General features: G+C 37.7%; 9 protein-coding genes and 2 long non-coding RNA genes across 12 annotated transcripts; 6 read left to right on the forward strand and 5 right to left on the reverse strand.

The window, feature by feature from the left end:
- Positions 1-4,508: 4,508 nt before the first annotated feature.
- LOC140953596 (general transcription factor IIF subunit 1-like) lies at positions 4,509-14,896 on the reverse strand. Its single transcript, XM_073403013.1, has 10 exons — positions 14,735-14,896; positions 12,787-12,869; positions 12,119-12,188; positions 9,953-10,146; positions 8,341-8,644; positions 7,689-7,776; positions 7,070-7,228; positions 6,362-6,580; positions 5,516-5,665; positions 4,509-5,320 (listed from the first exon to the last, which is right to left on the reverse strand). The coding sequence occupies exons 1-10, from the start codon at positions 14,795-14,797 to the stop codon at positions 4,947-4,949; spliced, it is 1,704 nt and encodes a 567-aa protein (XP_073259114.1). The 5' UTR covers positions 14,798-14,896; the 3' UTR covers positions 4,509-4,946.
- Positions 14,897-17,164: 2,268 nt separating this feature from the next.
- Positions 17,165-20,092, reverse strand: LOC140921366 (serine/threonine-protein kinase NIM1-like). Its single transcript, XM_073371366.1, has 3 exons — positions 19,619-20,092; positions 19,256-19,524; positions 17,165-18,998 (listed from the first exon to the last, which is right to left on the reverse strand). The coding sequence occupies exons 1-3, from the start codon at positions 19,869-19,871 to the stop codon at positions 18,222-18,224; spliced, it is 1,299 nt and encodes a 432-aa protein (XP_073227467.1). The 5' UTR covers positions 19,872-20,092; the 3' UTR covers positions 17,165-18,221.
- A 3,756-nt stretch (positions 20,093-23,848) lies between these two features.
- LOC140921385 (cytoplasmic dynein 2 light intermediate chain 1-like) lies at positions 23,849-35,438 on the reverse strand. The gene is made up of 17 exons (XM_073371385.1): positions 35,340-35,438; positions 33,838-33,905; positions 33,479-33,549; positions 33,341-33,375; positions 32,803-32,875; positions 31,617-31,705; positions 31,378-31,456; positions 30,695-30,747; positions 29,781-29,835; positions 28,847-28,915; positions 28,469-28,546; positions 27,940-28,019; positions 27,096-27,166; positions 26,795-26,840; positions 26,380-26,431; positions 25,719-25,811; positions 23,849-24,474 (listed from the first exon to the last, which is right to left on the reverse strand). Exons 1-17 carry the CDS (start codon positions 35,351-35,353, stop codon positions 24,391-24,393), a joined length of 1,110 nt encoding a protein of 369 aa, XP_073227486.1. The 5' UTR covers positions 35,354-35,438; the 3' UTR covers positions 23,849-24,390.
- Positions 35,438-37,194, forward strand: LOC140921387 (RWD domain-containing protein 3-like). The gene is made up of 2 exons (XM_073371386.1): positions 35,438-36,276; positions 36,933-37,194. Exons 1-2 carry the CDS (start codon positions 35,540-35,542, stop codon positions 37,042-37,044), a joined length of 849 nt encoding a protein of 282 aa, XP_073227487.1. The 5' UTR covers positions 35,438-35,539; the 3' UTR covers positions 37,045-37,194.
- A 586-nt stretch (positions 37,195-37,780) lies between these two features.
- LOC140921384 (uncharacterized) lies at positions 37,781-47,605 on the reverse strand. Its single transcript, XM_073371384.1, has 12 exons — positions 47,466-47,605; positions 47,191-47,254; positions 45,903-46,081; positions 44,753-44,834; positions 43,894-43,967; positions 43,384-43,493; positions 43,160-43,227; positions 42,094-42,170; positions 41,856-41,956; positions 41,618-41,700; positions 41,106-41,336; positions 37,781-38,018 (listed from the first exon to the last, which is right to left on the reverse strand). The coding sequence occupies exons 1-12, from the start codon at positions 47,529-47,531 to the stop codon at positions 37,930-37,932; spliced, it is 1,224 nt and encodes a 407-aa protein (XP_073227485.1). The 5' UTR covers positions 47,532-47,605; the 3' UTR covers positions 37,781-37,929.
- A 78-nt stretch (positions 47,606-47,683) lies between these two features.
- On the forward strand, positions 47,684-49,912 carry LOC140954116 (cyclic GMP-AMP synthase-like receptor). Its single transcript, XM_073403522.1, has one exon. It carries the CDS (start codon positions 47,969-47,971, stop codon positions 49,265-49,267), a length of 1,299 nt encoding a protein of 432 aa, XP_073259623.1. The 5' UTR covers positions 47,684-47,968; the 3' UTR covers positions 49,268-49,912.
- Positions 49,913-51,878: 1,966 nt separating this feature from the next.
- LOC140921439 (ceramide glucosyltransferase-like) lies at positions 51,879-63,082 on the forward strand. 2 transcript variants are annotated; one of them, XM_073371434.1, is made up of 12 exons: positions 51,879-52,009; positions 52,159-52,228; positions 52,405-52,473; positions 52,761-52,863; positions 55,924-56,025; positions 57,534-57,598; positions 57,799-57,846; positions 59,167-59,278; positions 59,930-59,996; positions 60,850-60,936; positions 61,260-61,452; positions 62,795-63,081. In XM_073371434.1, the coding sequence occupies exons 1-12, from the start codon at positions 51,885-51,887 to the stop codon at positions 62,990-62,992; spliced, it is 1,239 nt and encodes a 412-aa protein (XP_073227535.1). In that variant the 5' UTR covers positions 51,879-51,884; the 3' UTR covers positions 62,993-63,081. The 2 variants fall into 2 exon arrangements, with proteins under 2 accessions (XP_073227535.1, XP_073227536.1); XM_073371435.1 differs by lacking the exon at positions 52,405-52,473 and having other exon boundaries at positions 62,795-63,082.
- Positions 63,083-69,584: 6,502 nt separating this feature from the next.
- On the forward strand, positions 69,585-70,739 carry LOC140921519 (dynein light chain Tctex-type 5-B-like). The gene has a single exon (XM_073371520.1). It carries the CDS (start codon positions 69,706-69,708, stop codon positions 70,357-70,359), a length of 654 nt encoding a protein of 217 aa, XP_073227621.1. The 5' UTR covers positions 69,585-69,705; the 3' UTR covers positions 70,360-70,739.
- Positions 70,740-74,495: 3,756 nt separating this feature from the next.
- On the forward strand, positions 74,496-75,194 carry LOC140921432 (dynein light chain Tctex-type protein 2B-like). The gene has a single exon (XM_073371426.1). It carries the CDS (start codon positions 74,496-74,498, stop codon positions 75,192-75,194), a length of 699 nt encoding a protein of 232 aa, XP_073227527.1.
- Positions 75,195-85,936: 10,742 nt separating this feature from the next.
- LOC140921664 (uncharacterized) lies at positions 85,937-90,374 on the forward strand. Its single transcript, XR_012164032.1, has 4 exons — positions 85,937-86,063; positions 86,488-86,603; positions 89,112-89,223; positions 89,876-90,374. It is a non-coding gene; the product is annotated as an uncharacterized lncRNA (long non-coding RNA).
- Positions 90,375-111,950: 21,576 nt separating this feature from the next.
- On the reverse strand, positions 111,951-116,070 carry LOC140922095 (uncharacterized). Its single transcript, XR_012164069.1, has 3 exons — positions 116,018-116,070; positions 113,741-113,846; positions 111,951-112,395 (listed from the first exon to the last, which is right to left on the reverse strand). It is a non-coding gene; the product is annotated as an uncharacterized lncRNA (long non-coding RNA).
- Between the last annotated feature and the right edge of the window lie 6,430 nt (positions 116,071-122,500).

Genomic DNA, 122,500 nt, shown 5'->3' on the forward strand with positions numbered 1-122,500 from the left:
GCGTATGGCTTTTGAGTTCTTTTTAAAAAGTGTTACAAAGATCTAAAGAGAGTTAACGTCAAAAAATTACTTCTAAGTGTGCAATAGTTCTTTCGTACTGGCTCTACGTTATTGTCGCAGGTCGAAGCTTGTTTTCACTTCATTTTGCTTCTAAACCGTTCTAAAACCAGTGCTTACTTCGGCAGCTCGAATAATAATGGACCGAAACAGTCAAAAATGGTCACAAAAAGGCTATTCATTACCATTTGCTGTGAAAGTCTCTGTTCGACGTTCTTTAATTTTTAAACAGTTTCATAGTTTGAATAAGCGACAAGAAAGCTCTCCGCATCTTTCAATTCTACCATGTAACTGAACATGCCATTTTTATACAAATTAAAGGCTTTTTAACCGCGTGTAGAAACACGGCTGCTTATTGCATTTTCTTACCGTTTGGAACTCCTGACTCAGGCAGCAAATTTCGAAGAAACCAACTCTTTATCACTGAGCTTCCGCTGGAATGACGAAGGGAAAAAGGCTGTCAAAACGAAAGTGGAATGTTTTAAGGCGTTACGACTATTTTTATTTTCATCATTATTCCTTTCAAATATGTATTACTGACCAAGCGTGAGGTGGTCAATATGACTAGATATATGGCCAAATTCCTTTTTTGCATTTTGCTAGACTTTGTAGGAGTCCTTTATTTTTCTTGGTTGGTTATGCCATGAGACTTCGTCGCTTGCTGCGCGACCTCATGCAGTGAAGTTTGCTTTGCTCACTTTTAAGAACTTATGATTGGTCGACTTGTAGCAAGTCTAGCATTTTGTTTACAGAGACAAAGTCGAGGCAAATGAAAAAAGAACGACACCAGTATCCAGTTATCTTTACCGAACAAGCTTAATCAAAAAGGGTTTATTTATTTTATGGACAAGTTACCGTGGTTTTTATTCACAACGGTTTGTCTTGCTGTTATTTAGTAACTTACGAGCAGGCAGGCGACCAAGACACTGATTTATCTCATTTTCTCGCTTACCCTTCCCAGCGTCCTTTGCGTCAACGCTAAACGTTCACATGGTCTTTCTAATTTCTTTTGCTCGCAACCCCACGAGCAACTAACTGTTAAAGCGACTGACGAAGGAAATCATTTTAGATTTCCCAAACCGGTCTTGCTATTTAAAACAGTTCTTAAATTAACCGCCCCCTGGTTGGCTTAGTTGGGAGAGCACCGGTCTGCTGAGCGGGAGATCACGGGTTCGAACCCCGACCTGACCAACGCTCAGGGTCTTTAACTAAGAAGAAAGTGTTGCCTTTGTGATGGCATCTGCCAACGGTTAGACTTTCTAGACTTCTCGGATAAGGACGAAAATCCATAGTTCCCGTCTCACAGCAATTACACTTATCTGGTTCTTGTGGGACGTAAAAGAACCCACACCACTGTTCGAAAAGAGTATACACACCTTACATTAAGGGTTGGGTGGATATAGTAAGCTAATAAATGGACTGAGAGCGGCTGCCTGTGGCGCCTTTGTATGCTGACGTCCGAACTTATTACTCACATGTTAAAATGTATTGTAAGAGGGCACGTCTGTTGTTCTCTCATGCACGAATCTTCATTCTTTCACTCATTCATTCATTCCCGCGATACTATTTCCCTCAGTCGCGTTTTCAGTTCTTCAAACACACTTGAGACGACTAGGAACGAGGCAGTTTATCTAGTTTTATCGAGTACTGAGAGCTTTAAGACTAAAAGAAATCTACTAAGCATATCTTCACTCGCCTTAAAAACGTGAAAAAATGACGCCTGTTCTGCAGGCTTCTTTATATTCAGTTTCCCTCTCCAATTCAATGGGATTTACTTTACACTAGAAATATTTTAACTAAACTAAGGCCGAATACTTGTAGGAAATAACCATGCAGAACAGTCCGTCATGCTTCATCTGTAGAGACTCTCGATGAAGATTATAGAGTTTCGATGGTAAACAAACAATCAGAACATAAAGCTTATGGCTTTTGGTTTCTTTTTGAAAAGTTTTACAAAGATCTAACGAGAGTTAACGTCAAAAAGTTACTTCTAAGTGCGCAATAGTTCTTTTGTACTGGCTCTACGTTATTGCCGCAGTTTGAAGCTTGGTTTCACTTCATTTTGCTTCCAGACCGTTCCAAAGCCAGAGCTTACTTGGGCAGCTTGCATAATGGACCGAAACAGTCAAAAATGGTCACAAAAAGGCTATCATTCCTTACCATTCGCTGCAAATTCTCCGTTTGACGATCTTTTGAACGGTTTCATAGTTTGAATAACCGACATCGAAACTTCCCGCACCATTCAATTCCACCATGTAACTTATACAAATGAAAGGTTTTTTTGACCGCGTGTAGAAACATGGCTTCTTATTGCATTATTTTTCTTACCGTTTGGAACTCCTGACTCAGGCAGCAAATATCGAAGATATTAAGTCTTTATAAGGTATCACTGAGCTTCCGCTGGAATGACAAAGGGAAACAGGCTATCAAAACGAAAGCGGAGTGTTTTAAGTGACGTGACGACTATTTTTATTTTCATCATTATTCCCTTCAAATATGCATTACTGACCAAGCGTGAGGTCAGCATGACTGGATATATGGCCAAATTCCTTTTTTTGCATTTTGCTAGACTTTCTAAAAATCCTTTATTTTTTCCTGGTTGGTTTTGCCAAGAGACTTCGTCGCTCGTTCGGTCGCTGCAGGACCTCATGCATTAAAGCTCATCCTCGCTCACTTTTGAGAACTTATGAGAGGTCCACTTGTAGCAAGTCTGGCATTTTGTTTACCGAGACGAAGTCGAGGCCAATAAAAAAGAGAACGACGCCAATATCCAGCTATCTTGACCAAAGAAGTTTGGTCAATAAGGGATTTATTTTATGGCCATATTTTCGTGGTTTTGACTCACAACGGTTCGTCTTGCTAGCTGTTACCGTATTTATTCGAATAAGCGCCCAACCTCGAATAAGCGCCCATCCTAAAGGCAGAAAAAGTTAATAAGCACCAAGCCTCGAATAAGCGCCCACCCCCTCCTCCTCCCAATCAAACTCCAATAAGCGCTCACCCCCACCCCACCCACCTGAGTGAATAAATTCTTATAAGAGACTTTCCGAGGACCGAGTTTTCTTCGAAGTATTTTACAGAAACTTTGCTTTGTTACTTCTTCGCGTTTTGTTATTAGCATTTATTGTTTTGTTGCAAAATAAACATACTTCACTTGCTGAAAATGGTGAAAATTTAATAAGCGCCCACTCTCAAGGTCCAAAAATTTAATAAGCGCCCAGGGCGGTTAATTGAATAAATACGGTATTTAGTATTTTACGAGTAGGCAGGGTAGGGGGCGGGGGGGGGCTACTGCCATATATGGGCTATATAGGTATGTGCCTCTGTGAGGGGTATGGTTTTCAAGCAGTTTACTCTAGGATAGGGTATATAAATCCGAGCGTTTGGGTCTAGAATAGGGTATCATTTTTCAGGAAACTGATCAGTTGATTGAAGATTTTATCTAGACTAGGGAAACAACTACTCTCGGATTGGGGGGATTTGGGGAGTTTACTCTAGTATAGGGTAGCCAAATTCAGCTGAACTAGCTCTGGTATAGGTTAAGGGTTCCAGGGTCCCAGCGGCACATCCCCACCCAGAAATTCCTAAAGTACCCCCCCCCCCCCCCGGGCAGGGTAGCGAGACACTGTTTTATCTCGCTTACCCTCCCCAGCGTCCTTTGCGTCAACGCTAAACGTTCCCATGGTCCATTGCGCGATACTATCGCTTGCAGTCGCGTTTTGTGTTCTCCAAACACACTTGAGATGAGACACTTAGGAACGAGACAGTTTATCTAATTATATCGAGTACTGACATCTTTAAGACTAACAGAAATCTACCAAGCATGAGGTGTGTAGACAAGATACCCTCATGACCGGCATGGGATCAAAGAGCGCGCACACATCACGATGCCTCGAACATTTCGGATGGTGGGCCTGTGGCACGACTTAAAGATAGATATCTCCCCCATTCCTGTGAAGGAAGGAAGTCACCAACCTGAGTCTTGAATAGACCTTTTTAGCTTGAATGTTTTGATTTCAGATCAGGGGATGCCGCAATTTACCTTTTGCGCTGCATAAATTATGCATACGACTGTTTTGCAGTCTAAGAGGTCTATTGACAAAATACAGTGATTTGAATGAAATTTTATCCTAAACTTGTTTCATTGGAATGGAACAATGGAATGCGAAAAGGTTTATGAACTGTTCACAGTCGCCTTCTTACCGAGTATAGCCTGGGGATGAGTATCAAATACACTTAGGAAGTGGGGGACGGTTAAACCCAACGCCAACCCCTCGGTACATTTTAAAAGGTGCTCGGTCTCGACAATCTTACGGGAGAATAGGGAACTGTGAACAGTCTAAAAGGTCTTTTGGTAAGAGATCCTCTTCAGTCGTGATCTGTACCGGGATACGATCAGGAACTTGTACAGTCAAGCCACTTAATACGGACACCTAATATGGCTTCTTCAGTGTCCGTATTAACGGGGTTTGACTGTACTGGCTCAATAGAAACGCACTGCCCATGCGACGAGCATTTTTGGCTTGAAAGCGCATGCGTAGTAGAACGTTCAAATGACGTCACGGAAGCTATATTGGTGTTCCTAAACAGTAACATGGTGGCTATGTTGGTGTTCCGAGCAATTCTTGTGGGAGTTGAGCTCTTTTCTTATGTAAACACTTTCTTTTGTTCCAATGAATTTTACATAGATGCTGGCTACGTCAGTGAAAACGTTCTATTGGTAGTAACCACGCATAACTTGCAATTAACGCTAAGGTTTTTTGACTAAAGTAAGAATGGGTTAACACACAACCCAAGGTAAAAAGATCTATTATTAAGGCGACTTAATGAGGCGCGCACGTAAAGATTAAGCGATGGGACGAAACAAGAGACCTTCACGCGCGCAGATCTCAGCTTTGTGGTTTAAGCGACAGATAAAGTTTCCCTTTGATGGTCTTCTGTTCGGGTTGTATCTTTCTAACAATAGCAGCAAGTTTTTTCACGGTCTCATCATTTGACAGGCCCGTCCGTTTGCTCTTGAACTTTTGCAAAAGGTCCTTGCTGGTCATGGGCTTTCTTGTGAGGTACCTTCTCACGGCTTCTTCAGTGATTCCCTGAGGGCCTTCCTCACCACCGGTCGGTGTTGGGGTGCTTGTTCTTGAGCCTCCTCCTGCCCCTCCAGCGGAAGGTGCCGGGGATACACGAGGTTTTTTGCTTGCTGGACTTCCCTCTTCGCCTGGGGTACCTTTTTTACTTGCACTCGCTGGGCGCTTCTTTGATTTTGCTACAAAAACCCAGACAATTCAAAAAATCGTTTCAGCACGGGGAACATGAAACTGATCGGGAACAAATAAAACAACATCCAAAATGCTAGTTCTAGAAATAGTACCTCACGAAGGTTTTGCTAAATAGGTTTCATTTATACGGTCGATCCTTAAATTTCATCTACGTACCCGGAAAATGGTGGGGATATACTTACAGGGAGTCCCTGGTCTGTCCTGACTCAGCTTTGTAGCAGCGGCAGCAATGGTATTAGCAGCGCCGTCTGTAGCAATCGTAGGGGTCGATGAACGGCTATTTGAAGAGGTACTGGAGCCACTCCCCGACTTCTTCTTTTTCTTTTTGTCACCTTTACAAACACAAAATAAATTTGACATCATATACGAGCAAAACACACTCAAGATAATCAACATTTGTTCACCAGTTAGTAATTAAGTTTTTCGCACTTAAGGCAAATTTCCCGCCTCAACGCTGTGACCGGCCACATGTCAAGCAACTAAAAGTGAAACAAGTCGTAGCATTTTCCCGCGCTTGCCACCTCCAAGTCTTTACTCTGTATTTTGATTGGTTCATTTAATTAATTGCCTCTCATGTGATTGGCCAGAGCAATCCCTTTTGTTGCATTTTACTTACGATAGCCTCTCTTTGGATAATCGTAATCGCCTCGATTTCTGCTGGGTTGTGTCTGGCACGAACGGTGATTGGTCAGTTTCGTTAACTCTACGTCACTTCGCTGTGTGACTGGCCACATAGGGAAACGAGTCGTGGCATTTTCCCGCGCTATGCGACCGCCGCGTCTTTACTCTACTCGTGATTAAGCAAATCGGACTCCCGTTACGCGGTCGTCTGATTTTGTTTATCACTTGTATGATTACAGACCGAATTGGACTCCACTCACTCTTATTACCATCATCAACTGGCTGCCTGGCTCCACTAGCCTCTATGGTTTTTCCAGGCAGCCAGTACTCTAATTTTATTTTCAATAGTTTCAATGTTGTAATTTGTGAGTACAAAGAAAGATTGTTGTAGCGCCATGATTTCTAACCTTGTAAGAACAAAGCAGACGTTCCCTTCATTTCATCCCCGTCCGGATCTTCTTCGTCTTCATCCTCGTCCCAGGACTCCTTCCCTTCATCTCGTTCCAACATGTCTTTCAGCTCATGTCCCTCTTGTGTTAGTTCATCCTCATCTTCGCTTGATGTCTCTTCTGCATTAAGGTCATCTTCAGCTTTCGGTTTGTTCACTTTTAAAGCCGTTACATCTTCTGTAAAAAAAAAAAAACAGAGAGACAATAAAAACGTAGGATTAGGATGGCCGTGAATTTAAATAACCATCACAGGAGATTCTGAGGTTAGAGTCCTTGGGTGAAATCCTTTAGCGTGACCATTCAAATGAAAGCTACGGAGAAGTACTTTCCTGTGGTGCTGTTTATTATGCTGTACAAGGTGGTTCTAACTTTGGAGTCGGTCGATGAAATCCTTAAGTGTCACCATTCAAATGAAAGCCACTGAGCAGTTCTTTACTGTGGTGCAGTTTATTATGCTATACAAGGTGGTTCTAACTTTGGAGTCTGTGGATGAAATCCTTAAGTGTGACCTGACCATTCAAATGAAAGTTACTGAGCAGTCCTTTCTTGTGGTACTGTTTATTATTCTGTATCAGGTAGTCTTAAGTTTTGAGTCTGTCAATGAAATCCGAAAGTGTGTTTCTTGTGGTACTGTTTATTGGGGATTGAAGGTTTAAGAAGTCTCACCCTCTGACGAGGACGAGCTGTCAGATAAGTAATCCATTTCTTTGGAATCCAGGTAACCATCTTCCCCAGATGAGACATCGCTATCAGCATCTGAACCTTTCTTAGCCTTTTGCTGCTTTTTCTGTCCAACCTTGTGCTTGTCTTTCTTGGCCTTTTTATCTGCGATAGCAAACAACATTAGCTGCTAACATTCAGCCCACAAGAAAGCGACGTTAATAGTGTTCCCGATTTTTGTATAGTGGTGGGGGCGTCAGTACACAGGCTAAAAATAAAGATGAACGTGCTATTTACCAAAGAAACAGTAGTGCGTGTTTGATGGTTGGGGGAAGGGTGGGGAGGGGGGGGGGGGGAAACCAAAAGACTCTGATTAACCATCGTTAATGGTACCATAGCCAACGTTTACTTGTACGTGACTCGATCTTGTATTCAAAATCAAATTCAAAGGCTGCTAATAGCCATACAGCAAATCAACTTGAAGGTTTAACCTCCTTACGGAATTTTTTAAAAAAACTATTGCTTTACATGAAGTGAATAATGGGAAGACACATTTATTGTTGGATATATCAGAAAACAAGTTAGTTCACGGTAAAAAAAGTACACAAAGCAGATTACGGTTTACCTTCTTTACTGCTCCCTTGATTTTCCTCCTCATCATCATCATTTTCTTCCTCTGACAACGATAAATCCCTTTCATCATCATGAATAATCTGCAGCAAAAAAGTGAGAACTTTAACAAGGTTTTTTTCACATCAACTTGGTGTACACTCAACTTACTCCAGACAAACTTTCCTCTATAAGATGGACAGCTCCCTAAAATGGACACCGACAAATAATCCCAGCATTTCTTTAGTTATTTTCTTTCACTTTCTATAAGGCATGCCTGGATCATTAACCATTTCTAGGAAACTGCCCAACTACCCCTCCCTTAAACCAACATTTTGCCCTAAGTGAGAAGTGAGTGTTAATGTTGGCTTAGGGGAAGGGTAGGTGGGCAGTTTCCCATCTTTTCAAGGCAAATCTTAAAGACCTAGAATTGGTATCATACCAACACTTCATTCTTTGCTGTCTTTGGATCGCAGTTCCTGCACTTTTGACGTCATTGGTTCAATATTGCAAAATACTTCCAAATTTGGTCAACAGTAGCTGGTTATGATGAATTATGCGTGTGAGTTTAGCCAATCAGAAACGGAGAAATATTTTGAATGAGTAATATTGACTTTTGCCACTTTTGATTGAAAGGGTTAAAATGGAATCATGTTATTTTCTCTTACCAAATTTGCTGTTCTACTCGCTATCTTGGAACTTTTATCCATGTCACTGTGTTCCCCTTCTTCCATATCATCTTTATTGTCTGCTAGCCTCTTCTTAACCATAAGAGAGAAATAATTCACTGTTCTTTCACGGCGATTAAACTCCTCCTCTGCCTCATCAGCTGTTAATGTCTGGTATTTTATATCGGCTGTGAAACTGTACCAGTTATTGACTGGAACCGCTTCAAATGCTCCATCCTCGCATTGAGTTAAAATGTAGTAAGAAGAATTCTCATTAATTCCTGCTTCCTTTCGGCCTGTAAACCTGCAAGGAAACCAGTGTAGATTTGAAACTTTTGACTGCTAATGACTCGCAATAACTCTGTTGGGGGAATGTCAGTTCACTTCACACATGCATTGCCATAAATATTGTCAAATGATAGGGCTTATTTAACATTTGTGATTGTTTGACAGTAGCCACTTTGTCATTGATCTTAACTAGTCTTCATTGGGCTGTGGTATCAATTGGCTTTGGGACTATAAATTGCATTGTGTTTACTGGTGTTTGGTGTAAAACACAAACCATAATTATAGCTGGAGCGTTTCGATCCTGCGCATTGATTTATCCAACTGCAATGTTTCTGTTCTGTCTGATTGTAGGCATCCATGCTTCTGGAATCTCCATTCCACAGTCTCCAAATTTTGATGTTGTTCGGTTAAAGTCATATGTAGATTGCCTCTTTTACCATTAATAACAAGACAGACCATGAACAAGCCCTGATATATAGATTTTGCCAGAGCTAAAAGCGAAGATCCCATTTATGTGTTTTACTTTTACTTCATACAATGGACTTAAAACAATTGCAAGGTAATCCACAAATTTATACTTTACTTTAGGGGAGAACTGTATGACTGAAAAACATAAACTTGAGCCTGCGATCATTTAAAAGCTAATAACTGGTCAGCAAAAAACTTAAAAAAAGCATGTGTCCTCAATGAGGTGGCATCAGAGCCCGCAATACAGACATGTGATTCTGGTCAGCAGATACCCTGTTTTGACAGCTGTCAATTGACCATAATATGGATGCCTATTATCAAGTTATACACAGATTACAGGCTCCCACACTAGCTTGTAAGTTTGACATTTCACATTGGCTCCCCTGTGGTGCAGACAGATGGGCAGATGTACAGTCAGGTGATTACCAAAATTCCTCAGATTTCTTTGGTATGGGGCTCCGCTCGTGTGCCCAAAGAGCGGCGAGGAGCTCTACTATCATACAAACACCACAATGAATATCTTTCATTAGAAACTAATACAAGCCAAATAATTGTTTTGTCATTCGACCACTGAGTTTGTTTTATTACTGAATATCCTCGGGAAGTGAAGCGATCTGCCATTTTCACGCAAGAGCGATTGCAAGAAGGAGAAAAGCACGGTTTCCTTTACGAATGTGCAGAATATTATTTGCAGCCAAACACAGTTGGACAGCATTGTGCAAGAGCAGACCATTATTTGTAGGCAGTTATTTGCAGGTCACATGTAGGGCTCTCAGCCCATGAAAAGAAAGAAAAATTTGCTTCAAATGATAACAACTTTTTAATAGCCACAAATATAGGATATACATTGTATTACCTGCGACCACTCTTGCCTCCAATCCTCAAATTCCATGGTGCGGCCTCAGGATTCTTTGGCTGGGTGACATGTCCACGGCGTTTCTTACGTGCCTCCTCCCTCCTTTCACGACCAAACTCACTACCAGCACCAAAAGTAGGAAGGTTTTCACTTTCTTTTTCTTCTATAGATTCTGTCTGGCGGGACATTTGGGCCTAAAAAGAAATATTGAAAAGAAACAAGCAAATTAATGTTGTAATTAAATTTGTACTAAATTATACTGCCCACAAGAGTTTTAAACATGCATGACTGGATTAAAATGTAAAGAAAAATGAGTCACACTTATCAGCCAGAGTTTTTTCTTGCACACAGCAGATGTCTTAGAAATCTGTTAGAAACGTAGTAAACTGATCCCAGTGATTTTGTTACAAATAGTTACTGGTGAGTCCTAGGATTATCTTGAGAAAAATCATGAGTCCAACTGTCCCAATCCAGAACCAATGAGTCCCAGTATAAAAGATAAAGAGGCCGAAAATGAAAATGCTTGGGCCTTCATATAACCAGACAGTTAATCTGAAGACAGACTCCAAAACACTGTATAAGAGTATACTGAAATTAAAATATAGTCCCTCTATTGTAGAGCATAACAAAGGCTAAAAGAAATGTGCATTGTTAAACAACAGCCATAAGAACTGCCACAGAAGTTAAACAAATGGGATATTTCTCCAACTCTTTCTACACTTGTTTAGTTCAATCAATTGGTCTCTGCATTCTACGGAACGCATGCCATGAATTATTTTGCACCTTTGGGGATTTTTTTGTGTCAGGGACGCAGGACGCAGAGGTATCAAAATCACTCTAATCCACATCAAGGATGCCAGCAAAATCTTGGAGTCGCTTATTTTGTCTCAAAGAGCATTTCAATCAGTATAATAGGGACTTTAAGATCCGATGACGCAGACGGCAACAAGAATGTCAAAAAAACAATAGGTTTTATAACCAAAACAACAACTTTGCACCTGCATCACACTTGTTTGTACATTTCTTTTCCCGTTTTTGCATGCCTACGATGTGAAAATGCCTAATTTTGTGTTTTGTGGAGAACATAAACAAGCAATGACAAAATTTAGTTTCTCTTTCTGAACTTGGATATGGTCCCCAGGAATTCAACTCCAGGAGGGTTCGCCTACATTTGACAAAGAAAGTGGGTACTAAGAAATAATTGCGATAAAGACTGAAAGAACGCAAATTCACTTTTTAAGCAACTTTCTTGTTGTCCTCACGTCGTTGGATCATAAAGTCCCTAATGTTAACCCTTCCACCTCTACAGGGTGTAAACCAAGTTACAACGGGAGGGATCTATGGGGGAAATCCTATGATGTCGCCATTCAAATGAAACCTCCCTGGGAAACCTTTTGCATGAAGTCATTTATTTCTCAAGGTATTACAAACAAAACTTTTGACTCTTTTTGAATTTGTTTGCACTAGCTTCTATAAGGAGTGAGAAATTTAGAGTCCCTAACCTGGACACATTGCTCTCAGGGTGCAAAGAAAGTCAGTTTTACAGTCTGCCATTCCAGCAAGCTGTTGCTACAATTGGCGACAAAATTGTTGAGACATTGTATTCAAATAGGGTAGCTTTGGAGAACAAAAGTGCGCCGGTCCCCTCCATTCAAAGTTGGGGTGTTTGTCGTTTTCTTTAGATAGTAGGAAGATCAGCACAACATTGCATGGAGGGGATGGGGGAGGAAAAGGTATGTTTCCTCCTTTTGAAGTTAGTGAAACGTAAAAAAGCCTAGTTTTGGGCGAAGTGTCACAACTCATTATGTAGCATGTATTAGCCCACAAGTCATTTCAACTAGCCCCAAAACCCTTTTTGATCAGCAGGATTGATTACAATCCTTCTGTAACTAATTTGAACTTCCCGAAAAAACAGCACTTGCCCATCGGGCAAGTTAAGAACAAAAATCACTAGCCCAATAGCAAAATCTACTAGCCCCGGGCTATCAGACATGACTTTCTTTGCGCACTGGCTCTATTTTTATTAGAATGAAACTATAATAGCAAATGTATGAAAGCTGCTAAAATTGGTTCTGTCGATCTTAGGTTAAGTGTCCCATGAGACTGACCATCTTTTAAAAAGAGGTACATTTGTATACATCTACATAGTGTCTTTTATAAATGTACCTTTGAAACTGCTGAGATATCCACCTTGGTACTCTGGAAACGCATGACTGAATATTTTTTTGCCAAGTGCCTTGAAAGAAAAAATTTAAGTTGTTTAAATTATTCCAGAAATCACTGGGCCACACTGGAAGAAATTTATGCTAGCTAACTAGCATTTGTCTCTTGTAAGGAATAGTTATTATTTCCTTAAACAATAATGGAAAATTATAGTTAACAATAAAAAATCGGACAATGAGAAGAAAGTGCTTGTAAAGAAAACAATAATTGTATACTGTAAGTACACACCCTCAGTCAAACTGGCAAAATGAAAAATTGTCTGCAGCCTGTGTAGCAAGTTTTTATAGCCATCTTGTTATCTCAAGAATGTGAACTGCAAGGTAATTAATTTAACTGTATCTTTCTGAGATCCGTTGCGGTCTTCTCTCTTCAACTGCCACTTAATTTCCCGCCTTTAATAAGACTGAAGGAGTTTAAATAATCACAAAAAAGTCTGAAAGGATGCAAGGTCAATTTTTCAGTAATATTGTCACTAACGTCATCATTGTCAGATCATAAGGTCCCTAACACTCCACCGTGTAATACACCTTCCTTGGGATATGTGCCCCTACCCCCAACCCACACTGCATTTTGACCAAAATTTTAAGTATACAACATTGTATGTGCCTCACCTTGGTACCCGCACCTTGTACATGCTGGTGTTAGCAGCACCAGCTGTGAATCCAGACACTGATGGCTGTGACATAGCACCGACCTGTATGCAACACATAAAACCATGGTGTGTTAACCCTTTAAGTCCCAATAGTGACCAACATCTATTTTCTCCTAACAATATCCATACATTGTCAAGAGATAAGGTTGTGAGAATATAAAAAATGATCATGAAAGAGAAAATGCCTTGATGTTTTATTAAATTCTTTCAACTAATTCTTAAAGGAAATGTGTGGAGATCAGTTTGGAGAATTTGTATGTTGATATTGGGGCTTAAAGGGTTAATATTATTTATGTATCAGCAAAGACCAGTGGAGTTCCATGACTCTATGGAGTCGACTCCAAAGGAGAGGAAATTTGTTGTGACCATATAATTTTAAGAAAAAGGTTATGCTTCAATTAATTTTACTGATAATTTCAATTATTAGTAATAGTGAAGCTGACATTATATTATTTTAATAGGGTGGACTCATTCTTAGCATGACAGCCTCTGGCCATTGTATTTGCCCACTAGAATTTTTTTGTTAAATTAAAAAGTAATAAAAATACTAACAGGCAAATGCTACGAATGAATTCACCCTAAGTATGGCAAGACATCAAATCAAGTCAGGAGAGATAGAATCTGTGGAAAACTAGAGGTGATGAATTCTTTAGCTTTCTTTATTAGAATTCTTTAGCTTTCTATATTAAGGGCTTCTTTAAAAAGGGTAGGGAGGAAGGTCATACAGTCTCCACTTTCAATTTTAAAAATCATTTTTCCCATGAATAGACCTTGTCACGGTTTTCGACGCCATCTTGACGAGTAGGCAAACGCATGCGTACAGTGTTTGCATGAGAATCTTATGTCGAGTAATTTTCATTGAACGGCTGTAACGGCTGTTCTGAAAAAAAAGTGAATTGTAAACTAAAGCTTCACTCCTAAGGATTCTACTGAAAAAAATTGAGCGCGTTACATGCGCCAGAACCACTTTTTAAAATTTTCTATACATTTGTCTGTAAGAAAGTCCCACAAAAAATTACAGACAAATATATGGAAAAGCTAAAGCAAGCCTCTGGAGAAATTTAAGCACAGATACGCCCCCAAAATATTTTGGGACAACCTTTGCTCTGCAGCTTTAGTTTACAATAATTGTAAACTAAAGCTACAAAGCAAAGGTTTGTCAATTATTGTCAAAAATATCAATTGTCAATTATTTGTATAATATAAATTATTGTCAATTGTTTGTCAATTATTGTCAAGAATATCCATTATTGACTTTTTTTTTTCAGAAGAGCAGTTTTATGGAAATTATTCGACATTAGATTCTCATACAAACACTGTAATTTCTCACAGGTTTGCCTACTCGTTAAGATGGCATCCAAAACCGTGACAAGGTCTACTGTAGAGGAAGCTATCATTCTTTGGGTATTTCTATAATTTGTTGTTTCATGGACACTTTTTAAATTTTACGTTACGTTGTTTGATGCTATTATATCTGTCTTATATCACTGTTTCAAGGCTGTGTCACCTTTCAAAGCCCAGGAGGGGGGTGCTCCAGATTTCCAGAGACGGGGATAGTCAAAGGATTTTTTCGGGTTTTAAAGTTTTGATTCCAGGATTTTTTTGGGCAGGAAAATTTGGCAAGTCTTTCTTTTCAATGTAGCACCACTTCTCATAAATTCTGTGGTCATGACAAAAATATTTAATTCGTATGGAGGAATTTTATAATCAGCCCTCTAATGAGCCTTATATCACGATTCATACTTGGAAAATACGACTCATATATCGATATTTCATTAAGATACAAACTTACAACCGGCAACGCACAATATTCTAAATAATCTGATTATAATAGTTAAACGAAGTAGCTAATTTAAAGAATTATAAATATAGCCTGTATGAAATTTTGCACCAACACTCACGAATACCTTTTGCTGTAGAATCGTCCTTGCCCCCATTTGTACTCGAGAAGGAGCTTGTTGTTTATCCATTATGTTTTGTTAATGAAAGTGTCGATGGGATGAAAAAGAAAGGAAAACTTAAAGAACTTTTACCCAAACGAACGTATATCAGATCGACGCCATCTTGAATGCTTTGTAACCTCTCTCTACTTAGTAGCCACGCAAGTTTCATATTGTGCGAAAGGGCTGATGGGATGTTTTATTGTCTGGCACTTTTTAATTTAATATTAACTCCAATTAATTAGCAAGTAAATTTAGTAAATGGGCTATTGCATTTTAAGGACCAGTGGAATTCTTCACGGTAAGTTATAAAAATGGAGGATTTCTGTCGGGGTACAAACAAAAAATATGGAATTCTTTGGGGATGAAGATTAATTTGTACCAAAATCTTCAGGGGTGAACAAGGAATCACCTTTTCATGAAATTCTTCAGGGCTAAACCCATTTTCTTTGAGTTATTTTTTAGGGTAGACCCATATTTTGTAGAAGTACAGTCTTCAGTGGTGAATGCAATTTAATGGAATTATTTCTTCTTAGCCCAATGTAAATTGTTTTAATTTTGACGTTTTGCCTTAGTATCTTGCCACTTTGGGAGTGAGCCTTCACACCTCTCGGATCCAGGCCACGTCCACTGTTTCCTAACATAAGGGTACCTCCCCCCGCCCCGGAATGAGGTCGCTTTTCCCTGGTATTTGGCAGGTGGTCTCTTTTCCTTCCGCCTGCCAAGTACCAGGGAAAAGAGCCCTCTGCTAACAGGGAACACTCAGTCTCACTGCAGGGTTCGTACTGGTCATGGAAAACCTGGAGAATCACAGAATTTAAGAATTTCATTTTCCAGGCCTGGAAAGCCATGGAATTTAATTGTCAGTCCTTGAAAATCATAGAAAATTAAAGTTTTGTTTGTTAGATTTATATAGTTACTGCAGATGACAAAGCATGGACAGCATGAACGGCACACATTTTGGTGGACACCAGAGGTGGTGTCTGTTGAACTGTTAAACGTCAAAAATACCCTAAAACACAAAAGCTAAGGAATACGCTGAACACCACTAAATACTCTTAGCTACAATGTATTTTTCCAAGAACCAATTTAAGAACCTAAACAGCCTAAATTTGTGCTAATTACCATTAATGAAGGAAAATGCAGGTTCTTTGTAAAAAATTTGTAAAAGGTGACAGCTAAACCAGTAAGGTCAAGGAAAACTTTACAAGGTCATGAAAAAAGTCATGGAAAGTGATCCTGGAATTTGAAGAGCTTAAAAGAGTATGAACCCTGACACTGGAAAAATATCTACTTATTTTATAAAATAAAAACACTTCTCCTGACTGATCTGCGGAAGTGCCAGCTTTCCAAACAAAGAGGAGGGTCTGTCACTTGCATAAAATACCCTGTCAGAATGAAATGATATAATACTGGTACTTGCAAATTCCTTTTGAATAGGAATGTACCATTTCAATAAAATTGAATTTTTTTAGTTATCTCAAAAAGTATACCAAAAAAGAACGGAAGGTTGCTGGACAAGTTGTACATAGAGGTTATAGAGTAGAGAAGATAAATTATGCCACAAACAAATAATTTAAGAAATTATTGGACTGGGTAGGCTAATCAGAAAGAACAAGATGAAAACTATCCACTTTACAAAAACGATCAGTATGCTCGAGCAAACTGGTGGTGAAAATATTAAAAAATATAATCAATGTTATGCTTAGAATATGACTCCATGTGAATTTTTATAGAATCGTTCCCTTTACAATCCACCTCAATAAAAAAAATTTTTCGAAGCAGAAGGCTTTAAGACATCTCCAGAGCATAAAGTTGCTTATAACTCACCACAAGTTTGCTCTAATTTGGCAAATAGACCACATTTTTCCTCTTGCTCTTTCAGAATATTTTAAGTCAGTCCTATTAATTTAACAAAATATTTAAATTTCTGTGATGTCTGCATGCTCATGCTCTATTTCTGGTTCATGGAAAATATTGTTATAATCTGATGTTGTTCCATCATGGTTTGAATATCACAGCTTTATTTCATAATTTGTTTCATGATATTGATCACAACATTTCTTTTTGTTGGTCTCTATCACAACCTGAATAAACCAGCAGCAGATTGTCAACATAACATTTTGTGAATATCAAAGTGACTATTAGAAATAAACAATGAATTAAAACAAGCGCATCAAAAAATTAAGGTTTCATTTTTCAGCAGTTGATCTAAGCTCGCCCCTGACTGAACATATGCTTCCAATGGAAGCGGCTCTATTCATCGTCGCCATCATCATCATCATCATCATGATTGATTGGCTGAAGAGAGTTCACTTGTAAGGTGTCTTGATTGAATGGCTCGGTACTTAGGGCAGAATACAACAACATGCATTCAAAATTAATGTACATGTAGTCTATTGTATGAAAATACTTTTTATTAGGAGTCCTTATCAAACCATTGATGTTCAGATGCTACACATAAATAAAATGCAAACTTATTTGCAAAAATTAAAAATAATTTCCAGAGAGAAATTGGATGGTGAATATTTACAAATCCTTTTTTTCTGAAAATATGCCTCAAATCACTCTACTATTTACAAGACATTTTTCTCCTTTTTCTGGCACTTCAAAACCCCTAACAATAAATATACCTTTATGCTTCCTCTCAATATCCATCAATGAAAAAAGGAAGTATGCATTTGTATTGCCAAATAAGAAAGTTATTAATATTTTAAAAGTTGTTGGAGGGCCATTGTCAACCAGACAAGAATATTGTGGTTAGAACAGATTCTGATATCTGATTGGTCAAACACTACCAATTATTTAGTAAAATTTCAACATTATAATGTGAACCTCTAACACAACCAAATATTATTAAGAAACGAGTTCATATTCAATCAATAACCATTTTTTTTTTACAAAAAAATGTAACAATTGAAATTGAATTGCAATGAATTTAAGAAGAAATTGCACAATATTTGATAAGCTCTTCAAGTTTTTCGTATGCTTAATTTTCGTTGACGTAAATTACGAAAACTATTTTTGTTAATCACCCCACACAAATAAAGTCTTCCATAGCTACGGAGGAACGTATTACATTTCACCGCACGAGTAATCAACATTCGTTTGCTCGTCTCAATTTCCCGATCGAGGGTTTTACGCATGATATGTTTACGTTCAAATATTTGAGACAAGATGTGTAAAAATTGTAGGCAAATATAACTTAAGTGTTAATAATAGATCAAAGAAAGAAGTTAGAATTTATTCACGGGCCTGCGTGAAATAAGCGATCTTATTATCCATTCAAATCCGTTATTTGTAACAAATAAAGCTGTTCTAAAATCTTCCCAAAACAAACTAAATGAAAATTGAAGGACGGACAAGTAAGACGACTGGATAGTCTTTGGCATAATATTTTCTCATTAAAAAGAAGGTTGAACTTACAACCAAATTACTGTACACAAAATGACAATTACAGAATGACACAAAATTTCGATTTAGGCTGTATCTTGGTCCTCTCATTGCTTTCAATCTTCCGTGGATGTGTTTCGCCTCGCAAATGGTGATTGTTGTTATTATTATTGCTGTAACTGCTTAGTGTGGAGGTCTTACGGGCGAGTTCAATTTTCTTTCTCGTAATTCGATGAAGAACTACCCTGTAAGTACCAGTAATGCTATCTCTGGAATCCCTGCAGTTTGATAATTGCTCCGAAGAAATTCCCAATTCCTTCATTGTGCGTAACGCATCGCGTTCGTCCTCTGACAAGTTAGCACTGTCAGGTTCCGGAGGTTTTAAGCTGTACGTTGTGTCCGGACGAGGAAATACCTCTCCTTCGAGCCACGATGAGTGTTTTATCTCCTCCATTGTAAACCTGTCCGTGGGAACAGGCCGTAAAATATTCCGTAATAGAAATTTACAACGTTCCGATAAAAATTCTGGTAGGTAATAGGTGCCATCGAGTATACACTTCTTCAGTTTTCCAACAGTTTCCGCGCGAAACGGCATCACGCCAGTTACCATGAAATACAAAAGTATTCCTAAAGCCCAGATATCGACATAAACTCCAATGTAGTGTTCATCTTTGAACAATTCCGGAGCGGCGTACGGCGGAGAGCCGCAGAATGTGTTCAAAGTGCTGTCTTTAGTAGATAAAGTGCTAAAACCAAAGTCTCCAACTTTCACTAAGTTTGGACCAGCGAAAAATACATTCTCCGCCTTCAGATCTCGATGAATAATATTGTTATCGTGCTGCAAAATAATAGTAGTGATACATTCAAAAATCAGCAATAACCAGCCTCTATGAAAGTTGTGTGGTTTACGTAACATATTTTCGTCGGAGCTGAACAAGTTAGGAAATCGATCACACTTGAAATTAAAACCACTTCATGTTCAATAATTTATATTTTTCATCAGAGTTTCCCCAACCCTGAGTTTTAGATCCATATAATAATGCTTTTTCGTGTAACAAATGCTTAAATTTAATTAAAAAGAGAAATCGACCTTACCATATGCTCCACAGCGGATGTGACCTGCGTAAAAATGCGGCGTGCAGTTCGCTCGTGTAACTTTCCCTCGTTCGAAATTCGAGCGAACAATTCTCCACCGGGAGCGTATTCCATAACAATATGCAACTTAGAAAGCGTTTCTATCACTTCATAGAGCCGGATAATATTTGGATGATGAAGCTTTTCCATCGATGAAATTTCCCTGGAGAGCAATCGTTGCGTTTTCTGATCCAACTTCGTTTTATCTAAGATCTTGATAGCAACCTTGTCTGTAATGAAACAGAGAAACATGAATGTCGTGAAACTGCAATTCGAACGCGCGCGATGACTGCATTTAATTCCCTTTTAACTGAGCGTTCTCACCTCTTGTCAGCGAATGTATCCCCATTTTCACTTGGCAGAAGTTTCCGCTACCTAACTCTCCACGAATGCGATAGAATCCTATCCGTTTTCCAAGAGTGATTTCTTTCAGATAGCGTTCGTCGTGTGCCAAGTCATATGAAAGACGTTCATACGGTGTTAGAGTTTTCTCTCGTGGTTGTTCGATCTTTCTTTTATCACCTTCGCTTTCATGCTCCCGTGAGGAAACGTCGGCCATAGTGTTCGAAACCGTCATGGTTCTAAGAAGTTTACAACCGCCATTGCAGAGCCGGGCGAGCAATGAACGGGTGGTCTACGATCTTCATCTGCTGTTGTGACGGTGAACAAAGGCCATAAAGGTCCCGGTGGTTACCATAGCAACCACTGATCCTTCGATTATGACTTGCCATTGTTATCGTTTCGTTTTTGCGCTGTCCCAGCCGATTTCGTAGCGATTTCTATTTTTTCCCTCTAGATTGGCGAAGAAAAAGATTTTTATCGCGCTTAATCATTATTTTGCTCTTGAAACCCAATAAACGGAAGTGTGTGTTGTTATCGCAATAACTCAAGAGGGATTTTGAATAATCCTTTGCTTGATTCGACTATACGAAAAGAAAAATACGTAATAAAGAAGATTTGGGGGTGTCTATTTACGTTCCTGCCGCTAAAGAAACAGTGCGGAAACGCGAGAAGATTCCCTTGTTTGGAGCAAAGTTTATTTCCTTTTGAACTACACTGATCTGACACGATTTCCATTTTATGGTTAATAAATTAGCACCTTCTGATGATTTTCTAACTCAGTGCTTTAGTTTTTGTCGATAATTGCGGTAATGAAACCATGCATTTTTAATTTATAAAAACACAGAGGCAATTTTTTATCCGTTTTAAAGGAAAACAAATTCTTTAGAATGGTTTTCGATTTTGCGTGCAAAGCAAAGATGAAGTGATGAAGTTATCATTGAATTCACAGGGAGTGCGTTTAAAATCGCCTACGGCCGCCGACTGTTGCCACTGACAACGGCCTCGAGTCTCTTTGTACTGTAGCTGTTTAGTTCCCGTTCAGTAAAATCAGACATGATAACAAGATCAGTTTTCCTTCCCTAAGGCTTAGAAACATTCTTGTTTATTTTGCGAAAACAAGCACGTGTAATACTACAGAGAAGAGATAAACCTTCCGGATCAAACCATGTGATCAGAGATTTAAATAAACGTTGCGGTCTGGGGGGTCTCCTGTATAATTAGCCCGACACAAGGAAAACTGAATGATTTTACGGTAACTGAACAAAGTAGTATTGCATTCGATTTCTTTTAGCAAATATTCCGGCGAAGCCGTACGCATGCGTATAAAGGCCTCTAAAATCGACGACCTTTTTTCTCGCCAAAATATCAAGTCACACCACTACTTGAGATGCGGTTTTTGTTCAGGAAGACTTGAGAAATGGAAAATCACACGTTCTCCGCGGATGTCTTAAATATTTTCCAAGGCAAGGTCAAAACTCTTTGTAATCGCACTGTGTCAACAAATATCGGTCATATAGGAAAATATTTTTTCTTTCTTTATTGCTGATTCGAGTTCATTTAATCTGATGTATCTTTCATAGTCTAATGTAATTGTCATCTTTAAGGAAACATTTGGAGGTCAATAGAGACGAGAAGTATGACGTCACCTTACCATGGTAGCACTATTTCTGGTTGACAACACAAAACCAACGACGACGACGGCAAGGAGATCAGCAAAAAATGATATGTTTATAAAACAAACAACAACTTTGCACGTATATCACGCTATTTTGTACATTTGTTTACCGTCGTTGCACCACTACGACATGAAACTTCCTAATTTCACGAGCCTGCTTTGTGGAGTAGGTGAACACAACACAAAAATTGTCGCTTTCATTTTCTAAACTTAAGTAACGTTACATATGGTCCCAAAGAAAATTTCGCCAAGACTTGCCAAATTAAATGAAATTGAAAAGGATCGGTGAAGTTTGAAATAGTGCGAATAGACTTTTAAGCGACTTTTCGGTTTGTTGTCATCCAAAAATTTTGCTACCATGGAAACGTGACGAAACGACTTCTCTTCTCCATCGCGCTCTCTTATTAGAGATGCTTCGAACGGCGCAATCGCAAAAGCGTGCATGTTTACTCACGTGGTCGAAGCGCGTGTAATGGGCGATCCCCTTGGGTCAGTTATAGCCTGTGCCAGGCTCTCAGATAGTATAGTGGGAACGTATTAAAACGAGCAAAGCGAAAATAAGACGTGCGCGTTTTTCTCATTTCTTATTTACTGAACGACTTTCCTCCACCATCTCGGAGCCTGGAACAGGCTAGGTCAGTTAATACTACCACAATGCAAACGCAAGCACAAGGGCTTTGGACGAAAGTTTCCCCCGAAAGTTACGAAGCCCCTGTACTGTACAGGATTAGCCTGCGAGCAAGCTTTCCTATTTGAGCGAGCGAGCCGGGTCTCTCCTCTCGCGTGCGTGCCTCTCGCGCGTCTACTTTTCACGATATCCCCGAAATGGAGAGCTTGCTCGCAGGCTAACACAGGATCGGATGGTTTTCTCTCTCCTGGGTATTACAGTCGTCCCAAGAGAAATCGAAGACAATGGTTATGCAAAATTTTGGGGGGTAAACAAGGTGCTTTAAATGGTAAATAGGTTGCGAGCAGTCTCTTTGGGCCTGTTTACATGGAGGCGGGGGACCCCCAGTAGATGAGGTAATCCACTTAGGTTGGGTAACCCGCCTATCCATAAAATCTCTCATTTTAAATTGATCTTTTCAGTTAACAGATATGCCACATGTTACCTCACCTATCTGGGATGCCCTTGTGATGGATCCAGGGGAGGGGTCTGGGGGGCCCGCCCCCCCTTAAAAATTTTATTTGGGACCGGGCCCCCCTCTTATCTCAGGGTCTGGATGACCGGCCCCACCACCCCTTATCTGAAGGTCTGGATCCGGATCCGCCACTGTGCCCCACCTCCATCTAAACAGGCCCTAACTTTTGAGAGACAGCATACGAGGGAGACGATCTGCAAAGCCGCCAGGAACGAGGGCGTGAAGAAAAAATCGATGTTTTTTCGCTCACCGCGCGTGGCTCTTAGGAGAGAAGGACGACCGCTCGCGGTTTTTTTTTTTAGCAAAGGCTGATGAATTTATAGTGAAAATCTATGAGAAGATACCACAAAACAAATGCTGTTTTGTTAACATTGGTAAGTTCTTTTTTTGGCACTAATGAGATACGAGTCTGTAGAACACAATAAAGAACACTTTAAAAAAGACTGCTTTGTATTTTTTAATATTGATTTCTTTTTCTATCGTACTTCGACTTCTAACAAACCAACCACGACGAACAGTTTTAATGCGACGTTTTTCGCAGGAAGTAAACACACAAGGATGAATTTTCCTTTGTCTTTTTTAACCTGAATGCAATCTTTTTAATGAATTCAACTCGGGAAAAATCGCCCACAATTTACAAATTGAGCGGGTCTATTAAAAAAATAACGCAATTGTTTGAAAGATCGCGAATTGTTACTATTATTTTTTGGCGATGTCTTCCCCGCCGTCGCCGTGGTTGCTTCAGCTCCCTACTGCAAGGTTAGTCACATCTTTGGAGACCCTTTTTCAAGTCCATTTATCTCTTAACGGACACCTCTCGTGACAAGACGGACACCAGACGTTGGTTCCCTAACCAGCCAGTTTTAGCCGTTATGGGCTCCTGTTTTGAGTCACTTTACTGTCACTTAACTTTCTATAGGACAGACACGTCTTTAAGACAGACAGTTGGGCACAGTCACGACGGTACCCGTTTTCGAGAGAGTTACCTGTGCAGAGAACCCTACATTGAGCAGACACATACGAGTGCCTTGCTAATAGCTAAAAGGTATTCACCAAGAACAGTTTCATTTGGGAGAAAATTTAGGGAGGAAGTTTCGGACTATCGAACGCTTTTGTCCGCTAATTACTAGCCTGTACACAGACGTTGTTTTATTTTTCTTTTCGTTCTTTTCGAAAACATCGGCGAGCTCGGAGCGCGAGAAAGAAAAATAGCGCTGGCGGCCAATAAATCCCCTGCGGTTTATATTTTATCATCCGCCGCGCTCGACGGACTTTGAAGAGAAAAAAGAGGGTCTGTGAACAGGCTAACTAATTACAGAATGTCAGCTAAATCAAGATGCTACAACCCGGAGCAATGAAACGGCGTTTTCACGGCCTGGTTTATTTTTGACACATTTCTGACTCCTTGTATGACAAAATAAATGCAAACTTTACTGAAACGTCAAAAATGCCATTTTCATGTCAGCAGGTTTTTCTTTGCCTGGTCCTTCGGCCTCATTGATCCAAGCAGCCTATACATTCCGGGTGACGTGGTCCGAGCGAGTTTGTGAGCGTCTCGGATACGTCAACGAAAGGTATTGAGCGAGAAGGCCTGTAAAGACGCCTCACAGGGACTAGGCATACATTGACTATAATCTAAAATTCCATACGTCTCTTCACCAGATCCCCACGACGCCTTACCCATACCACCCGTTGTCGAGGGTGGGGGGAGGGGATGGGGGAGGAGACGGATGAAATTTCAGACTAGCAATAATTAGTGCACAGAGTTTCAACTTCTCTTAAATACAGTGTTGTTATTAGAATAAATAAGGGATTAACCATACAAAGAACTTTCTGAAAGATTATCTTTAATCTCATACCCAGATCTTTTTCTTTCTTACACTGACCATGGAAGATCTGGGTACGAGCTAAGTTCATGTTTTGTGAGCTGACCCATGTCATCGTGGGCGCTTTTCCCCAGCAGTGGCTCGAGATGCGTCGCGAACCTTTCTCATGGCCAGCTTCCGGTATCTCTCCAACTCCTACGAGAAGGAAAAGGAGAGAAGGGTCATAAAATTGTCACAAATTATTTCCTGTCTCCTGCTCTTTAGTCTGCGTAGAAGGGACAGGTTCACGGATAAGCGTATGCTCATTAATTAAATTACTGTTTTCCAATCTATTATCAATTATATCGGTTAATAATCCCACTCACATGTATCTCAGCGATCTCAGAATGTATTTGGAAGTAGAAGTGTATTTCAGAGTAACCTGAAGTAAGATGGAGGAGTACTAAAATCGCAGAAATCATTAGTGGACTATGCCAACACTACCAACGTTGAATTTATTGTTGATCCGAAGGTTTTATTTCATGGTTGATTAATTTACAGTTATTTGCACATACGTTGATCAAGTGACTGCCAGGGGAGTGTGCAGATTGGTTCTTTGACAACATTATGACATGATCATATTGCTTGCATAGACGATACAGCATGTCCCGGCAGGAAAACAGCATTTTGATAAATGAGCATGCGCTAAACCGTGAAAATGTCCCAGTTTAACCGCAGTAAGTAAAGTCTGCGAAGCAGCGCCGATATCCTTGGTCTGGGCCAATAACAGATTCAACAAATTACCGGAAATGCGTTTCGAATTTCCTTCCCACCTTATTGGCAAATTGACAATGGCTTGTTTAACAGGCCAATCCCTGCGCATTTTCAAATCTTGGTACACAGGTAGGAGCCCAGAGCACGGATTTCGGCGCTGTTTCGCATATTACTGGACTTGGAGAAACTGACCTGTGACACGAGTTTCACATTAGAAAAGCTGTTTTTAAAGCAAGCGGAACGAGATTTAGGGTCGCGAGGCGGCCCTGTTAGCGACAAAATCGCGATAAGTCTTCGTGCCGCGAGCCAAATTTTTAAATAAGACGAAAGACTTCTTCGAAAGTCTAAAATATATTTACTTGAGAATGTAAACAACACGACTCCGTCGGCGGTGCGGCCCGGAAGAAAATCCTGTCGAGTCAATATGACAGTTCTATTATCTTTTGAAGAAAAAACAGATGACGCTTGCGCGTGTGCATGATCTGTCCCTTTAACCAGAGTTTAGTTTCGTCTGTAGCGCAGGTTACTTAACACATAGACTAAGTGGGGAACGGAAACGTGTGCTTTAAAAACGATGTAAGAAAGGACAAGAGAATATTTACACTTCAGACAGAAAGAAAGCGAGGGACGCCTTAAAACATCAACTCCAGTGTAAGAAATGTATAACAGTTTTGTACCCAGTTTACCTCGTCTTTCTGTTTCCTCATCGTGTCAACCGCTGGTTCAGCATACTGCGGATCCTTAGAAGGATCTTCACTCGTACTTCGCCCTTGAGATTTCTACGTCGATAAAAAAAGGCAAAAACCAAGTCACGGAAACAGCACAATTTTCCGGGACAATTTTAGGGAAAATGAGAGCACTGCCAGCAGCGTGATCTGAGATTTTGACCAAGAAAATCTATTAACACACATAACGGGCACGCTCGCCTGAGTTAAAAAATGGCAAAGTGTGTTGAAGTAGTTGAGGAGAATTTTGTATACTTGCTACTTGCCTGGGCGTTTATTAGAGGGTTTATATGAAAGCTTTAGACTTTTTAGCGACGAGAGTGGTTATTTTATTAGTAGAAGCCCGCGTTGCAAAGCGTACAATACATATAACCCCATTAGGGAGCTCAAGATTAAGAAACCAAAACATGAGAATCTGATTTTTTTTCTGAACTTGGATATTACTCCTACGTCTCCTACATTTGGCAAATTGGACGAGATGAAATAACAGCGACTAAATTTGAAACTGCGCGAATGGATTTTAGAGACGTTGTCGCTGTAGTAGGCGTCGTGTTTGCTTGCAGAGCCCCTTTATTTTCTAGTGCGCCTGCTACGCGGGTTATGTAGCATTATCAGCATTTACCTCTGGTGGGAAAAACGTAGAGAAGGCCGCCTTCCATTGCTCATGTGGATCCCTGAAATATAACATAGTACTTAGTTCGCAACAATCAATTCGTTTTTAACAAAAGCCGCCTTTTGGTTTTTTCCCTTCCTAAGTTCATTGATGGTTCGAAAGATGATTACCATCAATCCGGACCCGATGGATTAAAAAAATCATTTAGGTTTAGGGTGGTGAGGCCACTAGAAGCCAATTAAGTCACCGAGTGTCTGCCTTGGTGAAAAAAGGGGCGATCAGATGATTCGTCCCTGATTAAGAAGAGCCAAGGGTTACCCCCACCCCCAAAGGCTTCCAAGGGCTAAAACTTGTTAATCCACGTTGCAAGAAAAACTATACACTGTTAAATAACAAGAAAAGCCTAAAAGAACACTTTACCAACCTGCTGTGCATTTTTCCCACATCCTGACTGGCCACTGGAGGAGATCCTGACAGAAGAAGGGAAAAAACTCATGACTCACAAGCCCAAGTCAAATCGTTGATGATGATGATGATGATGATGAAGAACTTTATTTACGTGTCAAGAGTGTTTAACTACTAATTGGGGACACTAGATATACACGCTAAATTTAGTTATGGGCTCTTTTATACTAAAACAAAAGAAACAAAGAATTTCTCGTCAGAGAATAGAAGTTGAAATAAACAATAAAATAAAACTAAGAGTTTGCCCTCTTGTCTCTCACCTATCTGCTGAAATGAGTCCTGACCAACTGGAACAATGATGGGTTTATTATGATCCACTGATACCACTTTACTAAAAACAGAAAAAGAACGTCACTTGTTCGCCCTCGTCAAATATAGCGTAAACATCATGTATAACAAACCGCTTTTAAGCCTTCCCTTTCAAATAAGCCCCCTCTCCCCCCTCCCTCCTTATTCTTCACAACCAAATGAATAATTGATAGACCTTTAATCACGACTGTTACACTTCAATTTGAATACAGTAATATGGTTTATTCAAGTACAGAATGTTCGGATTTGTTTTGATCTTCGGCTGCATGACCTCCAACTTCATGAATTGATACCATCTTCTGGTTGTTTGAAAAGCAGTTAAGCGCCCCGCTTCGCAAAATTAAGTAAGCCCCTCGCCCCCGTCAAATGTGCTTGAAATAAATATCCCCCCGGGATTACCGTCAGAGCTTTTAGCTTCAACGGGTCAAGTCAAAAAGTGACAATATTTCTACCTGTATAAAACCTAAGTTTAATGATCCGGTATTGATAAGTATGGCTATACCAGACGCTTTTGAAATCACTGCTCTATACGCTGTCTCCTTGTTTCCTAGGGTGGAATGGCCAGAGCTATTTGCCTAGGCAAAAATGGATAGTGACAGATAGTCTGCATTACAGGCGCTCTATAAGCCAAGCGAGGCAAATACGGCACTTCGCGCGAATCGCGAGCGGAGGAATCGTGATTCGCGCGCCTCTCGCGATTCGCGCAAAATACCGCGGTTGCCTCGTTTGGCTCATAAAGAGCCAGTTATGCAGGCTCGTGACAGACAGCTATTAAAGGGGAAATAAAACACTTACTTGAGAGGAGTATGGAATAAAAGCGAGCCAACCAAACCACGTGCACGGTTTGTCAGACCTTCGGCTTTGGTGCTAAAGAACTACAAAGAAAAAAACTACCACTGTTAGTTCACTGTTTCGTTCCCATGTCTCTTTCATTTCTTTTACGCGTTGCCCGTTGCGCTCTGGGACCGATGCACCAAAACATCCATCCCACAATGCCCTGCCCTAGCCTTAATGATACGCGAGTCCGAGAACGTTGCCAAGAAAATCTCAGTTGGAATAGAGTCGAAAGTGTGACGTAATGAAAGATTGAGTCGTGATATTACGGGATTAGGCACTTTATATGTTTCCTGGCAAATCCCATAATTTCACAAACTTAATTTTTATGACGTAATCACTTTAAAACTCTATTACACAACTCAATAGCGATAAGTTTTTAAAAAAGGGATTTTGAAAACCTTGGAGAGCAAATATCTTATTATTTAAAAACTTTCAAAACTGGCGACATAACATACTTTGAAAGAGCAGGGGAAATAAACTTACTAACCTGCAGATGGGCCCCATTGCTATGCGCTATAAAGCGCAGTGTTCTACTGATCATTTTACGTTTTTCGGGATCAAAATCCTGCAAGAAAAATTGATTATTAGCTACTGCGACAACCACATAAAACATCCCCTTATCGGTTTTAAATAAACTGGAGTCTCCAATATTTTTGTCTCGAGTCGAAGGGTGACAAAAGTTCCCATCACCCTGCGTTTAACCTATTTTAGCTTGGTTCCTCAGTTTGCCTTTGAAATTTACATAGACTTTCAAAAAGTCCTTCGTCCGATGTTCACAAAACTCTTGGCAGTTTATATAGAACTACTTGCATTACTTCCTCTCTATCTACTTACGCCTAGGTCAAAAGCTGTCGAATATACTGACCTGATAAATGTCATATTTTCCGCCAATTATAGCAAGTGGAATTGGAAACAAGTCAATAGAGGATTTGTCCTGAAAGATGCAGATTGACAAAAAAGCTTTACTTAAAATTAAAATTTGTAAAAAGTAATACCAGCGAGATCCAGAGACACTGCGCTAGGCAGGAAGGACAATCGTAAAATTTTCGGCGAATCAGAGCCCATGTGTCTTTCCTGCTTTTAGGAAAACCGCGGCAAGATTAGCTAAGTCGGTAGAGCGCTGGACTGAAGAAAAGGAGTCGCGGGTTCGATTCCCCGAAAATGGCTAGTCCTTCTCGTGGCTTCGATGACCACGAAAAGTGGCGGTCCCGTCTCCAGTAAGAGACGTAAAAAAAAAGTAATTCCATTTAGAGTATTTTCGTGCTAAATACGGTCAAATAAAGCGCTTTTTTTAGAATCGCGTGCCTTATCCATGATCTACTTCTAGTTTTCCATAGCCTGCCCCTTCCCTTTCGGCACTTGTAACGTAGGCTATCGACTTCCAAGGCCTAAGGTTAAAACTTTAGGCTAAATGACAAATGTCTTGGAATGGGGGTTTACTGAAGTTACAATTCAACTGGCCCTGATTACTCTCAAGTGAAACAGTCCGCTAATATTGGTGATTTTGTACCAGGCACGTCACTTTTCATGACTTTTTAGGTCTGGAAAATGCACTCTATTTTCAAGACCGTTTTCAGCTCGTTTTCACGTTTTTTCATGATCGTATGATCCTGCAAATACGCACCACTTTACTACTACTCAAAGTGCTTCTCCCCTGTTATTGCTAATCTTCCAACTTTCATTGGAAACAAGTCGAAAACATCCCTCACGTCCCTTTCCCATCTTCATCCTTCTCTTTTCCCATCTACCTTTCCCTCCGCTTTAGCGACCAAAAATTCAAATCAGTATTCTCAACTTACAGGGTGTTCTTCTCCGAATTTCTTCCAAGCTTGTTTCTTAAGATGTTGCACAGAACTGTAACAGAAGATCAGACCAGACAAAAGTCAGTACATGTATCCGTCGTACAATGTAAACTCATTGCTTATTTTTCAAGAAATTCCAAGTCAAACTTTGACAGGAGTCATTTCCCATACTGCAGAAACTACAAAACGCCTGATACTCAATGCTAATTCTCATTTATCTCACTTAAAATTTAGCTGGAATGATAGATTAATCTTTCATCTTTAAGAATCCACTCTATAATTTTCAAGAAATCATCTTTTTATGTTCCGAAATGACGGTTTTAGTCACCCTGCTGCGCCAAAATCGCCCGTTTTCTCGATTATTACGCCGCTTTCAAGGTGCATTCATGCTTGAATAGTAAGCCACAATGGCTCATTCACTCGCGTAAATGTCCGACCATTTCTCCCGATGATCACCCGCACTCGCTTAAAATAAGTACAGACTATAAAACTTAAAATACTAGATATCTGTGAATAATTTTCCACGATTTTTTTCAACTTTTGGGGTGGTGCAGTTATAGGCCAAATCTGTCGATAACGTCGGAAAGATCGCCTGAAAATCAGTAAAGTTGTCTGCTTGAGATTTATTTGTTGTAAGCTAACGAAGGGATAGCTTCCCAAACTCGCAAAATTTTATAGACATTTTTATGGTTGGGCGGCGACGTTGGCATTGGGGCAAGAAAACGTCTTCAAAATTATATATTCCACGAAAAAACAATCTAATAAATAAAGAAATAAAACGATCTAAAGGTAAAGATTTCACAAACAAATACAAGTGGATAACTTTGTGACCGGCATCTCTGGAAACCCTGTAAGGCATCAAGCAAAATTGCAAGATTTTTTGTGCATCATCTCAATTCACACTATCGTACCTTGGATCTTTCTTTCCCAATTCCTCCAGTGCTCGCCCGACCTTTGATTTAACCTTAAAGAGACATTCAACCGCATAGTGTAATCAACTTGAAAATCCTGCTTGTTCACAGACATCCCTTCCCCTTACATTCACCAAAAATATCTTGCTGTATAGAAGCCAAACAATAATTTTGTAAGACAATTAGGACAATTAGGAGAAAAGAAACATACATTACGGTATATTCTTATTGTGTTTTAAGCCTTTATTGAACTCTATATGTGCTCACTGAACTGATGGTCTTTTCTGAGCTGTGCACACAAAACACAAAAAAAAAACCCTTCGTGTGAAAGTCTCATTCTGGTTCTTTGCGCACTAAAAACTGACTCTGAGGAAAAAACTGACTGTTTTAAAGTATACTAAGACTTCACCCACAGGTTTAAGTGCTATAGTGACAATCTCACTGTAAATTACTTGGTGAAACAAAGTTATAACTGGACTACCAATAAACCCAAAATTCACCCAAAATTTAATCAATTTATCCAAACCTAAAGGAAACTTAGTATACCATTAACTTGAAATCATTTGTTTTCAGGTGAAAGATAACATATAAAATGTAGCCAGTTTTATAATAATACCCTGGCTAGCCAAACCTGACTACACTTATGCACAAATTATTTCTCTACCGAAAACCTAAAAACTCACTTGAGACAACAGTGTTTCCAGAGTATGAAGCAATTCATTTGGAAGAGATAAGTCCACAACAATCGCTATTGCCATGTTTCTGTAGGGGAGTACAGTAATTAGTTAGAGGCACTTCTACAAAAATCGGCAGTTCCGTCGGACTTTGCTATAAATAACAGTTGGATTACTTTTCTTTATAATGTTAATTTTATTTATTTTAAAGTAGTAATCAGGCTGCAATCATTATTATATCGAGTTACCTGATTGTTACAGATGTAATAGGAATTTCAATCAGTTTAGACAGGAATGTTCCACCACCAAGTTCCCATATATGACCTATGTCTTTTCCCTGTTAACAAATCAAATTAATATTATCTAACACCTCACTCCAGGGGATAGAAATTGTGGCAAATTAAATACAGGACCCAGTGTGCCTCAATTTAAAACACTGATGACCAAATGAAAAAAAAAACTAGTCATGAAATTTGTGAAAAAAAATATATTCTTCTATCACATCTACATGTAACCATATGAAGCCCTGTTTGAAAATGTGTAAGTTAAAATAACTAATTTCAAAATTGTGTGGCAGTGAAAAACATCCAATAATCTTCACTTGTTGCGGCGTAACTAATGTCTTTCAGGAAGAGTATATGTTGTGTTATGCCATGTTGGATGGTTAATTAAATACACTGTGTAAGACCCCTTCTTGTGTGCCCACCCTAAATAATAGTTTACTTTGAGACAGATTGAATGTTACTGTACGCTATGTGGAAGGACCATTAATTAATTTATAATATAAACATTATCCTGCAAGTTCTAGATCCTAAAAGAAATGAAACAAAAAACAGAGTAAAGTCAGGGGCACCGAACAAGGATATAGTTCAAGACCACTTAAACATAGCATTGTTGAACGTATTTTAGTATTTAAACGGTAGATATAGGCATATTTTTATCCCCTAAAATTTTTTCATCTGTTCGGATTTCCTAGCTGAAAGTCTAGTGATCCGAAAATTATAGGGATCAAAACTTGCCTTTTCGAAAATTTCAGCCGGAAAAAAGGCTCCCGAAAATTCTAGGTGACCTTTTAAGGGTAAAAATCCGTTAAAAATGGGCAACTATAGTAGTTTTTAGATGTTCAAAAATTCTAGGAGAGGCAGGCAAGCAAAAAATTGTACAACAAATGTTACGAAAATTCTAGATCTGAAATCGTCTTCGGAACAGATATTTTTCCGAAAATTGTCGTTGGGTGCCCCTGTAAAGTCATTTCCAATATCTTACCACAAACTGGTAACTGACTTTCCTCGGCAATGAATCACTTCAAAAAAATAAGATAAAGAGCTAAGTTGTTGCCAAAGGGAAAAAGTTAATTTCAGGCCCTCCATTCAACAAACCTAAACTAGCTGGTTCACTTGATAACTGAAAGGTTTTTCTTCTAAGGCAACTTACAATATTGTGCCCGGTTTTAGCTCTTCGTCCAAATGTGTAATCCAGTGCAGTAGTTGGTTTAGGGGCTTCATCTCTACGAGGTAGATATGGGTAAGAAAAATTCATTACTATTATAGAAATGTAAGATATTGTTATATGCCCATTCATCCTCCAAATGGCTCTATTCTTTGTGGTCACTTCAGCCCAAGACTAAAACCTTTCCCTGGTGGCTTAAAATACAAAGTGCACTTTTCAGGGTCCCGGGACTCCCCCAATGAAACTGGGAAGACCCACTCCCAATACCCACCCAATGGCAGTCTGTACCTTTTTATTTAATCTATTACCCTTTACTTATTTTTCCCTTCCACTTTCAATTTTCTGGAGAATCATGAGTCGTGGAAATATTTTTGACATAAGGTGGGCCAAGTTTGGTGTATTTGTCAGTAAACCTTGCTCATACCTCTGCCATCTGGCATTTACAATTTTGTTGGTTTGGCGGTAAATGAGAGCACCGATAAGTTCAGTAACTCGTAAGAGACAAAATGCGCAGGCTACTTACCTATCAAGAAATCTCAAAATCAAGGATGTCTTTCCCTACAAATTAAAATTGAAAGTAAAGGTCAAAAAGAAGTTGAATCTGTTGTGCAATGACAGAATTTACCAACAACATTGAGTTTATTTTTGAAGGAAAACTCACAGAATTTTTACTTCCAAGCACAAATATACTGGATTCATCACTGCTGGATAATGGCGTATCATCTTGCTGATCTAAATAAGAGCAATCATAATCCAGTTCAAAACAAATATATTGACAGTCAATAATACATTTACCTATCAGATGCAAAAAATATTTACCTTTGTGCAAGAACAATAAATTACTAAGGTTACACTGAACAAGATTCCTCAACTTGCACCACAATGTCAGTAATACTACTTTTCTTTTTTTATTATTTATTTACTCTTGCTACAGAGTTCAAAAGATATCCTTCCTTGACACAAGGCTACCAGATTGCATCCTTTGAATGTAAACCCTTGTAGATTCAAATTAATGTTTACCTTGGTTGGGGTGATTTTCTGTTCTGTCTCTCTCTTCTACTGCCAGGTCCCAAATGGTCTTCTCTGACCTTTTTACGTCAAAAGGAGGACAAACAAGTTTTAAAATAGTTTCACTGTTAACATGATGCCTTTATCAAATATTAAATTAATATTAACTATTTTTATTCCATTCACTAAATGAAACTGGTCGCCAGGGTAGTTACAGGGTGCAACAAAAGTGCTCTCTGATAGCCCAGAGGCTAGTAGAACAACCTTTCGAGCTAGCATGTTGTCTAATAAGTAAGTAATATTTGCTGAAATACAGTACTTAAAATGTTAGAGGAAAGGTGGGTTGGTAGACCTGTGCAATTGCTGAGAGTGTGTTAACTTCAGCAACAGTTTGATTGAATGGAAAGCAATTTCAAATGTTTAATTTTCGTCTGGCCTAGTGGTCAAGGTTGCTATGTTAATATGGGCTTTTATATAATACGTCGATAAAAAATGGGAAAATAAGAAAAATGTAAACAAGGATTTTCCTAAAAAGGAGCATTAGTGATAAAGATGAAGTAAACATACTGAAAGAAATTTATCAAAAATCAAAACAAGATTGAAGGAGGATAGACAATAGGAATGCAATGATTCTGTCCCACTAGAAATAGGCGTCAAATCTGGGTAGAAAACGTCTTGCTACAGTCTCCAGTGTGCAAAGAAAGTTGTGTCCGATAGCCTGGGGCTAGTGGATTTTGCTATCGGGCTAGTGATTATTGTTCTTAACTTGCCCGACGGGCAAGTGCTGTTGGTAGGGGAAATTGTAATCAATCCTGCTAATCAAAAAGGATTTTGGGGCTAGTTGAAATGACTTGTGGGCTAGTAGATGCTAGCTACAGCTTGCCCAAATGGCAGGCTGTAAAATTGACTTTCTTTGCACCCTGGTCTCACACAAAAATAGTTAGGACACTTCCACTGGATGTTTTTTTAACCGCGTCTGGGCCGTCTCTTCATCCTCTCAATCTTGTTTATCACAGTTAACTTATCAAATCTTCTGCACCAACAAAGGGAGGGTACGAAGACAGTAAAAAGTGTCCAACAATTTTGTACAGTCTGTTTTGTATAAGACTGGAGATAAAAACTACCAATAATAAAAAAACTCTCAATTTCTTCAATATATGCGATTGTGACAAAAAAGGTCAATGGGGGGGAGGGGGGGAGAGAAGGGGATGATACAATTTCCAAGGGTGAGGAATCACTATAGATGTCAAATCCCCCCCCCTCCCCACCCTCCTATCCTTGGACTTAGCATAAGTCATACGGCTTATACGTGGTCTTTAGCTACCTAAATTATAAGAATATTAAGTCTTACTGAAATATTAGGATAATTGTAAAGACAATTGTAAATTATCCAACTGCAGTCGATGTTTCCACAGCAACGTAGACTAAGACGCCATATTCTGTCAGATCATGCTATCTACCTCACTGGTTTTTAGCCAGTATGAACTAAAAATTGCTACCAAAATGCTCTTTACCTCTTTTCGCTCATGCTCAAGTTACCACGTCCAACTCAGGACAGAATCAATCACATCATGAAGGTTATTTTCTTAACACATTTCTCAACACATTTATGGTTGGCGAAATTTCTGAGCCGCCGTTACCTCCTCAGCAGTCTTACAAACATTGGTACCAGTTTCTTTGGAGCGAAAATTGGAACGCCTGACGGAAATTACTCATGGCCACCTCGGAAGTCTTAAACGAGATTTTGGCCTTAAAGTCCATCTTTTGTAACCCTGGGGAGTTTTATTTGATAAATCCGTCCTCGTTAGACGATATTGAAGAAACTCAAGGACCGATTTCTTTCAAGATTGTTGTAAAATGCCACCCAGAGCAAGATCTGACCACGGTCGCGAACACTTCAGAAAACGATATTGCCAGATCCAGTTTTTCTGTAGAAATGACTGTTTCATTACAGCCAGATTATCCTGGAACGTTACCTGATATATCACTTTCATGCATGGGAATGACTAAGAAAAGTTTATCATCTTTAAAAACTAATTTAATCGAGTATGCGACAAGTCTTCTCATAACTAGCTCAGAGGCAATTATGATGGATTTGACAATCTGGCTACAAGAAAATGCAAGGTCATTTTTAGACAAACGGGAACTTAACAGTAACAGAAAAATGCCTACCCCGAGTAAGTCCATTCTTTTACTTAAGCTGGACCACATGCGGAATAAAAGCCGATATACCAGAACGATAGCTCGTTGGGTGGACAAGCTAAAGTTGTCTGGAAGAATATTCTTTGCTGGCCATTTGATATTTCTCTTGTTAACGGGGGCGGCCGAGAGCGTCAAGGAATACTTGCGAAGACACAAAACTTGCAATGTGGACGTTGATTCATCGGGAAAGCCGTGTAAAGAAAAAATGATGAATATTCTGATGCATGAACAAGATTTAATTAATTTGAGGTATGAAATCAACACATACACAGGTTAATTTTACCTGCATAAATAAAATAGAGGTAATGTATGGACAGTCACTCGTAAGCAATTAAAGTTGAGCAAGGTTACGCAAGGCCAACTTCAGTGTTGAACAAGTTCTCTTTTTTCTACGTCACAAAATTCAGGGAAAATCTTGGGTTTTTTAGCAAAGTAAGGGAAACATCAGCAAATTTTATCTTCACAGTTTCCTTACAACGTAAAATGCAAAAAGAAACCAATTCATGTGGAAAACATTAATTAATCAATTTGATACAACTCCAAATCCCATAAAAAGGACAAATCCCAAAGGTTAGCATTAAATAACCAAGAATATTAATGGCCTGTAAATGGGGCAAAAAAACAACAACAACAATGTTCAACAAAGAGAAATTCAGGCAGTGTAGCTACTGTATAGCGAGAAACTGAATGTTGGCCACTCTAAGGAGAAAAAGGTTAAAGAAGTTGAAGAAATGTAAAGTGTAAAGTTCACTGAACATCAGCATTTGGGTATATGGAACTCACTTCAATGCTTCGCTTACGTGATCACCAAACAATAGAAAGTCCCAGTGCACAATTCCCAATGCCCAAAGCAACCTTCATTGTATCAGCTATAACAATTTATTACATTCTTCTTTCTTTTTCAGCATTTGTGACTTTTGTGAAGTTGAGTGTAAATCTCCCTCAGAGCTTGAGGTCAAATTTGCAGAGATGGAACTTGAACATTTATTCAAAGAACATATACAGCCACTGCTATAGCAAGAAACTAGGTGACTGATCGAGAACCAATAAGGAGCAAGACACAGTCAGAAATAATTGATGCTTATTATCTATAAATGCATCACTGTGTAACACTTTCATTTCTAAAATTCTGAGAAGAATTGAGTCAACTGGCACAGTAAGCATTGGTGGTACCATGTTTTTCAAAGAACTTAAAAAAAAATTAAAATAATTTATCAGTCCTTTTAATAGCATTGTTTTATTATCACATTTACAAGAAGAAATATAAATATATTATATTAAAAATACAGTCGCTGTTTATTAACATAAAAAAAAAAATACATGTAGTTGTATGTAATTAGGGCAACATGCAACACCCGTGAAGGGGAGTTTAAAACATAATACCTCACTGAAATATTGAAGAAAACAAGGAAATGTATTGCTTTCAAAACCACCCATGGACAAAATTTAAAGTTATACAGTACCAATGAATCTGATTAAAGGTAACTGTTTTACCATTCACAACAAGTGAATGTTAATGACCCACCTTTATCCAAAAGGCTTTGGGATTGCTTGTGTTTGTTTTCAGGACTAATAGCTTGTGCACATGTTTTGTTAAAATTCTTGTAACCTGATTGGTTGGTCAAATAAAATGGCAGGGTTATCGTAAATTATGAAAAAAAAATGTGAGGGCCTTAAAAAGAACAAAAACGATGACAATAAAAATGACTTGCAGATGCTTTGGAAATTCAACTTTGATTCTATTAAAGTATTAAAAGAATTGAAAGTTATATAAAATACAGAAAACTAATGAATCAGCAATCAGATGCATTACTCCATACAGACAGCTTGCACAAAATGGCCAGCAATTTTTTTTCCCATTCCACCCAAAAGTTCATGTCCTATGATACAGTTGAGCAATGGTTAATGTGATAATTCCTTCAGTAAATCGTCAGAGTCCAAAGAACTGAGTGATGAACTTGAGATGCTTCCTACTCCATTTCCTGACACTCCTGCAAATTAATCACAGTTTACTCATAAGTCTTTACACATTATACATTTGCTCCTAAACATCACAAAGGTAGATGATCTACATCATGAGGTAAGAGGGCAGGGGGGGGGGGGAGGGGCCTGCAAGTAAGCTCTCCATTTGGGGGATATCATGAGAAGTCAGACACAAGGGGCACCCGAAAAGAGGTGCAAGATTGAGGGGTGGAGTGAGGGGGGGTGGGTGGGGTGGAAAAAGCCCCCCTTTGCAGCTGTGCCACTCGTTGATGTGTCCTTTTATGTCTTGCTTTGCTCACCACTTTGAGGGGAGGGCTCATCCAGACCTTGATATAAGAAGAGTGCTTTGTTAAAACATAATTTCTCTTCCCCTGGCAGATTTGATTTTGTCTACAACCCGGGGGGGGGGGGGGGGGGGAAGCTGGCCCCCTGGGCCTCTCTCCTAGATCTGCCACTAAGGGCCTACATGTGTTTACATGGAGGTGGGGGACCCCAGGTAAGTGAGGTAACCAGCTTAGGTGGGGTAACCCACTTGTCCATTACCTCTTATCATGGTCACCTCACCTATCATGTAAATGTGATCAAATTAAAATGAGAGATTATATGGACAGGCAGGTTACCCTATCTAAGTGGGTTAGCTCACCTCCCTGGGGTCCCTCCCACTCCATGTAAACAGGCCCTAAAAAGGCCAACTAGAATACAAAGACTGTCTAATATTTGCATCTGTGCACAAATTCGTAGGGTGTGACCTTAAGTAATGGTCCAGCTAAGAAGCAGGCAGAAAAACAATAGCCCACGGCAATAGCGTCAGTTATTTTTCAGGCGCTAATTTCTCTAATCAAATTAAATCTGAATGCTCTGATTGGTCAATACAGCTAAAAGCGCGAAATTTGAATTTTAAAGTTGAATTAAGATAGCTTAAGACTCATTCGAACAACTTTTTATTTCGTCTATTGCTTTGCTATGTTGAAAAATATAACATATCTAAAATTTAAAAGATTTCTATGCGCCAAACCCGAGGAAGTTAAACTGATATGTTATTACACGAAGATGAGCACAGTGTTACATCAATCAGCGACGTTGGGAACAACATTTACGTCGGCTCTCACAAAAGAAATGTCAAAACCATGATCGTAAACAGCAGCAATTCACTCTCACGTGGCGAATCTGGCGAACGCGCCAATGTCGCGCGTTCATATTCGGCCACCATACAGAACAACAACAAGTACACAAAATCAAATCCAAATGTTATCTAAATGTTCTGCTTTTGGAAAAAAAGAGGATGTTGCCCAGATAGAAAAAATTCCTGCATGTTCGGATAATCGGGTTTCAGAAAAAGCTCTCCTACAGTTTATCTGTTTTCAAGGTTTTGATATTACTCTATAAAAATCCTTCTTACAATCTCTCTCGTCCTTGGAAAAAATAAAGGCAAGCTGCAGTCATGCTCGCTAGATCTTCCGTACCAAGAGAAACTCAAACACCAGTGACAGCTATTTATGATACCTAAGCGGCTTCCGTCTCGGTATTCTCCGTCTCAGAACTCAAAGGTACAAAATGCAAACGTGTCACAAATTTCAATTCGCTCATTTTAACTTAAGGTCCACGGCGAACTTCCATTTCGCTTGATGAAGCAATCTAGAGAGAAAAAAAATCGAATGAAAGATGGGTAAAGATACACGGAATATGGAAGTTTCGAAAGGGGCAAACACATGAATAACACATAATGCGCGCGGAGGTGCGAAAATCTATTGAATTCAGCTTACCTCAAGCTCAAGTGTTCTACATCTCTTCGAGAAATAAATTCATCCTTGTAAAAACAACAAATCTTTCGCTTTCTCCTTTTATGCCCAGCTGTACTCCAATTTCTAGTGCCACAATTATTCTGATCTCCTCCTGATCCGGCCTGACAACGAAAACAACTACGCCGGGCCCAAATTCCCACATGGCGACTCGGCATGTCGAGGACGGCAGCAAACCATGTTTAGAGCATTTTGACGATCACTCCGATGATAAAATACAGTAAATTTGAGATAAATATTCAATAAAGAAAAAATGCAGATTTTTCACGAAGAAATTGACGAGATTTCTTCGGGTAAAAGACAAATTTCCTAACATCTCAAGTGTCACACTAAGATGGGGTCACAACTAGGTCGCGCGTGTGTTGCACGTTTTCCACTCTAACTTTTGATTGGCGCATAGAACAATGCTGAAACTTGGCCGTGAGGTATAAGACAGGGGAATGGGGAAAATAAAGCTAAAAAAAGGTGTTTTTGTCACGTTTCTGACTCTTTTTTTGGCGATTTTTGGATTTCGGCCAATCAGAACGCTTGATTTAATTGAAATTAATGATTAAAAGTTAGCACCTTTTAATCACTTTTGCCGTTCGCCTGCCTACCTTTTACACGGACCATTACTTAAATTTAAAGAAAGCTCTTTGGTAGAACTTTTACTTGGCATTAACTTTTTTACATATGCGATGCTATGACCGCTCAAATGAAACCTATGAAGCAGAACTTTTACATGTTACTTCACTGTTTGCTTTGTAATATGTGGTTTAAAGTTTGAGTCATATGGTACCACTAGTTTTCCAGCATTTTACAGAAAAAAAAATAATGTTGATTATTAACTGGAAATTTTGGGAATAAAAGGGAAAAAGAAAGGTCATGGCAGCCAAGAAACTTCTCTGTCAGAAGTCTTTTTCATTATTTTATTCACCAAAATAGACACCTCCATAGTTTTTTCTACTTTTGAAAAAAGTCCATCACCACAAAAAATCTGTCAACAAGGCTAAAAAGAAGGCCTTAAAATTTATAGTTAAAATACCAAGTTTGAATGTGATTTGTTGAATACTAACAAAGATAAAGACGTTTTCATGGTGGGGGTGAAGTTTGTGCCCCCCACCATACAAACATCTATGTAAAATTTCCTGATTTTGTGGAGCAATCTTTTCACCTTTCAACTTGGCAAGTTTCCTAATTTTAAGATGCTATTTCCAGCAGCATCAATGGATATTAAATTTTTGAAAAATGGTCTTTATCAAAACTTGAAAAAAAAAACAGGAAGGGTCTATTAAACTACCTATCAGCCAATTTTACCTCTGTGAGACCTGTCAAGCTTCAATGACGTTAGCTCTGAGTCACTAGGACTGCTAACATCCAGTGTCGTCAAACTCAGATCATTATCACTACTGCTTGACAGAACAAGATCATCCACTGCTGCCTTGGATTTATGTTTAGTTCCTTTCCGTTTTGATTTTGCATCACCATTCATAAATCTTGCTTGTGTTGAAGCACGCAGTTGGGACTGCCTCACAGATGAATTATTACCTGTTGAAAATTTATAAAGTAATATGACCATCTTCTTTCCACACATAGTCATAATATTATAGTTAATGAAGTGTGTATGGAAAATAACTGGAATACACAAATGAATTGGTTACTAAATACATTTTTTAGAGATGATTCCAAACAAGATTAAGGATAAATCTACCAATGAAAGTAAATTTAAAATAAATTAAACCTCTTTGGGGTAATTTTCAGGAAAATTCAAACTTAATGTAATTATCTTATTCAAATATTCATGCTGAAAAAGTATTGTCTTCACTAACTTGAAACTCCTGAATTTCTGACGCTGGACTGAAACTCAGACTCCAGATCAGAAAACTGTCGTCTAACTTGGTTTACAAGATGCCTGCAAGTAAAACACAGCACAATCACAGGTTTTTTTCAGAACAAAACTCCTCCTATTTCCATGGTAAAAATGAGCACATAATTATTATTAACATTATTTCATAACAAAATCACTTACAGGTTTCTCACACTAAGAAAAGAATATGGGTAACTTACTTAAGTTGCTGTATTTCATATGAATCTGATTGCTTCTCATCAACTATACTGCTTAAGCTTCTTGACTGTGAGCGCTGATTCTCCGAAAGTGACGACAGAACCTGTGAAAGGATGCCAACAAACAAGCAACATTATTTCCTTGCATGTTTTAAACTCAGTCAACAAGAATTGATGAAAAAGTTATAAAGTATCATACTGATGTCATTATTATTTAGAAGTTTAAGTAAAATGCTCTTACTCTGTCCAGCCTTTCCTGTTTACGAAGTACATCTCTTGAGTCGCTAAGTGATGAGTGGAGCTCAATTTCCAGCTTTCCTACATTTCATTTATTCAAAAATAATACATGTTAAAATCACCTACTCAGAAATTATACATTATACTAATTAGAATCAGGTCTATTGGCTTGAAAATATCTATGTTGTACTTGCTGACATTAATAGTTTTTACTGTTGCACCAGTTGAGTGGGTAGAAATACAAGTGCTGACTGATTACCAAAATGAATCAGATTTCAAGACTGACTGGCTGACTGACTAATGTGACTGAATGACTGACTAAATGACTGACTGACTAACCTGACTGACTGACTAACTGACTGATTGACTGACTGGCTAACCTGACTGACTGACTGACTGACGGATTGACTGACGCAGCCAGCTGCTGACTGTAAGCCTGGCTGGTTAACTTCATACACTGTACTTTGCAACTGACTGATTGACTGAAATAACTGACCGACCAACTGACAAACTGGCCTGACTTTTCACTTTACCAACCTAACCAACTGGTCTGGGTTGTTCAAACGTTGGATAGTGCTATCCATCAGATAAATCACTATTTAGTGGATAAGTATTAGGGAAACCAATTGCATAATCCACCGGACAGCGATTTATCCACTGTGGATAGCACTATCCACCTTTTGAATGACTGGGATCTGAACAGCTGATTGAAGACTGACTACCCTGGTAACTAAAATTTGTAACAGAAGATCTACTAAAATAATGTCTGATTGACTGCTGGCTGGCTGACTCAGTTTTTTGACTGACTAACGTAAGCAACTGACAGTCTAATGACCGACTACTGCAACACACTGGTATCTTATAACTGACTGATTTCATAACTTACTGTCTGAGTTCATTGGATGATTCACTGTCTGATTGACTGACTGACAGAAACACTAATTTGTCTGAGTTAATTGAGTGACTGACTATTTAATTGACTGACTGACAAACACACTAACTTGCTCACTTACTTTTAATTCAATGACTGACTGATTGATTAATATGACGAAAAAATAAGTTTTCCTTACCCATCTTTGTTTTAAGATGTTCAATATCTCTTTGTAAAGATTCTGTCTCGTCTTCTATAATTCTTCTCCTAAAAAAAGATTATGAAAGTTGTATTGTTCATATCTTGTTGCCATCAAACTGGACATTGTCATTTAAAAAAAGTGGAAAATTTTTATAATTTAGTGCAGTAAAACTCTACAAATCGTTTTAAGTGATTTACAGGGTGAAGTTTGTTAACACTAACGCTTCATTGATGACAGACGGATCACTGCCATGGGAGTTTTCACTTGTACTCTGTCTTAACTTGGATTGGCTTTGGACAAATTCCAGCTGGCTATATACATCACGCTTAAACTACCAAAGAAAAACAACAATAATAATATCATTTAAAACACATTAGATGAGTCTCCATTATTATTCTAAACCATTTTGCCACTACAACCTACAGGGCGAGAAAAGATTCTTCAGGTAAGGTTCAAATTAAATTTCTATTGATAAAAAATTAACAGAGTCAAAAATTAAAACTTCAAGAGAGCTACAACACAGAAAATAGTTGCTTTTCTGAGGTGCTGTTCGACATACTTGCTTGTGGAACTGGGGAGAATTTGACAGTGCATCAAGAATGACTTATTTCACACTCCTTCAGCTGCAAAGTTATTGCCCAGAGCTACTGAACATTGTGCTCTACATGTAAGTAAACGACTGAATTAAAGCATAATGAAAGAGATTTAGCAATCTTTCTTTTAATACTCACTTGCTCTAACTTTCGTTCTGTTTCGATGTCTACTCCCTTTTCTCTTAGCCTTTCATTCAGTCTGTTTATTTCATCTGAGTGAGAAAATTTATTACGTAAAACAGATAATTATTGTTATGCTATGTTCCCAAGGAGATAAGGACAGTAAGCCTTATGTGATAAACCAATTAAGAAAGTGAGTAAGGGTTGTCACTAAGATTTCAAGTTGCCGGGTAAATACGGCAAGTAGTCGGGGAATCAAATGGCTAGGGATTTCTTTTGGTTCTATTTTTCTTCTATTTTCCTATTTTCCTATTTTTCTCTAAGTAGCCGGGGAAAATCCCCGGCCCCCAGCTCTTAATGACAACCCTGGTGAGTAGAAAGTATATCTCAGATAAGACACATGTTACAGGTCAAAATTGATTTCAGTTTAAAACTGTTGGTGATTTTTCCCCTGACCACTTCCTGCCGGTTTTGCCAACAGGCACAGATTCTGAGCACCCCATTTGGTGACGAGACTTTTTCTCCTTTAGGGAGAGGGAAAAACAATGTCTTGCAGTTTAAAAAAGATCACAAATGCTTGCAGAAGAACTTTTCAGCATGGCAAATCAAGGAGGTCACTATTTAATTGATGATAATTTGAGCTGAAGCAGAGATGTTTCAATAGAGTCTTATCCTGGCAGCTTTAGAGCATTTTAACTGCTGTTATTGCCTGTCTAAGAAGGGAAGGAAAGTTACACACCAAACAGGGCACTCGGAATGGTCACATGAGCTAAGCAAAAATTCAAATGTGAATGATCTTTTTTTGGTGAGAGGGGGAGTGCTAACAGTTTTGTGACTTTGATAGTAAACACAGCTGTAGTATGTTACAAGAATGTACCTCTCATTCTCTTGATCTCTGCAGCATGAGTTTCTCTCTCTTTCTCAAGTCCCCTGACGGTGTCACTTAAATGACTCACTAGCTGAAATGGAATAGTAGGTTACACATTTTAATACATAAATTTTCAAATTTTTAAGCTGGACATAAACATAAATTGCCAAACATTTTTAGTTTGTAAAACTTTTTATTTTAGCCTTCAACATTTGCATGACAGTTGAGTTTTAAAGTTTGATTCTATTATTAAAGCTTTGGGTAGAATAAGCAACAAAAAGTGCACTTGTTTTACGACACTGCAACAAAATGAGTTGAAAAGTGATGCCGTGCATCTTATCAACCACGGTCAAACCTGTTAACAACCTCATTTATTGAAAGACAGATTTGATGTAGGTGGTAAAAAGTGCAACATCCAGGGTGCAAAGAAAGTCAGTTTTACAGGTTGCCATTCTGGCAAGCTGTAGCTGGCATGCACTAGCCCAAAATTCACTTCAACTAGCCCCAAAATGTTTTGATAAGCAGGATTGATTACACAGTTCTTATGTAATTTGAATTCCTCAAAAATCTTCACTTGCCCATCGGGCAAGTTAAGAACAGAATTCACTAGCCCGATAGCAAAATCCACTAGCCCCGGGCTATCGGACACTAATTTCTTTGCACACTGAACATCGGTATTCAACTCGTTTCCAAGCAAATATTGCAACTTAGACAAGTTGAATGTTTTTTGTTGCCCTTTTTACAGTAGTAATCAAATCAAATCAAATCAATTTGTTTAAGCTCGATAGCGTGAGGAGCGGTTGCCCAATCTCCCGAGCCAGGGGCTCATGTATTAAACGCCCGAGCATTCTGGATCGAATTGGAATTTAGAAATGTTGGTTTTTGCAGAGAGGGGAAAACCGGAGTACCCGGAGAAAAACCTCTTGGAGTAGAGAAGAGAACCAACAACAAACTCAACCCACATATGAGGTTGAGTCCAGGAATCGAACCCAGGCCACATTGGTGGAAAGTGAGTGCTCTCACCACTGCGCCATCCCCGCTCCCCAGTAGTAGAAAAAACTATTTTAATATTGTCTAATCTAAGTGAGGGCCTCCCTGAATTATTATTACCATTATTATTATCGTTATCGTTATTTTTTATTATTGTAAAAGTTCTCACCTCAGCTTGCTCCTCAACCCTTTCAAACAATGCATTAACAAGAGCAGGTGATGCCTGACTTGAGGGAACACTAGTTGCCATGCCAACAGTTTTCACAGGGCTGAGTTTATCCCAAGCCATAGCTGAAATATGAGGACTTCGGGAAGTCTGAGATCGAAGGTTCCCTGGACTTATGGACGCTATCAAATAAGACAGAAAGCAGTTTTGTAAAATTTCCTGATAGAATGACAGCAACCTTCACTTTTTAAGTCCAACAGTGACTAGCATAAAACTTCTTTTTAGGAGTCATAAGTGGAATCAGAATACTGTTTTCACTAGATCGTAACGCTCTACACTTCTGATTAAGAAACCAACTACGGCTCTGTCCAGCCATGAGAAACAGCCTAATGGATTTTCTCACATGGAAACACAGCCATCTATGCTATCTCCCAAAACATCTTGGGATGAGAGATAGCTGTATTTAAGGGCTAGAGGTACAGCGCATTGTCCACAATCTCCTGGGGAAATAGTCCCTATAAACGCCTATATGGGTAAGTTCCACACAAAAGGGGTACCTTTTGCAGGCTTCAGATATATGAAGAGTATGGACTTCACTTAAGTTGACGTGTATGATAGGGTAGGGAATTCTCTCATTTTAGTCTGTATAAAAAAGGCATTCCGCATTAATTTGATTCACAACGTGTTTACAATACGCGGAAAAATCTGGTTTTGTGGTGTACTCACACTTCACAGACAGTGCTTTTACAGCAGTTAAATGGAGGGCATAAGTTCTAAACTAGGTATGTGAAGGGGGTACCATTTGTCAATAGAATTTACAGCACATGAAAGGGGTACCTTTTCTGCCAAAAATGGTATATAGAAGGGTTATAAGGAGGTCCAAGGTGTCAGCCTCTCAGTAAAAAGCTTCAAGTTGTAGAACATGTACACACTGCACACCCCAGGGTTTGTTACTTACGATGATTGGTTTATTAAGTCACCCACTGTGGTTTGTCCATTCGAAGGTCACGACCTTGGTTTCACGGTTCGGGATCTTAAGAGTTGTAGTTGTTCACAATAAGTTTGTGTAAACACACTTACGGTGCAAAAATTACGCCCTTTTTCAATAATTTATCCAACGCAATTAATTGACTATTAAAGCATTCCAACGGTGCACTAATTTCTAACTATGCCCTAAAAATTGTTGAAATGTCTTTCAGGCTTAAGATTAAAGAGGAAGCTTTCATAATTTATAGAATCGAAATGGCCTAACTCTCAATTTAACGGCTCGATTAACAAACAAGACACTTACCGCCAAAATGGTTTCCTCTTGACCGACCCGATTCTTTTGTTTTGCTTGAAGAACCCAGGCGGTCCTAAAGTAAATACATTAAAATCAAATCTAGAGGTTTAAAAGAAATCTAAAGAATTACGGGTTGACAAATTTATCAGATGTAGATGCTTGTTAGGAGAAAAATAAATCGGGTATATATAAAGTTTCCTTTCTCGCGACGACGCTGGCTTCGCTTGCGTTATTTACTGTGGAGGAATGTGTGACCGCGATCCGCATCGTTTAGCTGTTCTCACCCGAACTCTCGCTAAATTCGTCTCTGTTTCACGTACTATTGAAGAAAACTTGCTTTCCCACTCCATATTACAGCGATCAGAGGAAAATTGTAAAGAAATTGCGAATTAGCGATGCAAAGCAAAGATGCTCATTTGCTCATTTCTTGTGCGTGTCGTCATATACTACGTACCTACCTAAAACAAACTACCCGCTTTCCGCTGCCTCGCAGGCACATAGACTCCATATTGAGAGAGGAATCAGGCTATGTAGATGTATGTACAAGTTTGTTCAACATATTGAAGATGACTTTAAGTTTCTTTCTTAAGGAGAATCTGGCAAGTTAAGAATCAGTTGTGTCTTTGCAGTTTGGCAAATGTGACTTCGATTCACTTCCCTTATCAGCAATGGAGATTGTCAACTTCCGTGTTTGATTACCTCGATGATACCTGGGCAGTCCATTACTGTGGAACGTTTTAATCATACCTGATATGAGGAATCTAGAGTGAATGAAAACTGAAACAGGATGGCTTCCAATATTGAAGACACACTGATGAAACTAGACAGACTTCACAGTGTGGACTACAAAAATGATGAAGTGCGACTGATAAAATCTAAAATAGAGGGAATCGTTCATCAGATTTCAAATAGGATAGGGGAACTGAATCCCATCCTTTCTAACTCTGTTGTCCATTGTGGTAGTTTTTATCACAACAGTAAAATCAATGCACCAGATGAATTTGATTTCCTGTTGGTTTTAAACAAGTTTTCTCACCCAGGTGTGTGCTCTTGTAAGCCATTTGAAGATCCAGAGTACACACATTTGGTTTCTCTAGAGATCGACGACACAAAATTGAATTGGAATCCGCAAAGTGTTTTGGAATCGGATGATGATGCTGCCAATAAACAGACACTATTACAAGCAACAATTGACAGTGAATACCGTGATGCTGTTTGCAGTTGCTTAGCAACAATGTCATTGCCAGATGGCATCTCACTTACCACATCTCAAAAATCTGTAAGAAGGACACTCGAAGGAGGGGAAGAATTTCTGGCCAGCTTTAAGTTCTCTGGACCAGCTCTTACACTGTTACTCAACTGGAAAGGAGTATACTACCCTAACCTTAACATATCCGTTGATGTGACCTACGTAATTGCTATGAGGGGCCTACCATCATTTTGCAATCTTGACAAACGATTACCAAGGGAACATCCGATAGTAAAATCTGGTTTATGTGCTGATGCCAGTCATGAATTGTTGTATTGTCGCATGTTAGATGACACATGGAAGCAAACATGTAGTGTTCTAGAAAATAAGATCATCTGTTTTTGGTTCAAAGAGAGTGATGCAAGCAATGTGTGCTACAGGCTGCTGAAAATAATCCGCAATCTTGTCACACCAGTCGACCAGCTTGGAGATGCATTTTTAAAAACATATGCCTTGAAAACTTTATTTCTTTATGAATGTGAACAATTCCCGGATTCAAAGTTTTGGAGGACAGATGAACTATCAACACATCTTTTAACAATCTTTCAAAAGCTTTTGTCTGCAATTCAAAACAGGTTCCTTCCCAATTATTTTAACAAGAATCAAAATGCTTTGTCCTATCCTTTAGATTCTCGACCTGAAGATGAAAATGAAGAGGGAGAAAACAAATTTATCAGCAGTGTCTATGAAGCCATGTGTAAAACAATAGAAGATATAATAAGTTCACTGGAAAATGGACTAGCTAGTGAACAAGCATTGAAGATTTATTTTGAGCCAGGGCAGAAAATTGTTATTAAAGATCCTGATATACGGGATGCCTTGGAGAAAGAAAATTAATGAAAAATAATGAAAATGGAAATAACTAATTACAGTAATGAAAAATAGCAAAAAATTGCAAAGCTACTGTAAAGAAAGATTAAGTATGCTCTGAATCCTCCCCTACCTTTCGACTCCTAAACAATGTTATTCCACAGGCAGCCCAAACTCTCACTGAGAGGAAGTGTGGTTGATATTTTTCATTCACAGGTTGAATGAGGCAGAAAATTTTGTTTGAGGGAAGTAATATTGCACATGTAGTTACCGATACAGGTGATAAGTGCAGAGCTCCCCCCCCCCCAACCACTGCAGGGCCAAGTTGCCAAACAAAGATACCTTGTTTTAGCCAGAGAGTGGGTGCTGCACTAATATGAAGGACTGTAATGGCTACTGTAGTGCATTAGCTTACTGCATCATTTTGGAACAATGTAGTTTTGATTAGTTGTTTTGATTGTTATCTTGATTCAGTCTAGGTGAAAATAGTTTTGCATATTTGAATATTCATGCCATACATTTTTCTTGTTCATGCAAGTTAATTTGTTAAGTTCATAATTTATCTCAACAAGATGTATCAAAACTACTTTGCATTGAAACAACCAGTTTCCTAGGGTCTATGGTTAATTACTTGCATTACCATCAGCCATTAGGAATGTGGCACATTATAATGATTTGTCACTGAGGAATAATGTATAAGAGGTTTGCAAATTAAAGTTAAAGACTCGAGAAATTTCAACTTCATGTTTTTTTTTTGTTTTGTGTAATCTTATCGTGGTTTCTTACAATATGCATGGCTTATCCATTTTCCAGTTATGAACTAATTAAGTCAGTTTATCTGAGACTTAAATTTTTCATTACTTTTTTTTCCATGATATTTGGATCATCGTAGTGTATTACAGTCATCTCTCTCCAAGACGGACACCTTTGGGACCAGGACCAGCCCTGCTGTCTCTCTTAGAGAGGTGTGTGTCTTATAGAGGGTCGAGGTATCTTGACACCTTTATTTTTTAAGCTGAACCTATTTGCAATGTATACACGTCTGTTTATCTTGTACAAAACCACACAAATTGGAAACATAATTGTAACAGAAAAGTGGAATTTTTTTCTCATTGTGCAATCAAATGTTCATTTCAAACAAACGTTCTTCAAGGTCTAAAAGCATAACAGTATACACTCTGTAAACTGAAGCACAACTATAACACATCAAACATTTGCAATTTACTGTCATGTAGAGCACCTACATTTCAATTTTGAGGTATTTTTGTCCGTTGACAGTTTCAAAAGTGTCCATTGTCCTTCTTAAAGAGGGATCCATCTTCTAGACAGTATAATTTATTACAGTAGAATGACTGAAAAAAGGCAGGGACCAACACCAGGTGTCTGTCTGTGAGAGTTGTCCATCTTAGAGGTTTCCATCCGGGGGGGAGGGGGGGGGTACTCCACATATGAAAGTGGTGAGGATGCTCGTCGTCTCGCTTAGGGGTGTAAATTTTGGATTTTGGTCTCCGTTAGGGTGTTCTGGGCAAAAGGCCATTATATTTAGCCGTGAAGGTCTCGTTTAGGGTTGCACGCCAAAAAATATAAAAATATATATATTGTCTGTGTTTTAACATGGTCTCTTAGGGGTCAAAAAAAGCTTGGGCCACGCCCAGATCGGTCTCCTTTAGGGGTTTAATTCAAAATTTCCAACGAGCATCCCCACCCCTTTCATATGGGGAGTCTCCCCCAGAGGTGTCCACTAAGCTAGAGTTGACTGTATTCATATTTGATATAAGAGTAACAAAGCTAGTGGCTTCAGTGGGGAAGGGGCCTTCTTCTCTTTCTTAACTGAAACTGTGTTAAGCGAATTTTCGGCTGAATCTGTCTTCTTAAGCTCAATTTTTTGGACACAGATGTACAGATGGTCTCAGATTGCTGTCACTGGCGAATAAAATAATGGTATTTATGTAACATGCTAGTATCACAGGAAAAAAATTCGAAAATCCATCAATGTTTTTTTAAATGGTTATTGTGTAATATATCACAATCAAAACCATTAATGGATAAGCCGAATACTTAACATCAATGGTTTTTAAGAAGAAACCATGCATGAATGGTTAATCTTTGAAAACCATTGTGGGTTTTATTTTTAACACATGCATGTTTCTTAAACTTTCCATTATGATTTTATGGCATTTACCACGGTGGATAATACATGAAAAACACTGTGGGTTTTAGTTTTAAAACATGCATGTTTCTTAAATATCTCTCTTTCTAAAATTTCTGGATCCGCCCTTACACCCCTCTTGAAAAGGGCCGGTACTAGTTCACGCCCAGGGCCTCAGTTTGTTTCTTTTTTCTCGGTCATGTCGTGCTTCATGTGCAGATAGAGGGCCATAAATCTTTACTTGCACCGTAAATACTATTTAAAAGCACTTTGTAGACATGGCTTTTAATTTTTGAAGATTGGAAGTCTAGTACAACGGAATTTACAGCTAGAGGGGTCGAAGAAATTGCAAGCCACGTCACCTGAACACGGCAGGCGACTTCAAGAGCTTGAAAAGGGCGGGAAATTCTATCCAATCAATGCGACCAGTCAGACAGAACGAGCCAATCACAAGACTCTGCCCTAGGGCTGGCCGTGTTTCTACAATCATCCAACATGGCTTCCCCTTTCGCTAATGTCGACGAGTTTTATGCGCCTAATGTGTTGGATCTCTTAGCAATGTTCTTTATTTTACTATGGATAGTGTTGGCATTATTTCAGTTAATATCTATAGCTACTGGGTAAGTAGTTTGGCGTTAAGTAGTCGTAAAATGTTTGTTGTTCGCTTTTCATTAATTTCATGGCTTTGCGTTTCTTTATAAGCAACTGATATGCAAACGTGTACTCTGAAATAACAATCTCCTCTATTGTCATTGTTTTCTTTGTTTAGAAAAATTTACCTCCACAAGTCGGTCGCCGTTGCTAACAATAAAGATTTACCGGGAGTTTCAATTTTGAAGGTTAGAGCTTGTTTAAAAATGCATGTTTACGATCGAGCTGCCTAATTTAATCCTAAATTGTGACAATGCTTCCCCTGCAGGGCTTGTTTAATTTGGTATTGTCATATTGTAATTTTGCAAGTTGGTGTTTGAGAACTATTCATCTCATTCAGCTTTCTGCCTTTCTTAATTTTCAGCCTCTAGTTGGGGAAGAACCGAATCTTATAAAAAATCTCCAAACATTTTTTGAACTAAATTACCCTAAGGTAAGAACGTTTTCTCTATATATCGTTATCATTCGCTCATAATTTTTCCCATCCTTGTTAAGTAGCGAAATGAGATAAGGTCACACCTTTCTTTCTTTTTTTCCTGTTCTCCTACATTTTTACGGGAATCTCATTTTTATGCAGTAGAATCGAAATTGTGGTAAACATTTTAGCGTATGCTACGTCAAGCGTGAATGATGCTAAATTCTTTATACAATTTTGAAGTAAGCAATTTGCATTTAAGCTTGAGTTTAAATCCCGATGGACGAATGAATTGTTTTTTTCAGTTTGAAATTCTTTTCTGCGTACAAGATGAACTAGACCCAGCTGTGAAAATTGTCCGTCAGCTGATGGAGGCGTACCCTTTAGTGAATTCAAGGCTGTTCACAGGTGGGTCGTTAGTAATAATTTTATTGCAGAAGACATAACACCTATTGGAGCTAGTAGAATCGGCCACAACCACAAAGTTAACAGAGTTTTAAAACACTCAATTCTTAAAGAATGCATGTGTATATTTTTAAAACTCCCTCGTGTAAATCGGAATTTCATTCATTCTTAAACAAATACTTCAAAATATGCTTGCTAAAAACGAGACGGATATTTAAATGATAGTAGTAAATTATATGCTAGCATATGGAAGAAATTTCTAGCAATATTATTTTATATGTAAAACATTAATTTATCTATTTTAAATCCATGAAAATTACAGCTTTTGTTGCAGAGATATAGTTTTTTTGTTCATCTTTGTGACAGTTTATGAAATATTCACCAGCAATAATTAACTGGGTGCCAATTCTCCAACCTCTTTTTAGCATAAATTTGAACAATGTCGCTGTTGGTTTTATTTTCCACAACAGTTATGTCTGCCGTTGGATTACTTTGTAGATACCTTAGTAACTGCTGATGGTATTAATAAAACCACACAATGACAAAAATATGAAAATAACATTGAATTTTAATTCTAATAACATTTTATTTTTATTTTGATATAAGTAGAGCTTACAAGGAAGGAAATGTATTTTATTTTTATAAATAAGTGGATCAGTTTGTGTGTAGGGATTATCTTTCATGTTGTAACAGATGGTACTAGATTGATACAAATTATGCAAATTTTACTCAGTTCTCAAAAATTACCATTTGAATCATTGCTTACCATGCTTTGTTTGTGTGGTTTACTGTTCCATTTGTAGAAAACTGTCTTTGTAAGTGATGAAAATAGAAACTTTCACATGTTACTACAATGTTTTTTGTATTATTTTGTTCTTCAGCCTGAACTTATTTGGGGCATTTTTTTTCTTGAAAGCAGTACATAGTTACACTCTTTTTCAAATAATACCGTATATCAGTTTTATATATTTTAAATGTCCTTAAGTTTTCTTTTAATGAAATCAGCATAGACTATGCAATAAGCTAATACATCTTGTGTTTCAGTTTTGTCTTTGGTTTGAATTCTATTTTCCTTTGTTCTTTGGTATGGTTATGTAATTATGAAAATGAAGTTGACAAAGAAAAAAGAAAACAAAATTTGAACCAAGGACAAGGAATTGAACCACAACACATCCATGTCTAATGTAGAGTTAACATATTATTGTCATGTATTCTGGAAGGTAATCAGTTGACAAATTAGAGGACAGAAAGTAATAGCAATGAAGTTTGAAACAGCAAGAATTTACTTTTTAAGTGACATGTTCCCTGCTTTCACCCTTGTTGTTGCGTAAACTCCCTAATGAAGCTAATGAATATGTGGCATGCATCCAACTTATGGTTATGAAATCTACTCTTGAATTGAAACACTTTTTTTTCTTGGATACAATCATGCAAGGGTACATGTAGATTATTTTCAATGCACTTTTTTTTTTCCCTTTTTTTTTGGAACCATGAAATTTGGATATCTAACCAGAGGTGGTCTAATTTTAAAATTGCCTTATTTATCTACTCTATATTTACAACCTTGTTTATGTTTAGTATAATTTTTGAAAACCAATCAGGGTTCTTGATTTTAATTAGGCAGCTTTATTTTTGGGCTAGATAACTGATTTTACCATCCTTCACTAAATAATGAGAGGAAGAGCTCTGTAGAGAAGCCAGCCCAAACAGTGAAGTACTTGGTAGTGATTTTCCTCAGCCGCCAGCTAAATTTTAACTGTGTTTATTAATGCAACAACATTCTCATAGTTTAAGTAGGGCAACCATTAGATCTGGACATTTTTCAACTTCTTTATTGATAATGGGACAATGGTTTTTCAATAAGCAATGACAGCAAACAAAAAGTGTTGGCTATTTTGCTCAGAGAAGTTAGCTGCTTTTTTCCTTTCATAAGGTGACTAATAAAAGCCACTTTCAATTTTTTTTTTGGATACTCTCGGTTAGTCTACTGAAACGATCTGCCTGCTTTAAAATTTTATTGAAACCCTTGATATAAATTACAGTAAGTAGTGTAAAAAGTAATTAAAATGTTGTGTGCATAAGGACCGTCAAATGTGTTGCTTGATTTACAATCAAATATAAGGCAGCTTGACAGGAGTGTCAGATTAGTCACGTAAAGCCTTTTTCCCATCTGTGATGTAGCTGAGCCCAGCTGGCTGCTGGGGAATTTCACCAGCTCTAAATGAGCTACATTTGATGTCGCCTGATTCTCAGACATCCGCAGTCGTTTGCTGCCCCTTTGGGAGAGGGAGAGAAGCGAAGGGGCCGAGTGACCTCTGACGTCTGAGAATCAGGCTACTTTTGGCACACATTGCCAGAAAACTAAAAGACATGGGGTAATTTTGAAGGTGCAGTTTAGTCAAAATCCAGCAGAGCTAATAAATAAGCGTGCCTAGCTGTTCCTTAGCAACATACTATTGTGTCTTTTTTCCACTAAAAAGGGCAAAGTAATGCTCAATGGATAGCAATGAGTTATTAAAAGAGGGACACAATTTTGATGATTTCTTCCACACGGAAAGTTGTTCATAATGTAACGTGTGGGGACTTGAGATGGAAAGTTGAAATAAATATGGTATTACCAGTGATATTATTAATAGATAAGTTGTTGATATATTACACATCAGGATACATCAGCATGCAAAGAAAGTGGTGTCTGATAGCCCGGGGCTAGTGGATTTTGCTATCAGGCCAGTGAATTCTGTTCTTAACTTGCCCAACTGGCAAGTGAAGTATGTTGAGGAATTCAACTTACAGAAGAACTGTGAAATCAATTCTGCTCATCAAAAAATTTTGGGCTAGTAAATGCTAGCTTCAGCTTGCCCAATTGGCTAACTGTAAAAATGACTTTCTTTGCACCCTGATAAATTTACATTTATAGAATTTTCCTTGGAGTGTTTCTTATCTAACTGAATAAGTTCTAAGAAACTGGTTGAGAGCTAAAAAAACTGATACACTGTACCACATATATATATGCTTGCTCTTAAATTTTAATGCTATAATCAATTGTTTTTTTTCCTTTGGCAGCTGCTAAGACAATTGGAGTAAATCCAAAGATAAATAACATGAACCAAGGTTACAAAGCAGCAAAATATAACCTTCTGTGGATTTGTGACAGTAATATTAGAGGTAATTTCACTGCGTGAACAAGAATACAATCAAACTGCCCTTATGCAACCCCTCCAAGTGTCAAGACTCAGCAGTTATTTACATTACATTATCAGGAGGTGCTCTCTTACAAGAGTTTGGCCACAAGGAAGAACAGGACCAATTCATCAAAAATAATATTTATTATTGCGGGTCCCTCTTGTCACCTGCAATCCTAATCTCCAGGTCGTTATTACACATGCGTTGCATGTATGTGTTCAGCATTCATTTGGACTCCCACTAAGAATGAATTGAATGCAAAAAACGCAATTTGATCGCGTGTGTTTCGACCTTCTACCCCTCATAGTCTGATCATGTGGGTTTTGACCATCTGTAACGTGAAACTTACACAAAGCACAGTGTTGGAGCAAAAGCGTTTGGACCTTCGATTGTTGTCGCCTGCACTCCTGTAACCTTTGGCTATTACTAGTATTAGTTTTATAGAGAGATTATTGTGAGCAATTTCTGAGTTACAGTACAAGCACTGCATGCCATCAATAAAACTGCCTTGAATATATTGAGTTGTCTAGTACATAAAACAACCTTCAGATATCAAGAAAAAACTCTTGTAATAAAAAAGAAAAGAAAAAGGCATTGAGTTATCAGGGCTTGAGCATTGTTGCATTGTTTGACTTGTGCTGGTAGAGCAACTTGGCATCCATCAATTAGTCCTTTAGGAGGTAAAAAATAAACAACATCGTCAACCCAAAAAAATGTCTCAGTCAGCAACGAGTCATGGTTGCTTGTGGGAGGTTCCAACTGTAGTACTTTGAAGTAAACATTTTGACATTTTAGTGTGGTTGCTCTCAAGGGGTGATTTTCCAATGTGCTGGGGACCTGGTCATTACCATTATCATGGTCAGATTGATGACTGTTAGTTTCACAATGATGTCAAGGCTGCCGCCTAAGAGAATTTTTTGGCAGCCCCAAATAAAAAGTTAGGAGCCTGAGTCACATTTTTAGCAACCAATTGATCGATGAACTGAAATAAGTAAGCAGATGCTCAAAACTCTATTCAGGCATCTCGAAACATGATTCATTCAAGTTTTGAATTTTTAGAAAAGTGCATGTTTGTTTACTTTTATCAGTGGAAATTTTTTGCCGACGGTCGACGAACACATGTTTTCATTTTCGTTTCAAAAGCGCAAAATACGCAGGGAATTCTGTCATTCCTTCATTGGAAGTAAGCATAGAGGCTGCTGCCATTAGAACTATAAGTTTTAGGTGCCCTTACGGACTCCTTGTTTAAAATTTTAGTCGCCTGCCAGCAAATCATAGAGCCTCTGGCAACTGGACACCCATTAGGCTGCAGCCTTGGATATTTGTTATACATGGTGCACATGATATGGAATTTTTTTTTTTTTCTTGCCTTTTTGAATTTCCACTCTCTTAGTCTCTTAATGCCATGATTTTCGGAATGATATTATTCAATGCATTTCCATTCTATACTCCACATCAGTTCCATTAACAATGTGATAATTACTGTTTAGTCCACCAGGGCACTCTGACAGAGTTAGTATCACATATGGGACCAGGTGTCGGAATGGTGCATCAGGTACTAAAATTAATATGAAATATTATTGTATAGTGACTTCATGATTCCTGACAGCCATTCCAGTGTAAACCCAGGCCAAACCAATCATCTCACCTACTTTAGTTACAGTGTATGATCACAAGTTAAAGAAAGATAATTATCAAAACTCACTGTATAAGTTAGTAATGATTTCTTGTCTTTTGTTTTTGTCCTTTGATCAGATCCCTTTTGTTACTAACTGCTTGGATTTTGCTGGTTGTGTAGATAAGGTGAGATACAAAAGAATATTCATGAACTCAGATTGTGGAACTCTTTTAATGTATATGCTACAGATCAAATTTGATTTCAGGTTAATTTTGATTTAACCTAGATTGATTCTCAATTTCCCTTGTCTCCTACTGCTTAAAGACAAAAGAAATTAAGAGTCAAACTAGGTTAAAAGAACAGGGTTCGCACCACCTCAGGGTTCAGGGTTCACACACACCTTGAAAGTCCTTGAATTTTAAAATACAAATTCAAGCCCTTACTTGAAAGTGCTTGAAAATTGTAGTCGGTGCTGGAAAGTCCTTGAATTTCAATCCTAACTTTATAATTTAAATAGAACTCCAAAGGAAAAAGAGCAAACACAGAAATACCCTGGGGATAAAATTACTCATGTTCTGAAAGAACTAAAAAAGACATAGACTCAAGGCGCTTTTTGCACTGAATGGTCAATGGTGTCCTTGAAAAATGGGAAATGTGTCCTTGAAAGTCCTTGAAAAGTCGTTGAATTTTTTGCTCAAAAAAGGGTTCAAACCCGAAAGATTTTAACCTGAAATAAGATTAATTTTGACCTCTGGGCTGTTGCTAAAATTTCAAGTTGCTGGGTACATCCAATTAGTAGGCAGGGAATTGAACAGCTAGGAAGTCCCTTTGGTTTTATTTTTCTTTTGTTCCCTGTGAAAGTAGCCGGGGATTATACTCATAGTTGCTAGGAGAAATGCCCGGCCCTGGCCCTAAGTGACAGCGAGGCTGTGACCTGTAATATATGATGTAGTTATTATTATTATTTTTTTATCTCAAGTAATTTTTATTATTTCTTCTTTTGTTTCAACTTCCATAGCATACATCACCATAGCCAATAACAAAAGAACAAACAAATATTACCTGAGATAAAATAATAACTACAACATATACTGTCATCTGATTCTCAACTAATACTGGCCATAAATTAAAATACAGTTGCTATGAGTGACATAGAACAAGATATTAATTAGGAGTCTTCACAGCCAATAGTTATCATCACGGCTTAACTGACAGACGGCCAATAACATCACAACGTAATTGACCAATCAGATCAATAACCAGAGTATAATACCATGAACTGACGTGATACAACTCACTTTGACTCTGAAGATGACTATCGCATAGGTTGTCAAAACATCAGTCACTGTCAACAACAACAGTTCCGTTCAGGACTACGTTCACCCAGACAATCAAACTCAACCTACTTTTGAAATGACTCCTGGGTTCAAACCTTTCACAATAGAACAAGATGCAGGTTTATCAAGACTGCCATGATAATAATCCTAATGAACAACTCTCAACAGGTATATTTTGGAACCCAGCATGCATTTGTCTACCTGCTTGCTTACAGCCTGGGAACTCTGTGTGCTAATGGAATGTCAAGCCTGTACAGTAAACCACTTCTAGATGAATTAGGTACATGCTTTGATAACTTATTAACCCTTTAAACCCCAGTATCCATATACAAATTCTCCAAACTGATCTCTATACATTTCCTTAAAGAATAAGTAGAGAGAATTTGATAATAGATCAAGGCATTTTCTCTTGTGTGATTATTTTATTAATTCTCATAACTTATCTCTTAACAGTGTATGGATATTGTTTGGAGAAATTTGATCTTGGTAACTATTGGGACTTAAGGGTTAAGAACAGAAACTAGAGCTTAATGTGTGCTACTAGTATCAATAATTATGTGAGGGTCAGAAGTTGATGTGACTCTTTACCTGTAATAAATGCATGCACTTGCTGTTCAAAAAAGAAGAAAATTTAAAAAAAAAAGATACTGCATGAGGTGTAGCCAAGTGGAGTATGAAGATTTTCAAGTTCATCTCGCTACAGCCAATAGGGAGCTTAAGCAATGACGACAACGACAGCAGGAAGAACGGCAATAAACTAACAGGTTTAGATTGGCAAAATAACATTTTTGCACGTGCATCACACTTTTTTGTACATTTCTTTGCGTGAACCTTGTTGATGTACTTATCTTTGGTTCCACATTCATTACAAAAGACTACTAGTAAATTGGTTAACATCATTGATTTTTTTCTCTGCGTATTTTGCATACAGGTGGTCTGGAGGTATTTTCTTGCTACATTGCAGAAGATTATTTCATATCTAAAGCTATATTCAATAGGTTAGTTCACTATGCTGTTTGTCCAAACTAGTCGCCAATGAATAATAGCTTAACAGACTTCTAAAGAATTGCGATAATCTAGAGGCTATTTCTATTTACAGGGCACATTCATAAAAATGGAAGAGATTAATAAAACAATTTTACAAGACTTAAACTTGATGCAAAAACATATTGATGTTTTACCAACCCAACATCACAATAACAGAACATAAGCAGTGATTTTGTTACAAATAGTTATGGTGAATCCTGAGACTCATCTTGTGAAAATCATGAGTCCCAGTCCAGAACCAATGAGTCCCAGTTAAAAAATAAAGAATCTGGGATTGAAAATACTTGGGCCTTTATGTAATCAGATAGTTAGTCTGGAGACAGACTCCAAAAGTCTGTATTACAGTACACTGAAATTAAAATATAGTTCTTCTATTTTAATGCACAACAGAGGCTAAAAGAAATATGCATCCTTAAACAACAGTCGTAATAAATGCCACAGAAATTACGCAAACAGGCCGGATATGTCTACAAATACACAATTTCAAATCAATACATTGATCTTTTGCGTCCTATGGGAGGCATGCCATGAATTATTTGGGGATTTTTATGCGTCAGGGATGCAGGACGCAGAGCTAACAAAATCACTGCACAAGCAGTAACAGCTTTTGGTTTCCATGGCAACTGTATCTTCAAAGAAGAGAGCTGTAGGGAATCTTCATTTAAAAAATTTTTGAGTCGTTTATTTTACCAAAGCGTTTTTTTTTTCCAGGTATCTTAATTTGTATTGTTTAAAATAGTGAAAATTAAGTCCCACAAAGATGAGTGACAATAACGTATTTGATCATCACATTAATTCTCACAGGGGAATGAAAGTAATTCTTAGCTGTGATCCAGCCATGCAGAATCCAAGTCATTACTCTCTTCTAAGATACCAACAAAGAATGGTCAGGTAGGTTTATACGTAGACTAGTAAATATTATATAGTTCCTGTATTGCGTTTTCCCAGGCCTTCTCGGTCAATTCACTTCGGTGACATATCCAAGGCAAACTGTCAGGAAACAGAATGCGCATGTGTGAGTTGCTTTTTGAAAATGTCATCGTTTCTGGAGCTCTTCAAGATCTTGCACAAGATTTTGTATTTTCATTACAAGAAGAGAAATTTCCTATCTCCAAGTAGCGGTGTAATATTCTACTGATCATATAAATGAAAGCTCCCTTGGTATTTCATTCGTGTCTTTATAGTAAATGTCTGTATAACGGCTTCTATTGCAGATGGACCAGGTTACGTCTTACCATGGAACCCTTTCCGGCCATATTTGAACCTCTAACTGAGAGTGTTGTAATTGGTTTGCTCGCCAGCTGGGCTATGTCCTATTTATGGGAGTTCAGTGCTGCTCTTATGTTCATTAAACACATCTTGGTGTGGTTTGTCTTGGATTTTATCTTACTCAGATGTATTCAGGGGGTGAGTGAGTTTTCTTTGTTAGTCATCAGTGCTCGAAATTAACTTTTGGGTCTGGTCTTCCGCAGGACCAGTAGGATAAAATTTTCTGGTCCATTAGCAAAACTACCGATCACTTTTATCATTTTCAGTTTTTTTCGTTCCAATCCACTCAGTTCAACATACTTTGGCTCACGTTTTAATTCACCAAAGGAAAACAGATACGAACCTTCGAAACGAAATTACAAAAGCCCCCATCTTGTATCCCACAGGGGATTTTGTTTCAAGTAGAACCCGGACTTATTCGGCAAGAGAATGCCTAGCACTTTTTTGCCTGTTCGTTGTTGAAACGTTTGCCTTTGGCAATTCTTCGTTTGTTTCAAGGCTTTTACCACTTTTTGGTACGATACCAAAAAAAATTTCATGTATTTCTCAGAGTGATACCTCTACTCGTCCAGAGGACTAGTGGGAAAGAAAACTTTTCGTTGTGAGATTTTTTTACTTGTTTTTAACGAGTGGACGACCGTGAAGTTAGAGCACTCAGTGTCATGTTAATGAAGAGCTGGAAGAGAGGTTATTTTGATGACGCACCTCAACCGGAAGTTTTGCTTTTTCCCTTTTGATATGCTTTGACTCTACCAATTTGTTTTGCTAACGGTTTTAACTGTTATGGAGACAGTTTGCCCAAAAATTTGAGCAAAACTATTGCCCAAGTTGTGAAAGTCCATTTCCCTTTGACGTGCGCGATGAAGATGTTATGATATTGCTAGGCATGATAAATTTTTGGGCGACTTGACTAAAGATTTCGGGCGAAATGACTCTCGGGCGACTGGACCGCAAACCTATCAGGGTAACGGTTCGAAAAAACTTGAATTCCAGCTTGTCCTTTGGGCAAGTAACTCTCACATTTTACTTTCCAAGGGCCACTTCTTGCTCGTCTTAGTTTATGTTTTTGTTAGAGGATGACTTTCCTGGGGCAAGTGAGCTTTAAAGATTACTTGCGCAGCAACGAGAAAATCTACTTGTCCCCGACTACTGGACGAAAATTTTTCCGAGTCCTGCTCGCTACGTTCGAGTTCGCTATCTACGTATTCGTGTCGCTGCCTATTGGCAAAGTCCAAAACTTACTCCCTCGGAGGGGCAAGCTTAAAAGAACGATAAACATATTAAAAGATTTTTTTTTTCTAGAGCGATTAAGGGAATATTTTCAGTGGTTCACAGAAAGTAATATGTGGCGAATTTGTTGTGAACTAGGACGTAGCGAATGCGACAAGCAGCGAAACGGGTTGTCCTGCTTATTGAATACCCTCCATGTCAGCTAGGGTTTTAAAAGAAGAATGACTGCTTATTGGTTTTCCCTTTTTAGCCCAACAACCCTTTGCCACCTATTTGGAAGCTCTTTTTAGCATGGCTTTTCCGGGAGTTCTCCTGGATAGTGTTCTTTCTCCAGGCAGCGTGTGGCCGTGAAATTGAGTGGCGAACGTCTCATTTTGTCCTTAAGCTTGGTGGTAAAGCTGAGAGGCTGCAAGAGAAGTCCCAAGATCTGAATAATCACTGCTGCTGATGTCATCTCAGCACCATAGGCAGTAATTCAGTCTCGCCGGGCAACGTGGGAGATGAGAGGGTTACGTGTACTGCACAACAGAAGCACCCCACCCCACCATGGTGGGGAGATGGGCTCAAATCGACCACGAGTCAATATAAAGGCACACAAGCTAACTAGAGTGGTTTTCGTTTGAGTGTCGTAAAACCAAAACCAAAGTGATTACTCTGGCCAATCACATAGGACACAGACAATACATTGAACCAATCAAAACTCGAAGTAATTACATGTGGCTGACGCAAAGCGCGGGAAAATGCATGCGAGCGCGTCACAATTGGCTTTGGTTTTACTTCTGATTGGATAAAAAGGTGGCGCGAATCTTTTAAGCCAATCGCATCGTGTAGAAAGTGCAAGACCAATTACTTTTCGACACTCAAGTGAAAACCGCTCTAATGAAAAAGGGGCTTGTGTTCAACAAGATAAGTTGAAATTTTGAGATTTCAAGCTATTTCCTATACTTGACCGCTTATTCAATAGTTAACTCCTGAGTTAACTAATTTTGTTCGCTTTTGTGACATGTGATGGAGCGTGTTATGTACTAGACTGTGATTTTCCTCTGGGATAGTAGAGCAAGCAAAAGAACTAAATTAGCGCGCATGAAAATCACGAGATAGATCGCCACGTGTAAAGAGGATGGAAATAAGTGACTACAGGCCAAGCCAGGGCGTTTGACTCTAGTCTTTCTTCCTTTCGCGTGTCGCCTTTTCACGCAGGTGGCCATATTCACGCGCGCTTTCGTGTGTCGCTCAGTTTGCACTGTGTGACTGTTTTGGGAGACTAATTTTGACCCAATTCCCAACGCAACCTCGTGTATATGCCATCCAATAAAAAAAGCACTAGCGTCCAAGAACAGTCCCAAAGGCAGTTCGACACTACACCGACTAAGTGACTCAGTCTTACGTTGCGGAAGCTAAGCAAGCTCCCTTGGGTAGCTAGTGTGAACGTCTTTTTTTTACCTTGGATTATAGGAGTGACAGGAAAGAAGGGAATTAAATGCGATTACTCTTGCTTTGAATGGCAAAAATTACAAAAACTATTACCGTTATTTTTCAAAAAAAAAAATTCTGAAAATTGATAATATTAAAGGAGGGTAGTGCTCAGCAGCCTTCAGATGTATGGTTATACTTATGATAAGAGATTTCAACTGAAAATTGTACCGGACCCTTCGTCCACACGCGACGGTTTATTATTTTCGCATTTTAAACAGTACCACAGGAAAGTACCGCTCAATAGCCCATTTGAATGCTCGTACCTTAAGATTTATTTAAGATTTAACATGTATTTTAAATGCAGAGGAATGATGTGATATTTTGTACACATTTATTCAAACGTGAATTTTTACGCGGATTTTTGCAATTGTATTCATATCTTTGCGATTTCTGATATACAATTTGCTCGTAATTTTTTTCTAAGCTGGTTAAAGCTCTGCTTAGGTTTCGTGCATGTGTTATATTAGGGGTACTTACCATTTTCATGGGAAAACCGGAAAATTCTGGTGGGAAAATCAAATAGTTCACACCATTCCGTTTGGGAAGCTTTAGACTGCAAAACAGTCGTTTTTTTTCTCTCAAAATTAGTAAAGAAATCGGTAAAGCGCGGCGTAAGACTCTTTAGAGAAAAAAGCGTCCCTCCCAAGTCTCGCTCTCTATTTTCAGCCTAGTTCCAGACCTTTTGTTTGACTGCTCGAGCACACTTGAATGCGCAAAAATACCGACTGTTTTGCAGTCTAGGGAAGCTTCAGAAAATATGGTCTGTGATTTTAGACGATGCAATTTTTCCACTCTTTTAAGACCGTTCAGCTGATTTAGATAAATTTTGTAGCGGGTCGTTCTCGCACCACCTCAAATTGTAAAGTTTTATGTTTATGCACAAGATTTCTACCCGGGCGGTTTCTGTAAATGGTAAGCACCCTAGGTATTAGCGAGTTTAAGCAGCAACGTTTTTGACGTCACACGTCAACCGGAAAAGAGCCTTTTTTTCTTTTAATACGCGTTGACGGTACCAAATTTTTATTACTAAAGGACTGTTTGATCAAAACTTTGTTCAAAATCACGACTCAAAAGTGCAAAAAATCTCCACTTCCAGTTGACGAACCGGAAGTTTTTGAGCGACGGACACGTCAACCGGATGTGGACTTATTCCAAACGTGGGGCGTGATGTTGACCAAATTTTCGGGCAAATCATCTTTATGAGAGAAAAGACACTTAAGAATACAAATTTAGTCAAATTTCAAGGCATATTAAAAGGGAAAATGCTTCACTTCCGGTTGACGTGCACCGCTCAAAAACGTTTTTGTTTAAACTCCCTATTGCTAAGTCTATACCGCTCCAACTCTTTATGAGTTTATGGTCAGTACCGTAAAATTCCGAAAATGAGCCCCTCCATGTATAAATATGAGCCGCCGAAACTCGTAACGCAAAAAGCCCTCCGTTAAATCACCCCTCCAAATATAAGCCCCCCCCGGGAGTTTGTACTTGGAAATTGCCCTCAAATACAAAGTAAAACAGAGCAAAAACGGTAAATTTACCTCCAACTATAAGGCAAGCCCAATCGATTTTGAAACGCAAATTTCCCTCCGTAGATAAGCCCCTCCAAAAATAAGCGCCTCAAAAAAGGGCCTTTGAAAAATATAAGCCCCGGCGCTTATTTTCGGAATTTTACGGTATTTTATTTTGCAGATATTAATTTTTATTCTTGTTGTTCTACGAAATGTATTCCTTAGCGCTAATTTCTTCAATTGATATATTTATTTGTTTACCTCTATGGTAACGATTCATAAGGGGGAGAATTTAGGTAAATTAAAAATTTTCGAATTTAGTGGGTTCTAAAATGACGTGTTCAGAATTGCATATAAGCATTACAGAAACGCAAATAATATGTGCTGCAATTATCAAACTTGAACTAAGGACGTTAACTGTAGGGAATTACAAAGAAATAAAAGAGCAAACTCTCTCAGTTTAGATTAGTACCAAGTACAGTAAAGCTGGTACTGTATTAAGGCAGGAACGCAACGCTTTTTTCATGGCTACGTTATGTTGAAGGCGTTGCGTGACAGGCCAATGAGCCAATGGGTGGGAAAATGTTTGTTACAGTTTTCAAACGTGTTTTATATATTAAGTTCAAGAGTAAGGTTTTTTCCTTGTTTGTTTGGTTGGTGACGCAAAATTTGCTGTTAAATCAATGTTGCGTTGTTTAATCGGAATTAATGTAAGACATTTTGCCAACAGAGGTCTCCCAGAAATTCTAATGAATGAAAACGAGTTTCTTTCCTACTTCAACAAGCAATTATTTAAGAATAATATTTTATCGTTATTTAGTTCAAAGTGTACTTGTAAATGGCCACTGTTTTGGCCTTATTTAAGCAAATTAAAATTGACACTCAATTTGAATATAATTCTGTGTGTAAACGCAACTTTTTCAGGTCTTTGTCAGACTTTTAAAAACGAGTTTGAAAAAACCCTAGGCGTTCTCGGCTCGGCCAATCCTGGGCCCAGTTGTTCAAAAGGTGGATAACGCTATCCACTGGATAAGTCTCTGTCCAGTGGCTGACTCGTCCCCAATCGTCTCTAAGTTGTCTCTACTCATTAATTATTTACTAGGGAAGCGCTTCGCTAAAGAGCCCGTTCTAGTCTTCCACGCCAAATACTAATAATGAGAGACGCCTGGGGACGAGTCAGGTCCAGTGGATAGGGCAATAGGCCATTTTTACGGTTGTGTGCTCAGTGCCCTGGCCTTTGAATAAACGCGAGGCTGACGGTGACCTTGTTTTGTTACAAACCTTCTTGTTTTTCAAATGTAAATGAGAATGAGAATACCACGATTTGCACTTGAAAAGCAGGCAGGTTTGTAACAAAACAAGGTCACCGCCAGCCTCGGGTCTGTTCAAAGGGCAAGGCACTGAGCACACAACTGTAAAATGGCCTAATGGTTTCCCTAATATTTATCCGTTGGAGAGTAATTTATTCGGTGTGTAGCACTATCTAGCGTTTGAACAACCTGAGCCTGGGCTCCACCGTGAGTTGCGTCACCGAGAGAAAGCAGCCCTTTCCCAGACTTCGCGCAGACAACAAGGCAAGAAAGTACGTTTGGGGACATGGCTGTTAAAATCCAAAGATTCTAATGCTGAAATGCTAATAGACTGAAAAATTTGTCACTGTTAACGTATCTATATAGAAACTGTTATTACGTTTTTCCAGTGGCATATAATTTTTGATCGAAACAAAATATTCTAAAAAAATATCATAGTCTGGTCAAAATGTTCAAGATTAAACTAATTGCAACATAATCTTTTTCGAAGGCATTTAATTGTGACAAGACCAAATTATTGAGCATGGGCTTCTTGTACAGTAGCCAACCTTGCTGAATGTTGATCCTTTTTTATGCAAAGAAACACTTCCTTTTGTTATTATCGAAAGCTAATTAGCAGGTGTTCTTCATTCGTTAAGTTTTCCTTAAAATTAACACATCATTTTTCGCTTGAACGTGCAATTTCAACTAACGTAGGTGTCCTTGGTTAAAAGCTCACTGACAATTTTGGAATACTTTTGAACTTAGATTTTCGAGAAATTATTGTGGATGACTATTAGAATTAAAAGGGTTGAACATCCAACGCAAAAAGAATTTTCATTGCTGAAGTATCCGTAACAGATCGAGTAAACAAGGCTCAAGATACGGTAACCACCTGAATAAAAAAGCTAACAAATATGTTACTTTCTTCGTTTTCATTGTCGTTTTGCTTTCTTTCTTTCCAATGGAAACTTGGCTAAATTAGTTGACTGGCTATTTGTAAAATTAATCGAGAAACGCGGGGCGTTTTCCTGAAAGATGGCTATTATCAGTAAGTCGTTTTGCAAAGGCGTGTTATTATTAAACTCTGTCAATACTAGATCAAGTTATGGCACAAGGGAGTTTGTCATGCTATCAGTGCTATGGACGCGAGGCGCATGAGACAAACGTGAAGCACGAGATAAAGGAAAACAAAAACGGATCCTTTTCTTCTCCTTGCACTTACGTTTGGTTTGTTTCTTGTTTGACCCTTTCATAGGCCAGGGGTACCCAACGATGGTTTCCTCCTTAATACATTGAAAACTCTTTTTAGGCTATACAGAGTACTCGTGTTAGATATTCTAGGCGGCGCTAAAAGATTTGCATCTGTTCGGTCATCCGATAGAGACCTCTATAGAGGAATTTGAGTCTTTTCGAAATTACTAGGGCTTTAGTCGTGCAGTATTATTTTCCAGAACATTTTAGTTGCAGTTGAACGTAATACGAAAGTGAGGATTGTTCTTATTTCGATCATATTTCTCTCTCCATCTACGAAAATTAGCCTAACATAGGGAGTAAAATGTGAGGAATTAAATTTCAGAAAATCGTTGGGAATTTTATCAGATAAGCTTCGAAAATTATACCTCAATGGAAAGATCATCTTGACAATTTTAGACGTTCCTCCCTCAAGCAATAGAAAATTATAGGCAATACCTCCGAACAGGTAATTCACAAAAAAACAGTCGCTGATCGTGAGAACCCCTGCTAGATAAATAGCGCCTCCGATCTTATACAGACTTGTGCAACCTGGCTGGGCAAAGGCCATGATTCAGTCCGAGCTTCCCTGGGCCTCTGTATCAAAACGAGGTTAAGTGCTCAGCCTTATATGGAATTTATTTTTTCACTTTCATGCAAATAAAACTCATTTTCACAAGAAAGGTTGGCCTCATTTTGAAAGTGAGGGTTTTGGGAACTCGGAAAGTGGTCTATCAGGTGTTGATGATTCTTAAGCTTCTATAAAGCTAGTAGAGCGAATCACAAGTTGCTTTATAACAAGTGCTACTACTCAATCGAACAATACTGGAGGATTTTCAAGGGGCGCTTTACTTCATTTTTTCTTTGTTTTTGTTTTTTGTTTCCATTTTCTTCTCCGTGACTTTCACGACAAAAGACGAGCCAAGTCTGACTCAGCGTACACATTGAAAGTTGTTCCGTCTCCCGATAGATTTAAAGATAAGATTATTGATGAAAATTGAACCTTAAAAGCTAATATTTGGACAACTTTTTAAACATGGCTAAAAGGAAATAATTAAAACATGTCATGCGTTGCAATGAAGTGAAATATAGACTATTCCATGTTGAAGATTTAAGCAAAAAAGTGATAATCGTGCTCTTACAGAAAACTTACTAGGATTACCTGAAATTCTTCGTTTTGTTCATGAAACGTGTTTATTTAAAGGTATGATAGCAGCTGCAAAACATGTTTTCTAAGTCGAGTTTCTTAATTGCTCCTTTCGTCCTTTGTTTCTAGCCCGATCCCCAAGAGAGATCAAAAAAGGGTTTTTGAAAACATCGCACGCGAGATAACAAAAACGTGCCCCGAGCGCTTAACACTCAAAAATTCTTCCTTTTGGTTGGACAAAATGGCACTAATTCACCTGTTGGTTTATTATCATCAATTAGCATATTTATTATACACGAGGAGACACGCACCACGTAAGATTACAATACATGTCATTATTAAAGTCCCATGTAAATTTAATGTCATCAGCCATATCGCTATAACAACCTTGCGTCTCTCAGAAACAATCTTGTTTGATTTTTACGTGGCCTTAGACGCATAGTGTTTTGGTTGTCGCACGCTGATGTTTGCTACTTTAAAAAGTACTTGACAGTCGCTTTTCCTGAAAATGAATGGCGAAGTTTCGCCTGCTTCGAGTATTTCCTCACTCGGCGGAGGACCCTCGATGATTGGAATGATACGGGCCAGAAAACTCGCTGTTAAATTTAAAAAGAGAGCGCATTTTTTGGTAGCCGATAAAATTCGCAGAGATAACACTGGAAAGACGGCAGTGACACACTGGGATTTTCCACGAAATTTTCGCCATGACGATCAACCCTCTCGACTGCAAGTTCCCGGCGGAAAATCCCCTCCGATTTCACGTTCTCCCAGCATCTCCTCTCGTTACGGTTATACTACTTCAAGTCAAGCACCTCGAAATACGTACCGTATGGAACCGATAAAACGCTTTTCAGAGCCAAAAGTCAAGGAAATAATCGAAGAGGTTTTAGTACAAAACCTGAACGGTCGTACATACGAAGCGGTCTTCTGCAAAGAGATGAGTAAAAAACTCTCCGAAGTCATCAAACAGCGCGTCAAGTTCTTGGGATTTTCCCGCTACAAATTTATCTGTATTGTCTACATTGGACAAGTTAATAATCAAGGAATGCGAATTGGAAGTCGATGTCTTTGGGATCAGAAGTTTGACAATGTCGCCGAAGGGTATTTCAGAAATGGCGATTTGTTTGCAGTCGGAACTGTTTTTGGTTTGTATTGCGAATAATTTATTGTTCAAGCCTTTGCAAGAAATACACCGTTATCCGTTGTTTTTAAATTGGGTACTCTTTTCATTTATATACATGCACTTGCGATGCAGTACTAATTTTGTAGACTATTTTGAAATAAGGACAAAGGAAATTAAGTAGCAGAAGCGTTCTTTCAAAGACATCACAAGATTTTCTTCATTTTCTGACATGGGAATCGTTTTGAACATAAGCATCTAACATCGGCAATTCGGCTACGAATTATAATAGACGCCATACAGTGTGCTTATAAAGTCATTAATTTAGGCAACGCGAGTTCTATGAACAGTTTAAATTTCTAGCAAGTACAGTGTTAAAGCCATGTTTGACATTTTGGAAGTAAGTTTCTCGCTAAAAATGAACTCAATTGAGTTCATTTTTAGCGAGAAACTTACTTTAAGGCAAAAGTATTTTGAAATCCCCAAACTGAAAGAGCAATTTAAATTGCAAAGCACTGCGAATATGAATTTTCAATCACTAAGTCAAGTTAATCATGAAAAATGCAACATTGTTACGAATTTAATGACAGAAATTCCTTGCCATTGACAAGTACAACTTATTAACACCCTGCACGCCGTTCAGCTTTAAATGAACTCTAAAAAAGGCGTTTATTTGAGATCTTTGAAAGCTGTAAAATTCTGGAACAGGATGCTGGAAAATAAGCTTATTAACAATGGAGAACTGAATCACTTAAACAGGTAGAAGATTTAAATGATAAAAACATGTTTGCGTTTATATTTGATAACCATGGGAACGCAACATCTGCGAGATCCTCGATAAATATTATCTCTTCAAAACTGCGTGGGTCACGAAAAAAATATATATTACTGGACATATCGCTCAGCAGATAAAAACACAGTTGTAAATATGTAAATATGTTATCAACATCCCCATCCGAGCTCTCAGGGATAGTTTATAACACTGGTTTGACCTGGGGTAGTTGTGTTATATCCACACGACGAATCCAGGCAATTTTGGAAACACATTTTTTTATCTGGAAGCCTGTGGACGGAAGGCCTGCCGATCCGTGTAAAATAAAAAAATGTACGATTTCAAAAATATCACGATTCGAGTGTTCGAAACATTAAACTTTTACGGCTGGCCAAACTGCTCGTGGCGCAGTTTAAGTACTCAAGTAGTTTAAGGCCTGGGACTAAGGCGTTTACTTGTGGAAAATGAATTATTAGCTATAACTTTGGCATACATGATGGCATAGATTCAAAATTTAGCACACATAAAGAACTCATCGTCCTTAACATTTTAAAGTATAAACATTGTGTTAATAAGTCACGTGATAGGTCACGTGACCTTTTTTCCTAAAAATGGTAAATTATTGACCAATTGGTGGCCGGTTGAAGAAAAGAAATCGGGAAAAAAAACATTTTTCTAATTGATATTATTAATAAATATTTCTAACACTTCACGTTTGGAATGACCGTCCATTGCACTTCAATAAAAAATTATGAGGGAAAACATTATTTTAAATGCCCAAATTAAATCTTGAATTATTTAAAAGTTTAATTTTAAACTTCGCGTTCATTCATTCCAAACGTAAAAAGTTAGGTATGCTTATCCTCTTTCAGAAATACCGATTTGTTTATCGAAACGAAGTAAATTCGCCACCAATTCGCCAATTTCCTTCATTTTCAATTTTTGGTCACGTGACAATAATTAAACGTTAAGGCACAAGAAAACCTCAAGATTTACTTTCGGGGAAAAGTTCATTTTGTTCTAGGTCTCCTAGCGAGAGATATTGCCAATTATTCATATGCCCAGAACACAAGTTAAGCCCCTTGAGTAACATTAGTTGTTCACTTCATGCAAAACACGAGGCCCATTCGCCTGTAGCATTTACAGACGGAGGCCTTGATCGAGTTAGCCTACGCGTATAACCACTTCAGGTCCCAACGAAGAGAAGTCAATCGGCTCTAGGTCTTAAAGATATCAGTTCGACAAGAATATTCAACATACAGAGCCGATTTTACTTGAGGTGTGGGGAATCCTTCTAGAAAAATGTGTCCGCGTCTTCTCGTAAAGATCTTTTGAAGGAAATTTTGTCAACGAACTCAGTGGCGGATCCAGGGGAGGGGTCCGGGGGGCCCGGCCCCCCTATTTTTTACCAAACTGGCCCCAAAAAATTTTTTTGGAGACCGCCCCCCCCCCCCCTGATTATCTAAGGATCTGGATGACCGGGCCCCCTCCTTATCTCAAGGTCTGGAACTGGTCACTGGAACGGGTCATCCTCTCAAACCAGACCCTCTTAACCATGTTAACACAGGGCAAGTAATCCATGCGAGATTCCAGCGCGAACAGTCGTTCATTTGTTGTTTCATTCTTCAACCAGAGACACCCGCCAGCGAAAGCTGTTAGGGAGCTTAAGCAACAACGAGCGGCGCAGTTTCGCTCCGTTGCAGAAATCGCGCCAAAATCACCTTTTTTATGTGTGAACAGAATAGAAAGCCCTATCATAGAGCGGTTTTCATTTGAGTGTCGAAAAGTAATTGGTTTTGCACTTTCTACACGATGCGATTGGCTTAAAAGATTCGCGCCACCTTTTCATCCAATCAGAAGTAAAACCAAAGCCAATTGTGACGCGCTCGCATGCATTTTCCCGCGCTTTGCGTCAGCCACATGTAATTACTTCGAGTTTTGATTGGTTCAATGTATTGTCTATGTCCTATGTGATTGGCCAGAGTAATTACTTTGGTTTTGGTTTTACGACACTCAAACGAAAACCACTCTATCCGGTATAATGGTTTTTCGTGCCAGCGCAAAAGCTATCCGATATGGTGTGAACACAGCTTAACCCTTTAAACCCTAAGTTCAAAATTTGAATTCTCATTTGTTGCCCCTATTCATTTCCTACAGAAGTAGTGGGGAGAAGTTGATAAAATATCAAGCAAATTCATCTTGTGTGATCATGTCCGTAATTCTCATGACCACTGTGTTTTACAAAGCATTGATATTACAAGGAGAAATTTGATGCTGATCACTCTTAGGGCTTAAAGAGTTAACGTACCGAATAAGCAAATTCTTGGTTTAGGCTGCCAAATTATGAGGTCCTTTAAGTGGCTTGACTGGATTATTTTCGGGGGATTCCTCCAATTTTCTTAGGTACAAGCTCCCTTAGGCGATTTCCGAAAAAAACTCCTTTTAGCTAGAAATACAAGGGCAATTAAAAAAAAAGGATGGCGTCATTGCGTTGCCATAACAACTCAAACTTGCTCAAATGCTCAAACTAAGAATCCAGTCGAGCCACCTTAATTAACAAAAGCAGTGGCTACGACTGTAGCCTTTTTCAGGCATTCAAGTAGAAGAGCGCGGCGGTCAGTGGGGAAGGAGTTAAATTGTACACCGTGTAAACGGGGGGGGGGGGGGGGCGAGCCTCTAGTCTCCCCTCGTTTTTCCTTTCTTCCTCCTGCGCTCTACTATCTGAAAGCCTGGAACAGACTAAAAAGTGAGATGTTTTGAGTTTGGGGCGACTTACGATGGCTGTTTCCATTTCGACCTGAGAAGCTGAAATTTAGTCGTCTTATGTCTTTTTCTTTATCATATTGGGTAAACTATTTATTATGGTCCACATTACATGAACGCAATCTCTGATTATATTATTGTTACACACTAAGTGAAAGTACATAAATTATAATAGCTGGCTCTAGCTTTGAGCCTGATTTGCCAATTAATTTTTGACGGTCTTTTGCAAAATCGCTAAAAGATAATTAATGTCAACGTCTTTGAGTTAGTCATAATCTAATTTTCTCTCATTAGAAAGTTAACGGTACAATTTGGAATCAAATAAATTTGTTTCAAGTATCATAACACTGCCCAATTATTCTCAATCTCCTACGCAAACAACACCATGATATCTGCACAACATTAAGATCTTTGTTTCTTGCCTCCTTTTTTTTTCGTGCGGGTCTTTCGAAAATTAGCATCTCTTTTTAAAAGCCTTTTTGTGATGTCCTCAAGGGAAACTAAATGAGGTCGCTTAAAATTTCAATAGTCCTTGTTTATCAAGAACGTGCTAGCACAATAGATTAACGAAAACTTTAGTTAACATTGAAGAGAGAATTAAACAGAAGATGGTTTTGTTTTAGGAGAGGCTGTGTTGGTTGTGATGGAATCTACAAGGAAGAACTCGACGCAGTCCAGAATTTCACAAAAGAAAACCACATTTTTTTTAACGTCGACAGAAGAAACTAAAAGCCCTAGCAACGAACCAAAACAATTTCACGAACAGGGAAACAGGAAAGGAAAGTTTGCATCTGTGGCGAAAACGGTTCTTCTTGCAAACAGAGCGTTCCCTCAAACCACAAGGAAAGCAAGTCGCACAGGAAGTTCCATCTCGTTTCCCGTCCCGCAAGAATCGACTTTAGCTTCTTCAAAGTTCGCAACAACAGCATCCGCCCCGTCGACTGTCGATGATAATTTGTCTCTGTACGCTATCGAAGACGTCAGCCAGATGGAAAACACTTATAAAATGGAACCAGACGATGGCTTTTTGTCACAGAAAGCGAGTGGGATTATTCGCGATGTATTGGAGGCTCGCTTAAAGAGTAAAACATACGCCCCAGAAGAGAGCAAGAAGTTGTCGATTGAGATCAGTGAAGAGATAAAGAAAAAAGTGAAAGCAGAGGTCGCGGTTGAGCGGTATAAGTTTGTTTGTGTGGTTTGGATTGGTCAAGTTCTTGGACAAGGGGTACATATTACCAGTAGATGTTTGTGGAATGCGCGCTTTGATAACTTCGCGCAAGAAAGTTTCAAAAATGATCAGCTTTTTGCGCAAGCTTCAATATATGCAGTTTTTGTGGAATAATGTGTGCTTTGGTCAGTAAAAAGGAGTTTATTACTGATTGATTGATACTATGTATATATTGAGAACCTTTTTTATAAAACGTTCAGGTTGAGATTAACCAGATTTTGAGTTGAAGAAATAACATACTGCGAGCCCGGCTGAGAGTCAGTTATGGATGTTACTTAATACAGAGACTTGGAAATCGAGGTTGAGTGAATGTGGGGGCTCAAAACAACAGCGGTTCCGGTGGTTATGGGAGCGCTTGGCACCATCAAGAAGGACATGGAAAACTACTCCAACAAAATCCCTAGCAACATCAACATACATGAACTCCAGAAAAATAAGTCTCCTTTCTCCTTCTCAGGCGGGTCCTCTCCATTAAGTAGAAACCCTCTTTGCAACCCAAAGTCTATGGTTTGGACTCGGATGTTCATAGAGAAAATCAATCGCAATTACACTTGTATATCTTATATAATAATGATGATGACTTTATTTTAGTGTCAATGTATTTAGCTAAACAGTTAGCTAATTGGGGTCACTTTCCTACGTACTGGTACACTAATATATTACATAACTTTTAACTTAATGATCTTTACCTTAAAAGAGACAAAACAAACAGACAAAAGATCGAAAGTACATGCAAGGCACTGAGTCTACCAGGAAACACTAGGGACCTTAAGCAACAACGAAGACGACGGCGGTAAAAATATCACTAAAAAAATGAATTTGCGTTCTTTCAAACTTTATCGCGTCTATTTGGAACCGCTCAATTCGTAAATAGTAGGCGACTTTTCCTAGAGTTGAATTCTTAAGGGCGTTATCCATGTTCAAATAGAGAAGGGAAAAATTGTCGTAGTATGTCCATGTCCTCCATAAAACGACGCATTGGGAGGTTTCACGTCGTAGTCGTGCAGTGGACGTTAAAGAAATGCACTAAAAGCGTGATGCACGTGCAGAGCAGTTGTTTTGCTCATCATGAAACCAATTGTTTTTTGACGTTGTTGTTGTCGTCGTCGTTGTTGTTGGTTAAGGTCCCTACTGAGAAAAGAAGGACGAGGACGTTAACACAAAACAAAGATTTTCTTTTTCTTTTCCTGAACTTTGATACAGTCTCTTGAATTCAACTCCAGAAATATTTGCCATCATCATTTCACGAATTGAACGAGTTGGAATAAGGACGATAATGTTTGAAGTAGCGCGTTTTCGTAGCCGTCGCCGTCATTGCCCGGGGGGGGGGGGGCACTTGGGTATTTTTTGGGTGGGAATGTGCCGCCCAGGACTCCAAATTGGCACCCCGTTCTAAAAAAAATTTCCCCTAAAATCGATACCCCGTTCTAGAATTCGCCCTAAAACTGATACCCCGTTCTAGAAATGGGCCAATAATTTATACTCCGTTCTAGGGTGCAAAGGGTACAACAGTTTGCTTGTTAACGCATTGAACCGTATTTTTAAAAGCAATCTGTCCTTGAATAATTTCAAATGGCTGCTTACAAAACCGGAGCTTTCGTGCGTTCGAAATATTATACCCCGTTCTAGAAAACGCCTCTGAAATGGATACCCCTTTCTAAATCAGGAGCTTCAAAATCACGACCCCGTTGGGCGGCACATACCCGTATAGGTAATGTATGGGAGAATCCCCCCCCCCCCGGGCGTCATTGTTGCTTTAGGGACCTTACGATCCGACAACGGCGACGTCCATGAAAACGTCGCTGAAAAACAGACTTCACATCATTTTAAAATTTTCGCGATTATCGCAATTTGCCCTGTTACTTAAAAGAAGAGGATTTTGACTGGAGATGATGAGGGGGGAACGCGCTCAAGTTCGGACAGATATGGTAGAATTTATCGCCTTGCCGTTTCCGTTCCCAAGTAAACTTAAAATTTGGTCATCTCACGTCGTGGTTGTTCAGTGAAGGCAAAGAAATGTACAAAAAAGTGTGATGCACGTGCAGAGTTGTTGTTTTGCTCATTAAAACTATTGTTTTCTTGACCTTCCCGTTGCCGTCGTCGTCGTGGTTTCGTAAGCAGTGCCGTAGCATGGGGAGGGGCCTGGGCCCCCCAATAATTTTGACGGGCACGTTTAATTTGGTCAGCAGCCACGCCCTTCAGGCTACTCTTCGGTTCAATGTGCTTATTTCGGCTCGATAAAGCGTGAAAATATTCATAAGAGCGTACATCGTTGAAGTAACATATCCGATTAATGATTTTAGACAGTTAAAAATTGCTGGAAATTAATGCTCTCGGAAAGCTGAAAATGTTATTTCAGGGACCCTTTATTTCAAAATTTTCCGGGGGAACGTTCCTCCTCACCCCCGTAGCAGCTCACGTCTTCGGTGCTCGTGATCCCCCCCCCCCCCCCACCAATAAATCTAACCTTACTACAGCACTGGTAAGGTCACTTTTATCAGACCGATTGGGGCTTTTGAGAAAAACGAATAACTTCAAAACACTTCAAGCTATGACCACCAAACTTAGCAACTTCTCCTAAAATTTATCTGGAAACATTTTGAAGTCGTCGTAAATTGCAAGTCAACATTGACGTTACCATGGCAACGGAGTTTTGACCCTGATGTTTTTCAAAATTTGAATTTTTCCAAAAAAATTTTGTACTAATTGAATTATTGTATTACACTTAATTTAGCATTATTTTATCAAAGTTATTACAACTCTCAATGAAATCCAGGCTATTAGTGACCAGTTTAATGAAAAAACATGGCTGATGCTGCGTGAGTTGAATTTTCAACAGTTTCCATTTCTCTCGAAAATTCTTCATAAGCATCCTGTTTATGCTTAGATCAACTTTTCTTTTAAGAATACCTACATTCATTCGAGTTTTAAGTATTGAAAATAGCGGATGCTTTCAGTTCGTTTTTTAGTAATACGACATCATCATGACATCACTGCTACTGCTAAAGACTATTTATGTGTTAGCCAACTTCTTGACACCTTACTCGACCTTACTATTTACGTATTTTGCGCTTATTAATGTCTACTTTGAGGGAAACTTGGATTTTACCAATAAATTCAACAATATAGCGTCATGATAACGTTATATTACGTCTCTGGCGTAGCCAGCTTTTCGACTCGTTGTAGGCCTGCAATGTCCTAACCTTTTTAGCTCACCCCCCAGACACATATATATTTTTTTTACGAGAGGTAGAGAGATCAAACCAAAAATTTGTGGGCCCGGGCCTACAGAGGTTTATAGGCTGGCCACGCCCCTGAATACTTGGAAATGATGAGTACATTACTCTGTGTAATTTTGGTGACCGTAGCATGACTCAGTTGATGTTCTGACGTGTACGACTCGCTTTGACTCGGAAGATGACTACCGCACTAATTTTGAAAAGTCGGTCACTATCAACAACAGTCCTACAGGCGAATCCTTGTTAACATTATCTTTTTGCCTCATTAGCATGGGCTTATCATTATCTAATGAAGCTAATAAAATGAAATTTCTGAAAATATATTGAAAAAGCATAGCAATTTCAGTTATCACTGAAAAGTTGAGCCTGATATGATACCAAATAGTTTCGGAGAAATTCTCTTTAAAACTGACTCCAAAATTAACAAATTAAAGAATGTATGGGCTCACCAACGTTTTTCCACCCAGTAATTTTGAAGTTTTTAATTGCTGCTATTTTCTCTGTTAAGTACTGATTGCAAAGAGCTGAAACTTGCACAAACTGCATAAATAAACAAGGTCTTTTAATTTTTTAACCTAATTGGTATATAAAGCTACATCTTCTACGAGTTAAATCGTGTGCTAATGAGAAAAAATGTAAACAGTGAAGTCACAATGAATGCGCCTATTCAGGACTACGCTTACCCGGACGACCTTGCTCCAGCTGCTGCTTATGATAGGATTCTTCAGTTTCTCTCGTTACAAAGAAGAAAACTGGAACAATGTTTGTATAAAGTGATGTCTCCAATGGGTTGGAAATCAAAGCAGCTGTAACTAGATGTTCCCCATCAAAATTTTCTTAAGTAGCACCATGTTTGACAGCACCGCCCTTTTTTTTTTCTTTCAAGTGAGCCTTAGTATCACAGCCAATACAAGGTTTTTGGAAGAGGATGTTGTCTTATCTGGATACCATGTTCCTGCGAAAGTACGTATGAAGACGGAATCCATTTAGGAAATTGTGTAATTTTAATTTTCATTGGACAAAAACCTTGTACCAGAATATTTTGAGCCTTATAGCATTCTTTCTTTTTTTTTTTACGCTTTTCAAGGGCTATAGATATAATCAGTTTTCTGTAATAACACCAAAGACAAATTCTTATTGAGGCCCGAGAAAATAAATGTCAAATTTCACAGGAATTGAGAAAACATAGGTATATATCGTCATGCGTAAGATTTAATTTTGTAGAAATTTGAGGCTTTTGAGATTTGAAGTTTGTTTTCTTGGGCCTTTCAAATGTGTTTTACGGTTGAATATTCCAGCTTATTATGTCCGAACTAAGACGACTGAACATAAACATCACGGTAATATTAAAAATTACTGTCGCCCTGATCCGTCATGTAAGAGATCCGTGAAGATAAATGGAAGATAAATGAACTCTTACGAGTCTGGTAATAATGGACTTTTACGCCACAACTCTCTCAGAGAAGTACTTCAACGATCCTTTATAATTAGAGTTTAATCCCGAGAAAGTAAAGAGGCCCATTCCTTTTCTCACCTGCAGTTTGTATTTGGACCCCGTATGTAGAGAGGCCATTCTGTCGAGGCGACATCCTGTCAAAAACTTCGCGTTTGGCACATGTTTACTCAGACAAGTATCACTTTGGGGAGTATGGCGCGGGACGGACAAACGGGCAACAAGAAACATGCAACTTGTCTTGCCACATTGCCGCAAAACGAGTTGAATAGCGTTGTTGTGCGTTTTATCACCCATATCAAACCTGTCTTGCAACAAATCAGGTTGTTAACAGGTTTGACTGACGTGGGTGGTGAAACGCGCAACATCGTTGCAAGTTTTTATGCGTCCTTCTCGCGTTCTCCCCTGCTCATCGCGTTTTCGCGCGCCTTCAGTCCCCCTTTCTCATACCCATATTCTCAATCTGTAAAGGATGATGTAATCAACTAAAGAATGTGAAAATAAATTTGGATTAAATTTTTTTTCTACAATAATTTGCAATTGTAATTGTCGAACTGTCCAACGACCAACCATCTTTATGTCGATCTTGATCAACAACATGCATAACTTTGCCCTTCCTGTAGGTCGTCATGTCGCTGAGTTGAGATGTACGTGTTTATGTGCAAAGTAAGTACTCCGTAAAAAGTATCCTAATACACTTTTTAACGACGAACTTTGTATGATACCAAGAGAATGAGACCGTCATCTCTTTGATAATTAGGCTTCTTTGAAGAATTGTTTCGCCGGTCGCGATGAGAGGCAAGGAGAGTCATGTTCTAGTGAAAACATTCCGATTCCGCTGTCACGATTTCGTCGATTAGAAGTTAGTCAAAGCTACAATAGTCGTCACATTTGATGAAGCATTTGCGTCCACTCCAATTCTGATCAATCATGTACCTCCTATCACTGGGGAAGAGGAGAAGGAGAAATGCACATGTCATAAGTTTCTGTCAGGGGTAGGACCCAAGGGGTGGGGGTATCATAACAAGACAAAGTCCCCTGGTTCAAGTGCTTCTCAATGGAAAATCCCGTCGTGATATATTTCTTATATAACTTGGATTTAGTTAATTGAGGGGACTTTTTATGAACTATTTCACTAATAGGACAATTGCACGATGACGTCATTTTACTACAACTACCAGAATCCTTAAGTTTGTTGTTTTCTTGTGCAAATTAAGGTTATTGTTCTTTAATCCTCAGCGGGATTGACTAATTTAAATAACAAAGCAAAACCGAAATGAATATTACAACTGGATGTGGTACATGGGTGTGGTCCGGGACAATATACGATGTTTTACATGAAGTACACACACATTTTGAAGCGGGGCAGGAAGCGGGGCCATCTTTGGTAACGAGCTGGGCGAGCTGGGCGAGCTGGGCATCGTTAGTAGGTGAGCTGAATTTACCTTATTTACACTCTCAATATTAACGTCTCAGCTATCAAAACAATGTATCTACCTTTGTGCTTTGTGATTCCCTTAAAAACGGGAGTACAGTTTAGACTTTCTCGTTTCAAGGAACGAGAGACAGTTGACAAAATTGCGGTAAAGTTCTTGTTCAATGATTTGTTAAGCTCATGTCTTTCGATAAACAAGACTTTACGTCAAACCTATCCTTAAATGTGTTCCGTTTTCAAGACTTTATAAGTTATTTTCATATTTTGCATTTGTCTGTAAATCGATAAACTAAGCCTTGGTGAACATGGCCGTGCTTCTTTCTGTCCCTAGGTTAGTATGGGTTTTTTGCCAAGCCGCACCCCCACTCCCTTTCCCATGGAAGGCATGATTTGATAATATCCAGAAGGACCCTGTCGGAATCTAATAATTTAACCACAAGAAAGGTTTTTGGAATTAGCATTTTACCCACAAGGGTCTCTTGGAATCTCAGATTACTTCAAGGCCTTAGGAAAGTGGGAGATTTGGGAACTGTAGGAATCGCAATTTAAGAGATAGGGGCCTGTCAGAATCATGCTTTCCATAGAGAGGGTGCAGGTGGAATGTCCCTATAAGGCTCTGACACTTAATAACAAAGTTTTCTATTCTATTAGATATTCTAATTTGTACTTGCATGTAGATTGACCTGCTCGCCTGAGTCAGGGGAGGGTGGACTTTCTGGTACAGTCAAAGCTCAGGTAGAGACCACTACGGAAAATTTGAAAAAGTGGTCATAAACTAGAGCTCTTGTGTTTTCCAAGAATGGGTTCTCCCCAAAAATGGCTAATAAGAACTGAACCACGTTCTGCATATTATCCAATCCAATCATTTATTTATTTATTATTATTTATTTCGGACACACAAACAATTACAATACAATACATTTACGATTCATTACAATAAATTCTAATTATCGGTTACTAAATTTTACCTTACATTGAAACAGGTAACTGTTATCATTTACAGAAGGGAAAAAGTGAAATAAAAATAAAAAGAAAGACAAAGTCCATAAAATACTATAGTTTATATATTAACAATTAAGAACAGGCTGCCTGTCTTTTGGTCCTCCATCCCCCATCTGCCCATCTGCCACTTGCACTTTAATTAACTGTGTAGATCAAATTATTTTTCTGAGGGGCATTGTTTGAAAGTAGCCCATTTCTTCCTAAAGAAGGTTAAGTTATTATTATCAAAGGCAATCTGTTTCTTAATTTCCGTGAAGCGTATTCATGACTCCAATCCGATTTTAGTCAGCATTGTTATTAGCAACAATCGTAGGCAAAAACCTTGAAACACTTATTTGAGGAGGATTGTAAGGGAACCAAAATATACCCAAAATACGTGTCCGGAAATACAAGTCAATTGCTTATGAGGCACATGTCTGCCCTGAAATGTGTCAGTGCACATTTAGACTCATTAGTATGTGAGCCACCTCTTTTTTTAGAGGTGTTATATGTTGTAAATGGTCAACAAGCTTCAAACACTTGGCAGATCCAAAAAAATTTAGGTGCAAAATGCCAAGTGCAACTTTCACTTGCTATTGAAACTCAAATTTTTTAATACCCGGTGCACATCTATTTCGATCATGAATTGAGGAAACAGTCATATTTCACAGAATCAAAACCAGGCTAATGTAACAATAATGTGGAAGAAAACATCACTTACAAAATTGTCTTGAGTTTGAGTTGAATTTTAAGCACCAATTAGGAACTTCACAACATGACAATGGACATTAAAAGTTGAACCTCATCCGACGGCACTTGCTCATAAATGAAATTTTCCTTGTGATGACCAAATTTGCATCAATGACACTTTGTCATAGGTAGCGAGACTTTAGGAATGAAAAGGAGCGCTCTAACTTTAACTAACAGATCTTGAGGTACAATGCACTGCGTTAGCACAAAAATAAAATTCTAGGATTTCTAGGCTTTAGTGGGATATGAAGAATTATGCAGATCTTGGAGGGTATTATCCACCTCAATCTACATAATTCTTCATATCCTACTTAGCCTCATTCAATAATTGCTAAATAATTTCATTTCATGCCGATTTTGTCGCTTTTAAAATAAGAGCTCTAATTTTCAGCTCTTTAAAGAATGCCTTTTATTCGACAGGTGTATGAACACATATAAAAGTAGGATGCCGAGCAATTTTACAAGTGAAACCCCACATGTCACTCATGAAAAGTTCCTAAGAATGAACAACTATCAAGCTTCTTCAAACCTAACAATTTGTTAACTGTTTTTTTTCTCAACAAAGTACCACAAATCAAAGCTGTCGCAGTGAATAAGAAAAGAAAAATCTTTTCCTTCCTGACACGTCATCACTGATGTGTGCACTCATCCGAGCTGACATGTCCATTGCATCAGTTTTGCATCTGCATTGTTCGCTTAGTTCTGGCCTGCACTGTAGCTTCCTGTGTTTTTGCAGGTACCCCCCTCTGAACAGCTAACAGCCAACAGATTGTCTGCTAAGTGGAAGCTCTCCATACAAGCTTAAGCACAGTGGTAGATGTATGTTAGTGGAGTATTCAAGTGTCTGAGATGTGCATTTTCCTTCAAGTAAAGCTCTTGGTGGGTATTCAACTCATTTCTCCAGGCCTTTTATACATGTACCTAAAAACAAAGAATCAAGGAATTTCAAATTTTTGACTAAAAGCATGAGCTAACCTCTTTGGAAGAAATCCAATCTGGTGGCTATGAAAAATCGATATTTTGGCTTCTTTTCTATGTAGAACATCAAGAAACGATTTTTCTAGGCTGTTTTTACCCCAAAACAATGATATTTGAGTAAAAACGTGCCTGGCTAACCCCTTTGGAAATAATCCAATATGGTGACTACAGTGTAAGTAAAATCAAATTTTTTATTGTCTAAAAATGCTCACCAAGAATATTCCATAACATCTCTTCCAGGGTTTTTCTTTTTTTTTTACCAAAAACAAACAATCTAGAAATTTCAAATTTTTGACCCAAGGCGAGGCAGTGTTCAATCTAGAAATTGGTCAAAATGGGTCATACATGTATTAATTGCCACATGGCATTTTAAATTGGGTTTGGGTCAAGTGAAACTATGATATTGACATATTATTTTGTACAACTGACATCGCCAAACTGACTTCTCCAGCTTTACCATCCTTCTCCAACCCATCTTTATGCTTTTCAGGTTCAACAGCCATTTTCTTTAACAGTATAAAAGGTGAACTTAGTTTTTGTTGTCCTTTCATAATGAAACAAAAACAAAAGAACAATAAGTCAACAAATGAAGCGTGAATCGATCAGCAAAGCAACGTATGCAGAAAGTCAAAATGTATGCTCTCCTGGAAAAATGAATTTTAAGCAACTTCAGTCCATAACTTTGGAAGTTCTTTTTCTAACATGCTTCATCAGTAAATTTAGTTTCTGTAGCTTGAGTATTAAATGTAAAACCTAACCGTATGATTGACTCACAAAATGGATGCATTATTGGAAATGGTATAATACCCGGCTAGGTGAAATCCATCACATGTGCGCCTGATTTTGAAATTTTTTTGTGCATCTACGAGAGAGCATCCTTCAATGGCCGATGATTCTTGGGCAGATGTTTTTTGTTTACCAGAGGACCACACACACAGCATGAAGAGAAAGAGATGCAATAGGTCGTTGTTTTATAGATCCCCAAAGGTTGAAAGAAACATATTTTCAGCTGGGATTCATTAGCGAACAAATGTTTTGTGGAACTTGTGCCGGTGTGCGTACTCAAATGCTCAACTCAAATTGGTTATGGCGTCTTTACTCAAACTCACAGCATTAAAACGTTAAGTTAAGTGTATATGTATGTAGAATTGGATTAAGTTATCTACTCTTACTCAGACCTGTGAGGAAAGCACTGAGTTAACTGTAACTGAAAATTGTGACCCGTTTTTCTCCCTCGTGACCCCTTTTCACTGAGCTTCTCTATGGGTCCTGTGGACCCCGGCGGTGTGTAAAATCCTGGTAAGAACACTACAGAGATAATGAGATAGTGTATGTTGAAGCACTTCAGCTTAAAAGCATTAGTCGCAGATAGATTCACTAATATTCAATCCAAAGGCAGACTGGAAGTGCTGTAAAGCATTTAAGAAGGATTAATAGGTCCTACCTCCCCTGGTGCTGTGCCTTGACGTGGCGCGGAGGCTTGCGTGCCCTTGGGACCACTAGAGCTATGATGGCGGGAGCTTATGCTCCTGGCAGGTTGAATAATGCCGGATTGCTCCAAGGTAGAAGGGCCAGACTAAACAGCACCCTGGTCCTCCAGGTTGGGGGTTTAGTGCAGGGTTAACAACTCTGCCTTGTAAAACACAACCTTTGAAAACTTCAGTAGGAAATTAAACATGATGAAAGCACCTACAGCTGTAGTCGAGGCCACTCAGTAAGTTGCCCCATACATTCCAGATATCTGTTGGAAACTTGAGGAAGATACTACTTGTATGAGATTGGATTCCTTACAGTCACTGGTTGCTTGTGTATGACTAGATTCCAATGAAAGCTGAACTTGTGGATATGGTGTAGTGGTGTTTGGCCGATGAACTGTTTCGGCAGAAACCGGTGTCACTTGGGGTGCGTTGACCTTTGGGATGATAAGGATTTACTAGGATCGGAGGTCCCAGACCACTTGGATCATTGTTTTTCAACTGAACCAATGAATTTTTGTCCAGAGTGGAGTCATCAGTTCATTTGATCTACCATGATCTGAGTGATGTTGGATCACTTATCCTCATTCAGATCGTCTCAAAGAAGCCACTCTTAATAATCTACATGCCACGAGAGATCAGCAGACATAGGACCGGTCAACCTATAAACCAGTAAGTATGGAAACCAGCAACTCATACTAAGTATTATTCCCTATTTGTAATGTTCAACCACAAAGGCATCCCTTGTGCTTGGCCTTATTGCTGTGGTGTGGACGTGGTAAACCCAGGATACCCAAATAAGTTGGTACTGAAACTAACTGTTTCTCTACTCCTGTTGTGATTGTGGTCACTGCATGACCATTTACCTGTCTTCATTTGATTATGGCTATCATTATCACTCTTGCTCAAATCCTTGAAGGAACACAGTTTACAGCAGTCAACATACAGCAGATTTATAAGTGGGATTAAGAGACGCTTGATCTATGGTGATTGTTTTTTTTTTCAATTTCAGTACACTTTTTGACATGAAACATTGATTTGAATTTAAATTTTGACTTTTGTACTTGTTATTATATTTCATATTATCATTTATTAGAAGGAGTGTGGTGGTAAGATTTCTCGCTTGCCATGTGGAAGAAAGCAGAGCTGGCATGTAGGCCCAGCCACTGTTGTTTTTTTCCCTCCACCATGTACCCTGGATTTGTCGATCAGGTATGTGACTTAATTCAATTTTTAGATTAATAACTGTCTAATACCTTTCCTTGAGAATTAACATTACGTGGTTTTAAAGTTGGAAAAAGCTGTTTAGCATAACAAGAGTGACTTGTTAAACAAGTATTTGGCGATACATTGTGATGCTGATTGCTCTCTGGACCTCCTAAACCCCTGATTTAATAACACACCCACTCAGTCAGTTCTCATACTGACTGTTCCTCTTCACCTGTTGTGATCATGGATCCACAACTTCACTCTGATGCATCCCCTATACATTCCAGATAACTGACTGGAAACTTGTGGAAGATACTACTTGTATGAAATTATTGGATTCCCTATGGTGGCTGGATGCTTGAGTATGGGCGGATTCCAATGAAAGCTGAACTTGTGGAAGGTGTAGTGGTGTTATGTGGCCGATGAACTGTTTTGGCAGAAACCGGTGTCACTTAATCTACATAACACAAGAGATCAGAAATCATAGAACCGGCCAACCAACAAACCAGTAAGTATGGAAACCAGCAACTCATACTAACTGTTCTTCCCTATTTGTAGTGCTCAACTACAAAAGCATCCCTAATGCCTGCCCTTTTTGCTGTGGTGTCAACTTGCAAATCAAAGGAACCTACCATCCAACTCCAAAAAATCTAGGCTACTCAACACACCCACTCAGACAGTACTTATAATGTCTGTTCCTCTATACTTGTTGTGATCATGGATCCACAACTCCACTCTGAAGCATCCCCTATACATTCCAGATAACTGACTGGAAACTTGTGGAAGATGCTATACTTGTATGAAATTGGATTCCTTATGGTGGCTGGATGCTTGAGTATGGGCGGATTCTAATGAAAGCTGAACTTGTGGAAGGTGTAGTGGTGTTATGTGGCCGATGAACTGTTTCGGCAGAAACCGGTGTCACTTAATCTACATAACACAAGAGATCAGAAATCATAGAACCGGCCAACCAACAAACCAGTAAGTATGGAAACCAGCAACTCATACTAACTGTTCTTCCCTATTTGTAGTGCTCAACTACAAAAGCATCCCTAATGCCTGCCCTTTTTGCTGTGGTGTCAACTTGCAAATCAAAGGAACCTACCATCCAACTCCAAAAAATCTAGGCTACTCAACACACCCACTCAGACAGTACTTATAATGTCTGTTCCTCTATACTTGTTGTGATCATGGATCCACAACTCCACTCTGAAGCATCCCCTATACATTCCAGATAACTGACTGGAAACTTGTGGAAGATGCTATACTTGTATGAAATTGGATTCCTTATGGTGGCTGGATGCTTGAGTATGGGCGGATTCTAATGAAAGCTGAACTTGTGGAAGGTGTAGTGGTGTTATGTGGCCGATGAACTGTTTCGGCAGAAACCGGTGTCACTTAATCTACATAACACAAGAGATCAGAAATCATAGAACCGGCCAACCAACAAACCAGTAAGTATGGAAACCAGCAACTCATACTAACTGTTCTTCCCTGTTTGTAGTGCTCAACTACAAAAGCATCCCTAATGCCTGCCCTTTTTGCTGTGGTGTCAACTTGCAAATCAAAGGAGCCTACCATCAAACTCCAGAAAATCTAGGCTACTCAACACACCCACTCAGACAGTACTTATAATGTCTGTTCCTCTACACTTGTTGTGATCATGGATCCACAACTCCACTCTGATGCATCCCCTATACATTCCAGATAACTGACTGAAAACTTGTGAAAGATGCTACTTGTATGAAATTGGATTCCTTATGGTGGCTGGATGCTTGAGTATGGGCGAATTCCAATGAAAGCTGAACTTGTGGAAGGTGTAGTGGTGTTATGTGGCTGATGAACTGTTTCGGCAGAAACCGGTGTCACTTAATCTACATGACACAAGAGATCAGAAATCATAGAACTGGCCAACCAATAAGCCAGTAAGTATGGAAACCAGCAACTCATACCAACTGTTCTTCCCTATTTGTAGTGCTTAACTACAGAAACATCCCTAATGCCTGCCCTTTTTGCTGTGGTGTCAACCTGCCTATTGGAGGAACCTGCCACCCAACTCCAAGAAATTCAGGATACCCAACATGCCTTCTCAGTCAGTCAGTACTTATGCAGACTTTTCCTCTGCTCCTGTTGTGATTGTGTTCAGTGCAAGTCCCTTGAGCTATCCGTATTGTTTATGGCTATCGTTATTTCTCTTGCAGAAGTTTTTTGAGGACGATACTTTATACAGCAGTGAACAAACAGTAGATTTATCAGTAGGAACTGCAGACTCCTAATCAAATGCAATTTGGTGGAGGCACACTTCTGTTTGACTAAAACATTGATTTTAATTTAAGCATTGAATCTTTGTACTTGTTATCATCTTTAACCCTCCAAGTTAAAGTTTTTGCTCAATCGCCATTTGGAAACCAATTCTTTTGGTTTAGGGAGACTTTTTTATAAATTAAGCCGCCAGCTCCAAGATTTTTTTAAATTGAAGGGTTGATATTTTATATTATATTTTCAAATTAGAAGGAGTGTGGGGACAAGATTGCATGTCTGCTGTGGCGAAAAAAGCAGAGATGACCGAGAGAAGCCATTGCCATTGTTTTTCTGATTTTGAAGGCACTTTGGATTTTTGATGGTAAGTGACTTGGCTCCATATTAGGCAGACACTCAATGTTAAGCGGACAAACAGCTCAGTGGACACCTATTAAGAGGACACCAGAGAAAGTCCTGTATGTGTCACTGTAACGTAATATCCATTTCTTTGTTTTACTAGTTGAGAAGCGCAAATCACAACTGTTCAGGAATTTTTATCTTTTGTATCTTGTCTTGAAACTGACCTACCTTAAGCAGGGTTGTCAAAAGTAGCCGGCTGCCGGCGAAAATCGCTGCCTGCTTGGTTAGTATCGGCAGGCTACTCTGCTTGGCATTTCTTTACGGATGGCGTTTTTTAAATAAAATATCCCTGGACTGGTCTCTTACTTTGGCAACTCAGCCGTCGACTTCAAAACATTCTGACAACCCTGCTTAAGGGAAATAGCAGAGCTGAAATAGAGAAGCCATTATTGTTATGTTATCCACCCAGTACCATGGATTAGTGGCATGTCACTTAAGTTTAATTTTTTAACTCATTATTCTCTCAAGACATATAGCTTTCTCTCTGTAGCTTTCTTCATGAATAAACACTCCATGGTTTTCATGGAAAAAAGGGCAAATCACACTAAGGGTGACTAGAAGCACAACTCTTGTCACTGTTTTTTAACTGATTGTTTTTTCTCTTTTTACTCCAGCCTTTGTCAATAAGGATCATGAACTGCACAATGTGTCTGGCATTATTCTGTCACCATACTGTGAATTGGACTTACCTGATAATTGAGTCGAAGACAGAGAATCCAGCCAAGTGTTCATTTTACAGCATTTTTTGTGGAGACTACCTTCTGTAGAACAGCTATGAGAACGTTTTCAATGGTGTACAGAGTATATTTCCTGGTCATATAGCCTGAACTCCTCAGATAAGAGCCCTTAAATTGTGAATAAAGCTGATAGTACATTTTGACCAAATCTAAATAACCAAAAAAATCGGCATTTTTTTTTACCAAAAGCATGGGTTATCCCCTATGGAAAAGTGCAATTATTTAGACTTTGAAAAATTCTGTTTTTTATAGCCAAAAAAGTTTCTTTTTTTTCTCCGAAGTCATTAAGCATTATTTCTAGTCTTATTTTGACCAAATATAAATAAACAAAAAATTGGCATTTTTTGATCATAAGCATGGGTTAACCTCTATGGAAAAGACGGTTTTTTAGACTTTCTTTTTTCTCCACAAAGTTGCTAAGCATCATTTCTAGTCTTATTTTGACCAAATGTAAAAAAAGAAGAATTTGACATTTTTCGCCAAAAGCATTTAACTGCTTTGAAAAAAAATGTGATTTTTTTTTACTTTGAAAAATTCTGTTGTTCATAGTCAAAAAGGTTTCTTTTTTCTCTGCAAACTCACTAAGCATTATTGCTAGTCTTATTTTGACCAAATCTAAATCAAACAAATAAATGGCATTTTTTGGCCAAAATCATGGGTTAACCCCTTTGAAAAAAATGCGAGTTTTTGGAGTTTGAAAATTCTGTTATTTATAGTCAAAAAAAAATTTATTTTTTCTCTTCAAAGTAATTAAGCATTATTTCTAGTGTTATTTTTTGGGCCAAATGCATGGGTTAACCCCTTTGAAAAAAAAATGCGATTTTTTTGGACTTTGAAAAATTCTCTTTTTTATAGTCAAAAAAGGTTTCTTTCTTTTCTTCAAAGTAATTAAGCATTATTTGTAGTGTTATTTTGACCAAAACTAAGTAGAGAAAAATTTGGCCTTTTTTTAGCAAAAATCATGGGTTAACCCCTTTGAAAAAAATGCGAGTTTTTGGAGTTTGAAAAATTCTGTTATTTATAGTGAAAAAAGTTTCTTTTTCTCTTCAAAGTAATTAAGCATTATTTCTAGTGTTATTTTGACCAAATCTAACTAGAGAAAAAATGGCATTTTTTTGACCAAAAGCATATATGGGTTTTCCTTTGGAAAAGTGGATTTTTTGGACTTTGAAAAATTCTGTTTTTTATAGTCAAAACAGGTTTCTTTTTTCTCTGCAAAGTCACTTAGCATTATTTCTAGTCTTATTTTGACCAAATGGAAATAAAGAAAAAATGGCATTTTTTGGCCAAAAGTATGGATTAACCCCTTTGAAAAAAAAATGCGATTTTTTGGACTTTGAAAAATTTTCTTTTTTATAGTCAAAAAAGGTTTCTTTCTTTTCTTCAAAGTAATTAAGCATTATTTGTAGTGTTATTTTGACCAAATCTAAGTAGAAAAAAATGACATTTTTTGACCAAAGGCATGGGTTAACCCCTTTGGAAAAATGATTTAAATAAAGAAGAATTTGGCTTTTTTGATCAAAAGGCTGGATTAAACCCTTTAGAAAAAAATGCGATTTTTTCTACTTTAAAAAATTATGTTTTTTTAGTCAACAAGGTTTCTTTTTTCTCTGCAAAGTCACTTAGCATTATTTCTAGTCTTATTTTGACCAAATCTAAATAAACCAAATAATTGGCATTTTTTGGCCAAAAGCATGGGTTAACTCCTTTGGAAAAGTGGATTTTTTGGACTTTGAAAAATTCCGTTTTTTATAGTCAAAACAGGTTTCTTTTTTCTCTTCAAAGTAGCTGAGCAGTTTTTCTAGTCTTATTATGGCCAAATCTAAATAAAGAAGAATTTCGCTTTTTTGATCAAAAAAGGCTACATTGAACCCTTTAGAAAAAAATGCGAGTTTTTGGAGTTTGAAAAATTCTGCTATTTATAGTCAAAAACGTTTCTTTTCTCTCTTCAAAGTAATTAAGCATTATTTCTAGTCTTATTTTGACCAAATCTAACTAGAGAAAAAAAATGGCATTTGTTGACCAAAAGCATGGGTTAACCCCTTTGGAAAAGCGGATTTTTTGGACTTTGAAAAATTCTATTTTTTATAGTCAAAACAGGTTTCTTTTTTCTCTGCAAAGTAGCTAAGCAGTTTTTCTAGTCTTTTTATGGCCAAATCTAAATAAAGAATAATTTGGCTTTTTTGATCAAAAGACTGGATTAAACCCTTTAGAAAAAGATGCGATTTTTTCTACTTTGAGAAATTATGTTTTTTTTATAGTCCAAAAGGTTTCTTTTTTCTCGTGGGAAGTCACTAGCATTATTTCATGTCTAATTTTCACTCAGTCTATATAAACAAAAAAATTGGCATTTTTTGACCAAAAGCATGGGTTAACCCCTATGGAAAAAGGCGATTTTTGGAACTTTCAGAAAGGTTTCTTTTTGATAGTGAAAAAAGATTTTTTTTTTCTTAAGAAAGTTATTAACTGTTATTTCTAGCCTTATTTTGACCAAATCTAATTAAAGGAAAAATTGGAAAATTGTCCAAGAGCATGGGTTAACCCCTTTGAAGAAATGCGTTTTATGGATTTTCAAAAATTCTCACGGTTTTTTTAAGGCCAAAAAAGGTTTGTTTTTTCTCTTGAAAGTGAGAAAGTATTATTTCTAGTCTTATTTTGATAAAATAGAAATAAAGAAAAAATAGCATTTTTGGGCCAAAAGCATGGGTTAACCCCTTTGAAAAAAAATGCGATTTTTTGGACTTTGAAAAATTCTCTTTTTTATAGTCAAAAAAGGTTTCTTTCTTTTCTTCACAGTAATTAAGCATTATTTGTAGTGTTATTTTGCCCATATCTAAGTAGAGAAAAATATGGCATTTTTTGGCCAAAATCATGGGTTAACCCCCTTTGAAAAAAATGCGAATTTTTGGAGTTTGAAAAATTCTGCTATGTATAGTCAAAAAAGTTCCTTTTTTCTCTTCAAAGTAATTAAGCATTATTTCTAGTCTTATTTTGACCAAATCTAACTAGAGAAAAAAATGGCATTTTTTGACCAAAAGCATGGGTTAACCCCTTTGGAAAAGCGGATTTTTTGGACTTTGAAAAATTCTGTTTTTTATAGTCGAGACAGGTTTCTTTTTTCTCTGCAAAGTAGCTAAGCAGTTTTTCTAGTCTTATTATGGCCAAATCTAAATAAAGTAGAATTTGGCTTTTTTGATCAAACGGCTGAATTAAACCCTTTAGAAAAAAATGCGATTTTTTCTACTTTGAAAAATTCTGTTTTCTTATAGTTAAAAAAGTTTCTTTTTCTCTGTGGGAAGTCACTAGTATTATTTCATGTCTAATTTTCACTAAATCTACATAAACAAAAAAATTGACATTTTTTGACCAAAAGCATGGGTTAACCCCTATGGAAAAAAGCGATTTTTGGGACTTTCAAAAAGTTTTCTTTTTTATAGTGAAAAAAGATTTTTTTTTTCCTAACAAAATTATTAACTGTTATTTCTAGTCTTATTTTGACCAAATCTAAATAAACCAAATAATTGGCATTTTTTGACCAAAAGCATGGGTTAACCCCTTTAAAAAAAATGCGATTTTTTGGACTTTAAAAAATTCCGTTTTTTTATAGTCAAAAAATTTTTTTTCTTCAAAGTTAGAAAGCATTATTTCTAGTCTCACTTTGATCCAATAGATATAAAGAAAAAATGGCATTTTTTGGCCAAAAGCATGGGTTAACCCCTTTGAAAAAAATGTGATGTTTTGGACTTTAAAAAATTCTGTTTTTTTAATAGTCAAAAGGGTTTCTTTTTTTCTTCAAAGTAATTAAGCGTTATCCTTAGTGTTATTTTGACCAAATATAAGTAGAGAAAAATTTGGCATCTTCTGGCCAAAATCATGGGTTAGCCCTTTTGAAAAATATGCGAGTGTTTGGAGTTTGAAAAATTCTGGTATTTATAGTCAAAAAAGTTTCTTTTTTCTCTTTAAAGTAATTAAGCATTATTTCTAGTCTTATTTTGACCAAATCTAACTAGAGAAAAAATGGCATTTTTTGACCAAAAAAATATATGGGTTTCCTTTGGAAAAGTGGATTTTTTTGGACTTTGAAAAATTCTGTTTTTTATAGTCAAAACAGGTTTCCTTTTTCTCTGCAAAGTCACTTAGCATTATTTCTGGTCTTATTTTGACCAATTGGAGGTAAAGAAAAAATGGGATTTTTTGGCCAAAAGCATGGATTAACCCTTTTGAAAAAAAATGCAATTTTTTGGACTTTGAAAAATTCTCTTCTTTATAGTCAAAAAAGGTTTCTCTTTTTTCTTCAAAGTAATTAAGCATTATTTGTAGTGTTATTTTGACCAAATCTAAGTAGAAAAATTTGGCATTTTGTGGCCAAAATCATGGGTTAACCTCTTTGAAAAAAATTCGAGTTTTTGGAGTTTGAAAAATTCGGCTATTTATAGTCAAAAAAGTTTCTTTTTTCTCTTCAAAGTAATTAAGCATTATTTCTAGTCTTATTTTGACCAAATCTAAATCAAACAAATAAATGGCATTTTTTGGCCAAAATCATGGGTTAACCCCTTTGAAAAAAATGCGAGTTTTTGGAGTTTGAAAAATTCTGGTATTTATAGTCAAAAAAGTTTCTTTTTTCTCTTTAAAGTAATTAAGCATTATTTCTAGTCTTATTTTGACCAAATCTAACTAGAGAAAAAATGGCATTTTTTGACCAAAAAAATATATGGGTTTCCTTTGGAAAAGTGGATTTTTTTGGACTTTGAAAAATTCTGTTTTTTATAGTCAAAACAGGTTTCCTTTTTCTCTGCAAAGTCACTTAGCATTATTTCTGGTCTTATTTTGACCAATTGGAGGTAAAGAAAAAATGGGATTTTTTGGCCAAAAGCATGGATTAACCCTTTTGAAAAAAAATGCAATTTTTTGGACTTTGAAAAATTCTCTTCTTTATAGTCAAAAAAGGTTTCTCTTTTTTCTTCAAAGTAATTAAGCATTATTTGTAGTGTTATTTTGACCAAATCTAAGTAGAAAAATTTGGCATTTTGTGGCCAAAATCATGGGTTAACCTCTTTGAAAAAAATTCGAGTTTTTGGAGTTTGAAAAATTCGGCTATTTATAGTCAAAAAAGTTTCTTTTTTCTCTTCAAAGTAATTAAGCATTATTTCTAGTCTTATTTTGACCAAATCTAAATCAAACAAATAAATGGCATTTTTTGGCCAAAATCATGGGTTAACCCCTTTGAAAAAAATGCGAGTTTTTGGAGTTTGAAAATTCTGTTACTTATAGCCAAAAAAAGTTTATTTTTTCTCTTCAAAGTAATTAAGCATTATTTCTAGTGTTATTTTGACCAAATCTAACTAGAGAAAAAAATGGCATTTTTTGACCAAAAGCATATATGGGTTTTCCTTTGGAAAAGTGGATTTTTTGGACTTTGAAAAATTCTGTTTTTTATAGTCAAAACAGGTTTCTTTTTTCTCTGCAAAGTCACTTAGCATTATTTCTAGTCTTATTTTGACCAAATATAAATAAACCAAATAATTGGCATTTTTTGACCAAAAGCATGGGTTAACCTCTTTGGAAAAGCGGATTTTTTGGACTTTCAAAAATTCCGTTTTTTATAGTCAAAACAGGTTCCTTTTTTCTCTGCAAAGTCGCTAAGCAGTCTTTCTAGTCTTATTATGACCAAATCTAAATAAAGTAGAATTTGGCTTTTTTGATCAAAAGGCTGGATTAAACCCTTTAGAACAAAATGCGATTTTTTCTACTTTGAAAAATTCTGTTTTTTTTTATAGTCCATAAGGTTTCTTTTTTCCTGTGGGAAGTCACTAGCTTTATTTCAAGTCTAATTTTCACTAAATCTACATAAACAAAAAAATTGGCATTTTTTGACCAAAAGCATGGGTTAACTCCTATGGAAAAAAGCGATTTTTGGGACTATCAAAAAGTTTTATTTTTTATAGTGAAAAACGATTTTTTTTAACAAAGTTATTTACTGTTATTTCTAGTCTTATTTTGACCCAATCTAATTAAAGGAAAAATTGGCATTTTTTGTCCAAGAGCATGGATTAACCCCTTTGGAAGAAAGCGATTTTTGGGACTTTCAGAAAGGTTTTTTTTTTCTAGTGAAAAAAGGTGTTTTTTTCCTTTACAAAGTTATTAAACGTGATTTCTAGTCTTGTCTTGACCAAATGTAAATAAACCAAATAATTGGCATATTTTGACCAAAAGCATGGGTTAACCCCTTTGAAAAAATGCGATTTTTTGGACTTTCAAAAATTTTTTTTCTAAAGGCCAAAAAGGGTTTCTTTTTTTCTCTTCAAAGTCAGAAAGCATTATTTCTAGTCTTATTTTGGTCAAATCGAAATAAAGAAAAAATGGCATTTTTTGGCCAATAGCATAGGTTAACCCCTTCGAAAAAAAATGCGATTTTTTGGACTTTGAAAAATTCTGTTTTTTATAGTCAAAAAAGGTTTCCTTTTTGTCTGCAAAGGCATTGAGTAACGCTTTTTTCTCTGCAAAGTCTTAAAGCATTCTTTCGAGTCTTATTTTGACCAAATATAAATAAAGAAGATATTGGTATTTTTGATCAAAAGCATGGGTTAACCCCTTTTGCAAAATGCGAGTTTTTGGACTTTGAAATACTGTCTTTTTTATACTCAAAAAGGTTTCTTTCTTCTCTACAAAGTCATTAAGTAAAACTATTACTAGTCTTATTTTGACCGAAAACAAATAAAGAAAAAAGTTGACATTTTTCGCACCAAAAGCATGGGTTAATCCTTTTGGGAAGATGCAATTTTTGGGACTTTTTATAGTCAAAATAGGTCTCTCGTTTTTTTCCCACAATTGCAACGTTGTAGTACGAACAATGAACTCTTGGAGATTTAGCCAGAGATCCATGATGGTTTGAAGTACATTTATTCATAGAAATAGATCAACTGATTTAGCATGCTTGGAAACCATGATATCTTAAGGGACAGATACCTTTTAAAATTATGGGGTTTTTTGGCTCAAGATATCTTACTATTCTGTGACTAGTTTTAGAGTACTCCGTCTTGCCTATATAGGAGACCATAAAAACAGGGTACAACTAGCCAGGGATTTTTTCTTCCAGGAGCAAGTGGAGGTACGGGCAGGTTTTTCACTCAGCTGTTACATGTATTCCACAACTTCATTTCATTTAGAGCATTTACTTACAATTATGTAGACTGCTATAAACTAGGGTGGCAAGCAATAATGCTATTATGTCATTAAAATAATCTTGTAGTACATGTAAGTCTCTCTGATTTCTGTAGTAATAAACTTCAAAAATACACGCTTTGGTTGATTGAATTTTTTAGCCCTGAGAAACATTTCCATTGTTTGCACAGCGGGATGTAAGCATGTGAAGGACTTAAGCGTTACATTAATTTGATCACAAGTTTTGAAAATCCTCTCAATCCCTGCAATGTTTGTGGTAGGCTATGCAAACCTCTGAATTTGGGTCAAGGTATGAAGTTTGCTCTATGTCTGTGTTGGAAACACCCTTCATCTATGCACTATATATATATAAAAAAAGTAAATAAATAGTTCTTCAAGTGTTTCTTCACAGGAACAACCCATGGATCTGGTCAAAACTTTGAAGTTTTTTCTGTCTTCGGATTTGACCAACTAAACCGAGAATTTCTGAATACCTAAAAATATTAACAAAAATTATATATAGATCTATTTTGACCAACAAAACAGTAAACAAAATTTTCAATTTTGAAAATATAAACAGCTGTTTTTAACAAATCAGATGTTTAGGGGGTTCAGATACCTCCAAGTAAGTTTTTTTAGATGGTAAACAGCTGTTTTTAACAAATCAGGTGTTAAGGAGGTTCAGAGACCTCAAAATCGGTTATTTTAGGTGGTAAACAGCTTTTTTTTTTATATAAAATCAGGTGTTTAGGTGGTTCAGAGACCTCAAAATCGGTTATTTCAGATGGTAAACAGCTGGTTTTATAAAATCATGTGTTTAGGAGGTTCAGAGACCTCAAAATCGGTTATTTTAGATGGTAAACAGCTGATTTTATATAAAATCAGGTGTTTAGGAGGTTTAGAGACCTCAAAATCGGTTATTTTAGATGGTAAACAGCTGTTTTTATAAAATCAGGTGTTTAGGAGGTTCAGAGACCTCAAAATCGGTTATTTTAGATGGTAAACAGCTGTTTTTATAAAATCAGGTGTTTAGGAGGTTCAGAGACCTCAAAATCGGTTATTTCAGATGGTAAACAGATGTTTTTATAAAATCAGGTGTTTAGGAGGTTCAGAGACCTCAAAATCGGTTATTTTAGATGGTAAACAGCTGTTTTTATAAAATCAGGTGTTTAGGAGGTTCAGAGACCTCAAAATCGGTTATTTCAGATGGTAAACAGCTGTTTTTATAAAATCAGGTGTTTAGGAGGTTCAGAGACCTCAAAATCGGTTATTTTAGATGGTAAACAGCTGATTTTATATAAAATCAGGTGTTTAGGAAGTTCAGAGACCTCAAAATCGGTTATTTTAGATGGTAAACAGCTGTTTTTATAAAATCAGGTGTTTAGGAGGTTCAGAGACCTCAAAATCGGTTATTTTAGATGGTAAACAGCTGTTTTTATAAAATCAGGGTTTTAGGAGCTTCAGAGACCTCAAAATCGGTTATTTTAGATGGTAAACAACTGTTTTTATAACATCAGGTATTTAGGAGCTTCAGAGACCTCAAAATCGGTTATTTTACATGGTAAACAGCTGTTTTTATAAATCAGGTGTTTAGGTGGTTCAGAGACCTCAAAATCGGCTATTTTACATGGTAAACAGCTGCTTTTATCAAATCAGGTGTTTAGGAGCTTCAGAGACCTCAAAATCGGTTATTTTAGATGGTAAACAGCTGTTTTTATCAAATCAGGTGTTTAGGAGGTTCAGAGACCCCAAAATCGGCTATTTAAGATGGTAAACAGCTGTTTTTATCAAATCAGATGTTTAGGAGGTTCCGAGACGTTAAAATCGGCTATTTTAGATGGTAAACAGCTGTTTTTAACATATCAGATGTTTGGGAGGTCTAGTGACCTCAAAATCGGCTATTTTAGACGGTAAACAGCTGTTTTTAACAAATCAGCTGTTTAGGAGGTCCAGAGACCTCACAATCGGTTATTTTAGTTGGTAAATAGCTGTTTATACCGAATCAAGTGTTTAGGAAGTGCAGAGTTGGATTACAAAGTAAAGAGCTCACGTCCTGAAGATAACCGAAGTTTATTGAATAAAGTAAACTTGTTCCTGTTGTCTATTAACAAATAATATTACTTATAACTAATTATTAATTAATACTAATTAAATTAAGTCATTCAGTCATCAAATTTTTTTTATTTGTTTCAGGTAAAAACAAGTCTAGAAAAAATACTTAATGAGTTTGTAGAGAAAAAAAACCTTTTTTGACTATAAAAACTGAATGTTTCAAAGTCCTTACAATCACATTTTTGCAAGGGGGTTAACCCATGCTTTTGGTCAAAAAATGCAAAATTTTTCTTTATTTAGATTTGGTCAAAATAAGACTAGAAATAAGGTTAAATAATGTTCTAGATAGAAAAGAAACCTTTATCGACTAAAAAACAAAAGTTTTCAAAGTCCCAAAATTCGTACTTTTCCAACCCATGCTTTTGGTCAAAAAATGTAATTTTTTTTCTTGATTTGTTTTCGGTCAAAAAAGGACTAGAAATAAGGTTTAATGATGATCTAGATAGGAAAGAAACTTTCTTTTTGACTATAAGAAAAAAAAGGTCTCAAAAATGGCTTTTTTCCAAAGGGGTTAATCGAATAATGCAATTTTGTTTTCTCTGTTTTCCGTCCAAAGAGAACTAGAAATAAGGTTTAATGGTGTTCTAGATAAAAAAGAAGCTTTTTTTGACTATAAGAACAACACCTTTTCAACGACTCAAAAATAGCATTTTTCCAAAGGGGTTAACCCATGCTTTTGGTCAAAAAATGCAATTTTTTTTCTTGATTTGTTTTCGGTCAAAAAAGGACTAGAAATAAGGTTTAATGATGATCTAGATAGGAAAGAAACTTTCTTTTTGACTATAAGAAAAAAAAGGTCTCAAAAATGGCATTTTTCCAAAGGGGTTAACCCATGCTTTTGGTCAAAAAATGCCAAATTTTTCTTTATTTAGATTTGGTCGAAATACGACTAGAAATAATGCTTAATAACTCTGTAAAGAAAAAAGAAACTTTTTTGGACTATTAAAAAAACTTTTTCACAGTCCCCAAAATTTCATTTTTCCAAAGAGGTTAACCAATGTCCTTGGTCAAGAAATGCAATTTTTTTCATTTTTTGTTTTCGGTCAAAATAAGACTAGAAATAAGGCTTAATGATGCTGTAGATAGAAAAAAAACTTCCTTTTTTACTATAAGAAAAATTTTCGAAGGTCTGAAAAATGGCATTTTTCCAAAGGGGTTAACCCATGCCTTTGGTAAAAAAAAAATGCAATTTTTTTAATTTTTTTTTTCACCAAAATAAGATTAGAAATAAGGTTTAATAATGTTCTAGATAGAAAAAAAAACTCTTTATGACTATGAAGTCAAAACTTTTCAGAGTCCCAAAAATCGTACTTTTCCAAAGGGGTTAACCCATGCTTTCGATCAAAAAATGTTTTTTTTCTTTATTTTTTTTCGGTAGAAAAAAGGACTAGAAATAAGGTTTATGATGTTCTAGATAGAAACGAAACCTTTTACGACTATAAAAAGAACAATTTTTTAACGACTCAAAAATGGCATTTTTTCAAAGGGGTTAACCCATGCTTTGATCGAATAATGATATTTTTTTTCTTTCTTTTCGGTCAAAAAAGGACTAGGAATAAGGTTTAATGATGTTCTAGATAGAAAAAAAACTTTTTTGATTATAAAAGCAAGACTTTTTCAGCGACTCAAAAATAGCATTTTTCCAAAGGGGTTAACCCATGCTTCTGGTTAAAAAACGCAATTTTTTCATTATTTGTTTTCGCTCAAAATAACAGTAGAAATAATTCTTAATAACTTTGTAGAAAAAAAGAAACTTTTTTAGACCATTACAAAAAAACTTCTTTAAAGTCCCAAAAATCTTATTTTTCCAAAGAGGTTCACCCATGTCAAAAATGCGATTTTTCTCAGTATTTGTTTCCAGTCAAAAAAAGGACTCGAAATAAGGTTTAATGAGGTTCTAGACAGAAAAGAAACTTGTTTTGACTATAAAAACAAAATTTTAAACGTCTCAAAAATGGCATTTTTCCAAAGGGGTTAACCCATGCTTTTGGTCAAAAAATGCAATTTTTTTTTCTTGATTTGTTTTTGGTCAAAAAAGGACTAGAAATAAGGTTTAATGATGTTCTAGACAGAAAAGAAACTTTTTTTGACTATAAAAACAACCTGTTTTTAACGTCCCGAAAATCGTACTTTTCCAATACTTTTGGTTAAAAAAAAATGCAATTTTTTCCATTTTTTCTTTTCGGTCAAAATAAGACTAGAAATAAAGTTTATGATGTTCTAGATAGAAAAGAAACTTTTTATGACAATAAAACAACAATTTTTCCACGACTCAAAAATGGCATTTTTCCAAAGGGCTTAACCCTGCGTTTGGTCAAAAAATGCAATTTTTTTCTTGATTTGTTTTCGGTCAAAACAAGACTAGAAATAAGGTTTAATGATGTTCTAGATAGGCAGGTACAAAAGTCGGACCGGATCAACTCGGACCGGATCAACTCGGACCGCCAGTCCGGGTCGGATCAACTCGGATCGACTCGGACTAACTCGGATCGAATAAAAAAATAAAGATAAAATAAAATTGGACTCGGATCAACTCGGATCATAAAAAAAAGACAACTGGGATTATGAAAAAAAAAAGAAAAACAACTCGAACTATAAAAAGAAAAATAAAATCAGTCGGTATCACTTAACTTTCACCCGCCATTTTGTTTTTTTCTCACGAACTCGTGGTTGCATAAATTAATTTTATTTTTATTAATTTTAATGATGCACTAGTGAGCAGCACACATACACTTCCAGTGAACATTTTCAACTTGGAAGGAGGAGAAATCATGCTTGCCCGGGACAACGAAAATTTTCGTACCTCGGGCAAGAATTGAACTCACGACCCTCCGAATACTAGTCTCCTTCGCAGCCGTTATTAGGGTCGTCACTCGTCACGCAACGCTCCTCCCCACTAAAGAGGAGCGTTGCGTGACGAGTGACGACCCTAATAACGGCTGCGAAGGAGACTATCCGAATACTACATGTTTATCGAACGTTCCAACCACTGAACCGGGATGGTCGCGAGTTCGATTCTTGCCCGGGGCATGGAAATTTCCTTTGTCCCGGGCGAGCATGGTTTCTCCTCCTTCCAAGTTGAAAATGTTTACTGGAAATTTATGTGTGCTGCTCACTAGTGTATCATTAAAATTAATAAAAATAAAATTAATTTACGCAACCACGAGTTCGTGAGAAAAAAAAAACAAAATGGCGGGTGAAAGTTAAGTGATACCGACTGATTTTATGTTTCTTTTTATAATCCGAGTTGTTTTTTTTTTAATGATCTGAGTTGATCCGAAGCCAATTTTATTTTATTTTTATTTTTTTATTCGATCCGGGTTGGTCCGAGTCGATCCGAGTTGATCCGACCCGGACTGGCGGTCCGAGTTGATCCGGTCCGACTTTTGCACCTGTCTGTTCTAGATAGAAAAGAAACTTTCTTTTTGACTGTAAGAAAATTTTTTGAAGGTCTCAAAAAATGGCATTTTTCCAAAGGGGTTAACCCATGCTTTCGGTCAAAAAATGCAATTTTTTTCATTATTTGTTTTTAATCAAAATAAGACCAGAAAAAAGGTTTAATAATGTTCTAGACAGAAAAAAAACTTTTTTGACTATAAAAACAAAATTTTTTATAGTCTCAAAAATCGACTTTTTTCAAAGTCCTCTAAAAAAGGTTAACCCATGCTCTTAGTCAAAAAATGCAATTTTTTTTCAATTTTTGTTTTCGGTCAAACTAAGACTAGAAATAAGGTTTAATAATGTTCTAGACAGAAAAAAAAAATACCTTTTTTGACTATAAAGACAAATTTTTCAAGGTCCGAAAACTCGTACTTTTCCAAAGGGGTTAACCCATGCTTTTGGTAAAAAAATGCAATTTTTTTAATTTTTTGTTTTCGGTTAAAATAACACTAGAAATAAGGTTTCATAATGTTCTAGATAGAAAAAAAAATAATAACACATAATGAAAAAAATTTTTCACAGTCACAAAAATCGTACTTTTCCAAAGGGGTTAACCCATCCTTTTGGTAAAAAAATGCATTTTTTTTCTTTATTTGTTTTCGGTCAAAATAAGACTAGAAAAAAGATTTAATAATGTTTTAGATAAAAAAAAACCTCTTTTTGACCATAAAAGCAAAATTTTTCAACGTCTCAAAAATCGCATTTTTCCAAAGGGGTTAACCCATACTTGCATTTTTTTTCTTGATTCGTTTTCGGTCAAAAAAGTTTTAGAAATAAGGTCTAATGATGTTCTAGATAGAAAAGAAACTTTTTTGGACTATAGAAACAAAATTTTTCAACGTCTTAAAAATCGCATTTTTCCATGTTTTTGGTCAAAAAATGCCAAATTTTTCTTTAATTAGATTTGGTTGAAAAAAGACTAGTAATAATGCTTAATAACTTTGTAGAGAAAAAAGAAACATTTTTGGACTATTACAGAAAACTTTTTCAAAGTCCCCAAAATCTCATTTTTCCAAAGACTTTAATCCATGCTCTTGGTCAAAAATTGCAATTTTTACTAATTTTTGGTTTCGGTCAAAATAAGAATAGAAATGAGATTTAACAATGTTCTAGATATAAAAAAAATACTTTTCCAAAGGGGTTAACCCATGCTTTTGGTCGAGTAATGCAATTGTTTTCTTTGTTTTCGGTCAAAAAAGGACTAGAAATAAGGTTTAATGATGTTCTAGATAGGAAAGAAACTTTTTTTGACTATGAAAACAAAATTTTAAACGTCTCAAAAATCGCATTTTTGCAAAGGGGTTCACAAATGCTTTTGGTCAAAAATGGATTTTTTTTCTTTATTTGTTTTTGGTGAAAAAGGACTAAAAATATGGTTTGATGATGTTCTAGGTAGAAAAGAAACTTTTTTTTATACTATAAAAACTAGATTTTTTAACGTCTCAAAAATGGCATTTTTCCAAAGGGGTTAACCCATTCTTTTGGTCAAAAAATGCAATTTTTGTCATTATTTGTTTTCGCTCAAAATGAGATTAGAAGTAGGGCTTAACAATTTTCTAGATCGAAAAAAACTAGAAATAGTACTTACTGACTTTGCAGAGAAAAATGAAACCTTTTTTGACTATAAAAACTGAACGTTGAAAAGTCCTGAGAATCGCATTTTTCCGGAGGGTTTAACCCAAGCATTGGCATTTTTTTTACCAAAACCATGGGTTAACCCCTTTTGAAAAATGGGATACTTGAAACTTTGAAAAATTGTGTTTTTTTATAGTCAAAAATGGTTTCTTTTCTCTCTTGAAAGTCATTAAGGATTATTTCTAGTCTTAAAAAATATTAATTTGTTGAAATTTTAATTGTTCTCTCATATTGTTTTGTGCTGAGTGCTGAAGATACGACAAGAATTAGTGTTTGGTGATTTTTAGATAGAAAAAAATTTATTAAGTACTCTCCTCCAATGACCTCCCCTCTCCATGGTGTTTCTCCTTCAACAGTGACGAAAAAAGCCTCTTCTTTTGACGGACATTTTACTGAGTAAGCTTTCCCCGTTCTTTTTCAAGACTCAAAAATGTACTTCGCTTCAGTGTTGCAGATGCTTTATCCATGATGTTCTTGTCCAGTTTTCCTAATCTTCCTCTTCCTCTTCCACTTTCTTACTCTTGTTCTTTTCTTTTGCCAGATAGCTGAAAGCATTAAATATTAACTGTTATAACTTTGTCTCAGATCTTAGAGGGCAACACTAACCAATACAAATCATTTGATTAGCTGTAATGTCAATACTATAAGCATCTGTACTATACAGTGAGCTTATTTGAAAAAAGGAGAATTCTAAGGTAAGCATGACAGTTTTATGGGTCCTGGCTGATATTGCATAATTCTTTCAAAATGTACAGTATGTGCAGGGAATAATTGTTTTCTTTAAGAGAAAAAATGTTCTATCATGGCAGGTTTTTGTTCCAAATCTAATGTTACTTCATACATTTCACCACCTTGAGAGTATAGTACCATGTTGCAGTAAGTGTTATTTGGTACACTCATAGAAGGGTAAATTTGTAAGAAAAGCAAAGTAACTTGACATTCATTGTAAACAAGGCCAGGAAAACAAGTGTAAACTTACTTTCTTAGGGCGGCAGCATAACTGATGGGCATAAATTCAAAATGTTCCTTACTGGGGTCTGTGGGCTTAGGGCTCTTGACCTGTTTCCACTGTAAACAGTTTTTGAAAATAAATTGAAAGAAAAAAATAATCAGTTTGATTAATTATCTCTGCTTAAACAAAAAACAGGATTGTAACCCTAAGCTTGATTTACTGTGTAACTAACGTTTGCTGACGTATATAAAATATCCACCACGCCATTTTATCCTAAAAAAACTTTCGCTTATAAACACGTTTGCAACATAAACTCAGCGCTCATCGATAAAACGAGAACACAACTACAGCCCTGGCAAACAAGAATGTTTAAACGATTTTTTCCGCCTAAAATTGCACATTTCAATTTAAAGTCAAATAAGTTGATTTTCTTTGAGGATAAAAGCAAGTAGATATTAGTATATAGTATATTCATGCATAACAATGTCGGTCAGACACGGATTTTTGCTCTCCGTAATTTGTCTTGTATACTCCGCAACTTGCCGTCCTAATGTGTTCGAACTCAACGAGCAGTTTACTAAAGGTAATATCTCTCCATTGGCAGTCACCAAAATTGATTTAAATGGTTATAAAAGAGACGTTTGGACGTTTCAAGTCCAAGATTGGAAAGATTTCGTAATGGAGTTCCGTATTTGCATACGAGAGTGGAAGGTCGTCCCAAGAGTACTCCGCAATGAAGAGCTCTTGGAATTAACGCCTGCAGTCAATGGGTCTTTATTCAAGAGTGCGTGGAATTTCTTGGTGTTGGAGCGTAACCATCAAAACATCTCCTTTGTTCTTTTTCGCGCCTGTCATGGAACAGTAGATCCTGGTCTATTCACAAAATGGCGTAAGCTACGATATTCCAAAACACGCATTGCTTATTACAGTAATTCTATGGCTACTCAAGCGCTCTTGTTAAGCGGTGATGTGGAAAAAAATCCCGGGCCTTGCCAAGGAAAGGCGGCAAGCACCAATAATCAATTATCCAGGTCGAAACCAACAGCGGAAAAGTGCGATCATTGTCAGAAAACAATTAGGTGGAACCAAAAGAACATTTCCTGTGCCAGTTGTATGGGATGTTTTCACTTAAAGTGTGTGTACCTGAAATCAATGGTGAACAACTGGCTATGCAATAGATGCACATGGGCGGCTCTGCCATTCTACAGGTGTTCGGATGCTGAGATGCTCAACGAGGCCTGTTTTTCGGATACTGATCTTGACACAAATAACATCACACTGACTGATCAGGGAGAAAATGGAACTACACCTAACACATTTACTGGTCCCGACCTACTAAATGCGGCAAGGCAGAAAAATGCCAAGGGCATGTTATTACGTCACCTAAATATAAACAGCATTCAGAACAAATTTGATGAGCTGAAAGATATTATTATCAATAATAAGGTGCAAATTATGGCTGTCAGTGAGACTAAAATTGATCGTTCATACCCAGACTCCCAGTTCCTAATACCAGGGTACTACTTGCACCGAAATGACCGAAAAAAGGGTGGAGGTGGTGTTCTCTTGTTTGTCTCATCTAAGATACTCTCCAAGAGAGTCACCTTTGACAGGTGTTATAAAACTATTGAGCCTTTGGCCTTGGAGATTGGCCTCAAATCGAGAAATGCCATTATACTGGTTATCTACAGACCGCCTAAGAAGCTTACTGGTAAATACAGACTTCTACTTGGGGAGGAATTAAGTCATATTGCCAACTGGGCTAGCCTTCAATATCCGACGGTTATAATAACAGGCGACCTAAACCTGAACAGGATGGAACCCAGCAGCCCTGAAGGAAAGCTTCTTCTTGATCTTGAGGTGGAACAGGGCCTCGAATGTATGGTAACTGAACCCACTCGAATACAAATGAGAGGCCCTCTTATCACTAAGAGCTTGATCGATGTTATTCTCACTAACCACCCGGAACTATTTGAGAATTGTGGGGTACATGATCCTGCGCTCAGTGACCACGGACTTATTTATGGATTCCTGAATGAGACGGTAAAACACCAGAAAGGCAAGATTGTAACATTTAAATCTCTAAAGGATTTTGATGTGGAGAAATACAAAGAAGATCTAATGTATGCTCCATGGCATGTTAGTGAAATTTTCAATTCATGTGACGACAAGGCAAATTTTATGGAAATGCTTCTGTCCAGTATTGTCAATACACATATGCCTACGAAGAAGATGCGGGTTAGGGCTCAGGATGTTCCATACATGACTAAAGAATGGAAAGGTGCCATAAGAGCTAAGAGGAGGGCAGCAAAAAAGTATCTCAAGGAACAAACCAGTGAGAACTGGGAAGCTAGGCGGATAACCAGAAACGAGGCCACCCGACTCCGGAGAAAGGCAATAAGGACATATTGGAAAGAGCAAGCCACTAAGCTTAAGTGCAAGCCGAGTGAGTTCTATAAGACATTTATGCCCTTTCTGACTGATAAGCACAAGGTCAACACAAATGAGCTCAGCCTAAGTATCAATGGGACCATCTGTAGAGACCAATGTGCGGTTTCTAATCACTTGTGTGAATATTTTGCTACTGTGGCTGATGGGATTGGAGACACCAGTGCGGTTGATGACAAAGTTCTCGCCACCCACCGTAGTGTCCAGAATATTACGCAGAAGATGACAGGATATCAAGGCTTCCAGTTTCAGAATCTTCAGAGTTTTGAAGTTGAAAAGGCGCTGCAAAACGTCAATGTAAGGAAGAGTACAGGCTGGGACGGCATCCCTCCCATGGCGCTCAAGCTTGGAGCTACTGAGCTAACAAATCCATTGACGTCACTATTTAATTCATGCATAACCCTCGGAGAGTGGCCCTTGGGATGGAAAAGGGGTGAATGGACACCCGTTTTTAAGAAGGAAGATCCCCATAAAATGGGAAACTACAGACCCATAACTGTACAAGTTACTGTAAACAAACTCTTTGAACAATTACTCAGCAAGCAACTCAGTTATGGTTTTAATAACAAAGTGTGCGACAAACTAACAGCTTACAGGAAAAACAATAGCTGTGAGACAGCTCTCTTATCTTTGACTGAGAATTGGAAATTCGCTCTGGATGAGCATAACGTTGTGGGTGTTCTCTCCACGGACATGAGCAAAGCCTTCGATTCACTTTACCATCCACTTACACTTGCAAAACTTAAAGCTTATGGTGTTGAGGAAAGAAGTCTGCGATTGATGGGCTCCTACTTCACAGACCGTTATAACAGGGTCAAGCTAGGATCTGTAGTGAGCGAGTGGCAGAGGGTGACCAGGGGATGCCCACAGGGTTCTGCATTTGGACCTCTCATCTGGAACATCTTCCAAAACGATTTGACTTATACTGTTGATGCGAACATGAATATGTATGCAGATGACCACCAGTTTTATGTCGTTCGCAGCACTCTCTCTGATGTGCATGATGATCTTGCTGTTTGCGCTGAGTCAGCATCTTCATGGTACAGAGCTAATTTACTAAAGGGAAATTTGGACAAGTACCAGACAATGGCACTTGGTTGCGGAAGGAAATCTATGGACAGTATTATGATTGACAATCATGAAGTCAGATCCACTGAATGTCTCAAGCTATTAGGTGTCTGTATTGATAACAATCTTCGTTTTGATGAACATATAAGTAGTATCTCTAAGAAGAGCGCCCAGCGGGTAGGCGTTCTCATGAGGCTCAGGAACCTTATACCCACACAAACTAAGTTACAGTTATATAAGGCAGCTGTTCTCCCGTATTTAACCTACTGTCACCTTATATGGCATTTTTGCCGTGCTAGTGATTCTAGACGACTAGAGCGTATCCAGGAAAGAGCACTTAGGGCTATATATTGTGATAAACATTCGTCCTATGGTCAATTACTATCTATGGCTGAGATATCTACTCTACACAACCGGCGACTACAGGACATAGCAATTCTCATGTATAAAGTTAAAAACAACATGTGCCCAGCATACATTAGCACTCTCTTTGAACAGCCTGCAATTAAGTATGAACTGCGCAATCATGACTTCACTATACCCAGATTCAACACAGTCTCCTTTGGAAAGCACTCGCTCAGGTATATGGGCCCAAGGGTTTGGAGTTCTGTTCCTAGTAATGTGAAAAAAGCTTCCACGTTGTCCTCCTTCAAATATAACATCAGAAAAGTGGATCTTAGCATGCTATTAGATGACAATAACTGCTCTAACTGCTCTCTTTGCACTTCTTAATCTTTTATTTCTTTTTTTTTTTTTTATACGTAATGGATACATTTGTACATATTGTATATAGTTCTCTCGAATTTCTCTCTTGCTTATACTGTACATAGTTTTTCTTAATTTTTAATTAATTTATTAATTGATTTATTTTTTAAAATTTATTTTAGTGTCCCCACTTAGTGGTTATATACCGCTATTACAGTTTGACACTTTAATAAAGGTATCATCATCAGTAGAAGGTAGCAACAACGTACCTGTTCATGCATCCATGTCTAAAAGTATAGCATTATAACAGGTAGACCTGCAGGGCAATCAATAAATTCAAAATGCAAACACTCGTACCTGTTAGAAAACAAGGACAGAAAAACAAAGGAGAAAGGATTAAAATAGAATCAATCCTTTATGTGCAGTCACATCTAAAAATCACTAAACTGAAGGAGATTTTCCAAAACAAACATTTCTTTACAAATTCCCCGCCAGGGGTTAAAAGATAACTTATAAAAGGTGAGGCCCTAAGACTATACTCTTTCTTTTTTACCACAATACATTTTATAAAAATATTGAGGCTGAAATCTGCGAATTTTAAGAATGTCATAAGAATAAACCCAAGGCTGAGATTTTCAACTAGATATTTGAAGCAAAGGATGGCACAGTGGTAAGAGCGCTCGCCTCCCACCAATGTGGCAAGGGAAGAGTGCACTCAGACATTTAAGAGGATGACAAGACTCAATATGAGAGGTAACTCAGATAAAATAATGATCACAAAAGTACATTGGCTTTGATTTGCTTCAACTCTAAGAATATCTTAATGGAATATGGCTTCTTATAGAAAGCCAGCCGTTGCAAAGGGAAATCGTGATAGTATACAGTTCACTACCGATTACTCGAACTTCGCATTAACTCGAACCAAAATCGATTTTCCCTGGATTTCCGTCATACATTTACTGTAATTTTACCCTCAGCAACTCGACCCCTCCATAACTCGAACCTCCCGCTAACTCGAAGTAGTTTTTGTTTCCCCTCAGATCATTTCTATATAATTTTATCTTCGATAACTCGAACCATGTTTTGAGCCTTTAAAAGTCAGGAAAAAACAGCCTACTGGCGTCCCAAACATTGAATTTTGAATTTCCCATTGACAGGTTGTAGGCATATAGTTTACTATTGCAGGCTGATGCTGTTTGCCACAAATCTAACGTGAAACAGCTTTACTTCTCAAAACAGTAAAACGCATGCTCTGTTTAAGCAAAGTTTTGTTATGTTATGTTCTGATTTATAATCTAGAAGTATCTTTTAATTTTCACTTGACATTTCTATAATTAAGTGTGATTAAAATGTTCACTATGTAGTAAAATGCTGTTTTTTTTTTTCCTTACTTCTGGCTATTTTTTTCGAGCTCCTGATAACTCGAAACTTTTTCGATTTCCCTTGAGGGTTTGAGTTATCGGGAGTCAACTGTATATTATAAAAGACCATTCTACATTCCACATGTATAATGTATTAAAAAGAAATTCATAACGTGATATACTCGTACCAGCTAAACTACAAAACTTGAAGATACAACAGTTCAACCAAAAGCAGCCATATGTGGTCAGTCAGGATTCCAGATCTCCATCTAATAATTTTAAGCTCGAATTATGCACATACTTGCTTTGACCTGGAAAGACTGAATAAAATTCAAAGCCTACAAAGCCCAGTGTTGTGGACAATCTAACACAACAACACTGGAGACAATGAAGGAAAAACATTAGAAATCTAGGAAGAAAATTCACTCAACCATTACCTGTAGAGACAAAAGCAACTAAAAAGTTAATATAAGTTTTCGCTTTGGAAAGAACCTCAGTGTGAGAGGTATCTTATAGTCATTTTATTTTTATCTCCAGTATGAAATTCCAATTTGAAAAGTACCCGATGAATTAGAGTGGTATCCCTACATTTCTCTGTTCCCTGATTTGTTGTGTAAAATCGGTTTGAGTGTCAGCGGTTTACGCAAAATGCGTTTCAACACCTATACACCCTGTCGAATTTCCACAAAAAATCAGTTCCCAAAGAAACCAGGATTCCCGTTGTCCGCGATGATAATTTTAGTTTAGTATCCCTACGTTTCTCTGTTCACTGATTTATTGTGTAAAATCGGTTTGAGTGTCAGCGGTTTACGCAAAATGCGTTTCAACGCCTATACACCCCGTCGAATTTCCACAAAAAATCAGTTCCCAAAGAAACCAGGATTCCCGTTGTCCGCGTTGATAATTTTAGTTTAGTATCCCTACATTTCTCTGTTCACTGATTTATTGTGTAAAATCGGTTTGAGTGTCAGCAGTTTACGCAAAATGCGTTTCAACACCTATACACCCTGTCGAATTTCCACAAAAAATCAGTTCCCAAAGAAACCAGGATTCCCGTTGTCCACGATGATAATTTTAGTTTAGTATCCCTACGTTTCTCTGTTCACTGATTTATTGTGTAAAATCGGTTTGAGTGTCAGCGGTTTACGCAAAATGCATTTCAACGCCTCTACACCCCGTCGAATTTCCACAAAAAATCAGTTCCCAAAGAAACCAGGATTCCCATTGTCCGTGTTGATAATTTTAGATTGGAGTAATGTGGACTGCATTCTCTTTAAAAAAGAAAGCAAAAAAATAATGAATCATGATCAATAAAGTTTACTTGGCAATCCCAAAGTGTGCTACCATCACCTGTAGAGATAAGAAGAAACTAAGAATTTTACAAAAGTTTCCAATTCGGAAAAAATCAGTTCACAAAGAACTAGGATTCCCATAAACTCAAAGCACTTACCTGTTGAAATGCCGAGAGTGAACAGCTTTTATATCATTTCCACAGTAAGGCAGCGACAGAAACCCTGAAATGATAACGAAAAGTTGAAATACACGTTGTAGTAGTCTTTTTATCAGAGCTCCACGTGCGGAGCCCCATAGCTAAGGAAATCTGCCCATCCCAGAAATTTTGGTAATCACGTGACCATACACTGACTGAGGGACCATTCGTCCTCACCACAGGGAAACCAATGTTTACTCTCACACTTTCTAGCTAGTTTGGGAGCCCAAGAGAAAACTAATTGCACATCAGTGTTAGTGGTGTAACGATTAATCCAATTCTCGATTAATCGCGATTACGACCGTTTGGTTCGATTCACTATTCTTTGCTTCCATGTTTCAGTTTTGGTTCGATTTTTGTACACCTCTTTCAGGGTGCCCTCAGTGAGTTATTATATTGTAAAATCAGAATCCAGAACTCTTTAAAATGTGCATTTTTGATTGACGAGCAAAGACGATGGCAGTTTGTGCGCCATTTTGTGTTGCCTGTAAAAATGCTGTCCTTCAACCACCCCTTGAGAATTTCCAAATAAGGCTAACCATGTGCGACACGCTCTTTGTCAGGTACTCAAACATGGCGACGAACCAAGCAACTGTTAATCCTCCTGTCCCTGTTACTATTCTCAAATTGAGGGTTTAGGGTTACATGTTGTTAACAGTACACATTATATTACAAGAAGTAAGAAACAATTATTACATAATGGAATAATCGAAAGGCAATAATCGAAATCGAATCGAATTGTTAGGAATATGAATCGTTACACCCCTAATCAATGTTGTGATCAATTGACAGTTGTCAAAACAGGGTATCCACTGACCAGTATCACCTGACCATACCGTGGGCTCAAGTGTCAACCCATCAAGGTCGTGTTTTTTGAAGTTATCCGCTGACTTTCCAGAGGTTACCCAACGAAGTTGAAAATTTACGGAAATTCCAGGGGCTGGGGGCTATGACAAGCACCCGCTACAGTGTATAATGGAAATTCCAGGGGGGTGGGGGGGAGGGGTCTAAAGTAAAGATGCCCTTCATGGGGGGTATGGATATTTTCTGGAAGTACAGAATAATAGAAATGCTTCTTGCAAGGTTCCTAGTAACTAATTTTTAATCTCTCCGGTCATTTTTATTTTTCCTTCTTGTTTAGCAAACATTGTCATACCCAAAAACAAAAGGAAAACAAAAATTACCTGAGATAAAAAATTAACTATAACATATACATAAATACAAAAATTGGTCTAATTCACTGTCTATCATACAGAGAAAGGTTTTACATTATTTTGCATCATGAATTCTGCTTGGTATCAAGGCATCAACAGCAAAATGTGTTTTCAAGATAACATTATCTAGTAGCAGTATCTTGCAATGTTACCTACCAGTTCTGCTGATTAAGGCAAGCTTTTGGTTGACGTTTGCATTCAGGTGGCCTCTGAGGATTACAATGCATGCTTCATGTTCAATTTGCCACGCACAGACATTTTTCTGGAAAATTAAATGTGTTTCATTATTATCAGACTATAACTTTTACTTAGTATCAAACCCCAGGACTTCACACTAAAAATCGTTTCCGGCACTGTGTCGTAACCTTGATCTTAAAATTACAATGGAACTGACAACTCAAAAAGTTTTCCAATGACATTAAATTTTTCCAGACTAAGAAATCAAAATACGCAAATATAGTATTTTCCCACTCGCATTCTTAACTAAAAGAACAATTCTTAAGACTAAGCATATATAAGAAATTTTTAAAAATGCCTCAGGAAACCCATAATATTCCACAAAAGAAAATAAATATGTATGTTATTCACCAGCTGGGAGGTCCGTACTGGGAGAAACTGTGCCCGAGGTCTTGAGTACCGCCTTAGGCCGTATGCCAAGGCAGTACTCAGACTGAGGGCACAGTTTTTCGCATTATGGACTGACCTAGGCCGGTGAATAAAATTTTTATTTTTTTCCTACTGAGATTTAAAAGTTTCAGGAAAATTTTCCTTCCATCTCCAACCTATGTGTGTTGAAGTAGGATGCATTTGTGTTGATGAAGCACGCGATTGACTGCAAACCAAAACAAAACATTACAACATGAATTTTGGCTTGGAAATTTATATTATGGCACTTACTACTCTCTTTTAGAATAAAGAAAGGTTTCTGTGTCTTGCTAGACAATTCATAATCTGAGAGTCAAACAAGGATAAAAGAATTGACGAGCTTGATATTCAAACCCCCTGGAAAAAAATAAAGCAAGCATTTTCTTTGGCTAAATAATTCAAAAATTGCTTTAAGATTAGTTCAATCGAGCAGGATGAAAAGTGCTAATTACCCATACCAATTTTAAGGTTTTGAATTGAATTTGAATAAAAGAAGGCGATGTGAGCAATGAGTTATGAAGAAAGAAATGAAAACAGCGATAACCAACTCAGTGCTGGAAAAGTGATTTGTGTTGTTTATTTAAGATTGAACAACCTTTTCCGATAAGTAGAAAACTAGTGAGATAAAATTCAATAAAAAACGGCAGAATCAAGATTCCAACAGCAAAAATGGAAGACAAAACTACAAACAGAGCAGAAATGTCTGATAAACAGTGCATAAAAGCAAGATTGCAGTACTTACAGCGCGTTTATAAAGCTTAGTGAAGCGACATCACAAGCCACTCGTTTTGCTTTACTTTAGCCGTTTTTATGGCGGACTTGCTTGATTCTCCCTTCAGACTTTTTGTCTGAATAATAAAATTCACTTTTCCCCAGCTAATGCTAATAACAGCGTAAGTTTGAAAATGAAAATGGTTTGAAAATGACAGTTCACAAACAACAAACAAACTTGTGAATGAAGCTGCCAACAATTCCACCTGGGTTAGCGGGGAAGATCATAAAATACCACCCGCTCTCGGAACCAATCATATTGCAGGATTTGGAGGATTCCACCCACTTGCAAGCTTGGAAAAAAATTAACTATTTCTACATAATTATTTTCAAAATTTAACAAAGAATGATTGTAATCTTGCCAGGAAAGATGTCTCTTTTGTGTGATATATAATATCTACGCAAAACAGACCTGAAAATCGTTCGAAAATATAAAGCGACTGGGAATTTTCTACAAATTTATTTTCTGATGCTGTCACATTTTGCTAATGAGGTTAAACCTAATTTGCATAATGAAATTCAACGCCTCGTGCTTTGCTTTGCTTGTTTACCTTCAAAAGACGCTTTATTTTTTAGTTTTTCATCGAGATATCGGGTTAAAAACAGGCAAACATGAATTTACTGATAGAATTCATCAAAATAAGCAAGGCCTTGAAGGCAAAAAGCTAAGCGGGAAGGAATTCCTCGCGTTTAAAGACTATCAGAGAGTACGTGTGGAAGACATGGCCGGCTCGGCGAATTGCACGCAAAGATTCTCTGTACTATTTTCTTGCTTCGATTTTTGCTTCTTACCCTCCAGAATCCTTCAAAATAATTTGCTTCACTTGCATTTGGTCACAATTCGTCTATACATGCTTTCATTCTTCGCAAAACCCGCAACAAAATCCTCGCCGCATTTCTCGGAGTCAGGATCTCACCAAATTTAAGGTAAACCATTACCACAAGCATTTCTAAAACTACTTAAAACGATACCTTCTACAGTTGTTACTGTTTGATCCACCTATAACCGCTACTAACCTTGCAAAATAGATGAAAAACGAGAGAAAACCAACCATGCCTTCTGCACTGCCGTGCACTGCCTTCCGCGCGCCATCTTTGATTTTGTGCTTTTTAGCTCCCAGGGTCCCAAATCGTCCACAATGCGCGGCCTCCTTGCTGTTGCACCTGACACCTGTTCGGCTAACTCAATGTTGTACCCAATTCAAACCCTTTGGGAATAAAATGTTTTATTTCAGAAATTTCCATATCATTTAAATGTGAATGCCACATTATAATGCAAATACAATACACAAAGAATCATAACCCCCGGAGATTTGAATTGGGTACAACATTGGGTTAGCCGAATGGGTCTATTTAAAACTGTTTGAAACGGGTTTCGAACAGTTTCACGCGGGTTTCAACGCATTTCAAACATAAACGCCCTTGAAACGCTTTGAGCTAAGCCCCCTTTTCCTACTGTGAAGGGTCACAAATAGGTTTGACACCTTAGACCCCCCGCGTGACTGAGACAAACTTTGCGCGTACCCAATAGCCTGAGTATCAGGCGTTTCTGGGGAAAAGGGGAAAGATGGAAGCGAAAAAGGGAGAGAGCTGAAGGAGCTTTCTCTTCTCCCCCTCCCCCCTCCCCCATCTAAAATCTCCTCTCCCCTAGCCCCTTAGGAAGGCCTGATACTCAGGCTACGTACCCAAGGGCTTTGTATGAGCAACATGCTTTTTCGACATGAAAATTTATTCATACAATTCGCACTGAGCGTTTTTAAAATGTTTTTTAAGCTTTATTCCAATATATAAAAGGCACTACTGCTATAGGGAGCCAAGTCTGATCCAAGCAACTAAAATAAAAGGTTAAAATCAGAAAATTGAGCTACTTGGTCAAAGCGGGCTACTGAAATATATAGGATCCCCGGCTCTGTCTTAGTCAGATAGCACTCTATGCACTTAAACATTACAGGGCTGTGTAATACTCCAAAACCGAAATCGCTAAAGAGAAAATCGAGTTTCTATGTGCTTTGCGCAAGCCTGTGACAGAATATCTAAGCTGAAGAGAACACCAACATTAACGCAAACCGGAAATTTATAACTTTGTTCGGTTGTGGTGCGGCCAGGTAGATACCATACGAATCCGGGACGAATACAGTACTTTAAATCCTGTAGTACTAAGTAGCGTAACATAAGCACTCGACCAAAAAACAATTGCGAAACCTTTGCCTATAAATTTAATCTGATGCACCGTTTCTTAAACAGCTTTGAAGTCTTGCTCTCTACACGTTTCTTAGCAAAATGCCGTAACATATAATCTTATCCACAGTAAAGACGGCGTCTGGAAAAGCCGGAAACCGGAATAGGAACGGCAAAAGGAAAAGGAACAGAAAGCGGAACCGGAATAGGAAGCGTAATGGAAAGAGGAACCTATATAACCTATTGTTGGTTTTCACATGACGTCACTAAAATTCAAAGTACAAAACTAACCATCCTACTGACATTTTACTTTCGTGGTGTATTAGAGCAGCTGTAAACTAATTTTCGCTTCAAAAGGTTTCTTGGTTTTGTATGTAATAGAGTACGCTTGAATTTCTAAGCGTTTGCGTGACGCAGCATTTACATGACGGCCGAGAGAGCTGTCATTTAGGTTAAAAAAGTGACTTTTTTTGAGGAATTTTGCTATCTAAACAGTTCAAGTATTAGAAAAAGTATTATTTACTTTAATGTTTATGATTTCCTCTAGGAGTAAATTCACACTTTTGTAGAAAAACTCGGTAACAGATGTTTCTGTTGGTTTCCGTCCGCCATGTTGGAGCTCATCCGGATGAGCTCCAGCATGGCGTCTCCATACAAAGCTCCATAAATTTGGGTAAAACATTTCCTTGGATATCTCGTATACGAATTATTCCTTCGACCCAAATCTTGGCGAGGGTCTTTGTATATTCACCTCCTTTCATTTCCCAGATTCTGGTCTTTAACTATCGAATGGTTTTGATTTTTATTTTGATCTATTTTGAATGGCGTGACACTGAAAACCAGCAATATTAATTTAAGTCTGAATTTGGATTTAATTCTTATTCAGCTATATACCAAAAATAATAGCAACCTGAATAGGAAGGAGAATGGAAACAGTGTATAGAAATATGAAAAGAAAAAGATATAATCATTATTTAAATAAAAAGCCAGAGAACACAATAAAAGAAATAAGAAAACACTTTTGAAATATGAATCTAATTAATATAACGCCTCTTTATCTTTAGCCTGTGACACATTGCGTTTTCGTGTCAAACACAAACGTTGACTTAGGCAACGAGAACGCTGACCGTCGTGGACTTCTTGAATAGCAACCGGAAGTTCAATGTTTCGCCTGATGGAACGCTTCTGTCTCACACAACGAATCCATTTACCTTCCACTGTGGGAATTTGATGAGTCAGAGCACTGAAAGACAGAAACATCCACTTCCGGTTTCCATTTTTGAAGTCCAGGGGCCGGTTGCTCGAAGCCTGGTTAGCGCTAACCGTTGGTTAAGAGGTATCAGAATGTATAGGTTTCCATGGTATTTAACGCTGGTTAGTACTAACCATGTTTCGAGTAACCCGGGCCTGGACGTCAACGTTCTCGTTGCTTAAGGTCCTTATTGCACTCGGTTGAATAACACCCGGAGGTAGATGAATTGCTGGCTGGGATGTGGATTGGGGGGGGGGGGGGGGGGTGGAGAAGTACTGTTAATATCCCATTTTAAGTTGGACTGTCTATTCCTGGTTAACTTTCCAATTTAGCACAGCACGATATATACATGTAGCAAACCTGACATGGCGAGCCGCAAGCCTTAGCGACCGAAATATGGGGGAAAATTTGTCCCCAATCTGACCAGAAGGCCATTGTTTAAATTCAGCCAAGCATAGACCGTTGACAGCTTGAAACCATACTTGAGCTGAAATGCGAATCTCTTTTCGTGGCCTCCTGTGAAGCTTTTTCCGACATATCTGTCAACCGCTCATTTTACCACACACTACTAAAAAGCTGATGAGACGAACACAACTAAAAAATAGAACCTGATAGAATGAAAATCGCTCCAAAACAGTGCATCAGTTGGAAAACTTGTGGCGGTGTAGAGGAGTTTTGCAACAAACAGGGGATACCTCAGAATCAATATGCATTTATTTACCGAAGATGAACGAAGTGCAGCGATTTAAATTTAATAGAATTTACATTAACTATAAATTCAAATAGTTTTTACAGTACCTTTCTCTGGAGAGCAGAATTTAAATAGGAGACTTCACCAGCCTTTTCTCAAAAAAGGGAATAGTCCCGCTTTTAATTCTGCTCCCTCGAAATTTATATTTCTAAATCTAAGTAGCTTTCTTTTTCTTTTAAAAAAATTTTACGGGGGAATCTAAATGAATTTTGGTTGATTGGTTACGTCCATCGCGGTTCCCCCTATTTGTTTTTTAATAAAATACCATTGCACAAACGGTCTCTATAATTTTTCACGAGCCATAACCAACCAAGTTCCCTTGCACTAAGCGAAGGCGACACACCCGATCGCTTGCTTTTTCAGGCGACTCACCCAGAAGAGCACGTGCAGACGGAACTTTGGTCGTTGTTTAGTTTTGTTTTGAATCACTCAAAGAATAAGTTCAATTACGAATTCTAAGCGTTTAGTTGACTCAATACAATCTTAGCAAGTCCCAAACAAAAGAAAAATATATTTGGCAAACCGTTTTCCTAGACTATTTTACCGTATAAACTTTCCTAAGGCCTCGTTTTTTTACAGAAAGATTCATTTAATATACACGTTTCACAAAGTCTTCTTGCAATAAGCGAAGGCGACTCACCCGATCGCTCGCTTTTAATCAGGCGACACACCCAACATAAAAACACGTACAGAATACCCTGAACCATGTTCATGAATTTGTTTTCGGTGAATTATATCAAAGCTCTTTGCTCGTGAAAAATAATAGAGACCGTTTGCGCAGTGGTATTTTATTAAAAAAAAAAACAGGGGTGAACCGCGATGGACACAACCAATCAACCAAAACTCATTTCGATTCCTCCGTAAAAATTTTTAAAAGAAAAAGAAAGCTACTTAGATTTAGGGCCTTACAAATAACGAGCAAATTTAACACTCAGCCCTCTATCTGTGAAGTACCTTAGGTAGGTCGGTAGGGGTATGGGTAACACGAGCGTCTGATATTTTTAACGCGTTTCATTTCAGTTTTGATCAAAATAAAAAACTTTTACGAGGTTTATATTTGCATGGAATAGCCCTTATTAATGGCTTTGTAGCACAATTTGCTACCAGTGGGAGTCATATCCGCCTATTCGATACTAGGAAAACGATTATTTTCATAGGCAGAGCTTCGTCCGGCTGTGTTGAGAACGCATGCAACAACGCAATATTACGCGATAATTACTGGCCTTATTGTTGTGCAAAGAGTGTTTTAACTGTAAGATAATTTTCTCATTAATTGAAACAAACATCTGAGCATGAAGTGACAACTATAAATCGCACTGGATCATGATGAAGCATTTAAAAAAAAAAAACAAGCAAAACAGTTGAAAAAAGGTCAGAGATATAGCAGTTTGGCCACTAGGTGTGTATGTGTATTATAAAACACGGACGTCTATAATTTTCAACACATTCCTTTGTTTATCAAGAAAATGTCGCACGAAATTAAAAGAGCTTTTCGACTTCTTTATTAGGGTACTTTTTGTACACAAAATTGCCTCCAGTGGAAGTTGTGCTGGGCCTGTTTCTTTCTAAACACGAGCTGTACGATCGGGAGCGCCACATTAAATTTGGCGGCCATTTAGGAGGTTTTGGCGCGGATATGTCCGAAGCAGAAATAAATAAATCGAACACTGTGCTTACCTTCAAGGAGTCTTACATTAATCAAGTCATTATACAAACCAGAATTAATGTGTCGCAAGGTAAACCTACTGATCTAAGGCTGAATTGGCCTCGCATTTGAACCAATGTGAAGAAGGAAGGCCCGTTTTCAGAAGAGAAGCTTGAATTCTCCTAACCTGTCCGATCTGTTTAAATGTTCTTGAAATACCAATCGCTTCTAAGGGAAGCGATTTTGATCGCGAATCAACACAGAAATTCTCGACCAGGAAACGGCAAAAAGTAATCCACATATACTCCATACAAGGTGGCTTGATCGGGCTGATCCGATCCGGAGAATAGTTGAAAAGACCGCGCTCGACTTTATTTACACGTATTTACCCCACGTTGTATTGTTTGAACCGTATTAACAGACAGTTGCGAAATTTAGAATTGTTTCATCGCCTCTGTGAAGATCACTACCGATGACAGCTAATCTGACCCCTGCTAACATGCACGAGGTAGGAGGTAAAATTCTAACAGGAAATTGAGCATAGCAACCGTCACTCAAGATAATTAGAAAAGGGACTTTACGCGGCTCCTCATGGTGTAACGTCTCTGATGGGTATCTCGTTTACACATGGGTCTGACAAATAATATTAATATGTTATAACCTCCTTTCTGCGAGAGACAAAAGGAACCTTAAGATCTGATAACGGCAACGCCAGCGAAAACGCCAATGAGAAATTGAATTCGGGTCCTAATTCAATTTATTTCTCATCCAAATTGCCACAAATGAAGCTGGAGACGGCGTCGGAGCTCAGATAGGCACAATAAAATTTATCGCCTTTCTCAAGAGACTTTAAAAAGATTTGATCATTTCGCGTCGTCTTTTTGTATAAACGGTGAACATATAACAACAACAACAACAAGTTTATTCAGTATTACCATTTTGTACAGGTGTTATGCTTGAAAGATGAAATTAGCAGCTAGCCTGCTGATATGTGAATCAGTATTGTTAAAAAGAAAACAGACTTTATCGTGGATATTGTAATTTGTAAATAATGTATTTCGGTCGTTGATTTTAATAAAAAGAGTCTTTCTCAAATCATTGTATTGATCACAGTGAAATAATATGTGCAGTTCATTTTCAACCGAATTTTGGTTGCAATGATCACAGATTCTAAGGTCTTCAGGAGTGTTGGGGATTGTAAATCTTCCAGTTTCTATTTTTAAATTATGATTTCCTATCCTAAATTTGGAAGCTACACGCTTATGTTCAGGATTCCGGATATGATTGATGAATTCAGGGTGATTTGTTTCATTTTTAAAGATGGAGTAGAATTTTAGTTTTTTATTTGTTCTTATCAAATTTAGCTGGTGGTTTTTCAGATGTTTTGACAAATTATTCTCAGCTTTGGATACGAAAGTAGAAGACAGAAAGTGCGATGCACTTGCAAAGCTGTTGCTTTACTTATTAAACTTGCTGCTTTTTTGACCTTCTCTTTGCCGTAATATATAGAGATTCACGGGGAGCATGATTACAGGATAGTTTTCTTATTTTTCATATAAATTGAATTAGAATTAAATTAAATTAAGGTAATGGTTCCCCGTTAGATCACTGTTCCTCTTCCGTTTCCGGTTCCGGTTTCTGTTCCCATTCCCGTTCGTATTCTGGATTCCGGTT

This window comes from Porites lutea, chromosome 12 (genome assembly GCF_958299795.1).
Source record: "Porites lutea chromosome 12, jaPorLute2.1, whole genome shotgun sequence".
In the NCBI taxonomy this organism is placed as follows: domain Eukaryota; kingdom Metazoa; phylum Cnidaria; class Anthozoa; order Scleractinia; family Poritidae; genus Porites; species Porites lutea.

Coding starts and splice junctions, on each gene's coding strand:
- LOC140953596 (XM_073403013.1), bottom strand. CDS start 14,797: ATGGATAAACAACAAGCTCCTTCTCGAGTACAAATGGGGGCAAGGACG. Junction 12,870..14,734: donor GGACGATTCTACAGCAAAAG/GTATTCGTGAGT, acceptor TGTTGCATACAG/GTCGGTGCTATGTCACAGCC. Junction 6,581..7,069: donor CAGCTCGTCCTCGTCAGAGG/GTGAGACTTCTT, acceptor TTTTTTTTACAG/AAGATGTAACGGCTTTAAAA.
- LOC140921366 (XM_073371366.1), bottom strand. CDS start 19,871: ATGACGGTTTCGAACACTATGGCCGACGTTTCCTCACGGGAGCATGAA. Junction 19,525..19,618: donor GATACATTCGCTGACAAGAG/GTGAGAACGCTC, acceptor GTTTCATTACAG/ACAAGGTTGCTATCAAGATC. Junction 18,999..19,255: donor CATCCGCTGTGGAGCATATG/GTAAGGTCGATT, acceptor ATTATTTTGCAG/CACGATAACAATATTATTCA.
- LOC140921385 (XM_073371385.1), bottom strand. Junction 26,841..27,095: donor GGACTCATTTCAGCAGATAG/GTGAGAGACAAG, acceptor TTCTTCTGTCAG/GATCTCCTCCAGTGGCCAGT. Junction 24,475..25,718: donor TGAGGAAACAGAAAGACGAG/GTAAACTGGGTA, acceptor TCCTTCTCGTAG/GAGTTGGAGAGATACCGGAA.
- LOC140921387 (XM_073371386.1), top strand. CDS start 35,540: ATGGCCACCTCGGAAGTCTTAAACGAGATTTTGGCCTTAAAGTCCATC. Junction 36,277..36,932: donor CAAGATTTAATTAATTTGAG/GTATGAAATCAA, acceptor TTTCTTTTTCAG/CATTTGTGACTTTTGTGAAG.
- LOC140921384 (XM_073371384.1), bottom strand. CDS start 47,531: ATGGAGTGGGAAAGCAAGTTTTCTTCAATAGTACGTGAAACAGAGACG. Junction 43,494..43,893: donor CAGAACGAAAGTTAGAGCAA/GTGAGTATTAAA, acceptor TTTCTTTGGTAG/TTTAAGCGTGATGTATATAG. Junction 41,957..42,093: donor AACAGGAAAGGCTGGACAGA/GTAAGAGCATTT, acceptor ATCCTTTCACAG/GTTCTGTCGTCACTTTCGGA.
- LOC140954116 (XM_073403522.1), top strand. CDS start 47,969: ATGGCTTCCAATATTGAAGACACACTGATGAAACTAGACAGACTTCAC.
- LOC140921439 (XM_073371434.1), top strand. CDS start 51,885: ATGGCTTCCCCTTTCGCTAATGTCGACGAGTTTTATGCGCCTAATGTG. Junction 52,010..52,158: donor TTAATATCTATAGCTACTGG/GTAAGTAGTTTG, acceptor TTCTTTGTTTAG/AAAAATTTACCTCCACAAGT. Junction 60,937..61,259: donor TACCAACAAAGAATGGTCAG/GTAGGTTTATAC, acceptor CTTCTATTGCAG/ATGGACCAGGTTACGTCTTA.
- LOC140921519 (XM_073371520.1), top strand. CDS start 69,706: ATGAATGGCGAAGTTTCGCCTGCTTCGAGTATTTCCTCACTCGGCGGA.
- LOC140921432 (XM_073371426.1), top strand. CDS start 74,496: ATGGAATCTACAAGGAAGAACTCGACGCAGTCCAGAATTTCACAAAAG.